The sequence below is a fragment of the Cupressus sempervirens genome, chromosome 9, assembly GCF_028749045.1.
Source record: "Cupressus sempervirens isolate cs-2001-9-10 chromosome 9, ASM2874904v1, whole genome shotgun sequence".
Classification (NCBI taxonomy): domain Eukaryota; kingdom Viridiplantae; phylum Streptophyta; class Pinopsida; order Cupressales; family Cupressaceae; genus Cupressus; species Cupressus sempervirens.
The window spans coordinates 204605033-204749211 of NC_143126.1; the positions used below are offsets into that span (position 1 = coordinate 204605033).

A 144179-nucleotide genomic window follows, 5' to 3' on the forward strand; every position below is an offset into this window, starting at 1 on the left:
ATTAGACATTCTATGACTACTAGATCTCTTCCCCTATGTAATTTCTCTTTTATATATCTATCACCATGTCATTAAGGGCTTAATGTAAAAAATAAAATTTTGAGAAACTCGTCACAAAGCTATTTATTAACTATTTGAAAGAGTTTAATGTTATAATGATTTAGTCATAAGTCCTCACATCTGTGTTGATCTTTTGTAGGAATATGGCCAGAGTCAGATGGTTTTACGGACACAGGATTTGGTCCAATTCCTTCTAAGTGGAGGGGTGGATGTCAGACATCATCAGATTTTCCCGCCTCTGCCTGCAACAAGTTACACTGTTTCCTATTGATTTTATTATTGATACATTGCATCACTAGATTTTGATCTTTAAGAAAATTAAATTGGATAATGTTGATTGAACATGCAGAAAACTTGTGGGAGCAAAATGTTATCGTATTTTTTCCAGTCTTCCACCTCAAGGAACTTATTTCTCTCCAAGAGATTGGTATGGCCATGGAACACACACGTCTTCTACAGCTACTGGAAACTTTGTTAAGATTGCAAGTGTATTTGGTATTGCTCAAGGAGAAAGTAGGGGAGGAGCCCCTGGTGCAAGGGTTGCTATGTACAAAACTTGTTGGCCCGATGGTGGTTGTGATGATGCAGATATTCTTGCAGCCTTTGATGATGCTATCTATGATGGTGTGGACATTATTTTTGTATCACTTGGAAGTTCTTCTCCTCTCAATTACTTTGAAGATGGCATTGCCATTGGAGCATTTCATGCAATGAAGAAGGGAATTCTGGTGGAAATGATGGACCCTCTAGGAAAACTGTTTCAAATTATTCTCCTTGGTCTTTAACTGTTGAAGCAAGTACCATTGATCGCAAGATGGAAACTAAAATTCTTTTAGGAAACAACATTTCTTTACAGGTAAAGTATTGACTTCTCCTAAAAACAATATTTGTCCAAAGGTGGTAACTCTTTTCAAGGACAGTTTTTAAACATCATATACTAAAGAGTCAATTTTAGATCAATATAGTTAATTTTAAATATTTAAAATCAATGATCAATGTGTGATATTTAAGCCTTTTTTTTAACAGACAACAGCCATGTTAGTCTTCTTATAATTTAAAATCAACCCTCCATAGTTGAACTCAGCTTTGGTTGACAAAAGGAAAAATGACTGCCAGTCTTGATTGCGAGTAATTGTGTACAGGGGATTTCAGTAAATACATACACAATGGACAAACCATGGTATCCTTTGGTATATGGAGGGGATGCTCCAAATTTTTCTGGAGGTTTCACTTCGGATAACTCTAGGTAAGAAGCTAAAGATGAATAGTTCTGAAATATAATAGAAAAGAAGATAAAATATATTTACAGTATTAGTGTGTGATATTTAAGTCATTCTTACAAATATCATTTATTTTATTATTGCTTCCATCAAAATTCTCAAAGTTTAAATCTTCAGAACTTGTCAAATGGATTCTCTGGATCAAACAAAAGTGGAAGGAAAGATAGTAGTCTGCTATTTAGATTTCAGTAATAGCATTTTACCAGATTATTCAGTTTTTCTAGCTGGCGGTGCGGGTGTTATTATAATTTATGATGGAGATAGTGACACGGCAATCACATGGTTCAACCCTGCCGCCTTAATATCTACTAAACATGGGATAACTGTGTTGTCTTACATTAATTCAACCAGGTAAGTTACATCAAATTTGTAATTTTTGAAATATTGTGGGAGCCATGAAAGACTATTACTTATGAAATATATTTGTAAATCAGCTCTCCAGTTGCACACATTAAAAAACTACAACTCCCAAAGCACCTGCACCAATAGTGGCTTCTTTCTCATCACGTGGCTTCAATCCAATCACACCGGACATTCTCAAGGTATCCATTTTTTTTCTTCAGGACATAATTTAAAGAGATAGACAAAAGTAGTTTGTAAAGAAATCGATTTTCTGTACCACAAAAGCATGGCGTTGGCTAATTTCTAGACAAAATGCACCAAAGACCAAAAAAAAAGTCAAACATAAATCTTTTTCAGATTCACGAAAACACAGTTAAATTTTCTCAAAAATTTTCTTGTTTTCAATCACAAAATATACAGATCATGAAGATCAAATGCTGATTTTTTTTAACAATTCATTATGTTTTCGTTTTTTCGAAATTTAGTCAATGATACAATTTGTAGAAAAGATAGGCACATCCCAAAAACATGTTAAGCTCCTCCATTGTAAACCACAATTGTTACATGATAAATAAAAATAATAATATAACATAATTATCCCTATATGTTATCAGCCAGACATCACTGCACCGGGTGTGAACATCTTGGCATCTTGGGTTAAAAGCTCATCTATTACTGGCTATCTAGAAGATAAAAGGTTTTCCAACTTTAGAACATTATCCGGAACATCCATGTCATGTCTTCATGCTGCAGGAGCTGCAGGGTTTGTTAAGTCTCATCATAAAGATTGGTCTCCTGCCGCTATAAAATCAGCTCTCATGACCACGGGTATTTGATTATTTGAATCTATTTCTACTAAATAAAGAATTTATCTAAAACTTTAGTTATAATAAGTTTTGGCAAAATAAAATTATAATAACAAGAAGATTTCTACAATCTATCAGATATTTGAGCTGCTTGTTTCTCTATTCGATTGTGTAAAAGTTTTTGCACCAAAGTTTCCAATCAAGCTCTCTCTTCCATCATCAGAATGAACATGAAAGAGAGTGATTCTTGATGTAGATTTCTGTTGCTTTCTTTAATGTTCATCCTTATAATAGATCATAGAGTGCGATCCGAAATATTGATACAAAAACTTTTACACAATCGAATCCAGAAACAATAGACTTAAAATATTATAACAGTTTAACTTGTTTGTGATGCAGCATTTGTAATGGATGAAACATTGCCTGGGAATGCAGATGCAGAATTTGGTTATGGAGCTGGCCAGATCAATCCAATGAAGGCAGTCGATCCAGGGCTTGTTTATGACACAGATGTAGATGATTACATTGATATGCTTTGCATGGAAGGTTACAATGTTACCACTTTGCGCTTGGTTACAGGAGATTTTAGTAGTTGTGATCTTGTAACTCCATCAAAAAATGGAGCACGAGAACTAAACTACCCTTCAATAATGGCTTTTGTTGCTCCAGGAAAAGCATTTGAAGCTAAATTTCCTAGAACCATTACCAATGTAGGAGCAGTAGAGAGTGAATACAAGGCCATTGTAAGTGCACCATATGGAATCAATGTGACAGTGGAACCAGACACATTATCATTTTCATCACTAAACCAGAAGCTTTCATATAATGTTACTATTCAGGGTGGATCCCTGGATAATGATACGTTGCTTTCAGGGACCTTAACATGGAGCTACGGGAACTTATATGCTGTGAGAAGCCCGATCACTGTATGCTCTTTCAATGTAATGTAGCTTTTGATTTGAGTTGGTAATAATATCATGTCAGTTCATTGTGTGGCAAGAAATAATAGTGGCTATAGTTTGTTGAACTTATTTGAATGATGCTGGCAGACGAGGTTAGATTGGAAGTGATCCCAATTGCTCACTGCCCCTTCTGTTGTGTCTTCATATCTTCCGTTTGAACATCCATATTTGCAAACAGTCTCAGCATTAAGACATGCACTAAATAAAGTTTTCTTCGCTGGATCTGTTCGAATCTCTTGCAAACTTGGCCATTGTACCATCTGCAGAATTAAACATGTTTTGTAGTTATTTTAGTGTTGGCATGTAGTAATTTCTTCACCGACCACTTCTGTCAGATTTTCGACAACTACATTAAAAATAGAAGTTTCAAGTACCATCTAGCACAGTTCACAATTACTTTTACTTGACATTACTATTATTCAAATGGATATTGATTGTAGGCAGGCAGTGGTTATGCAGCCACGAAAATGATAAGTCTTACGTAGGGAAATGATATAATTTTTTTTAAATGTTTTAAACAAAGTCACATTACAAATATGATTCTATCCTTATTGTATTACTGTAGGTTTCTAGATTGTTCTAAGACTTTTATAAATAGAGGCATTGTGTATGGTTATAAGTATCATATCTATATCTAATCATTGTGGTTCATGAGTAGATAAAGAAAACTGAAGCATTCTAAGGAGTTGTAATATATTTTAGTTATGTTAAGATCTAATGAAGTGTTGTTGAATTGTATGATAAGTCTTTATATTTTGCATATTGATTTGATCTTTGAGTATGTATGTGTTTTATTCACTCCATCCACCTTCAACATTTAGAAAATACTATGATTTATAAGTTTCTTATATAATATCTAAGTATGCTTGCTATTTGAAGAGAGGGACTAATAGTAGTAAATCTAATCTAAAGTACTTATGTATGCCTTCTTATCACAAATACAAACCACCCCTTGTGATGTTATTCTAAATGGACCATTTTATATTCTTAGAAGAACATATCTCTCCCCCCTTTTAAAACCTAAATCTAGAAATAACACTAGTTATAATCCTTAACTCTAGATACCTATAAGCATACTTGCCAACTCTAATTGAATCTTCATCTTACTCATGTTTGATAAACCCAATTGCAATATTGCTATATAAAGATTAGCATTGCTATATAAGGATTAGTCTTTGATAGTGTTTACTATTAAATGAATTCAATTAATTATTTGTTATTTAATTAAATATAATTTAATTTAAGTATATAAAGTTTGATTTAATATGTAAAGTTAGATTTAATTATTTGATTATTGTTTTAGCTTTTCTATGTCCCACTTGAATTAGAATTAGAAAGGTTGACTCTAAATTCAAGGTTTGTTTTGAAGTTCAATTTTTTTCTAGTTCAATGTTAAATTTGAATCAATCTCAAGATTAGAGTACAATTGGGTTTATTGTTAAAATTACTATTTAGTTATTATGGTGCCATTAAGATTATAGCAACGATTTTTTAGTTTGGTTTTAGGGTTAGAGTAAAATTTGGCTCAATGCTAATCACAATCAAAACTATAATGTCTTAATATTAATTTTCAAAATCAGAATTAGTTATAAATCTTTTAATGTAAAATTATAGTTGAATATGTAATAAAAAAAAAATCATGATTAATTTCAATATATAACTTTCATTTAACAATAAACTTATAAGAATGGTTTTTTAAAATCAAAATTCAAATAAATTTTATAAAGTTCTAATTTAGTAAAATGGGAGAGGCACTGAACCCTTACAAAATTAGCATCAAGTCCTTAGTTATAGAGATGGGGTCACAAGAAAAGACACCTTAGTTAGTAAAATAGAACAAAAAGTACTAAATCAACAAGATAAGAAATAGGATAAAGTAACATGTTAGAAAGGCCAAAACAAAGTTCCCAACAAAACCCAACCACCACAAAAAACTAACTAATAGACAAAAACCAACAAACATCGAATCAATAGCATTGAACCAACAATATCATGAGAAAAAACCAACAAACATCGAACTAGCAACACCAAAAAATCAACAACTAACTAGCAATAAAAACTAGCAACCATCAGAACCCAACAACTAAAACCTAACAACCACCACCCATAGAGGTGAAGAAATGGTAGACCACTTGGCTACCTTCACATCTCCTTGAGCTGGTCCAGGAAAGACCACTTGATGGAGTAAGAGCAAGTAGCCTCACCGATCCCTTGAGATGTATGTAACTTGCCTGACTCTTTACGTAGAGCCTCCTCCCTTCTTTCCCTCTTCACTTTCATGTCCTCCAACTCCATTTTGATGTCACCAATGGAAAACTCCATCTTAATTTGGGCAATGTTGTGTTTGGAGGCTAAATCCTTAAGTTGGTCTTCGAGGTTATACTGGGCCTTTTTCATTGAGTTAGACTCATAAGAATTTCATTTTTCTCCTCCTTTGAAGGCACCTTATTACAAATATATGACACTTGCTACTCCACTTACTCTCAATCATACATTTTTTCATCCAAACCTCTCCCTGCTTCCCACCAAGCTTCACCACACTTACCAGTAGTCCAATCTTCCACCTTCCTTTCTGCCTCCATAATAGCTTCCAACTTGTTGATTTTCTTATAGGCAATGTGCATATGAAACAATAAACATCGAGGAATAGCCTCGAGCCTCTTATAGAAAGTAGCCAATTTGTTCAAGTGTGAGGCAAGAATATCTAGGTCTGCAAAGCCATCCTCCCTTATTAGAAGAAAAAAATAAAATTATTTAAGATACATGGTGATCTCCAAGGTAGCTTAGGTCAATTTTAGGGGAGGGGGGAAAATTAGTTACACCCCCTACCTTAATTTCCTTATATGTTACAATCTCAAAGTTAGTTTTATATTCAATAATTTTCCACATATCTGATATCATAGTTTAATCATCACCATATCAAATATTATTACAATGATCTACATGAGCAAGACAATCCATAAAAAATCATATGATTTTGGGGTGTCATTAAGATCTTCATGCAGTTCTAAAATTCTAGTCCAATAAGGGTGGTGATTGTCATTGCTTTATATGAAATACATTGCACTTTAATGTAATTAGTAATATTAATTAATCATAAGACATAAAAAAATCTTTAAGTATAATACTTAAATTTTCAATCTATAAGTGATGTATGAAAAGTTCGTAGAGATGGTATAAGACATTAAGTCATTCAAAATAATTTAGAATGCCATATCTCAATTAATTATTATTTGTCGTTTTAAATTTAAGTATTCAACCATGATCTAAAGTGTTGATGAATAAAAATGGCATAACCCTCAAAGAAATCAAGCAATAAACTAATTCAATAAAAGAAAAAGTGATGTCACAAGAAGACCCTCATCAACTCTCAATCAATGAAAGAATCTCCTAGCATATTTTTTTTTCGTAAGAGGCAAAAATCCTAATATATTTATTAAAAATAAAAAAATAGTACAAAGTAAAAGAAGTATTAGAAAAGATGACTAGGAGACTAGTTGAGCCAATGACCACAAAGAAAAGATTAACTTGCTTTGGTATCTAATCAACGAAAACCACTCAAGATCCTAACCAAGAACCAACCTAAGCAAGCACAAAGAAACCCAAGACTAAAGACTAAATATTGTATGACACTTAATACCCAATATACTTATAATTGTCACTTGAAAAAGTGCAAAGTGGTCAAATTTTCAATACTTTATAATAAATAAATTAAAGTAGTAAATTTGAAAGAATTGAACTACTGTGAATTATAGAAAAAATATCATGCATATGAAAACAAGTCCATATAACACAAAATTAAGTACTTTAAGAGGAGAATAACTACTTCATAACAATAATGAAAAATCACAAATTCTTGAAAAAAATAACTATATCAATATATGAGATTACTTTCACCACTATGTAGACATATAGTCTAAATAAAATAAAATAAGTACTCAAAAAGGATATCATAAACTCAAAATTTCAGCTTATGATATCTCATACAAAATCAAATTAGGTCCTCTATTAGTGAAGGGGGCGCAAATTTCAATAGAACCAACTAATGTTAAAACATGGTTATTTTCAACTCTGTATAGAAATATAATATAGAATCAAATAATAATGATGTCAAAGAAGGCAAGCAATTTGAATGGCAGGGATAGGTTTCAATTCCTTGTGATGGTGATGAGGGAGAAGAAAATGATGACATTAATGATGGGGACCTTTGACTCCTTCATCCCATGACATATGGATGAAATGTTGTTGATGGGGAGTTGTGTGCGCTTCTCATCTTCTTATTTTAGGAGCAACATTGTTCTTCTTTGTTGGGTTTGGTTACCTTTTTCTTTTGGGTGTTAGGGGTTGCACTTTGTTTCCTTCTAGGTTTTGGGGCCTTCTCTTTGGTTTGTGGTTCAAGGGTTTGCATGGGATTTTTTATGTGTGCTTTGTTGTGGTTTTTGTGGAATGTGTTGTGAGTGGCTCCCCCCCTCTCAGTCTCACTAAAAAAATTTGTTGCTTCAATGTAGTGGGTGTCTCTTCTTGTTCTTTCTGGCTTTTCTTGTTGAGATAATGTGTGTTGCACACATTGCATAATTTTGTTATATTGTATTATTTTATTTTATTATGTAATATTGCACCTAGATGGGCGTGCAACATGTAAAGATTTCCATGGAATATACTTGTTGAGTTGTATTCTAACATTGTGATAATATTTTATGTAATTAGTTAATATTGAGGAAAAGAATTAAATTTTCAATATAAATGTGGGGTCAATGGGTTAGGTAGCACATGATTTATGTAATACCACTTGGTGGTTTTGTGGGACTTGCAACTATATAAGTAGCCACAAGGGTAGTTGTTGATATGAGAAGAAGGGAAAAGGGGAAAGAGTCGAGCGAGACAAGGCCTGACAGCTTAGCAAAGGGAGCATTTGTGAAGGTTGGAAGCATGGCATAGGATGCGTGGATTCATGTTTGTTCACATGTACTGCTTGGTAGTGGCTATGACTTTAAAGGCTTCCATAGTTGTATTGCAATGATGTTTTTGTTGAATAATACGTGGTGATGGATGCTTTTAGAGAATGGGTATTTCCCTCAATGAGGGTTTTTCAGAGTATATCTTGTGTCACAATTTTTGTGGGTATGTTGTCTATTCTCTTGAATTTGGATTTTAATTACATATTGATTTCAAATCTATTATGGGTTGTGTGGAAATGGTTATATCTTTTATTACAAGTTTCCTTACAAGTGGTATCAGAGCCAGGTTTTATTATTGTAACCCTAGATTGAATCTGTGAGAATGCATGAGAGGATAAAAGAAAGGGCAAGTTATATGAGTTGTTTATTGCAGATCTGGGAGTTGTTCTTATGATGAGATATTAGTAGATTTTGGAAATGTGAAATTGTTGGACAAAAGGGTTTTTTGGATATTTCATTTAAATGAGGGTTTTAGGGGGAGTTTGCATAAATGACCTCCTGGGTAAAAACAAACCTCATTTTTGGATCTAGATCGACATTTCCATAAATTTTAATATTAATATGCCCTAGTTTGGCTATGTTCAAAGGAAATGAAAGAGTTTTTTAGTTTCATCCTTTGATGGCCATCAAATTTAATCCCCTTAGAATTTTTGTCACAAAAATAATCGCAGTGGAAATGGTAAAAAGTTTGTCTTAGTAAAATGACCATAACTTTCTCTTAGAATATCGAATTACAAACTTCTTATAAGCATTGGAAAGCTAATTTGGCTACAACTTGGTGTAGGTTTGATTCTTTGATTTTGACATTTTGTCAATTTTTAAGAGCTTAAAAGTCAGATGTTATTTATTTTGAGCATAAATTAGGGCATAACTTGGGCATACAGAGTCAAATTTAAGACTTCAAGTAGTCAATAGAAAGCTCTTGGAGATCTCTAAACATTGGTTTAGATTTGGTGCAAGTTTGACATGGTTTATTTGGTGATATTTTAATTTAAACAATTTATAGTATATATTGACTATGGTAGCATTGTGATTTTATGGCATTGTGTATTTTGGAGATTTGGATTTGATGTCATTGTATACTTAGTTCATATTTTAGATTGGTCTCATGATGATATGATTATCAATATTTGGTTTGGATATGTATGATGACTTGTTGAGTCTACAAGTTGTGTAGTGTTGTAAGCATTCTATACTTATAGGTTGTATTTATAGCTTGGTTATGAGTTGTCTTTTCTCATTGATCTTTCATTATTGATGCATATTCGAATTGGTGGATTGGTTTGGGTTATCTATGCCCTAAGTCACATGATTTGCTAACTTTTCTTCATGTCGAAGGGATGAGATGTTGTTACCAAGTGTAGTCATGGTGGAGGATTTTGGCTGACTATTTTATACTAACAGGTTGAAAATATTGAGAGTCAGATGCTCATTTCATGGATGTGATCATAGTTCCATGGATTTTGGCATGACATGATTGGATATACAAGTACATCCTTGATGTTCATTAGTTTGGATTTCTTATTTGGTTATGGTAGTATATCTTCTTAGTTGAGGATCATGGTTATTTGGTTTCTTTTGAGGAACTCATGATGTGCACTTTGAGTTCTTTGATGGTTTGGTGCCTTGGTTGATTCTCATGGTTAGAGGATAGATTTTTCATCATGATGTCATGGATAGCTTGGATACGCAGTTTAGTGGGAGCTTGTGACAGTGATGAGGTGATAGTACAGGATTAGTTCCTATTTTGGTTTGTATCTTCTTGATTTGGAGATCTTGGTTTCACTTGGTATTGACACTTTGGTGTGAGTGTAGACCTAGAGGATCTTCATGTAGGAGATGGCTTTTATGATTCCATAGGTGACTTGGTACTATGGTTGAGTTATTGGCATTGATATATTTATTGAGTGTTTGCAGATGTTGGAGGTTTATCTTAGATCCTGTTGCTGCAGAAGCATCTTTAACATTTACATAGTACACATGTTATCTTCATGATGTGTGGAGACGGTGATCTTCATGGTGTGTGGAGATGGTTCTTCATGGTATGAGGAGATGGTTTTCCTTCACGGTGCATGCAGATGGTTGCATCTAGAGGACTCATAGGGTTCTTGGTAAAGATGTGGTTTATGCTTTCATTTGGTATGTTATCCTTGGTGTTAGGATAGTTTTATTATTATGTCATGATATACTCTTGATACGCATTTAGAGTTTTGACATGTTATAGTGTGTTCATATGGAGCATGATGTCTCTTTGGTTGAGATGGTTAGATCATGTTGTCATGTTTATGTTCTTGAGGCCATGGTTGAAACTTTAACAATGATCTTGATTTAGTTTCTTGGTATTGAGTACATTGATCATAAGCCGGATACTTCATGATATTGTTATGTTGCATTTGGAGTTGGCATGGATTGATTGGTTATAGGTGCTCATGGATACTTAGAGACGGTGGTGATTTTAATTTCTCTTGGATTAGAGAAGTATTTGTTGGGGCAATTGTTTGGTTTCAGCAGAAAGTCTAAGGGACATTGACTTGATATGGACTTGAGAGGAGATTGTTCTTAGTTGAATCTTGGTTAGAGACTTGGATATCTTGATGAGAATTCTCATTCCCACTCTTGGTAAACTTGGCAGTTTTGCTACTTGAGAGGTATAGCTCATTGTTTCTCTTACATGCATTATGTTTATGCTTGTCTTTCATGGATATGAATTATGAGCTATTGTACTTGATTTAGTTCTAGATGGTTTATTTGAGAGATGGTTTAGCATTGGTTATCTTCATTTTCATATGTTGTTATGCTAGTTGATTTTGGGAGATGATTTTATATTGGGCATATTCCTTGGATTATGAATGGTTTATGAGTTTGATCTTCTTGTGAGAGACTTACATCCATGATTAGCTATATGGTATGGCTTGGGTGTTGTTGAGGTTTCTTGTTGGGATTTTATGGAGGAGATCATACTTGCACATTTTACATCTAGAGGTGTGTGTAGGACATAATATAGATTATGATTTGCATGGTTTCTCTCTGGTCTTGGTTATCTTCCTAGATGTTTGATTTTTCCTACATTGAATTTGAGATTGGTTAGAAATTGTGATCACTGGTTTGTGTTTATGTATGTCATATGAGAGATGACATGGTTATTCCTTTATCTCTTTTCTTCGTTAGTTGTGGAGAGCTTGGGAGACTGTTGGAGATTTTTATGAGATTTGTTCTTGCAGGTTATTGGTTTATGTGTTGTGGATATCCTTAAGACTACATGGACTCACTTCTTTGAGATGTTGTGAGTGGATTAATTATAGATTTGATATTATCTTTCGTAGTGGAAGACTATTGGTGTTTATGTGGTAGGTATCTCTCTTGAGGCTTGTGATTGCAGGTTATAGATTGGATATGTTGATGATGTAAGATTCACTTGGTATACCTTTGGAGGTATGGATAGTTGGATGGGTTTGGTACTTGTTGTGGGTGTTATTTCACCTATAGATATTTGACAACTATAGATACATATGATTACCTTTGTATCAATTTTTTGTGCTCAAAATTTTTCAATTGGTACAGGATTTTATGATCTTTTAATGTGACAGGTTGGGTGGCTTTCTCTTTGGATGTCTTTCGTGTATGTCCAGTGGTAGTGGCATAATAGAAGGTGAGATCATTCATGTTCGAGATGTTGGATACTTTAATTTTTTTGTGGGTACTAGTATGGAGCACTTTGTGTACTTTGATCCATGATAGTGGATGTGCTAGGAGGGATTGTTCCCTTGTTCATTTATGTGGCTACAATTTGACCCTATGCAATGTATATAGCAAGTGGGATTTTGTTGAGATAATGGGTGTTGCATATATTGCATAATATTATTATATTGTATTATTTTATTTTATTATGTAATGTTGAGCCTAGATTGACATGCAACATGTAAAGATTCCAATAGGATATACTTGTTGAGTTGTATTGTAACATTGTGATAATATTTCATGCAATTATTTAATATTGAGGAAAAGAATTAAATTTTCGATATGAATGTGGGGTCAATGGGTTAGGTAGCACATGGTTTATGTAATACCACTCGATGGTTTTGTGAGACTTGCTACTATATAAGCAGCCACAAGGGTAGTTGTTGGTATAAGAAGAAGAAGGCAAAAAGGGAAAGAGTTGAGCGGGACAAGGCTTGACAGGTTAGCCAAGGGAGCATTTGTGAAGGTTGGAAGCATTGCATGGGATGTGTAGATTCATGTTTGTTCACATGGATTGTTTGGTAGTGGCTATGGCTTTTAAGGATTCCATGGTTGTATTGCAATGGTATTTTTGTTGAATAATACATGGTGATGGATTTTTTTGGAGGCTAGGTTTTTCCCTCAGTGAGGGTTTTCCAAGATATATCTTGTGTCACAATTTTTGTAGGTATGTTGTCTATTCTCTTACATGTGGATTTTAATTACATATTTATTTCAGATCTATTATGGGTTATGTGGAAACGGTTATATTCTTTATTGCAAGTTTTCTTACATTTTTTCTCTTGCTAGTGGTGGTGTGTGAGGTTTTCCCTAGTCTACTACCCTTTTTGAGGTGGGTTTTCTCTTCATGCCTTAATGGTGGTTGAGGTTCTTCTTGTTCTATTTTTTATCTTTTGTGCTTCTTTTTGAGGTAGAAGTACCTTTTGAGGTGGAGGCACAACTTATGAAGGTGGTTTGCTGGTGGTGGAAAGGTGTTGTTGATGGTTTTCGAAGGTCATTTTCCTCTTTTGTTGGTGTTTCGGGAGGTTGAATTGGGTTTCTCTTTTCGTGGGTTGAACTAGTTTGGCTTTTTTTGCTAGCTCGGTTATCTTTTGGGAGCCTTTGGTTTCCTTTTCTTCACGGCTTTGGGTTACATCCTTGCTCTAGCTCCTTTTCTAGTGTTGCTTCCCTCTTTGGTTGTGTGGGCTTGGTGTGTTGGGGTGGTCCATCTCTCTTGTTGTTTGCAATTTTGGTGCTTGTTCTTTGCAATTGTGGTGTTGGTGTTGTATTGCGTTCTCTTCTTCTCCACAATACTTTGGCCTTTTCATGTCTGGTGGATCAATTTCTCCATAGTAGGCCTTTTGCTGGCATCTTTGTTCCTTATTCTTCTCATTTTTGTGTGATACATTCAGATATCCTTTCTTTTGTTGTGCTTAGCCTTTCAGTGCTTGGGGTTTTTGGGACTCTACAACTATCCATTTTAGGTGCTTGTTTTCTACCCACCTTGACACTTGGATTCCTTCCTATGTGTGGCAATAAGGTGTTATTTGTACTATTTCTTTGTCTTTTCCATTACTTATGCCCTCTCTTGTTTTGTGCTGGTTGGATCCATGGTTGTCATGCGTTCTCATTTGAGGTTGTTTGGTGCCTTATCTTCTTAAACATTTGTTTGTGGTTTGCATTGGTTCCTTCTTCCAATGCTCTTGCATCTTGTTGTTTGGTGTTATCTACTTTCGTAGCTCCTTTGTTGAGGTGTTTTAGGTTAGCTTTGTGTGGTTGTGGTTCCATTTAAAAGTCTTGTGTCTTCACTTCTTGTGAATTTCTCTCCGCTTATCTTTTTTAGATGTGATGTAATTTTTTATGTTGGGTTCAAGCCCTCTCCCGCTTTTTCTAATTAGAACACTCTATAGAAATATTAACAAGAATTGTTAACAAATAAAATTCAAAAAATTGAATATTATCAGATAAAAATAAATCTAACAAATATGTGAAATAATTTTGTAAGTTTCATGAGAAGATTTAGAAAATAGGTTTTTTACAGCTCAAACTAAATTATTATACAAAATCTAAAATGTCAAATTTTATCAAATTCTTTAATGAAAGAAATAAATAAATAAATGCCATCAGAACTTCATTTTTTAAAATAAGTTTTCTCTGCAAAAATAGAAACCAAAATCAAGTATAAACACTCAAAATTATACTTGTGGTCTAACTTAAAAATAATATAAAATCGTACCAATGATGCCTCGTTAATCTTTCAAAATGGCTGTCAGTCACTTTTAATAGTTACAGCATGTTAAAAATATCCATCATTAAATCGTTATGAAAGAACAAAGAATTTCACCTTGTCGAATCCAATCATTTTAAACTATATATTTAATTTCAAAACCTTAATTTGTGTCTGATTCATTGGTCGTCTAAAAATTGTAGTCTAATACAAACGTTCTCATGTTTGGATTTTGGCTGTTTGTATTGTCTCTGCTACTTACTAAATATTCCTAAAATATGGAATAGAAGGGAAATAACGAGTCGACCTCAATTGAAAACAGAATTATCGTACAATCTTAAAAATCATCCTTGTGATCCTATTTTTGGCCATATTCATAATACAAAGCCACAACAACGAATAAGTCTTCTTTCTGTTTCCAATCAAAGTCACAGAGAATTGAAATAGAATGCCAACAATGGTCTATATAAATAAGGTCCCATTTGACTATAGTTTTATCAAATCGTAGTAAGCAATAATAACATTTGATCCTTTGCAATGGCAATCCGGGGGACAAACCATTTTCTTCTCTCCATGTTTTTAACGTTTCTGACCATGTCGCATGTTCAGATGCTTTGTAAAGCTGAATCTCCAGAGCAAGACATGAGAAAGGTAATGATAAACTTGTGAAGTATTTAGTTTCACAAACTCTTGAGCATGTCCATAATATTTGCTGACGGTTAAATTTCTTGTGTTAAATTAGGATTATGTGGTCTATATGGGTGCTATTCCGCCAAAAGATGGTGGGAATTCTGACAAAGCACCTGCTACCTTGTATCTTGAAATGCTTGACTCTTTACATGGAAGGTTATTACTTTAGCCATATTCTAATTTCATGTTATGCAATTTTTAAAAATGAATGGTAGTTTTTTTAAGCTAATATAAAGTAATATTGGTGATAAAGTTCCAAGGCAGCCATGGAATCTTTGAAGTATAGTTATGGGAAGAGCTTTGGTGGGTTTGCAGCTACACTTTCTCCATCCCATGTTCAGCAGCTCTCAAGTAAGCTGGTCTGCATTTATGTTTAAATTGGTATTTGTGTATATATAAAAGGGTATACACGGTATTCATTTGTTTTTATATGCTGTTTGAATTATAGAAATGGATGGTGTGGTCTCTGTGTTTGAGAGCAAGCAATTGCAAACATTAACAACAAGATCATGGGATTTCGTTGGCTTGCCTGCATCTGCTCAGAGCAATGGCTTGGATTTTCAGAGCGATATCATTATTGGCCTTTTGGACACAGGTAAATTTGTTGGAAGAGCGGAGTTCAAACTTCTGTAGTTAATTTCATAGTTCTATAGCAGATAGCTTAAACATCATACACTGAGTTAATGTTTAGATAAAAAGTGTTAAATAATCAAAGTTAGCTTATTTTTCCTAAGCTCAATTTGTTCCTAAATATGTAATATTTAAAAAGAGTCATTTGACAGAATTGAGAAGTTAAATAATAGACTTTGTACTGAGAAGCAAATAATACAATGCAGATAATTACAGAAGATTATTACCATGGTTAAGGGCTTAACTTGTAACTAGATGAACAATAATTTCTTAGAAAGTGACTGAAAACCAACTATCTGAGAGAGTTTAATGCTTTGATGATTTAGTCATTAGTTTTTCACATCTGTGTTGATCTTTTTGTAGGAATATGGCCAGAGTCAGATAGTTTTACGGACACGGGGTTTAGTGCAATTCCTTCTAAGTGGAGGGGTGGATGTCAGACATCATCAGATTTCCCTGCCTCTGCCTGCAACAAGTTACACTCTTTCCTATTCATTTTGTTATTCATATATTTGTGCATAATTAAATTTCCACGATCTCTCTAGGAAAATTAAACTGTGTTATTTGATTGAATCTGCAGAAAACTTATAGGAGCAAAGTTTTACCGTAGTTTCACTAGTATTCCACCTGAAAGAGATTATCCATCTCCAAGAGATGGAGAAGGGCATGGAACACACACCTCCTCTACCTCTGCTGGAAACTTTATAAAAAATGCAAGTCTGTATGGTATTGCTCAAGGGGAAAGTAGAGGTGGAGCTCCTGGTGCAAGGGTTGCTATGTACAAGGTTTGTTGGGCTGATGGTGGTTGTGGTGATGCTGATATTCTTGCAGCATTTGATGATGCTATCTATGATGGTGTCGACATTCTTTCCGTGTCACTTGGATATCCTTTTCCTATCAACTACTTCGAAGACAGCATTGCCATTGGAGCATTTCATGCAATGCAGAAGGGAGTTCTAGTATCCAATTCTGCTGGAAACTCTGGACCCTCTAGAGCAACTGTTGCAAATTATTCTCCTTGGTCTTTAACTGTTGCAGCAAGTACCACTGATCGCAAGATGGACACTGAAATTCTTCTGGGAAACAACATTTCTGTAGAGGTAAAGTTCTAAACTTCTCTAAAAAATAATATTTATATGCGGATCATCAAATGTTAAGGTTTGATCCTTAGATTAAAAGTATTAATTAGTTAAAATTGACTTATTTTTACAAACGTGACTTCTTTATAATTTGTGATGTTTGAAAGTAGTCCAACATTTCTACAAAGTAATCAAACACTTTTAACAAACAAAAATATTCTTTAGCAATTTTCAATCCTCCCTAATTAAACTCAGCTTTCTTTCATGAAAACATTTAATCCCCAATAGGGAATTGCCATAAATACATACACGATGGAGAAACCATGGTATCCTTTGGTATATGGAGGGGATGTGGCTAATATTTCTGGAGGCTTTACTCCAGACAACTCTAGGTAACAAACAAACCTTAATTCACTATTGCAATTTAGAGACTATGTTTCTATCAAGATTCTCAAAGCTTACTTATTTCTATGAAAAATTTCAGTGGTTGTCTATTCGGTTCTTTGGATCAAACAAAAGTGGCAGGAAAGATAGTTGTATGCAATTTCGTTAGCACTCCTCCAGATTATTCAGTCCTTGTAGCTGGTGGTGCTGGTGCTGTTATAATTTATGATGGACGCAATGACACAGCATTTGCATGGATAAACCCCGCCACAATAATATCTACCAGTCAATCAAAAACTGTGTTGTCTTACATCAACTCAACCAGGTAACTTCCATTAAAGTTGTAATCTTAAATGAAGATAAATATATTGGGGCCCATGAAATTGATATTTGCATTTCATCAGCTCTCCAATTGCAAACATTCAAAAAACAACCACCCCTAAAGCACCTGCGCCGATAGTGGCTTCATTCTCATCACGAGGTTTCAATCCAATTACATTGGACATTCTAAAGGTATGTGTCAAAAAATCTTTTTCATAACATAGTCTAAATTCTGAAGTAAAAGTTTCAAGAGGATATTACTGATATGTTCCCAAAATGTATTTGGAAGCCATATATATGTTGAATGGAAGATAATGATGGCTATGTGTTATCAGCCGGACATCACTGCACCAGGTGTGGACATTCTAGCATCTTGGGCCAAAAATATATCTCTTACTGGCTATCCACAAGACACAAGGTTTTCCAACTTTAATATAATATCAGGAACATCAATGTCATGCCCTCATGCTGCAGGAGCAGCAGGGTTTGTTAAGTCTTATCATAAAGGCTGGTCTCCTGCAGCTATAAAATCAGCTCTCCTGACTACAGGTAAAATAAAGACTTCTTGAATATAAACAATTCCTATACCAATTTTAATTACATAGATACTCCAATAACTAGTTTCAATTGCAAAAGCAAATATGTGACACTTTAACTTGTGATGCAGCATTTGCAATGGATGAAACATTACCTGGGAATGCGGATGCAGAATTTGGGTATGGAGCTGGCCAGATCAATCCAATGAAGGCAATCGATCCTGGGCTTGTTTATGATGTTGGTGTAGATGATTACATTGATATGCTTTGCAGGGAGGGTTACAATGATACAACTTTGCGTTTGGTGACAGGAGATTTCAGTAGTTGTGATCTTGTAACTCTATCTAAAAATGGAGCACGACTACTAAACTACCCTTCAATAATGGCTTTTGTTGATCCAGGAAAAGCATTTGAAGCTGTGTTTCCGAGAAGTGTTACCAATGTAGGAGTTGCAGCAAGTACATACAAGGTGACTGTAAGTGCACCATCTGGAATCAATGTGACAGTGGAACCAGAGACATTATCGTTTTCATCTCTAAACCAGAAACTATCATATAATGTCACCATTGAAGGTGAATCCATGGATACCAAAACATTGGTTTCAGGTGCCTTAACTTGGAGCTATGGGAATTACACTGTGAGGAGCCCAGTCAGTGTGTATGCTCTGTCATTAAGCTAGTATTTTATCTGAATTTCAATATGTAAATATTAATTATCTAAGGATTGTGTGGCAACACAATTCATACGTTAATATCTAAATGAATTGTGTGACAAGACAACAGTTATTTGGCTATATTTTGTTATTCAATCTTGTTCGGAAGAATGTGCGTTCTTGGTATTTACACTTGTTTCGAAGTCACGGGCATATTTAGTTAGGTTGGACTCGCATAACAACTACTCGAGGCTTTAAAAGATACTTGGAAATCATTGAATTCAAATTATTTTCTCTGTTTTTCAATTTTTTTTTAAAATAATACTGTTTTATGTATGGTAATATTATTATTGTATTTGTCTTAGGGTATAGTATTGCAATTACCTGTGATTAGTGATTAATATTTTTTATTTAATATTATTTTTATTAAATTAAATTAAATTTTAATCATTTCATTTAAATGAATTCTTGTTATTAAATATTCATTACTTATATTCCACTTTTATGAACTCTATTAGTTTTAAAGGAAGAAGGATGTTTCAAAAAGTTACAATAGTTTGTGGAAATAAGAATTTGTTAAATTTGAATAGATTCAAACTCGAGAACCCCCAATGAGATGCTCACAATTAACCATTGTGTTATAGGCTCTTGCCTTAATAGTTACAACATAGATTCAAAATGTTTTATTTTCGAAGGATGGTGGTTGCTGCCATATCTTTCCTGCATCTCCTGCCATGTCAAATATCCCAGAAAAAAATGCTCTAACTCACTGTGGATGTGGGGCCTCAAAGCTCTAATACCATGTGAAAAATAAAATCACAAACTAAAAATTTTGCTTGGCACGTGAAGGTGTCGAGTGGCAGTTTTTCTCGGCAAGCAAAGGGTGTCGAGTGAGCTCGGCACAAGAGGAAGCCAAGTGGGCTTGGTACTCAAAGAGAAACTCGGCACAAGTAAATGCCGACTGAGCTTGGCAGCAAGCAATGCCGAGTGAACTTGGTTTAAACTACAAGGTTATAACCAAGATAGAGACCAGACCGAGAGACTAGACTTACAACGTGAATTTTTCACCATTAAAACCAGAGAGCTGAAGTATGAAGCATTCAACAATAAACTTCTCAAAAACAAAAAAATAGAGGAAGAACAATGGATTTTAGTATGCCTGCTTGCTTACTTGCTATTCAAATATGATAAACTATTACAAAATCTAGGAGCATTCGGCTTCAACCAGAAAAAACCCTAAAACTTCAAACTCATAAAAACTTAGAACTTTAAACTTTAAACTTGCAGCTCTAATGGGTACATCCAATAACACCTGAAGCAATCACTGCTTCACAGGTTGAAACAAACAATAAACTTATAGAATGACAAGAGAAGAAACACGTGCAACTGCAGGCACGAAACAAACTTCTTTTTATCTCTGCACTCTGACGACTGGATCTGTTTATCAACTTCTTTTCCTTCTTCCTTCTCTGCTCTGTTCTGCTCCAATCACTTCTTCCAACTAACTGATTGAATGGATCAAATTATTCCTTTTTTTTGTCTCTTGCCAAAAAAAATGTTTCCCCCTCTTTTCCAAATTTGAAAAACTCACCTACCCGCATTCATTGTTTCTGACGGATGTGCAAGTCGTTAGGGGTGGTAGGTGGGCATTTGGTTCCAAGGGCAAACATCTACTGCAATAAATATTCTAACACTCCCTCTTTGTCCCGAGCCAAACAAACAAGGATCACTTCTGATCCAAATCAACTACACCAAGACACTCTCTTAGGTGTACAAAACTTCCAATGCCTAAAGGCTTAGTAAATATGTCTACTAGCTATTGTTCAGAATTGCAAAATTCTATCTTAATATCCCCATTTTTCACCAACTCTTTGATGAAGTGATATCTGATCTCTATATGCTTACTTCTTCCATGGAAGACTGAATTCTTGGACAATGCAATTGAGAAGATGTTGTCACAATAAATTATGGTTCCATCCTCTTGCCTTTCATTCAAATCTGTCAAGATCTTCCTTAACCAAATAGTTTGGCATGTTGTTGCATTTGCTACTATATATTCAGCCTCTATTGTAGATTGAGCAACAATAGGTTGCTTCTTGGATGCCCATGAAATTGCACCTGATCCCATATGAAACATGTATCCAAAAGTACTCTTCCTATCATCTAGACCTCCAGCCCAATCACTATCTGTGTAACCAACCAACTTGAAATCACTATTTGTAGTATATAAAATTCCAAATCCCTTGGTACCATTCACATACCTTAGGATCTTCTTTCCTATTTGCAAATGAAAATCCTTTGGTGTTTCCATAAATCTAGAAATCACCCTTACTATATACATTATGTCTGGCTGAGTTGCAGTCAAATACATCAAGCTTCCAACCATACTCTTGTATAGTGTTGAATTCACACTTTTGTTGCAATCCTCCTTGCTCAACTTTAGACCTATTATTGTTGGTGTTGGGGTTGCCTTACTGTTCTGCATTTTGAATCTCTCCAAAATTTGCCTTGCATATTTTTCTTGAGAGATGAAGATGCCATCATGCATTTGTTTTATTTCTATGCCTAGAAAATACTTCAAGAGACCTAAGTCTATCATTTCAAATTCATTTTTCATGGCCTCTTTGAACTCACCAATTAGGAAATTGTCATTTTTGGTGAAGATTAAATCATTTACATACAAGACAACTATCAACACATTACCATTTTTTGCCTTGATGTAAAGTGTGAGCTCACCGTCACTTTTGCTAAAGCCATTGCTCATCAAATATGAGTCAATCTTGTTGTACCATGCCCTTGGAGCTTGCTTGAGCCCATAAAGAGCTCTTTTCAATCTATAAACATTTTGTTCTTCACCTACAACTTCATAATCAGGTGGCTGCTCCACATAAACTTCTTCTTTTAATACACCATTTAGGAAGGTGGACTTCACATCCATTTGATATACCTTCCATTTGTGTTGGGTTGCAATTGCTATGACAGTACGCACAATTTCCATTCTTGCAACTGAGGCATATATCTCATCATAATCTCTATCATACTGCTGCTTGTAACCCTTGACACCACTAAATGTGCCTTATGCCTATCCATTTTTTCTTTAGCATTGCACTTGGTCTTGTATACCCATTTCACTCCAATTACTTGTTTCTTGGGAGGCAAAGTAGTTAACTCCCATGTCTCATTCCTTTCAATAGCATCTATTTCCTCATCCATGGCATTACACCATTTCTCTTCATTTCACACCTTTGTCATCCAATTTTTGTCTTTTTTCTTTAGGCACATGTGTATATATTACACATCTGAACAGTCTCAAGTGTTCAACTATCCATCTACCCCTTGACCAAGCCTCAAGAGGTATCTTGTCATGAACAGACTTTGTAGGACACTTGTTGATCAAGTAAACCGTTGTTGCTATAGCCTCTCCCCAATATTTAGTTGGGAGCCCTTTTGCTTTCATCATGCTCCTTGCCATTTCAACACTAGTCTTGTTCTTTCTCTTAGCCACTCCATTTTGCTGCGGAGTATAACAGGTTGTCAACTCTTTTCTTATGCCACTCTACTTGCAAAAATTTACAAACATTTTGAAGGTATACTCCCCTCCTCTATCTGTTCCAAGGACCTTAAGATAGTGTCCACATTCTTTTTCAGCCAGGGCTTTAAATTCTACAAATTTGTTAAATGCTTCAAATTTATTCTTCAAAAAATACACCATGTCCTACGACTGAAATCATCTATGAATGTCATAAAATAAGTACTCCCCCAAATAGAAGTAATTTGCATAGGGCCTACCAAATCAGAATGCACCAATTCTAATGGTGCTCTAGCCCTTCTAGAATTTCTAGAATTAAAGGGAAGCCTATGTTGCTTACCCAATATGCAAGCCTCACACTTGTCATATGAATTTACAATGCTTGGAAAACCATCTACCATTCTTTTCTTGCACAACAAATTTAAACTAAAAAAGCCAAGATGTCCATACCTGAGATGCCAAAGCTTGGAGGGGTCTTCAATCATGCTCCTAAAAGTTGATTTTTGATGTGCTATTATACATGCATGCTTGGGAGGTGCAGCACTGACTTGAGAACAGAAACATGTCTCTATCCTCAACGGGAACATTCGGTTCTTTGTCATTTGGATTACTGCAAGTAATATATTACTCCTATCTTTCTTATGAATAACACACTTATCATTTTTCATCAGCACCTTATATCCATTTTGAATGAGTTGTCCAACACTCATCAAGTTGTGCTTCATACTGGGGGCAAAATACACATTTTGTATTTCCTTCTTCTCACCTTGCTTGGTGCAGACCATAATAGATCATTTTCCCACTATGGGAATGGTTCCATTATTTTCCATTTTAATTTTAGACTTAAAAGTCTTATCAATGAAAGAAAATAAACTTTCATTACCACTCATGTGGTTGATACAACTGTTGTCCAGGTACCAAACCTCAAGGCTTCCTTCTTCACCAATGTTACACATGATGAAGGCTATGGAATTGTTTGCATTTCCCATGTTCACATCAGCCACATTAGCATTTTTCTTTGACTGATCACCTTTCTTCTTCCTGCATTCACTTGCATAATGTCCATATTTATGACAATAGTAGCATTCAACATTACTCTTATTGGAGTTGTAATTCTTCTTACCTCCTCTAGAGTTGTTTTGAGAGGTGTTTGCTCTCTCTTGGTTGCTTCCTCTTCCTGAGCTTTCTACAACAGCATTCCTTTGACCATTCCTTCCATGACCTCTATTTCTTGAGCCTCTACTAAAGCCATTTCTTCCTCTCCCCCTACCTCTTGAACTCTCTTGAGCCTTGAAAGAATGCTCTTAGGAAGTAGATGTTGATCTGTTTATCTGATGCTCATGGCTTTGAAGAATTCTCATCAACTCATCCATGGTCAATGTGGTGAGGTACTTTTCTTCCTCTATGGTCATGACAAGATTGTCATATTTTTGAGGCAAACTCCTCAATATTTTTTCTGCTATTCTCTGCTCATCATAATTCTTCTCCATTTGATTTGAGCTGATTTATCAAAGTGGAGATTCGTGAGTTGAACTCTGCAATAGGTTCATTGTCCCTCATCTAAAGCTTCTCAAACACTCTTCTAATCATTTGTAGCTTCACTACTTTGATCTTATCAGTTCCCTTGAAGTTTATCTCAAGGATATCTCATGCTTCCTTTGCATAATTTGTTACTACAATCTTGCGAAAAATTGTTTCTGTCATAGCTGCCTCAATAACACATAATGCCTTAGCATCCTTTCTCCTTGACTCTTTCAACTGAGTCTTTTGTGGATTTGAGAGGGCAGCATATTGAGATGAGTCTATCACATCATTGAACTCATTAATCACAACCTCCCATAAATCATTTGCAACCATTATGGTTTTCATCTTCTTTGCCCATGTATCATAATTCTATCCATTGAAGGACAGTGGTTGCTGCCATATCTTTCCTGCATCTTCTGCCATGTCAAATATCTCAAAAAAAAAATCTCTAACTCACTATGGATGTGGGGCCTCAAAGCTCTAATACCATGTGAAAAATAAAATCACAAACTTAATCCTAGAAGAGTTAAGGATAGAAATTATTTATATGCTAATGAAACTAAAGAATCTGATGAAAGAGAATAGAGTGAAAGTGATGATGAATTAAGATTTGTGGCTATCAAGAAAGATGATATTGATAGAGAAATAAGAGAAGAGAAAGCTTTAGTTACCCAAGTTGAGAAGAAATTAAATTGGATAATTGATAGTGGATATTCACATCACATGACTGGTGATATGAACAAATTTGTCAAGTTTAGATATTATGATTGAGGTATTGTTAGAGTTGGTAACAATGTAGCCTATCATACTATAGGGATTAGATCTATTACTCTTGATGGTAAAACTAGCATTAATGATGTTTACTTTGTTGATGGTTTGAAACATAATTTGTTAAGTATTGGATAGTTGGTAGACAAGGAATATCTTTTGCAGTTCATAGAAAAGACTTGCATTATCAAAGACAAAGATGGTAAGTTGATTGCTATTGGAATCAAATCCAAAGGTAATGTATTTCAGTTGAATCCTACTAAAATAATATGTTTGGTTACAAAGGTTGACAACAGTTGGTTATGGCATAGAAGGTTCTATCATATAAACTTTGATAATACTATGAAACTTAGCAACACATTTGTAGTGATAGATTTGCCTAAGATTATTAAGCCTACTAATGTTATCTGCAAGGAATGTCTTTTGGGTAAGCAGAAGAAAGTGTCTGTACCTAGCAAGAAGTTCTCTACAACAGAGAAATTGGAGATTGTTCACACATATCTAAGTGGTCCTACAAGAACCAAAGGATTCTATGGAGAAAGGTACTTTATAATTTTTGTTGATGATTTCACTAGGATGATATATGTAGCATTTCTTAAAGAGAAGTTTGAAGCCTTTGAGAGATTTAATATATTTAAGAATATAATCGAAAATGAATTTGGTGTTAGGATTAAATGTTTGAGATCAGACAAAGGAGGAGAATTTACTTCTAGGGGGTTCAACATTATATGTGAAGAGAATAGAATCAAAAGATAGTTATATTCACCTAGAACACCTAAACAGAATGGGGTTGTGAAAGAAGGAACAAGTCAGTAGCAGAAGTAGAAATAGCGATGCTATTTGAGAATGATGTCTAAAAGACATTTTGTAGAGAAGTAGTTAACATTGTAGTATGTACTTTGAATAGAGTACATATTAGAAAATATATGAGCAAGACACCCTATGAGTTATGGTTTGGTCATTCACCATTCATCAAATACTTCAAAATATTTTGAAGTAAGTGTTACATAAAGAGAGACGATGATATTGGTAAGTTTGATCCTAGAAGTGATGAAGGTATGTTTCTTGGTTACTCATTGAAAACTAAAGCATATAGATGTTTCAACTATAGAACTAAGATAATGGTTGAGTTTGCAAATGCAAGGATTGATGAAAAGTTTGGTACTAAAGAGAAGATGGTAGATTATAATTCTAATGAAGAAGAGGATAATTCTAGATTTGTTAGACAAAATGTTGAAGTTCTTTTTGAGACTAACAATGACTTGCAGAATGATGTATCTATTGAGCATAAAGAAGATTAGAGATATGAACCTAGAGAAGAGATAAGAGTTGAGATGTCAAAACCTATTTCCAGTAGAAACATGAAAAAGAATCACCTTCTAGAGAAAATAATTGGGAGCAAGAATAAAGGTGTGATGACAAGGAACAAAGTGAATGAGGAGTTGTGTCTAATTTCTCAAGTGGAACCTAAGAGCATAGATGATGCATGTAAAGATGATCAATGGATGCAAGCTATGAAAGAAGAACTTTGATAATTAGTTCCTAGACCTAAAGACAAAAATATTATAGGAACCAAGTGGGTATTCATAAATAAGATGAATGAGCAAGGAGAGGTTGTGAGAAACAAGGCTAGACTTGTTTGCAAAGGTTACTCATAGCAAGAAGGCATAGATTATGAAGAAACATATGCACCTGTGGCAAGAATGGAAGCAGTAAGGATGTTCTTGGCTTATGTAGCAAGCAAGAATTTCAAGGTTTATCAAATGGATGTCAAGTTAACTTTTCTAAATGGAGAACTTGAAGAAGAAGTCTGCATTAAGAAACCTAATGGATTTCCTTTGACAAAAGATAAATATTTTGTATGTAGACTAAAGAAAGCACTATGTGGTTTGAAGCAAGCACTTAGAACCTGGTATGCAAGATTGGACAGGTATTTGTCTAAACTTGGATTTATCAAAGGTACAACAAATGGTAATTTGGATTTAAGAAAAATTGATGATGGTTTATTTATCATTGTAATGTTTGTGGATGACATAATATCTAGAGGAAATGATAAAGAAAGTGATAAGTTTACTGAAGAGATGAAAAATGAATTTGAAATGAGCATATGATAGGAGAAATGAAGGTTTTCTTAGGATTGTAGATTGTGCAAAACAAGGATGGGCTATTTATCTCACAAATCGAGTATTTGAAAGACTTATTGAAAAGATTTGGTTTAGAAAGTTGCAAACTTGTTGGTACACCCATGATAATAGGTCACAAGCTATCTACTAAAGATGAAACACCTATAGTTGAGAAGAAGTATAGATCTATGATTGGAGGATTGCAATATCTGACTCACACAAGACTAGATATAGAGAATACAGTTGGGATTGTAGCAAGATTTCAAATTGATCCAAAAGAGTATCATTATGAAGTAGTAAAGAGGATATTCAAATATTTGAAAGATACATCTCATTATAGAATTTGGTATGATAAATCAAGTGACTTCACTTTTTTTACATATACTAATGTAAATTGGGCAGGAAGTATGGATAACAGAAAGAGCACCAGTGGTGGAGCATTCTTTCTTGGAGGAAGATTGGTTTCTTGGTTGAGCAAGAAAGAGGATTGTATATCTCAGAGTATACCTGAGGTAGAGTATGTTGCAGTAGAAAATAATTGCAATCAAGATATTTGTATGAAACAAATGTTGAAGGATATTTGGATTGAGTTTACAGAACTTGTTAACATTTACTGTGATAACACAAGTATAGTGAGAATGTAGACCATAGAATAGTAGGGGCCCCCTGCATGCATTCACCACAATATACTATCCCTCCCTGTAGGCAATCACAATAAAATAATAGGCAATAATAGAAGAATAGGCCCTAGGCCCCTAGCCCCTAGCCCGCCCCCTACTATTCTAAGGTTAAGTCGGGGCCTTAGCCTTAGCCTTAGCCTTAGCCTTAGAATTATAGGGTAGGGTAGGGTAGGGTAGGGCATGAAGGATTCCCCGGGTGTTCAAACTAAGGGAAGGCGATGAATGTCCACTATAACTATAAGGCACCAAGAATCTAGTATTGCATTCTAAGACAAAGCACATATCCATAAAGTATCATGTTTTGAGAGAGAAAGAAGATGAAAAGGGAATAAAGTTGGAGTATGTAAGTACTAAAAATTAGAATGCAAATATCTTTATGAAGCCTTTGCCTAAAGATACTTTTGAGTACCTAAGAGATATGTTAGGGGTTATGCCCTTAGCTACTTCAGAGTAGATGATACAAGGAGTGCATCAATCCAGTGGTACAAATCTCTATGGTTAGACTGGACTAAATGTTGATGCTTCCTAAATGGGGGAGTACCTAGTATGGATTGAGTCATGGAGGATTCTTGGTAATTGGTATTGAACAGTGTGTTTGGACACTCAATCCAGTTGATGATTTGAGAAGCTGATTAACAATTGGTATTGTGATTGACACCTTTGACTTTGATGTCAATGGGGGAGAGATACACATTAAAAACATCTCCTAAGTAATGGGAGAGAGATATATCTTTAGGGAGATTTAGAAAAATTCATGTAACGATGCAAGAATATGCATCTAATGTATTGTGATTTGTTTAGTGTGAACAACTATTTTTTATCCTAAAGAAGAAGAAGATGAATAGAGTTGTATTCTAGAGAATTTAGATTTGATTAATGAAGAGGATTTGAGAAGATGAGAGTAGTAGTAGCACCAGCATAGCACTTTTTGGTATTATTGAAACTTAGATGTTTTTCATATATGTTTCCATCAATGCCAAAGGGGGAGATTGTTAGCATAAATATTGATGATAGTAAATTGGGGGAGTATCCTAAGCATTGAAGAGTATTCATATGTTACATTTGTCATTGATGTCAACATAGTAGTAATTTTCCAAAGGCTAGAAGAACAATAGTCAGTAATCTTAAGATGCACAAAAGTTGAGGAAGTTTTACATGATTCATAGTAGAGGACATATTCCTGAGGTTATCTTGGTGATGTGGTTAAGAGGACTAAGTCTGAGTCAATGGTGTACAGAAGTTACACTTGATTTACTAAAAGTAGTGTAGAAACAAAGCATAGAAAAATAGAGCTCTGATGATCTATCACTATCTTGCATTTAAGATGTAATGAACATATGCACAGTCACATAGTGATAGAGGATAGTCATATGATAATGCCAGCATGTGCGCAAGACATGGTTTCACATGTGTGAAGTTTTGTATAGACTATAAGCCGATAGTGTTATTGTAATTGTTAATTAATTAACTATCTTATTTTAATTAATTGAGAAAGCCTGAAGGTTACCTCAAGGAAATATGATGAAGATATAATATAAAGAAAAGTTGTTTTCTTTAGTTGTTGTAAACTTGGATGAGATGATCAAGTAGGATGCAAAGTACCAGTGCGTAGTGTGAGAATGAGTAGAATGCTTACTAAATGTGTTTAAGTGATCCAAGGGATCATTGGATGCATAGTATGAGATCTAGTTATAAGATTTGAAGGAGCATAAGTATGGTTGACAGGATAGAGATAGAGGAAGGAAGTACATTTCAATTCTATTATTCTACAAGGAATAATATAGAGATCGTTTAGATAGTGGGTTCTTTGATCTTAACCTTGATTTTTTTGGGTAGTGGGTCCAGTTGTCTTCCACAACTCCTAAAATAGGATTGACACAACTCCTAACAGGGTTTGAATCTCCTAATAGAGATTCAAATTCTCCTAACAAGGACTCATATGTATTGAATGTTGTAATAGACTCCTAATGGAGCCTATCCTCTGATAGGAATATTTATATTAGTACATCATCTTGTGGGTACCATCCCCACTAGGGTTGTCTCTCTAATCAAGGGTTTCCCTAATTAACATATCTAACATTAATTGTGTGTGGGTATCTTGTTGTGGTTTCATTTTATATTACTCACATGGTTAATTTTGTTTAAGGTTAATGTATGTGATGATAGTTGGATAACTAATTCACTACCGCCACCCCCTAGTTATATTAGTGGACTATATATTCTAACAAAAAATATCTATTATATTTATCTTATTATTAAATTACATTTTTATATATGAATGAATTAGAATTTTTTTTTAAATTATAAATTTAAAACCATATTTCATAGATGTTTGAATTATGAGAATTTCATCCATCCACTATCAAAATCAAATTTATTAAATAATTTTTTTTTCTTTATTTAAAACTAAAATGAACACATCAAAATATTATTTTCTGAAAAAATAAAATAATTATTCTATTTATATCATACATATTTGTATTATAATCTATGAAACTTATGTTAGATTGATGTGTTGCTCATACAAGTGATAATGAAGGAGCATCCTAGGCTTGCTTGCAATCCTGCATGTTTGGAGGGATTTTGGCTCAAAGTGGTGGAGTTCAATAGATATGTGTGCTTGACATGGTTTGTGGAACTCAGCATGCTCTATGGCACTCAACATGGTCTCTGGAAGCTCGGCACACACTATGATGTTCGATAATGCTTGGGAGCTCAACATAATTAGTGATGCTCAACAATGCTTGGGAGCTTGATGAGGTCTTGGAGCTTGACAATGTCTATGGTGCTCGACATGGTCTAGGAGCTCAACAATGATTATAAATTTACTAGTGCTCAACTTGGTTTGTTGACACTGGGCTTGGTCTTGGTTTTTGTTGGTACCGAGTTGTTTGTGAACCAACTTTTGACATTTAATTTATGTATGGGTATTTAATTCAATGTTGTAGTCGACTTGTGGCTCAACCTATATTTTATGTAATGGATTTAATTTAGTTTTTAATGAGCTAGGTTGACTTGTGGCCTAGTTGGGTATAAGAAGGGGGTCTTTTAAATTCTTTACGATGAGGATGAGGATGAGGATGATTCATTCAAGCTTGGAGAAGGGAATGAAGTGTAGATGCAAATTTTGATGAGCTAGGGTTGCAGTTTGAGAACTGGAGGATAGCTTGGTCGACCTAAGGGTACAAGTATGGATTCTATTTGTTGTTCTTATCTAGTTGTGGATCTGGACTAGTCGGGATTGGTGTGTGAAGTTGGATCTTGAGGGATCTTGTAGAACTGATATTGTAATTGTTGTTTGTAGTTGGCCCTAACCCAGAAGGCCTTACAACTGGGCATATTACATATAATCCATTATTTTATGAATAAAGAGTTGTGATTTGGTATTATATCTTGTCATGTTATTACTTTGTTGTATTGTTTCCATTGTGTGGTTGTTTGTTGGGGGCTAGGACATCTCCTTTGGGGATTCTCTTGCCTTGCACTACATCAAGTAAACATGTCTAAAAATACTTAGGTTATCACTTCCATCAAGTTATTTGTATATAAGAATTCTTTCTCATTTAAGATACAGGTATTTATCTCCAAACCAAGTTTTCTCCTAATGCTAGATTGTGATCGTTAACATTTTTAAGATTTACTCTCCCTACTTCTTTGGTCCTACATAAATTTTCCCATGTAACAAGGGACAACACAATCAACTTTGTATCCAATACAATAAAATACAGAAGGGTGGGACCACTTAACCAAAACCTAAACTTAACCAAATCTCAATTCTATAACATTGTCCCTTTTCTTCTTCTTATTATTATTATTATTATTTGGTATTCTTATAACTAGCTAGTAACCAAGATGTATTCCTATCTACGTAGGGTTTGACTGAAGTGAACCCCTATCTACCCAAAAATTTCTCTCTTGCATGTGTGAAGGAATAAATGGTACCAATTTTGGGACCAAATCTAAAGATTTGTGAAGGGTCTCAACTATAGCCTACAACTTATAGTCCAAATCAAGAATCTACTTGTTAGCTTTAGTTTGTAGGTTTTATTTTCAATAGTAGAATTTGTGTTAGATCTCTATGTATATTGAAAGTCAATTTTCCTTCATTTAGCCCCATCAATCTTATATTGATACATCAACTCCTCAATTGCACAATGTTGAAGGAACCCATTGCATCCACTTTTGCAATCAATTCCCTTTTGAACCTAAGTGTATCATATTCATTCCAATGCAACATAAAGGAGATAGGGCCTAATTCAATAGCTTTTGTGGGTTTACACCCCCTACACCAATTTCCTTATATGTTACAATCTCAAGGTTAGTTTTAGATTCAATAATTTTCCACATATCTGGTAGCATAGTTTAATCATCATCATATCAAATATTATCAAAATGATCTACATGAGCAAGACAATCCATAAGGATTTATACAACTTTGGGGTGTCATTATGATCTTCATATATGTCTCAAATTCTAGTCTAATAAGGGTGCTGAGTTTCAATGCTTTATATGAAATATATTGCACTTTAATTTCATTATTAATAATAATTAATCCTACTTGACATAGAAAATCTTTAAGTATAATACTTAAATTTTCAATCTATAAGTGGTGTATGAAAAATTTATAGAGAAAGTATAAGACATTTAGTAATTCAAAATAATTTAGAATACCATATCTTCATTAATTATTATTTTTTGTTTTAAATTTAAATATTCAACCATTATCTAAAGTTCTGATGAATAAAAATGGTATAATCCTTCAAGAAAACAAGCAATAAACTAATTCAATAAAAGAAAAAGTAATGTCATAGGAAGACCCTCATCAATGCTTAATCAATGAAATAATCTCCTAGTGTATTTTTTTCCACAAGAGGCAACGAGCCTAATATATTTATTAAAAATTTAAAAAATAGTATAGAGTAAAAGAAGTATTAGAAAAGAAGACTAGGAGACTAGTTGAGCCAATGACCACAAACAAAAGATTAACTTGCTTTGGTATCTATTTAACAAAAACCACTCAAGATCCTAACCAAGAACCAACCTAAGAAAGCACAAAGAAACCCAAGACAAAAGACTAAATATTGTATGACACTTAATACCCACTATACTTATAATTGTCGCTTAAAAAAGTGCAAAGTGGTCGAATTTTCAATACTTTATAATAACTAAATTAAAGTAATAAAGTTGAAGGAATGGAACTACTATAAATTATTCAAAATATTATGCATATGAAAACAAGTCCATATATCACAAAATGAAGCGCTTTAAGGGGAGAATAATAGCTTCATAACAATAATGAAAATTCAAAAATACTTGAAAAAAACAACTATATCAATATATGAGATTACTTTCACCACTATGAACATTGTAGAGAAAACTTTATGAATAAAATTTAAAAAATTTCAAAAAGGAGATCATAAACTCAAAATTTTAGCTTATGATATCTCATACGAAATTGAAGGTTCAATTAGTAAAGGGGCCACATATTTCAATAGAGCCAACTAATACTAAAACATGCTTAAATTGTCAACTCTCTATAGAAATATAATAGAGAATCAAATAATGAAATATCCTCATTTTAAGATAGAATTTTAATAATAATTAGATAATACAATGTTATTAAATAAATAATGATAATTAAATTAAAGTAAAACTAACACTAAATATAAAAATAAGAAATTTTTTTCTAATCTATATTATCAATAAAATAATATTTATAATTTTAAATAAAATATTGATAATAATACAATGAATAAATAAACAAATAAAATGAAATACAAGAGATAATATTGTAAAAAGTATGTTAACTTTCTAAATAAAATTTAATAATAAACACAAATTAGTAAGTAAATAAATAATATAGCATAGAATAATATAAATTAACTAAATCTAATGAAAAGTACATGACTTCTTAAAATTAAAATATAAAAGAGAGGAGAATTTATTTTAGAGAGGGAAAAAAAAGGAGAAGATAGGAGTTCCAAAAAGAAAATTGGAAGAGGAAAGTAATATGAAGAAAATAGGGAAGTAACTTTCTGAAAAGGTATCAATGATACTGAAAGGGTGTGAACCTTCAAAATAATCATAATTATGAATAGCTGTGACTCTTAAAAAATATTGTAAATATAAAGTATTGAGACTTTTTCAAATAATTTTTGTTATGAAGTGTTGTGACTTTTCAAAGGATTTGTATTATAAAAGGTTGTGACTCTTGGAAAAGAAGAAAAAAAAAAGTACATTTTATCATTTCCTTATAATTAGAAAGGGAAGAAATTTAGAAAGTAAATATAAAGTTGAGATAATCTAGAAGGAATAATTCAGTGAAGAGCCGACTAAGGATAGAACCTCATGGACCAAGCAAAGAGGAAGGTAAGAAAGGTACATATTTGTGGATTATATTTGTTTAATTATATTTATGAATTTATATATTTTAATGAATCATACTTGTGGATAATTTATACATATACATATGTATAAGTAAAGGTGGAGTTCAAAATGGATAACACACATGACTTAATGGTTAATGGTTTAAGAACAAGATAGCCTCTTTTTAGATTAAGAAATCATCTTAATGTTTATTAAAGGTTACTTGATCAATAAAATATCCTATGGGGAGAAGATTTGATCATAATTTTTATAATGGCAGTATCAGAGATGGGTGCAACATCCTATTTGGCTGACACAATGAAGTAGATCAGAATGTCTTAGTGTCAGTATCAGAGATGGGTATAACTGCCCATTTGGTTGACACAATAGAGATGGACATATAGTGTTGGTATCAGAGATGGGTGAAATGCATATTTGGCCAAACACTACCCTAAAGGATATTGCCTCTATAATGTTGGTATGCAAAAGATTTTATCTCCAGTTGAAAAACTTGACTGAGGAAATATAATGGTAAGAATATTCTAATGGTGTCAATATATGCATATGTGAGCCTTAAGGGGAGCACTCTAGAAAAGATGATTGAATAATTAAGGGTTAGGAAACCTAATCTAGAGACATTTTTAAGGTTTGGGTCTAGGCTAGATTGTAGGAAAGTATACTAATTTTTTTTTATTAAGATCCTAACTTTTATTTTTGCAAGTTTTGCCAACTCTAGTAGCAGGGACATTACAGATAACAATCATGTCAAAGTGGGAAAGTAGTGGGAATAGGAGGGATAGGGTTTCTGTTCCTTGTGATAATGATGAGCAAGAAGATGATGACAAAATTTATGATGGAGACCTTCTGCTCCTTCATCCCATGGCATCTAGATGAAATGTTGTTGATGGGGAGTTGTGTGTGCTTCTCATCTTCTTATTTTAGGAGCAACATTGTTCTTCTCTGTTGGGTTTGGTTGCCTTTTTATTTTGGGTGTTAGGGGTTGTTCTTTGTTTCCTTCTAAGTTTTGGGGCCTTCTCTTTGGTTTTTGGTTCAAGGATTTTGGGTTATTTCATTGTTCCTTATTGTGGTTTTTGTGGAGTGTGTTGTGAGTGGCTCTTTTCCTCTCGCTTCTGCTAAACTTTTTTGGAGATTTTATGTTGGTTGAGTATGGTGGGTGTCTCTTCTTGTTCTTTATGTTTTTTCTTCTCTTGCTAGTGGTGGTGTGTGAGATTTTCCCTAGTCTACTACCCTTTTTGAGGTGGGGTTTTCTCTTCGTGCCCAATGCTGGTTGAGGTTCTTCATGTTCTATTTTTCATCTTTTGTACTTCTTTTTGAGGTAGAAGCCCCTTTTGAGGTGGAAGCATGGCTTATGGAGGTGGTTTTTTGTTGATGGAAAGGTGTTATTAATGGTTGTAGGAGGTCCTTTTCCTCTTTTGTTGGTGTGTCAGGAAGCTGGATTGTGTTTCTCTCTTCCTATCCTGAACTAGTTTGGCTCTTTTTGCTAGCTCAATGTTCTTCTAGGATCTTTTGGTTTCCTTTTCTTCATGGCTTTGGGTTACAACCTTTCTCTAGCTCCTTTTCTAGAGTTGCTTCCCTCTTTGGTTGTGTGGGTCTTAGTGTGTTGGGGTGTCCATCTCTCTTGTTGTTGGCAATTTTGGTGCTTGTTCTTCTCAGTTGTGGGGTTGGTGTTGTATTGGTTTCTCTTCTTCTCCACAATACTTCATCCTTGTCATGTCTAGTGGATCAAATTCTCCATAGCTTGCTTGTTTCCAACTTCTTTGTTCCTTCTTCTTCTTGTTTTTGAGTGATACATTCACATATATTTTCTTCTGTTGTACTTTGCTTTTCCATGCTTGGGGTTTTTGGGACTTTGCAACTGTCCTTTTTGGGTACTTGTTTTCTACCCACCTTGACGTCGGAGTTTCTTCCCCTGTATGATGATAGGGTGTTGTTTGTACTATTTCTTTGTATTTTTCAATACTTATGCCCTTTCTTGGTTTGTGGTGGTTGGATCCATAGTTATCATGTGTTTTCATTTGAGGTTCTTGGGTGCATTCTCTGTTCAAGCATAAATGTTTGTGGTTTTCATTGGTTCCTTCTTCCAAAGCTCCTACATCTTGTTGTTTGGTCATTTTTGGTTTCTTAGCTCCTTTGTTGAGGTGTTTTTGGTAAGCTCTGTGTGGTTGTGGCTTCATTTAAAAGTCTTCTTGTGAATTAACAAGAATTGATGTTATTGTATATGTTAGGTTCAAGAATTGTTACCAAATAAAATTGAAAATATTTTTAAAATTTAGATATTATTAGATAAATAGAATTAAAATAAACCTAACAAATCTTTGAAATAATTTTACAAATTTCATAATAAGAATTAGGAAATAAACTTTTTACAACTAAAACAAGATTATTATACTAGATCGAAAATGTCAAATTTTATCAACATCTTTAATTTTTTAAAAACAATGCTATAAGAACTCTTTCTAAAAATTGCAAAAATAGAAACCAAAGCAAGTATAAATACATTCAAAATTATACTTACTGTCTAGTTTATAAATAATATAATAAAATCATACCAATGATACCTCATTAACCTTTAAAAATGGTTGTCAATCACTTTAAAATGATACCTAGTTAATCTTTCAAAATGGTTGTCAATCACTTTTAACACTTACAGCATGTGAAAAATACCCATCATTAAAATTATATGAAAGAACAAAGATTTCACCTTGTCGAATCCAATCATTTTAAACTATAAATTTAATTTCAAAACCTTAATTTGTGTCTGAATCATTGGTCGTCTAAATATTCTAGTCTAATACAAACATTCCCATGTTTGGATTTTGGCTGTTTGTAATGTCTCTGCTATTTACTAAATATTCCTAAAATATGGAATAGAAGCGAAATAACGAATCGACCTCAATTGAAGACATAGTATCCAATTTTTCGCCATATTCATGATACAAAGCCACAATAACGAATAAGTCGTCTACAAATTCTGTTGCCAATCATTGTCAGAGAGGATTGAAATAGAATGCCAACAATGGCCTCTATAAATAATGTCCCACTTGACTATAGTTTTATCAATTCGTTTTAAGCAATAATAACATTTGATCTTTTGCAATGGCAATCCGGAGGACAAACCTTTTTCTCCTCTCCATGTTTTAATTGTTTCTGACAATGTCACATGTTCAAATGCTTTGTAAAGCTAGTGAATCTCGAGAGCAGGACATGAGAAAGGTAATGATAAACCAGTGAACTATTTAGTTTCACTAACTCTTGAACATGTCAACAATGTTTACTGATGGCTAAATTCTTGTGTCAAATTAGGATTATGTGGTTTACATGGGTGCTATTCCGTCAAAAGATGGTGGGAATTCTGACAAAGCACCTGCTACCTTGTACCTTGAAATGCTTGAATCTTTATATGGAAGGTTATTACTTGCTAGCCATATTCTAATTTCATGTTATGCGATTTTTTGGAATGAATAGTACTTTTTGTTAGCTAATATATTGTAATATTAGTTATAAAGTTCCAAGGCAGCCATGGAATCTTTGAAGTATAGTTATGGAAAGAGCTTTGGTGTGTTTGCAGCTACACTTTCTCCGTCCCATGTTCAGCAGCTTTCAAGTAAGCTGGTTTACATTTATGTTTAAATTTGTATTTGTTTATATATATATATATATATATGTATATATAGTATCCATGGTGTTCATATGTTTTTACATTCTGTTGAATTATAGAAATGGATGGTGTGGTCTCGGTGTTTGAGAGTAAGCAGTTACAAACCTTAACACAAGATCATGGGATTTCGTTGGCGCCTGCATCTGCTCAGAGCAATGGTCTGGATTTTCAGAGCGACATCATTATTGGTCTCTTGGACACAGGTAAATTTGTTAGAAAACAGAGTTTAAACTTGGATGGTTTAAACATTAGATACTAAAACTTAATGTTTAGACAAGAATGTTAAATAGTCCAAGTTGATTTATTTTTTCCAACTTGAATTTGTTCCTTGGTATGTGATATTTAAGAAGAGCCATTTGATAGAATTTAGAAGTTAAATGATAGATTTTGTACTGCTAAGCAAATAATACAATGTTGATATTTACAGAAGATTACTACCATGGTTAAGGGCTTAACTTGTAACTAGATGAACAATAAATGTCTTAGAAAGTGACTGAAAACCAACTATTTGAGAGAGTTTAATGCTATGATGATTTAATCATTAGTTTTTCACATCTGTGCTGATCTTTTTGTAGGAATATGGCCAGAGTCAGATAGCTTTACGGACACAGGGTTTGCTCCAATTCCTTCTAAGTGGAGGGGTGGATGTCAGACATCATCAGATTTTCCTGCCTCTGCCTGCAACAAGTTACACTCTTTCCTTTTGATATTGTTATTCCTATATTTGTGTATAATTAGATTTCCATGATCTCTCTAGGAAGATTAAACTGTTATGTTGATTGAATTTGCAGAAAACTTATAGGAGCAAAGTTTTACCGTAGTTTCACTAGTATTCCACCTGAAGGAGATTATCCATCTCCAAGAGATGGGGAAGGGCATGGAACACACACCTCCTCTACATCTGCTGGAAACTTTATAAAAAATGCAAGTCTGTATGGAATTGCTCAAGGGGAAGGCCGAGGTGGAGCTCCTGGTGCAAGGGTTGCTATGTACAAGGTTTGTTGGGCTGATGGTGGTTGTGGTGATGCTGATATTCTCGCAGCATTTGATGATGCTATCTATGATGGTGTCGACATTCTTTCTGTGTCACTTGGATATCCTTTTCCTATCAACTACTTCGAAGATAGCATTGCCATTGGAGCATTTCATGCAATGCAGAAGGGAGTTCTAGTATCCAATTCTGCTGGAAACTCTGGACCCTCTAGAGCAACTGTTGCAAATTATTCTCCTTGGTCTTTAACTGTTGCAGCAAGTACCATTGATCGCAAGATGGACACTGAAATTCTTCTGGGAAACAACATTTCTGTAGAGGTAAAGTTCTAAACTTCTCTTGAAAATAATATTTATATGCGGCTCATCAAATGCTAAGCTTTGATTCTTAGATTCAAAGTATTAATTAGTTAAAGTTGACTTATTTTTACAAACGTGATTTCTTTATAATTTGTGATGTTTCAACGTAGTCCAACATTTCTATAAAGTAATCAAACACTCTTAACAAAGTAATCAAACACTCTTAACAAGCAAAAATATTCTTTAGCAATTTTCAATCCTCCCTAATTAAACTCAGCTTTCTTTCATGAAAACATTTAATTGCCAATAGGGAATTGCCATAAATACATACACGATGGAGAAACCATGGTATCCTTTGGTATATGGAGGGGATGTGGCTAATATTTCTGGAGGCTTTACTCCAGATAACTCTAGGTAACAAATAAACCTTAATTCACTATTGCAATTTAGAGACTATGTTTCTATCAAGATTCTCAAAGCTTACTTATTTCTATGAAAAAATTCAGTGGTTGTCTATTGGGTTCTTTGGATCAAACAAAAGTGGCAGGAAAGATAGTTGTATGCAATTTCGTTAGCACTCCTCCAGATTATTCAGTCCTTGTAGCTGGTGGTGCTGGTGCTGTTATAATTTATGATGGACGCAATGACACAGCATTTACATGGATAAACCCCGCCACAATAATATCTACCAGTCAATCAAAAACTGTGTTTTCTTACATCAACTCAACCAGGTAACTTCCATTAAAGTTGTAATCTTAAATGAAGATAAATATATTGGGGCCCATCAAATTGATATTTGCATTTCATCAGCTCTCCAATTGCAAACATTCAAAAAACAACCACCCCTAAGCACCTGCACCGATAGTGGCTTCATTCTCATCACGAGGTTTCAATCCAATTACATTGGACATTCTAAAGGTATGTGTCAAAAAAAAAATCGTTTTCATAACATTAGTCTAAATTCTAAAGTAAAAGTTCCAATATTAATCATATGTTCCCAAAATCATGTATTTGGAAGCCATATATATGTTGAATGGAAGATAATGATGGCTATGTGTTATCAGCCGGACATCACTGCACCAGGTGTGGACATTCTAGCATCTTGGGCCAAAAATATATCTCTTACTGGCTATCCACAAGACACAAGGTTTTCCAACTTTAATATAATATCAGGAACATCAATGTCATGCCCTCATGCTGCAGGAGCTGCAGGGTTTGTTAAGTCTTATCATAAAGGCTGGTCTCCTGCAGCTATAAAATCAGCTCTCCTGACTACAGGTAAAAGAAAGACTTCTTGAATATAAACAATTCCTATACTAATTTTAATTACATAGATAATCCAATGACTAGTTTCAATTGCAAAAGCAAATATGTGACATTTAACTTGTGATGCAGCATTTGTAATGGATGAAACATTGCCTGGGAATGCGGATGCAGAATTTGGGTATGGAGCTGGCCAGATCAATCCAATGAAGGCAATCGATCCAGGCCTTGTTTATGATGCAGTTGTAGATGATTACATTGATATGCTTTGCAGGGAAGGTTACAATGATACCAGCTTGCGTTTGGTGACAGGAGATTTCAGTAGTTGTGATCTTGTAACTCCATCTAAGAATGGAGCACGACTACTAAACTACCCTTCAATAATGGCTTTTGTTGATCCAGGAAAAGCGTTTGAAGCTGTGTTTCCGCGAAGTGTTACCAATGTAGGAGTTGCAGCAAGTACATACAAGGTGATTGTAAGTGCACCATCTGGAATCAATGTGACAGTGGAACCAGAGACATTATGGTTTTCATCTCTAAACCAGAAACTATCATATAATGTCACCATTAAAGGTGGTTCCATGGATACCAACACATTGGTTTCAGGTGCCTTAACTTGGAGCTATGGGAATTACACTGTGAGGAGCCCAATCAGTGTGTATGCTCTGTCATTAAGCTAGTATTTTATCTGAATTTCAATATGTAAAAATTAATTATCTAAGAATTGTATAGCAACACAATACGAATATTATGTATCTGTTGTCACTTAGGTTTGCACCCTTGTCCAAGGCCCATGCGCGAGGACAACCTAGTGAAACATGGAAACAACCTCCAAGCTGTGGGACTTGAACTATGAGGTTGAGTCTCCGGAGAAGGCCGGCTTCCTCTTACTGTCAAGGCGCACCTATCTATTCTCAGAAGAAAAAGGGAGAAAGAGAGCACGAAAGCAAATCTACCTAGTCTAATCTAAGGCGGTGATGCACCAAAACAGAGTGTTCAGACTCATTTCTGCCCATATATGCACTACAGAACTAGGGTAACATCCAAAGTCATACATTCATTTAGACTTATATCGATCAACAACCACATGCAGATCAGGAAACTAACTGAATAACATCAGGAAAAGAAGATTTCGCTTTTATATTATTCAATAGGCCAAAGATAGATACAGTATGCAGACCACTGATCTCAACAATACATCAATGAGAGGCAAAATGATGCACATACATGTTGATGGCTGAAAGAGATGATACAGGATGCTTATCTAGCTCAGAGACAAAGGGATTTTTACACTGCAAGTCTGCAAGCAGTAGCAGAGAAAATCAGGAAGAGTCGACCCTTACAAAATGTACAAAATCTGCCTTTATAGTTCAGGCGTAACTGAGATCTTTTTTTCTGAAATGACCCTGCAACTACCTGCCATTGAGTACCGTGGAAGACAATCATGGAAAAAATCTCCAGAAAATTTGATCTCTTTCGCCAATAATGTCCTGAGAAGACTGAAAATGGCACCATAACTGCGCTCCGACCTGGTAGATGGATCAACGGGTGGGTGGAGTGTCATTCTGTGTTTTACATTTACTCTGGTAAGTCGAGATTGATCATGGAGATCAGATCGCACGACAAAATTGATTATCCTCGCCTCCTAGTTCATGAATCAGTCGAGGTCAAAAGGTCAACCGGGCTCCCTATGCGTCAACTAGGCCATGCGGGCCAATTGCATTTCTTTATTTTGCCACCTGGAGGTCCTCCCGCGGTCGACCACCCTTCATTGGACTAACCGCACCACCCTGAATACTATCATGATGGTGATGGTTACACTAACCGCCAACCGCCATCCTAGACTGCGCCGACAGGATGCATGTCGACAAGGCGCTGTGTCGCCAACATAACCCTCTCACATCTCCGCCATAGCGTGATGGCGCCTACCGTCAATCGTCCTCGATCCAACGATCATGGAGACTCGTCATTCTGCAACCTCTTCCCTTGTAAATCACTAGGCTCGCGGCACATGTGGCACTTCCCCATTGGTCTGACGATCGCTTAGTCCTTACTGCGCCAGCTGTATGAAACATGGTTCCACCAGGACACGTGGTGCACGGGCGCTATGTCATCAATGTTAGCTCCTGAGCAATTCTCGATAGTGAGACAGCGCCAGTCGTAGATCCCTGCGGATCCGACGATCGCGAAGACTCGCCATTCCTTCTGGAACTACTGGGCCCGTTGTACGCCGTGCGTCGACTCATACACATGGCACCTCCTTATTTGGTTCGATGAAGACTAGCTGGCAACCCAAGACCTGATCCGCAGAGCGACCACGTGTCAGCTAGGCGCCATGTCGCTATGCAAAAATCGAGGCCAAATCCCCATAGCGCCATAGCGCCCACTGACAGCATGCCCTGAGATTTACGTGTGTCCCCATCCGATTCGCCATGCCGACTGCGCTTGCACAGTACCCGCTGGGACCCATCCGTCTGATCATTTCTTGCCATGGTGAACTTTCCGCTTGGGCGCTATGTCGCCATCAAAAAACGCATGGGTTTTCCGTTGGCGCCATAGCGCCTCGCCGTGTTTTTGAAACCTTCAAGCCGTGAACTTGTCTGCCCGCCGCCACAAAACCGCTGACCTGCCGTACTCTGCGACCTGCGACCGGACCCATCCCACTCATTGCCATATTCGTAACTGCACCACAACTTGGATGACACTTGGCGATCCCTAGTGAGACCTGGTCCTGTCGATCCACGTGGCGGATGGTCGCCATGTCACTATGATAAAATCCGCACATCTTCGCCATAGCGAGATGGTGCCATCCGTTGATGCGACCAAATCTGACGATCGTGAGGACTCGTCGTACCTCATGCTTCTGCCCTCCATGTCGATACACCTGGCATCGCTTTGAGACACAGCCCCACCTAACACACGTCACCAGGGCGCGATGTCGCTGTCATAACCCTCGCGCAACTCCTCCATAGCGCAATGGCGCTCACCGTTGATCCGACCTGATCCGACGGTGGTGAACGTAAGCCTCGACTCTGTTAGCCGTGCCGACAGGAACTCTGACCTGGCACATGTGGTTTCTCCTGATTCGTCGCCGCAACACCTGATTTCACCAGTCATCAAAATTCGCCGTCGTGACTGTTTCTGTCGGGCGCTATGTCGCTATGGAGATTTCCCGACCGATTTGCGATAGCGACATAGCGCCAAGGGCGTTAAGAACCTTTTTCGACCCGCGGAACGCCGGACCCACCCCTGCAATTTGTCGTCAGGGCATCATCGCGCTATAATAAATATCGTGCATTTCCCTTATAGCACAATGGCGCCAACCGTTGGTCTGCTTAGATCTGACGGCCAGAAACTTGTAGGTTGTATCATTAAAATACTTACTCTGAGACTAACCGTTGAATAAGCCGTGCGTTTGAATCTAAATCCTTGGCGGTAAAACCAGAGGTAACACTTGAGGCGACTCGCAGGGGGCATGAGCCTGCTCAATGCATGACCAGTGCCTGAGAATAATCCATTGGGCCATAGAGTCAGAAAAGAGGGCCCAGAAGTTACGGAACCGAGAGCTACAAGAAACCCTAACCCTTAATGAGGAAATCAAAATAGTAAAGAACTGTTGAACTCTGGCTCTGTCTTGCGACTTGAAAACAAAAAATAGGACCTCCTCACCAACCTGAGACTTGTCAAAACTTCAAGAACTGGCGACTCAAGAAGTGAGCCATGTGCACACGCACTTATTGTAAAATAGGAACAACAGGAAGCAACTAAACTAACTATGTACATGGATTCACAACTTTCAAAAACAGGGCTTCAAATGGATCCCATTGACTGGAATGGGCAGAATTTCACCATTTGGCCTACTTAGATGGAACGCATTGGCCTGTTTGCAACTGGAGATCAGATAAGGGCCACTCCATAGTGGATCAAATTTGGAGTGCCTTCTTGGTTTTGCTCTGTCTAAGTCCCACTTGAGAACTAAATCTCCTTCTCTGAAGATTATGGCCCTTGCCTTCTTATCAAAAGTCTTCTTCATCTACTGCTGGTGTATCTCCAGGGTTTGCATAGCTTTGTTTCTCTTTTCTTCCAGTTCAATCAACTCTGCCATTCTCACTGACATGGGACTATTTTCAACCAATTCCAGCTGATGAGCCAACTCCAAGGATGGGAATTCCAACGAGATTGGAAGTCTGGCCTCCCTACCATATACTAGCACAAAAGGTGAATTCCCAATAGATCTCTTGGGTGTTATCCTATCAGCCCACAGAGCAGTCCTTAATTTTTTATGCCAGACCCTCTAATTGTCTTCTATCGTTCTCCTTATGATTCTGATCAGATTCTTATTGGAGGATTCAACCAAACCATTATCCTGCGGGTAGTAATTTGATGATGTGCTCAGATAGATATTGTGACTCGTTGCCCATGCACAAATCTGGGTTCCAACAAAAGATTTGGCATTATCTGAGATGATAGTAGAAGGAGCTCCAAACCTAGATACAATTCCATCAAGGAATTCAACAACTGATGGCTCTGTAGCATCCTTCAAGGCAACTGCCTCTGTCCACCTAGTGAAATAATCGGTAGTAGCCAAGATCCATTTATGACCTGCGCTAGATGGAGGATTAATGGGGCCTATGAAATCCAACCCCCACTGGGTGAAGGGCTGATCCACCTGAATGGGGTGAAGAGGAAGAGCTGCAAGTCTTTGTTTACCTGAGAAAAAGGCACATTTCTCACATTTTCTCACATACCTATAACAATCATGGAACAGAGATGGCCAGTAATATCCAGCCCTCATGATCTTCATGGCGATTGTTCTTGCAGAGAAGTGGCCACCATCAGGGCCATCATGAAGTTCTTTAATCATCCTCTCAACCTGATCTTCTTCAATACATCTCAACAGGGTCCCATTAAAATCCCTCCTAAATAGGATATCATCAATCACAACATAGGGAATGGATTGCAGTCTATATTGTCTTCTTTTAGCTCTATCCAATCCCTGAGGGTATCCATTCCCTGATAAAAAGTTCCTCATGTCATCCATCCAACTCCTTGGGGCATTAACATTTCTTTCCTCCTGCAACTCTGCAATTACCATAGCAGTCCCTTCATCTGAATCCTGACCTGATAACATTTCCTTGCATAATCCTCTCCCTCTTACCAACTTGGTAATTTGAATATCAACATCATATTCCATTACCCTAGTGATCCATCCAGCTCTCTTTTCACCGATGTCCTTGCTTAACAAGAAATCTTTTACACTCGCATGGGGCACCAACAAATGGATCCTATTGTGGGATAAGAGGTGTCTAAATTTCTTCAAAGCTCTAATGACTGCAAGGGCTTGCTTCTCAACAAAGTTATACTTATCTTCATACTCCTTGAGTCCTTCACTAAAGAAGGCTATGGGTTGCTCCTCATTCTTGTCATTTGTCTGAGTCAAGACAACAGAAACACTTGACTCACCATCTAAAGTGTAGAGGATGAAATCTTTCTCAAAATTTGGGTTCATGAGAGTGGGGGCTGAGGCTATGGCTGCCTTAATTTCTTCAAAACTCTCCTTCCCCTCCTTGGTCCATGAGAAGACCATATCTTTCTTAAGCATGGCTGTGAGGGGTTTCACCATGATGGCAAGATTAGGAATAAACCTTCTTACAAAATTTATCCTACCAAGGAAACTTTGCAGCCCTTTCTTGTGTTTAGGGAGGGGAAGGGCAAGTATGGCTTTTGTTCTTTCTGGATCAATGGTCAACCCATCCTTAGATACAATGTGTCCCAGTAATTTTCCTTGGCTTGTAGCAAAGACACACTTGGCTGGGTTGAGGGAAACCCCAAACTCTCTACATCTTAGAAATACATGTCTCAAATGATCAAGGTGATCTTTTACATTCTTGGAATATACAGTTATATCATCAAGGTATACTAAGACAAACTTGTCGATTAATCTTTTGAAAGCTACCTCCATTACCTTTTGGAACGTGGCACCTACATTTGTTAGTCCGAATGGCATCTTGCAATAAGCATAGGTGCCCCATTTAGTAGTAAATGTTGTCTTATATCTATCAAATTCTTTAACCAACACTTGGTTATAACCAGAAAATCCATGAAGAAAAGAGAACCTCCTTGACCCACTGACCTTGGACAGAATTTGCTCCATAGAAGGGAGAGGATGGTGATCCTTAAGGGAAGCCTGATTAAGATCCCTAAAGTCCACACACAATCTGATTTCTCCATTCTTCTTCCTTACAGGGACAAGGTTAGCCACCCATGATGAGTGTTTGATAGGAAAAATTATGTTAGCTTCAATCAACTTGGATAGTTCCTTCCTCATTAAGGGTTCAATCTTGGGATTCACTGGCCTCTGTTTTTGCCTTACTGGTTTGACCCTATCAACTAAATCTATGGTATGCTGAAACAAACTAGGGTCAAACCCCTTTAAGTCATCATATGACCAAGCAAACACATCATTAAATTCTAGACATAGATGAATGAAATTTTCTTGCTCAGCCTCAGAACATACCTTCCCCATGTTAAGAGATTTTCCATCAGCAATAGTAACTGGAGCATGATCATCCTTTTCTGCAGCTAGATTTATTCCTTTGCCTCTTGTCTGATCATCAGGATTAAAGACACTCTCCAAGGTAATGAGACCCTTGGGCAACTTGTTGGAACTGAGGTGAATGATCTTATCACCATACTGATCTTGTAGTCTTGACTGATTTCTTTCTAAAAATTCTGCTTCATTCTGCAAGAAACTCACAATCTGCTCATCGGACTCAAACACCTACCAATGAGTATTATTATCAGGAACAGCAGGCCTTACTACCACCCTTATTTGTTGCTTCCTCTCTTCCTCGAGATTCCCTGGCACATCATAAGATGCACCCATTGCTGCAAGCCTATCAGCATATTTGTTTTCTTTCCTAGGAATGCTTTGGATATTAAATGCTTGGAAACCCTCAAGTAAATCCCAGACTCTGTGTTTGTAAGACTTGAGCAGGCCATTTTTGGTGATATTCTGATTTCTCACTTGGTTCACTACCAACTCACTGTCTCCATATACTTTCAAGGCTTGAATTACCCTCTTTTGGGCAAGTAGGAGACCTTGGATCAAGGATTCATACTCGGCCACATTATTGGTACAACTGAATTGGAGCCTAAAAGAGAAGTAGTATCTTATTTGTGCAAGAGAGATCAACATAACACCGGCCCCTACTCCATTTCTATTCCTTGAGCCATCAAAGTACATATTCCATATTCCACTCATGTCATCATTAGCTCCAACAAGATCAGGAACTTGAGCCTCCTTCTCTATTATGCAATATGTACTAAGGCCTGTCTCAAGAGTTTTCGACATAGGCTCAAATTGACATGTATTTGCCCACTCATCTAAGAAGAAATCAGGAATCTCTACTATGGAGGTGGCAGGCTCATTTACTATGTCATTTTCATCCATCTCCAAAATGGGGCAATTCATATTAATGAAGTTGGGAGTGTAGGGTTCAGTGTGATGAAGGGCTTGAGGTTCTACTCTAATTGAAGCGTTGGCCCCATATCTGGTCTTAAATGACATATAAGACCAATCAGCAGATATGAATCCACCTATTTGGGCAGTGAAGTCTCTTGAAAGACAGATGGAAAAATAGGGCTTGACTTCAGCAACAGATATGTCTTGAATCACAGTACAACCAGGGCATGCATGTAGGGCCATTTCCACACTCCTAAGGATGCCTACGGTTTTGACAGTACTCCCATCTAGTTGTAACACATCCCTAATAATGGGCTCATATTTCATTCCTAAAGCATCAGCAACACACCTAGGCATTACTGAGCTGCTAGCCTCTGAATCTATCATGCAATTATGGACTAACTTGCCCCCTATAATCAGAGAAACATAGAATGGAGGAGGTCTAACCTTTTTATTTGTCTCCACGTCACCTGATGGTTGTACTAAACTAGTGTCACCCTCCATGGTAGATGACTGATCTTTGGGCTCAATCTTTTCCAATTCTTGCTACAGCATCCTTTTCTGCATTGGTATGGTGGCAACTGCATCCCACATGGAAATGCTTACATTGGTTTTTTTCATTTGCTCTACCACACTCAAGGGTGTATTAGGAATTTTGGCAGAAACTTTGGGAGCTATACCCATGAGAGGCCGAGATGAAGCAACATAGGGATCACTTGCATCCTCCTTTCTTAGACCTTGCCTTTGCTGTTGTGAAGTGTTTGTTTGCTCATTTGCTTTTTGTGTATGAGGTATAACACTCGAAGTTGAGGCCTGCTCAGGAGAAAGGGGGGCAGTATATTCCATAGCTCTCCTCTTGCTTCTTGTGTTATGAGCAACGGAATCCTGGTTTACATTACAATGCTCCTCCATCTGGTGATTCATAAAAGAGAAATCACCCTGCCTCTGAGTATATGAGGCCTCCTTGGGATGATCTTCATTGTATGATTGCTTTACTGCGGACTCCTGGACAGTTAGGGCCAAATAAGATTCTGCCTTCTGACATAGGCAATAGGTATAAGAATAGTTACATGAAGGACAGAAGTCTTGATCTTGGGCTAAGTTATTTTGAGGAACTAAAGCTCTACTCTGATTTGAGCTTGAAGCAGCAGCATGACTATTTTGCCTATTCTGATCAAAAGAGCTATTCCAATGATTAGGAGGCCTACCACCACTTAGAGCCTGATGTTGTAATTGGGGGGGCTTACCACTTTGGGCTTGCTGCCTTTCTAAGGCCACCACCTTGTTACTCATTTTTTGTATTAGAGAAAAACTATCCTCTAATCTCTTCCCTTGGTCCTTCAACTCCTTCCCCTACTCTTGCAATTTTTTATCCAGAGTCCTCTCTCTTTTATCTGTATTCAGCACTAGACCTTGGAGCATTTCCTTGAGTTCCTCTATTCCGTTTGAGGATGTGGAAGATTGGGGAACTGGAGTAAGGGCTTGTGACGTAGAAATTGTAGGAAGGGGGGCTATTGCTCGTTGGTGGTTGGGAACATCAGGAAAGAAAGGCATAGGAGGCCTTGGAGCCAACTTCCCACCTTGTATTAGGATATTCTCAGCTTTTATAGCTGTCTCATAAGCATTTGGTAATGTATCTCCTCCCATAGTTTGGATTGTGGTGGCAATGTCACTGTTGAAAGCTCTAAGGTAATGCAAGAAGGCATTACCAGGGGTAGGTTTCACTATAGTAGGTATTATATCCCATGTCTTTTGGAATCTGTAATTAAAATCAGTCATACATTCATGGGGGGCTCTTTTTATTGCTACTCTAGTAGTGACAAATGGTCACTCTTATCCTCAAAATGTTTGCATAATCCTGCTCCTAGTCCATCCCAATCAATTATGGAACCATGAGCTAAGCCTCTATACCACTGTAATGCTTTTCCTTTTAAAGATGAGGCAAGGAGTCTGACGGCAACATCATCTTCTGTAATACCATGAATATTGCAGAAATTTGCTACCTCTTGGATATGCTCTAGAGGGGAAATAGAAGTTTCACCAGTAAAATCAGGTATACTTTTTAGTGCAGATACTGGTATATCATGTCTTTGGGCTAACAACAGAGGACTTCCACCATTAAAGGTGACAAAAGCATGAACTCTTGGCTGTGCCATATAAACAAGTGTTCTATTGATGAGTGTTGATGGCAATCTAGGCTGAGTTCGAATAGTAGGGGGAGTAGAGACAGATCTTACAGGTATATCAACTGTTATTCTACCCCTAACTGGTGATAATGAAGTTCTAGTCCTTCTTCTCCTAGGATTTGAAAGAGAAAGCTCTTGATATTGAAATTTACCTCTAGAAGACGCCCTTGTTTCAGTCCTGGGCATGAATTACTGCAAACTTGGTCTAGAACCAGACTTTTTGATGTTTGGAGTCGCCAAGTACTTGAAGAACCAGCCTCTTAAAGGCTCAAAAAATGAAGCTAGCACTACTTCTTCAGCATTTATCTCTAGAATTCTTTCTTCTTGACACCAGTAGACCTGAAATCTTCTGATATGAGTCCCACCGGGCGTGCCAAAAACTGTTGTCACTTAGGTTTGCACCCTTGTCCAAGGCCCATGCGCGAGGACAACCTAGTGAAACATGGAAACAACCTCCAAGTTGTGGGACTTGAACTACGAAGTTGAGTCTCCGGAGAAGGCCGGCTTCCTCTTACTGTCAGGGCGCACCTATCTATTCTTAGAAGAAAAAGGGAGAAAGAGAGCACGAAAGCAAATCTACCTAGTCTAATCTAAGGCGGTGATGCACCAAAATAGAGTGTTCAGACTCATTTCTGCCCATATATGCACTACAGAACTAGGGTAACATCCAAAGTCATACATTCATTCAGACTTATATCGATCAACAACCACATACAGATTAGGAAACCAACTGAATAACACCAGGAAAAGAAGATTTCGCTTGTATATTATTCAATAGGCCAAAGATAGATACAGTATGCAGACCACTGATCTCAACAATACATCAATGAGAGGAAAAACGATGCACATACACGTTGATGGCTGAAAGAGATGATACAGGATGCTTATCTAGCTCAGAGACAAAGGGATTTTTACACTGCAAGTCTGCAAGCAGTAGCAGAGAAAATCAGGAAGAGTCGACCCTTAAAAAATGTACAAAATTTGCCTTTATAGTTCAGGCGTAACTGAGATCTTTTTTTTCTGAAATGACCCTGCAACTACCTGCCATTGAGTACCGTGGAAGACAATCATGGAAAAAATCTCCAGAAAATTTGATCTCTTTCACCAATAATGTCCCGAGAAGACTGAAAACAGCGCCATAATTGTGCTCTGACCTAGTAGATGGATCAACGGGTGGGTGGAGTGTCATTCTATGTTTTACATTTACTCTGGTAGGTTGAGATTGATCATGGAGATCAGATCGCACGACAAAATTGATTATCCTCGCCTCCTGGTTCATGAATTCGTCGAGGTCAAAAGGTCAACCGGGCTCCCTATGCGTCAACTAGGCCGCGCGGGCCAATTGCATTTCTTTATTTCGCCACTTGGAGGTCCTCCCGCGGTCGACCACCCTTCATTGGACTTACCGCGCCACCCTGAATACTATCATGATGGTGACGGTTACACTAACCGCCAACCGCCATCCTAGACTGCGCCGACAGGACGCGTGTCGACAAGGCGTTGTGTCACCAACATAACCCTCACACATCTCCGCCATAGCACGATGGCGCCTACCGTCGATCGTCCTCGATCCAACGATCATGGAGACTCGTCATTCTGCAACCTCTTCCCTTGTAAATCACTGGGCCTGCGGCACATGTGGCACTTCCCCATTGGTCCGACGATCGCTTAGTCCTTACTGCGCCAGCTGTATGAAACATGGTTCCACCAGGACACGTGGTGCATGGGCGCTATGTCGCCGATGTTAGCTCCTGAGCAGTTCTCGATAGCGAGATAGTGCCAGTCGTAGATCCCTGTGGATCCAACGATCGTGAAGACTCGCCATTCCTTCTAGAACTATTGGGCCCGCTGTACGCCGTGCGCCGACTCATACACATGGCACCTCCTTATTTGGTTCGATGAAGACTAGCTGGCAACCCAAGACCTGATCCGCAGAGCGACCATGTGTCAGCTAGGCGCCATGTCGCTATGCAAAAATCGAGGCCAAATCCCCATAGCGCCATAGCGCCCACTGTCAGTGTACCCTGAGATTTATGTGTGTCCCCATCCGATTCGCCACGCTGACTGCGCTTGCACAGTACCTGTTGGGACCCATCCGTCTGATCATTTCTTGCCATGGTGAACTTTCTGCTTGGGCGCTATGTCGTCATCGAAAAATGCATGGGTTTTTCATTGGCAACATAGTGCCTCGCCATGTTTTTGAAACCTCCAGGCCGTGAACCTGTCTGTCCGCTGCCACGAAACCGTTGACCTGTCGTACTGTGTGACCTGCGACTAGACCCATCCCACTCATTGCCATATTCGTAACTGCACCACAACTTGGTCGACACCTGGCGATCCCTGGTGAGACCTGGTCCTATCGATCCACGTGGCGGATGGTCGCCATGTCGCTATGATAAAATCCACACATCTTTGCCATAGCGAGATGGCGCCATCCGTTGATGCGACCAAATCCGAAGATCGTGAGGACTCGTAGTATCTCATGCTTCCGCCCTCCATGTTGATACACCTGGCATCGCTTTGAGACACGGCCCCACCTGACACACGTCACCAGGGTGTCATGTCGCTATCATAACCCTCGTACAACTCCTCCATAGCACGATGGCGCTTACCGTTGATCCGAGCTGATTCGACGGTGGTGAACGTAAGCCCCGAATATGTTAGCCGTGCCGACAGGAACTCTGACCTGGCACACGTGGTTTCTCCTGATTCATCGCTGCAACACCTGATTCCGTCGGTCATCAAAATTCGCCATCGTGACTATTTCTGCCGGGCGCTATGTCGCTATGGAGATTTTTCGGCCGATTTGCGATAGCGACATAGCGCCAAGGGCATTAAGAACCTTTTCTGACCCGCAGAACGTCGGACTCACCCCTGCAACGTGTCGTCAGGGCGTCATCGCGCTATAATAAATATCGTGCATTTCCCTTATAGCGTGATGGCGCCAACCGTTGGTCTGCTTAGATCTGACGGCCAGAAACTTGCAGGTTGTATCATTAAAACACTTACTCTGAGACTAACCGTTGAATAAGCCGTGCATTTGAATCTAAATCCTTGGCAGTAAAACTAGAGGTAATAGTATCCAAATGAATTGTGTGGCAACACAACAGATATTTGGCTATATTTGGTTATTCAGACTTGTTTGGAAGACATGGGCATACTTGGTAGTCAAACTTTTTTCGAAGTCATGGGCATATTTGGTTAGATTGGACTAGCATAACAAGTACATCGAGGCTTTGAAAGATTCTTGGAAATCGTCAAATCCAAATTATTTTCTCTCTTTTTCAAAAATTTATGTTTAAATAATGGTGTTTTAAAGTATGGAATATTATTATCGTTCGTGTTTTTTTGAGGAATTTTGTACTATTATTATTTATATGTAGTTTTGTTTTCAGAATGAATATATAAATGAATAAATTTTATGTATATAATTTTTCAAATATCTTAGAATTTTTTCTCATAATTAATCTTCAATTTCTAATTTATAAATGTAGATATTTTTGAAATATTTTTAAAATATTCTGATAATTATTTTAAAGAAATTAATTACTATTTTCTATTTGTATTAATAAATTAATTGTAATTTTGTCATTGTCATAATGTTAGAACTCTATTAGTTTAAAGGAAGAAGGTTGTTTTAAAAAGTTACAATAATGAACATATTTTAAGAATATGTGGAAATAAAAGTTTAACAATTCAATCTATTTTAGATCTTTAAAAAAATGGTCTTTTGGACATAATATTTATTTTGAGATTTAAACTTGATTCATTGTAGAATGTGACAATTGAAAGAATTTAATTTACACATATAGAATATGCAAAGATTTAGGCAACTAATAGATCTCTTTTCAATGTGAACTTCTAATTTTAAGAAAATTTCAATCACACCACCACAACAACTAAGTATTTAAAATATCTGCTCCCGCTCCCACTTGTGCCTGTGCGGCATTTTGAACTGTCTATCCTCGCGCTGGTTGGCTATGGCGCCAGGGCCTATTCCTGCATCTGTATCCTGAGATGCTTGCTCTGTGCCTCCAGCACCCTCTTTGTCGGCTATGCCTATGTCCTCACTCGAGAAGGGCTCTCCTGTGGGTAGGGTTATTGTGTTTTCTTTTCTGCATGATGCTCTTGCTGGGGCTCTTTCCCCATTCGTGGCCTATGGGCCTAGTACAAGCGATTCTTTTGTTCCTTCTAGATTGGCTTCTCCATCATGTGGTGGTGTGGGGTCGGCAACTGAGGCTCGTAGATCTACCCTATCTTATGCAGATGTTGCGACCTAAGAGGCTAACTTAGGTGGTTTTCATGCTAGGTCGGGCTCCCAGGGAAGCTTTGGGGGTTGGAATGTGAGGTTGGAGTCCAAGGATTCTGTGCCAATTGCTATTCGTGACTCGTTGATTCTGGAATTAGATCCAGCCGTTGTTGAGGATATCTCTAAACAGTTGGATGATTTCTCCTCTTTGACAGTTATTTTTCGCTTCAAGGGTTTCTAGCCCTCCCTTTTGGACTTGCATGCATGGATTGGTCATGTTTGGGAACCCTTTTTATCAAGTATTGCTCATATATACCTTGTTGCTATGGGTTTTTTCATTGTGAAGTTTGATTCAATTGAAGATAGAAATGCTATTCTTTGTCGGGGTTTCTCTTGGAATGAGAAATTCCCCTTGATGGCTAAACCTTGGTTCAAGGATTTTGACCCATCTACGAAATCTTTTAACAAGATCCCTATATGGGTTAGATTGTCAAATTTTCCCCTTCACCTTTGGGTGGATTTTGTTCTAGAGGTCGTGGGGGAGGCCATTGGGGATTTCTTGCTTGTGGATAATTCTTCTTCCAATGTGTATCGCACCACTTATGCTTGAATACTAGTTGAGGTTGACATCTCCAAGGGTCTCCCAGCAAAGATTTGTTTGGCTTCTCCATTTGGAGCTTGGATCCAGCGTCTCAATTATGAAGGTATCCCCTTCTATTGTTAGAAGTGCCAAGAGACTGGTCACCTTGCGGCTCATTGCTACTCTATTAAATCTAGACCAAAAAAGTCTCCTTCTTGGTGGAAGAATGCTTCAGGTGATCATTACACTGTGCTCAAAGAAGGATGCTTCAGGTGATCATTACACTGTGCTCAAAGCCCCTCCTGTTGGGGAAGGTGACTCTTCTCTGGATTCTCAGGTGGCTGCCACACTAGCCATCCCGATCGGCTCTCTTGCTACTTTGGAGCCCTCTTATGTGCCTCCCTTGCCTACAGTTGTTTCCTCTGTCGATGTTTCTTTGACAGAGATGGAGTTTGGTATCACTTGTCCCTCTCCCGCCCTGGTTCTGGATGTTCATCCTAGTCCTATTGGGGGTCAGGACCTTCCCCCTCTGACCCCCACCCCTGTATTGGTTTTTCCTCCTAGTTTTGTGGGTGGCTAGTCAGCTTCGAGCTCTTTTAGGGAGATTGTTGTTTTACCAAATTCCCCTGGATGTTTTGTTTCCTCTAGGAACTGGACTACTGAGGCAGCAAAGGTGGAGGATGGTTGGACTATGATAAAAGGAAAGAAATCTAAGCCATCTGCTCCTCCTTTAGAAATGAATCTTTGATCATGCAGGGAAGGCTCTAAATCAAAGGGCAAATCGTGATTTATCTGGCCCTACGTCCTTGCTGGATCCTTTAATTTGTCTGGTGATAGGCTTTTTTGTCACCTTGGTTACCCTTTGTTTGTTGGGTGACCAGTTCCATGTTTGTTTGTTGCACCTATGGTTTATGTGCTCATTGAAAATCTTTAGTCTTTTTTAGGGTTTTAGGCACCCTTCAAAACCTGTTTTACTTAATCAAAAACTAAGCATTTAAAAGAGTCTATATAACTTCTAGATCATGTGGTATGTACTTTATATGCAACTTAATCAAATTAAATTCATCAAATACAACATTTAAAAAATAGAAATTCTATTATATGGTAATAGAAAGACATTTAATAAAATGATACTTTAACAAAAAGATTATGGCATTATTTAGGATTACTTCTTCCAATAATCACCATGATCTTACCCATCGAAAGAAGTAATATTGTAAATTTGTTCAATCAATGAGTCATCTGGAGTGTATTCTCCCACCATGCAATATACTAAGAAGCATTTCTTCCACTTTGTATTGGAATTTATTTATTTTGGTATATGGTGAATTCCCATTTTATTATATGAGTAAGTTTTAGATTTGCCTCTATAGCTATCAGCTCATATTTTCTTCTCATATATTCTTCTCCTTGTTCTTGCATGTTTGTATTCACCCATAAATTTGATTCCAATGTATGCTCCCTTTCTTAGTCAATAAAATGAGTATAATTTTTTTATCCTAAAAAGACAACTAAATAGACTTGCAAAGTATGCTTGAATTAGCTTTTAATTTATTGCTAGTTTCTTAACAAGTATTTAAATACTAGTTAATTCAACAAGTGCTACTTAGTAGCTTGGTACTTGCCTTATTAATTTTAATTTTGTATGTATTTTTAATAGTAATCTTATTATATATTAATGTTGTTAATTTTTTTTTAAATTATAGTATAGATAATATTTTATAATTAAAATATAAATTATATTAGTAAGTTTTTTAATTATAATTATAATTTTAACAATTCTATCTAAATAATAATCTTAAATATCAATTATTATAAGTATAACCTAAATTAACTATAATATTAATTTTAACTAAAATATAATTATAATATTTGTATATACTTACAACAATTGTATTTGTAACTATTACCAATATTATATATAGTAACAATTCTTTCAACATAGTAAGTTATAAATAAATTAAAATATAGAAGAAGAAAATTCATTCATAATATTTATTTATTTTTGATAAACAAGGGACACTCAAAGGACAAACTTAGGTAATAATCTGTCAATATTGCTCTTTTCACATTAAAACAATTGGATGACAGAGTTTAAAACTATTAAGAGAGATTCCTTAATTCCTTAGTTAGCCTATCTGTTTGTGTGACCTGAAATAACACAAATAAACATCTAGAAAAACTCTATAAGTTTCTTATTAGGAGGTTACAGAATCTTAAGAAAAATATAAATCTGCTAAAGGCATTGAGATCCTTTAAAGATAGATAGCAAGAAACCAACAAACATTAAATTAAAATTAGAAAGAAACACAAAATAAACATAACAAAATGATTTAAGAGCTTCAAAGATAATCGATTACTTCTTCTTTTTTAAGGAAAATAATTTAAAACACTTCTAAGGATATTGAAAGTATAACAAGTTATTATTCTAACTATGGTCGAGTCTCTTTCAATTTCTAACTTATTAATTCTCAAATGTTTGCATAACAAGAGGCCTTCTACTAAAGCATAAATCTCTACCCAGTTATTATTAGTAGCTTCTCCAATGTATCTTGCTATATTGACAATTTCCTCTCCTTTGTCTCTATGAATACATCTTATGCCATCTTTACCTAGGTTACCTCTCGATGATCTATCAAAATTCAGCTTGAACCATCATTTTTTGAATTTTCCATATACATACATATTCTACCCTTGAAGATTTACCTTCATCTACCCCTTTATCTGGAAAGGGCAAATCTTGAACCCAATCCATCGTCCATGCATCTTTTCTTCCCAATACATCATCCTAACTTGTTTGATATTAGAATTAAGCAGCCTATTATTTGTTAACTTAATAAGTGAAATTTCTATCTTTTTAATAAGTTGATTAACAAGTTGATTAACAAATATCTTACTATCTTGAAATATTCTTTTATTCCTCTTCTTCTATAGTTTGAAGGGGAGGAGATCCAAAGACTGTGAAAGATACTATCTGATCTTAAGAGAGACCAAGACATCAACATACTGAATATGGAGTTAGGGAAGGCCATTAGCAGGCTTAATTTAGAACATGTTAAAAATACCTATCATTAAAATTATATAAAAGAACAAAGATTTCGCCATGTTCCAATCTAATCATTTTCAACCATATATTTAATTTGAAAACCTTAATATGTGTCTGAATCATTGGTCGTCTAAATATTCTAGTCTAACAAAAACGTTCTTATATTTGGATTTTGTCTGTTTGTAATGTCTCTGCTATTTACTAAATATTTCTAAAATATGGAATAGAAGCTAATGAATCAGTCGACCTCAACTGAAAACAGAATCATCGTACAATCTTAAAAGTCATCCTTGTGATCCTATTTTTCGCCATATTCATAATACAAAGCCATAACAACGAATAAGTCTTCTATAAATTCTGTTGCCAATCGTTGTCAGAGAGGATTGAAATAGAATGCCAACAATGGCCTCTATAAATAATGTTCCATTTGATTATAGTTTTATCAAATCGTTTTAGCAATAATAACGTTTGATCCTTTGCAATGGCAATCCGGGGGACAAACCATTTTCTTCTATCCATGTTTTCAATGTTTCTGACAATGTCACATGTTCAAATGCTATGTAAAGCTAGTGAATCTCCAGAACAAGACATGAGAAAGGTAATGATAAACTAGTGAAATATTTAGTTTAAATAACTCTTGAGAATGTCAATAATGTTTGCTGACGGCTAAATTTCTTGTGTCAAATTAGGATTATGTGGTCTACAAGGGTGCTATTCCGTCAAAAGATGGTGGGAATTCTGACAAAGCACCTGCTACCTTGTATCTTGAAATGTTTGAATCTGTATCTGGAAGGTCAACACTTGTTAACCATATTCTAATTTCCTGTTATGCAATTTTTAAAATATGAATGGTGGGTTTTTTATTAGCTAATATAATTGTACTGTTGGTGATAAAGTTCCTAGGCAGCCATGGAATCTTTGAAGTATACTTATGGCAAGAGCTTTGGTGGGTTTGAAGCTACACACATATATCTGTGTGGTTTTCATGTGTTTTTTTTAACATATTAATCATTAGGGAGATAAAATTAGGTTATAAATTTCAGTTTTGATAATTATTAAATAGGAGTTGAATTGCTATATGACTACTTTATTTATGTAATGAATCTTGCTGAACATAACATAGTGAAGTTTTGATTATTTTTCATTATATTAGACTTTCAAGCCTAACAGTGGTATCAGAGCAACAAAGAAAGAATGTGAAATATTACGGTCTCTTGTTGTTGGCAGCCATGGCCATCAATATGAATGCATAGAAAATGGATGATGGCTACAGCTTTAGATTTGTGAGTGTATGTTAGAAATTTTATATTATAATTGATCAACAATAAAGTCTTGTTTGGATAATTATTTCATTTCCTCTTTGTGTCACTTCAAATGCTCCCATTTATCAATATTATTGGATTTGTTGACAAGAATCAGGAATTGAAAATCGCATATTTTGAATTACATGATAATTGATTTGAATGGAGAAAAGAAATTTTGCATTTAACAATCAGTTTTGAGAAAAATTGTATGATTTTTCAATTTCAATTGTTGACCAATCAGATTTCAATGATCTCTTTATTGACACCTTTTTGGGTTTGAGTTACCAATCATTATGTAGTTAGCATGAGAAGTAGATTGGCATAAATAGTGTGAAAAGGATCAAAGATTACCTACTCTTGCAAGATATTTTTGTGTCATGACCATTTTCACTTGCAACAATAAAGACAAAATTTAACCATTGTATAGAGTCGTACAGATTTGGTTTGGGTCCATAATTTGAATTGAAAAATGATTAAAGCTTTGGTCAGAGATTATTTTGTTGAAGATTCTTATCTCTTACGACATATTTTTTTGGCTTTCATTGTCTATTATTTTATTAGTAAATGGAATGCGTTGATACATATTGGTCATCAAATGTTGACACACCAACAATATTTTTTTGTTTTCTTCCAATCTTGGTAAACTTCCTTGGAAACATCTAAAATAATGAGAAGGTTTATGTGCTTGTGCATATAGAGAAAATATTCTTCTTGTGACTATTGGAAGCACCTATTAAATGTTTGAATAAAACTCAACCAAAGTGTTTTAAAAAAAGTGGGTTTCTCACAATCTACAACATGGTAAGGTAACACTGTCATGAATATATAGCAGGGAGATTTGATTTATTTCTAGTGTGGAGAACTCAAAAAAATTATAAGTTCAAAACCTTGGAAGTACAACTACAATTATAGTGTGTCAGCTGAGTTTGATGAATTTGTGTGTGATCTCAAAAGGAAGTATATTTCTTATGATCTTCCACTTCAAAGATGAACATATTAGACATGCTTCAATTTATAAAACTATCAATTAGAAAAATGAGATTTATTTGTAACATGGGTGGTGTAGAAGATATACAATTACTTCGTAGTAACAATGGAATAAATGTGTTAAGGTATTTATGGTGATAGAAAATGATTTTGTTAATATTTGAGACAATTTTTTGTAATTGTTATGATGATATCGGTACATAGTAATGTATTCCATCTATTTGAAGTGATGAAGATAAATGTGTGGTATCTTATCCAATAGCTTATTAGATGAAATTATTTCCTCTCATTTGCCAAGGGGAGGATATTCTATATATGTCAGATTCAAGTTCAAGTGAATGCGATTTCAAATGCAAGTTCAAGTGAGAAATGATTATCAAAATTCATTCCAGGTTCATGTTCAAATGAAGAACAAATACACAACACTTAATGTATTATTTTATAGCACCTAATGTGTGCTATTATCAAAATGTCATATGGACAAAATAATTCATAACATCCAATGTGTGTTATTTCATAGTACCCAATATGTGCTCTTATCAAACCATGACATGAACAATATAAGTTCATTGCACCCAATCTGTGCTATTTTTAGCATCTTGAAGTATAAAAGTTTGCACCCTATAAGTTGAAACAAATTTTAGATCATATCATAGTATCTTGCTTTCAAAAGATGATTCAGATCAACTAGCAAATGTTTCTAGTTGAGCTCAAAGTTTGAGGAGTTCAAAATACTCCCTAATTTCATGTAACCCTTTCTAATTAAGTGGGGGTGTTAACGTATTAATCATTAGGGTTATAATTTTTAGTTTTGGTAGTTATTAAATAGCAGTTTAACTACTATATGACTACTTTATTTATGTAATGAATCTTGCTGTTCAAATAGAACACAATAAAGTTTTGATTATATTTTGACTATTTTCCATTATATCAGATTTTCAGGCCTAAAATTTTTTTATATGCCTTTGAATTATAGAAATGGATGGTGTGGTCTATGTGTTTGAGAGCAAGAAATTGCAAACATTAACAACAAGATCATGGGGTTTTTTTGGCTTGCCTGCATCTACTTAGAGAAATGGTCTAGATTTTCAAAGTGACATCATTATTGGCCTTTTGGACACAAGAAAAAATTTACAAAGAGCAAAGTTTAAGCTTATACTATTTTTCTATAGATAATTTCATAATTCTATAGTTGACAACTTAGACATCACATTAAGGTCTAATTTTTAAACAAAAACTGTTAAATAGAAGAAGTTGAATTTCTTTTTCCAAGTTCAATTTATTCCTTTGTGTGTAATTTTTAAGAATAGCCATATTATAGAATTGAGAAGTAAAATAATAGATTTTGTACTGAGAAGAAAATAATACAATGCCCATTATTACAAAAGATTACTAGCATGGTTAAGAACTTAACTTGTAAGTAGATGAACAATAAATTTCTTAGAAAGTGACTGAAACCCAACTACTTGAGAGAGTTTTATGCTCTGATGATTTTGTCATTAGTTTTTCACATCTATGTTGATCCTTTTGTAGGAATATGACTAGAGTCAAATAGTTTTATGGACACAGGGTTTAGTCCAATTCCTTCAAAATGGAAGGGTGGATCATGTCAAACATCATCATATTTTCCTACCTCTGCCTTCAACAAGTTACACTCTTTCCTATTCCTTTTGTTATTCATATATTTGTGCATAATTAGATTTGAAGGGCATTGAACACACACCTCCTCTACATCTACTGGAAACTTTATAAAAAATGCAAGTCTGTATGGAATTGCTCAAGGGGAATGTCATGGAGCTCCTGGTGGAAGGGTTGCCATGTACAAGGTCTGTTGGGCTTATATTGATAGTTGTAGTGATGATGATATTCTTGTGACATTTGATGATGCTATCTATGATGGTGTTGACATTCTTTCCATGTCACCTAGATATCCTCTTCTTATCAACTACATTGAAGATAAATTTTCCATTGGAGCATTTCATGCAATGCAAAATGGGGTTCTAGTATCAAATTCTGCTGGAAACTCTAAACCCTCTAGGAAACTATTTTAAATTATTCTCCCTGGTCTTTAGCTATTGCAGCAAGTACCATTGATAGCAAGATGGACACCAAAATTCTTCTAGGAAACAACATCTTGGTAGAGGTAAAGATCTAAACTCTCTCTAAAAACAACATTTTTAGAGGACTTATTAAACATCATATATTAAGGCTTGATTCCTAGACTAAAAATGTTAACTAGTCAAAATTGGCTTAATTTTACAAGCTTGATTTATCCCTAGTATATGATGTTTGAGGATAACCCAATGTTTATACAAAAATGATAAACACTTGTAACAAAAATGTTCTTTAGCAAAACACTCATTTTCAATTCTCCATAATTAAGGTCTGCTTCATAAAAAATTTAATTGTCAGTCTTGATTTAACTATGTTTAGGGAATTGCAATAAGTACATATATGATGGAGAATCCATCCTTTGGTATATGGAGGGGATGTTGCTAATGTTTCTGGTGGCTTTATTGCTTTACTCTAGACAATTCTAGGTAACAATTGAAACTTAATTCATTATTGTAGCTATAAAGAGATTGTGTTTCTATCAAGATTCTCAAAACTTACATATTAATATTAGAAGCATGAATTCTAATGATATTCCTATGGGGGAGTATTGTAGAAACATGATTAGATCATTATCATAATGATATGTTACATTCATGACTATGTTTTTAATTGATGTCAACATAGCAGTTTTCTATGGTATCTAATAGAAGAACAACAGAAAGATCAAGTTGGTACAAACAAATCATTGAGTACTTTCAGTAATGAGGTTAAAGAGAGATACTAGTAAGTGTCTAGTACATGAAGCTAACCTCAGAAGCATAAGATTTTAAGTTTGGAAGAAGTTATGCAAGTTTCGGTGAAGACTATTATGATATAGAGTTTAGAAAGGCATGTTCTAGTAAACTCATTATATCTCTTAGAAAATTTATTATTCTGAGAAGCCAAAGTTAAAGATGTGAATAAGATATGTTGATGATGATGTGCACAAGATTTCTTGTCATAATGATACATAAACAAAGAGTTATTCAAGTTGCAAGGCGAAATATTAATGTTATCACTAAGTGTAATGTGTTCTTAATTTGGTCCTATAATAATTAATTGAGAAGGTGTAACAGTCGACTCAGGGAATCTTTTTATGGACACAATATAAAGGAAGGACATTTTCCTTTATCATAGAATGACATGGATGAGATGATTGTAAGCAACACGAAGAGTGGAATGTGAAGTTGAGTAGTACAGAGCAAAAGTGAAGGAAACTTCATTATTAAGGCTTTATTATGTGATCTGAAGCTGGATACTTGGATCCAAGGTTCATGACCTGGTCTACAAGGTTTGATAGTGATTGGTCTAGTTGATAGGATGGAATAAAGAAGTTAAAGTATAGTAAATACAATTATTCTGTAAAGAATAGTTGGGAGATTAGTTGGACAGTGAGTTTAGTGGTCTTGCCCTAGAAGTTGTTTGGACAATGAGTCCTTCTTTCTTTTACAACTCCTAACAAGGTTGGAATCTTCTAACAAGGATTCAGATTCTCCTAACAGGGACTCATAAGTACTAAATGTTGTAATAGACTCCTAATAGCATCCATCCTCTAACAAGCAATTTTTGTATTAGTACATCTTATGGGCATCATTCCCATTGAGGTTTCACCTCTAATCAAGGGTTTTCCTAGTTAACATATCCGGTGTAATTGTCTATGTGCATCTTGTTATGGTCGTTGTTTACTTTTATTGAATGGATAAGATTGTTTAAGTTTGATATATGTTTTCATTATTAGATAACTAATTCACCCCCGCACCCCCAAATTATCTTGGTGGACTATTGCTTCTAACAACTAGTATCATAGCATCAGGTCCTTGAAGATAAAGTTTAACAACTTTTGGAGATTCATGGCAAGTATGTTCAAGAAAGATAGTTTGAAGTTTGATAGAAAAAATTATGAGAGCTAAAAGGAAAAGATGAAGACACATATTTTGTGTATGGGTCTAGGATATTAGATCTTTACAAAATCATCAAAGACAATCATTGCTGAAAAAGATTTGGAAACTTGTACTAAGGAAGAAAGAAATCTTTTTTATGTGCAACATGGGAGCTAGAGAAGCACTATTGACTAAACTTCCTAAAATTGAATATAATCAGTTAAATTCACCTGTTATTTTACATTTGATTTGGAAAGCTTAGGAAACTAGTTTCGAAGGTGATGAACATTCTAAGAAATTGAGGCTACAAAATTGGATTTGTGCATTTCAAGATGCTAAAATGATGGAAGATGAATCTATAAGAACATATGTAGGAAGAATATCAAAAATCACTGCAGGTATTAAATCTCAAGGAGGAACCAAAGACGATGATGAGGTTATATGGAAGATATTGAAGAGCTTAACACCAATATTTAAGTCAGCACTTCAAATGATACAGTTTTTGATATCTTGTACCAAAGATTTCACAAAGGAGACATTGCTTGGAAGACTTGAAGCAGTTGAGAATGAGCTTAGACAATCTGGAGAATTAACCAGAATAGAAATAGTCTTTAGTGCCTTGAATATTTAATCTAGTTTATCAAGGAGCACAAGTGCTAGAGGTGACTTTTCTAGTAGTAGCAAATCTGATGAGGACAAAAAAATTGAAGATGGAGTAGCCCTTCTGGTAAGAAGAGAAAAAGATGGTAAGAAAATCTTTAAATGTTGGACTTGTAATGAATTTAGTCATTAAGCATCTAAGTGTCCTAAAAGAAAGAAAATGTATAAAGGAAATTTCAAACCTAGAAGAGATAGAGAGTGTTTATATGCAAATGAAGAAGATGAATCTGATGAACAAGTGGTAGTGATGATGAAATGAGATTTGTAGCAATCAAAGAAGAAAGCCCAGAGAAAATAGATTTTGTATCAGAGGTTAAGAATAAATTTGATTGGATAATTGATAGTGGTTGTTCACATCATATGACTGGTGATATGAATAAGTTTTTTGACTTCAAAAGTCAGGATTGAGGCATTGTCAGAGTTGGAAACAATGCAGCATGTCAAGTTAAAGGTATTGGATCTATAACTCTTGATGGTAAAACTAACACTAAGGATGTATATTTTGTTGATGGTTTGAAGCACAATCTTTTGAGTGTTGGACAACTAGTGGATAAAGGTTATTAGTTGCACAATTCACAAAAAAGACATGCATAATTAGAGACAAAGATGGAAATGTAATTGGAATAAGAACCAAATCTAGAGGTATTGTATTTAAGTTGAATCCTACTAAAATGACATGTTTGGTTGCTAAGGTAGATGACAGTTGGTTATGGCATAAGAGATTTTGTCATATAAACTTTGACAATATTGTGAATACTAGTAGTATGTTTGCAGTTAAAGATTTTCCTAAGATTGTAAGACATATTAACACAATTTGCAAGGAGTGTGTTTTGGCAAAGCATAATAGAACTTCTTTTCCTTGCAAAAAGTTTACTACTATAGCAAAATTGGAGATTGTACACATAGATCTCAACTCGGTCCTACAAAGACTAAAGGATTCTATGGTGAAAAGTATTTCATGATTTTATTTGATGACTTTTCTAGAGTGATATGGGTTGCATTTCTTAAAGAAAAATTTGAGGCATTTGATGAGTTCAAGATATTCAAGAATAGAGTTGAGAATGAATGAGGCATGAAGATTAAATGTTTAAGATTAGATAGAGGAAGAGAGTTTACTTCACATGAGTTTAACATATTTTGTGAAGCTAATAGAATCAAAAGATAGTTATCAGCACTGAGAACCCCTGAACATAATGGTATAGCAAAGAGAAGAAATAGGTTAGTAATAAAAGCAACAAGAGCTATGTTAGCTAAGAATGATGTATCCAAGATGTTTTGGAGAGAAGTTGTGAATGCAATAGTCTACACTATGAACAGAGTAGAGGTTAGGAAAGACACAAACATGACCCCTTATGAATTGTGGTTTGTTCACTCACCTACAGCTAAGTACTTCAAAAAATTTGGCAATAAGTGTTATATCAAAAGAGATGACGATATTGGTAAGTTTGATGCTAGAAGTGATGAAGTTATGTTTCTTGGTTATTCATTGAAAAGTAAGGCTTATAGATGTTATAATTTGAGAACTAAGACTATTATGGAAAGTGCAAATGTGAGAGTTGATGAAAAATTCAAGATACAAGAAAGAATAGTTGATTACAATTTAGATGATGATGTTGTCACTAAACCAAGGAATGATGAAGTATTCCTTGAGACTAATAATGATTTGAAAAATAAAGGAGAGCTAAGGTAGGAACAAAGCTCAAAACCTTCACTAGAGCCAAGAGTTGAGATAATAACTCCTACTTTGGGTAAGAATATGACAAAGAATCATCCACCCAAGCAAATGATCGAAAGCAGAGATAAAAGTATGATGACAAGAAGCTGAATCAATGAAGAACTATGTTTGATATCTCAAGTTGAACCTAAGACTGCAGATGAAGCATGTAAAGATGACTATTGGAAGCAAGCTATAAAAGAGGAATTGGATTAGATAGTAAAGAATAAGACATGGGAATGTGTCCCAAGACCAACAAATAAGAATGTGATAAGAACTAAATGGGTATTCAGGAACAAGATGAATGAACAAGGTGAAGTTGTAAGAATAAAGCAAGATTGGTATGTAAACGTTACTCGCAGCAAGAAAGAATAGACTATGATGAGACCTATCCTCCTATGGCAAGAATAGAAGAAGAAAGGTTATTCTTAGCATATGCAGCATATTAGAAATTCAAAGTATATCAATGGATGTCAAGTCAACATTTTTGAATAGAGAACTTGAAGAAGAGATATACATAGAATAATCTAAAGGTTGTTCTTTAACTAATGACAAGGACATAGTATGCAGATTGAAGAAAGCATTGTATGGCTTGAAACAAGCACCCAGAACCTAGTATGCAAGGTTGGACAAGAATTTGACAAATTTTGGATATAGCAAAGGTATGGCAGATAGAAATCTCTAATGGAAATAAATTGATGATGGATTGATGATCTTGGTAATATTTATTGATAATATCATATTTGGAGGAAATGATGATGAAAGTGACAAGTTTGTAGAAGAAATGAAGGAGTATGAAATGAGTATAATAGGAGAAATGAAATATTTTTTAGGATTTTAGATTGTTTAGGATAAAGAAGGAATCTTTATTTCTCAGACTAAGTATTTGAAATATTTACTGAAAAGGTTTGGTTTGGAAACATGTAAACTCATTGGAACACCTATGGTAACTAGACACAAGTTATCTACAAGGGATGAGACACATATTATTGAGCAAAAAAAGAACAGATCTATGATTAGAGGATTGTAATATTTGACTCACAAAAAGCTAGATATAGCAAATACAATTGGAATTATTGCAAGATTCCAAGCTAAACCTAGAGAAGCACATTATGCAACAGTCAAAAGGATATTTAGATACTTAAAAGGAACACTAGAGTTTGGATTGTGGTATGATAAATATAATGCTTTTACTTTATGTGCTTATACTAATGTTGATTGGGCAGGTAGTATGGACAATAGAAAGAGCACCAGTGGCAGAGCCTTCTTTCTTGGAGAAAGATTGGTTTCTTGGCTAAATAAGAAGTAGGATTACACCTCACAATGTATAGTAGAAGAAGAATATGTTGCAATAGCAAACAATTGTAATCAAGTTGTTTGAATGAAGTACATGTTGAAGGATATAAGGATAGAATTCAATGAACCTATTGTCATACATTGTGACAACACAAGCATAGTAAATATGTCTAAAAATTTGGTGTTGCATTCTAAAACCAAGCACATTTCTATCAAGTATCACATGTTGAAAGAGAAAGTTGTAGAAAAGAAAATTAGATTAGAGTATGTGAGCACTAAAGAGAAGATTGCTGATATTTTCACTAAGCCTCTTCCCAAAGAGACTTTTGAGTATTTGTGAGGTATGCTAGGGGTTATGTCTGTTCCTACATCAGACTAGAAGATGCAAGAATGCATCAATCTAGTGTAACTGAGCCCCATTATTTTTTTGGACTGAATGTTGATGTTTCCTATATGGGGGAGTATCTGTGATGAACAGAGTCATCTAAGACTCTTGTTGGATGTTGTTTTTGAATAGTGTCTTTACACACTTGAGCTAAGTAAGAATCAGTTGTTGTAGATTTTGATGGTTGCTAAAACATTTGACATTGATGTCAATGGGGGAAAAGTTAGCATGAAAAATAGTACAGTTGGAGAAGTATAGCATGGAAAAATAGTTTGATGTAAAGCACATTAAGGTATATCAATGGGGGAGAATGATTGATGAAGAGGATTTGAAAAGAAAGGTTAACAGTCTTTTGCAGTTAGTATTCTTGGAACTAGATGTTTTTCATCTATGTTGCCATCAATGCCAAAGGGAGAGATTGTTGGAAACATGAATACTGATGATATTCCTATGGGGGAGTATCATAGAAACATGATTAGATTATTATCATAATGATACATTATATTCATGATTGTGTTTGTCATTGATATCAACATAGCAATTATATGTGGTATCTGATAGAAGAAGAGTGGAAAGATCAAGTTCGTATAGAAGTTCGTACAGACAAATCATTGAGTACTTTCATTAGTGAGGTTAAAGAGAGATACTACTTGTCTAGTATATGTAGATAACCTCAAAAGCATAAAATATTAAGTTTGGAAGAAGTTATGCAAGTTTCGGTGAAGACTATTCTAAGATAGAGTTTATAGAAGCATGTTCTGGTAAACTTGTTATATCTCTTAGAAGAGTTATTATTCTAAGAAGTTGAAGTTAAAGATATGAAAAAGATATGTTGGTGATGACATGGACAAGCTCGCTCACCATAATTATATATATATATATATATATATAGGAAGTTATTCAAGTTGCAAGGTGAAAGATTAATGTTATTGCTAAGTGTAACATGTTCTTAATTTGGTCCTATAATAATTAATTGAGAAGGTGTAACAGCAAACTTAGTGAATTGTTTTATGGATTTGGTATATAAAGGATGGACATTTTCCTTTATCATAGAATGACATGGACGAGATGATTGTAAGCAACATGAAGAGTGGAATGAAAAGTTGAGAAGTGCAAAGAGGAAGTGAAGGAAACTTCATTGTCAAGGTTTTATAGTGTGATTTGAAGTTAGATACTTGGATCCAAGGTTCATGACCTAGTCTACAAGGTCTGATAGTGATTGGTCTGATTGATAGGATAGAAGAAAGAAGTTAAAGTATACTACATAAAATTATTCTATAAGGAACATTTGAGAGATCAGTTGGATAGTGAGTTCAATGGTCTTGCCCTAGAAGTTGTTTGGACAATGAGTCCTTATGTCTTCTACAACTCCTAATAGGGTTGGCGCAACTTCTAATAGGGTAGGAATCTTCTAACAAGGATTCAAAGTCTCCTAATAGGGACTCATATGTACTAAATATTATGATAGACTCCTAACATGGTCCATCCTCTAACAAGAAATATTTATATTAGTACATCATCTTGTGGGCATCATTTCCACTGGGGTTTTCTCTTTGATCAACGGTTTCCTTAGTTAACATATCTGGTGTAATTATCTATGTGCATCTTATTATGGTTGTTATTTACTTTGATTGAATGGATAAGATTGTTTAAGCTTGATAAATGTTTTAGTTAGATAAATGTTTTAGTTATAGGATAACTAATTCACAGCCACCCCCCCCCCCCTCCACCACAAGTTATCTTGATGGACTATTGTTTCTAACAATTAATTCTATGAAGATTTTTAGTGGTTGTTTATTAGGTTCTTTGGATCAAACAAAAGTGGCAGGAAAAACAGTTTTATGCAATTTTGTAAGCAATCCTCCAGATTATTTAGTTATTGTAGTTGGTGGTGCCGATGTTGTTATAATTTATGATGGACCCAATGAAACAGCCTTTGCATGGATAAACCCCAACACAATAATATTTACCAGTCAATAAAAAACTACATTGTCTTACATCAACTCAACCAGGTAAATTTCATTAAAGTTTATATATTTAATGAAGAGAAATATATTTGGGACCATGGAGTTGATATTTGCACTGGTCAACTCTCTAATTGCAAACATTCAGAAAACAACCACACCCAAATCACCTGCACAAATAGTGGCTTCATTCTCATCAAGATGTTTCAATCCAATTACAATGGACATTCTAAAGGTATGTGTCAAAAATTCTTTTCCATAACATTATTCTAAATTATGAAGTAAAAGTTCTAACCTAGGATATTAATGATACATTCTCAAAATATATTTCGACTCCATATATATGTTGAATGAAAGATAATGATGGCTATGTATTATTAGCTAGACATCACTGCACCAGGTGTGGACATTCTAGCATCTGGAGCCAAAAAAAATATATCTCTTAGTAGCTATCCACAAGACAAAAGATTTTCCAACTTTAATATAATATCAAGATCATCCATGTCATGCCATCATGTTGCAGGAGCTATAGGCTTTATCAAGTCTTATCATAAAGATTGGTCTCCTGCAACTATAAAATCAACTCTCCTCACCACATGTAAAAGACTTTTTGAATATAAATAGCTTCTATACCAATATTAACTACATAGATAATCTAATAACTAGTTTCAATTGCAAAAGAAAATATGTGACACTTCAACTTGTGATGCAGCATTTGTAATGGATGAAACATTGCCTGGGAATGTGGATGCAGAATTTGGTTATGGAGTTGGCCATATCAATCCAATGAAAGAAATTGATTCAAGGCTTGTTTATGATAGTGTAGATGATTACATTGATATGCTTTGCAAGGATGGTTATAATGATACAACTTTGTGTTTGGTGATAGGAGACTTCAGTAGTTGTGACCTTGTAACTCCATCTAAAAATGGAGAATGAAAACCAAACTACCCTTCACTAATTTCTTTGTTTGCTCCAAGAAAAGCATTTGAAGCTTTATTCCCTAGAATTGTTACCAATGTAGGAGCTCTAGAAAGTAAATATAAGGTGATTGTAAGTGCACCATTTGGAATCAATGTGACAGTGGAACTAGAAACATTATCATTTTTATCTCTAAACTAGAAACTTTCATATAATGTCACCATTGAAGGTGGATCCATGGATACCAACACATTGGTTTCAAGTGCCTTAACTTGGAGCTATGGGTATTACGCTGTAAGGAGCCCAGTTAGTGTATGCTCTTTCAATCTAGTATTTTATTTGAATTTCAATATGTAAATATTAATTATCTAAATGAATTGTGTGGCAACACAATACATATATTAATATCTAAATGAATTGTGCGGCAACAGAATTCATATATTAATATCTGAATGAATTGTGTGGCAACACAATAGATATTTGGCAATATTTTGTTATTCAAATGTGTTTGGAAGAAATGTGTGTTCTTGCTATTTACACTTTTTTCAAAGTCATGGGCATATTGGTTGGAGGTGGCTATCCTCCCTACAAATTGCACTATTGACTAATTTTCAAAAAAAACAAAAACACAGTGAATTTTTTTCAAATTTTCAAAATTTGATCTTAATGATCCGTATATTTTGTGATTGAAAATAACAAAACTTTTATTAAAATCTGGTTGTGCTTTTGTGAATCTAAAAAAGAATCATGTTTGACTTTTTTTTGTCCTTGATGCATTTTGTCTATAGAGATTAGCCAGCACCTATTTGGTTAGGTTGGACTAGCATAATAAGTGCATCGGCACTTTAAAAGATACTTGGAAATCATTGAATTCAAATTATTTTCTCTCTTTTTCAATTTTTTATTTAAAATTTAAAAAAAATTATGTATGGTAATATTATTATTGTTGGTGCCTTTTTCATAAATTTTTTATTATTATTGCATTTGTCTTAGGTTATATTATTGCAATCATTTTAAATTTATTTAATAATTTAATAAACTTTAAATTATTACAAGAACTTTGTTACTATAAAAGGAAGAAGAATGTTTCAAAAAGTTACAATAATGAACATGCTTTATGAATTTGTGGAAATAACATATGTAAACTAACTAAATTAACTAAAATGTGTAAATAACTATGTTACTAAAAAATATCCTAACTAAAAAAATACATATTAACTAAATTAAAAATCTACGTAAAATCATATTAATTATTTTCTACAACTTAAGATAATTAAATTATATTAAAAAAAACTTTAAAATTTATATGATAAATGCATAATGACAAAACTAAAAAATAAAACTAAAAAATTTGTAAAAATAGAAGGGGAAAAAAACCTACCATGTTCAACCAAGGATGCCCAAACCCACTATTGAAATCTTAGAAGCTACATTCAAATGAGTCACACAAGACAATTTTGGAGTATATACAATTTTGTAAGGTTTCCAATTGAAATTGGTTTAGTTGGGCCTAGTTTGATTAGAGTAGTTTTCTGTATTCGAGCTTCTGGGTAAGATTGTGTAAGATTGTTCAGCATCAACATTTTGGATCATACTCTATGATCCATCATCAGGATGTTAAAGAGAGAGCTAAGAAAGCATAAAAATGATATGTTGCAGACTAGGCTGAGTAATAAGAGGAGAGGGAGGGTTAAGGAAGAGCCACACACAATTCAAGAGAACAGAAAAGAAGAAAAAATATATATAAATATAAATAAAAACACTTTAAAGTCAAGAAAGACCAAAAAGAAGTACAAATAACAATTAAAGAAAGAAATAAAAATTCAAATAAAATTAAAATGGAAATATAAAATGAAAGGAAGACCAAAATTTAAAAATATAAACAAAAATATAAACCAAATAGATAAGAGAAAGACCAAGAAGAACTCACTTGAAAATGGGAGGCAATTAATAAGAAATAAAACAAAAATTAATGAGAAAAAACTAAATAAGAGAAAATAAAAGTAAGAAGAGGTAACATAACACCACAAGGAGAGGACAAAGAGGAAAACTAAGAATGGAAAGGCAAAGAAACTCACTTAATAAGGAACTTAAAAAAAAAAAAAAAAGAATAAAAAAGAAATGTGAACTCACTGACAAGACGACTAAGAAGGTAAAGAAAATAAATTTTTAAAAAAATGAATAAATGAAGAAAGACCCAAAAAAAGAAAAACTAAAGGGAGATCAAAGGACGGAGAAAATTAAAAAATCCATCAACAATAAGCCTGAGGAGAGCGAAGAGAACGGAAGAAAAAGAGCGACAAATAAGTTTAAAAGAAAAGAGATGAAAAACCAACCTAATAAGGGTTAAAACGGAACAAAAAAGCAAAACAATAAGAAATGTGTGTGTGTGTGTGTGTGTGTACATATATATGTATATATACAAAAAAAAAAATATTAGTGTAGGTATATATATATATATATATATATATACATAGCAATATACTTGCTATTTCATTTCTTCTTTTATATATATATGTGTTTGTATATATATGGTCTTGGTTTTTTTTTCTTTTTGTCTTAGGAGAGTTTTAATATATAAATTTAAAAAAATGAATAAATGAAGAAAGACCCAAAAAAAGAAAAACTAAAGGGAGATTAAAGGAGGAAGAAAATTAAAAAATCCATCAACACTAAGTCTAAGGAGAGCGAAGAGAACGGAAGAAAAAGAGCGACAAATAAGTTAAAAAGAAAAGAGATGAAAAACCAACCTAATAAGGGTTAATATATACACACATATTCATTTCTTGTATACTCTCCTAATTTTGTTCTCTCTCTTTTGCATTTTTTATTTATTTTTTATTTATTTATATTAGTGTCCATATTTTGCTACATATATACACATGTTATATACATAGTGATATACTTGCTATTTCGTTTCTTCTTTTAGATATATGCGTTTGTATATATATGTTCTTGGTTTTTTTTTTTTTTGTCTTAGGAGAGTTTTTATATATAAATTTTTTTAATTATTTAATTAATTAATTTTTATTTTTTATTTTTATTTTTATTTTTATTTGTTTATTTATTTATTTTTATTTAATTAATTAATTTTATTATCTTTATATATATATAGTTTTATGTTGTTTTCTTTTATTTGTCTTAGGTGAGCTTTTGTTGGTTCTTCTTTTCTTGTTTTTTATTTCTTATTGTTTTGCTTTTTTGTTCCATTTTAACCCTTATTAGGTTGGTTTTTCATCTCTTTTCTTTTTAACTTATTTGTTGCTCTTTTTCTTCCGTTCTCTTCGCTCTCCTTAGGCTTAGTGTTGATGGATTCTTTAATTTTCTCCCTCCTTTGATCTCCCTTTAGTTTTTCTTTTTTTGGGTCTTTCTTCATTTATTCATTTTTTTAAATTTATTTTCTTTATCTTCTTAGTCATCTTGTCAGTGAGTTCGCATTTCTTTTTTATTCTTTTTTTTTTTTTTTTTTTAGTTCCTTATTAAGTGAGTTTCTTTGCCTTTCCATTCTTAGTTTTCCTCTTTGTCCTCTCCTTGTGGTGTTATGTTACCTCTTCTTACTTTTATTTTCTCTTGTTTAGTTTTTTCTCATTAATTTTTGTTTTATTTCTTATTAATTGCCTCCCATTTTCAAGTGAGTTCTTCTTGGTCTTTCTCTTATCTATTTGGTTTATATTTTTGTTTTTATTTTTCAATTTTTTGTCTTCCTTTCATTTTATATTTCCATTTTAATTTTATTTGAAGTTTTATTTCTTTCTTTAATTGATATTTGTACTTCTTTTTGGTCTTTCTTGACTTTAAAGTGTTTTTCTTTTTATTTTTATTTATTTTTTCTTCTTTTCTATTCTCTTGAATTGTGTGTGGCTCTTCCTTACCCCTCCCTCTCCTTTTATTACTTAGCTTAGTCTGCAACATATCATTTTTCTTCTTTCTTAGCTCTCTCTTTAACATCCTGATGATGGATCATACAGTATGATCTAAAACGTTGATGCTAAAAAATCTTACACAATCTTACCCAGAAGCTCGAATACAGAATATCATGGATTGTGGAAATTTATTGCAATTAGAGTAGTTTTGGTTGAAACTTGTTAGCTATGTACATACACTAGTACATTAGGCCTCTATTTTTTACCAAAATTTTCAACAACAAGCCAATTTGGCTTGTCAAAATCACCTTTTCAAAAAAATGATCCTGATAAGGTCAAAATTTTGACCAAACTTAAGTTATTTCATTGAAATTTTGACGAAACTTAAGGTTTTTGTTGAAATTTTGACAACAATTAAATTTACTATCAAAATGTTTACATTGTCATGATATAAACAAAAAAAAGAAGTAAACACTTCATTTTGTATCCAGCAAATTGCAATTGCATGCGCAAGATGGTTTTTGTCTGTTATCTTCAGGCAAGGGAAAGCGATTCAACCCATGTAAGAGATTCAACCCACATCATTTTCGGAGAATGGAAGGGAAACTAAAAGTCATTAAATTTGGATTGATCATGTTATAACTTTTTCCCCCACCATTATTTTCCATCCATTCATTCATTTAGGATTCCTTTGTTTTCTTGATATAGAAGAACCATGGGCAAACTTTCCTTACTTTGATTTATGTGCCTTTGAGGAATTCTTGTATTAAATCCACAAATTTGTGTAGAAGAAAGTGTTAAACCTATGCCACACAAAAACTCTATAAATGTACTTCTCAGCCTTGAGCCTTTATTTCTCTCATTTTTTGGATCCTAGAAGTGACTCCTCACAATGTTGGGTATCAAGAACAATTGACAAGTTGAGTTTTTCTTGAAGTGTTTTAGATATGAGATTTCACACAAACACTTATTGTCGTGATTGAGTTTTTGACATTTTTTGCTATTTTCTTTAAAAACCTCTGAATAGTGTAATCTTTTTATTCTTGAAGGGTTCATGTGTATCTTCTTAATTCAAGTGGCTTCTTACTTTCATTTTTTCCTGAAATGGTTTGATTTTCATTGATTTCATAAGGTACTCTAATACCTCTTCATGACCCAGGTAAAAAATTAATATATCTATTTGTTTCTCTTTCATGAAGTCCTAAGTTTTTCTTTATTCAAGCTTTGCATCCTCCATCATTTTGAATGTTCATTTCTATTTCATAACATGAGGGTTTATATGATATTTTCTAGCATAAATCTCACATAGATTCAATGCTTCATATAGATAAAGATTCCCTTCATAGAAATAAAACACCTTTAAATATGGTCAACTTAGAATATGGATTATTCTTGGGATGATAATATTTCTCCAATATGGTTCTTAATCACAATTTCATTAGCTCTTTGAGAAACCATCTATATTTGATCTCTACACAAAACCCAAACCCTTCTCCAAAATATTACCTTCACAACACATGTACCCATTAAATTTATCGACATCAACACAGAAGGAAAAATAAAAATATAAACCAAAAATTTCAGAAAATATTCACATAAGAGCATCAACTTAGAGAAATAAGTTAACTTGTAATTGTAAAAATCCTTCATCCCTTGATGCCACAAATCTCAAAAATTTGTCAATCATTAACCCTTAATAATAATAAAACTATACTAGAGGGATGATGAGTACAATAAACAATATATCAATCATTACATCTATAAGGCCATACTCAAAAGCTTCATGTAGACACTTGAAATTATTCCATTCCATACACCAATATTTTCAAGATTTCTTTTGATGACAAGAATATTCATACAATATTTTAAGCCTCCCTTACCTAGCTTGACAATTTTCCCTCCTCAACTAGGTAAATAAATGAGGCATATTATTCAATTAATTTCCATTAAGTTACCTATAATTATTTTCCTCAATAACCTGATTCCCATGATAAATTTTCTTTCATTTCTCTTACTTTTAAAAAAAACTAGCTATAATTAGGATTTCTCCAACCACACACTTGCTACCATAACATGAAATTCCAACAATGTACTTAACTTTGTCTAACATTCACAAATATGTTTAAAACATTTAGTCATAAAAATTGATAGTTTGGAGGTGATGAATTGAATGTGAAATATCATTCACAATATATAAATATATAAAGATGTTATTTATAATTCACTTCAAAAAAAAGTTATGTAATTAACACTAGCTCATTTTTTGTGAACAAATATTTATTTAGTCCAATGTTTCAAAACAAAAAATATTGATGCATTGAAGAAAAATAATAGTAGACTCATATATTGAAGTTGTGTTTACTATAGATGTAGTTATGCACTTTTGATCAATAGAGAGTGGAAATTGGTGTTATTTGAGTCACTACGGAAATGGATGCACAAATAGATTGAACACAAATACTTCATTTAGACACCTTCTCACACTATTCAAGAATGGTATTTTCATACACTGTGACTTTGAGAATACCTTTTCTAATCTACACTAAGCCTACTTTATTTGATGGATTTCCATTTACTCGTCATTCCTTTCTTCCTCTCCAACATTGTAATTCTACACCTTACCTTCATGCACCCTTCTACATGGAAGAAAAGTGAACTTCCACAACTTGTTATGCTTTAACCTTCCACATATTCATGTATAGATTGTACTACTAGAAGCCCAAATGAATCCTTCACCATTAAGATGTCTTTATGCTAACATAGAGAGAAGACCTAGTTCCTTTCTTCCTTTCCAACATTGTAATTATTTTCTCCTTTCTTTCTAAGTAAATCCATTTTGCACAAATCATGTGATCATTTTATTCTAATTTAAAATCCTCTAAGATTTGTGCTAGAGATGAAAGAAGGAATGTAAAGTTGAAGTGGTGGTATGAGGCCCCTTAGGACATTATATAATTATTGCATTATTAACCATAAAATATGCCATTATTGGCTCTAAAACATGCCAATTAACTTTAATTGGTGTCTTCATGCCTTCTTCCATGTTGGGAGCCTTCAAGAGGTCTTTGGCTTTAAGAGCTTTGAGGGATGCCCTTGCACCATAATATTTGAACTATAGATGCTTTGGGGAAATAAATCAACATATATTGAAACCTATAAATTTATTAACCATTCACTATATATATGCAAAAGTAAATAATAGAAATATAACATTCTAAAAAAAAGAATAATAAGACTTTTAAATAAAAAATATTCAATGTGGAAAAGACCACAGTGAAAACTCTCTCACTACATGAACACTGGCTACACAATTTTAGGCTCTAGACCAAGGAATCTCATTGATCCTAACTTGAAATTTATGCTAATGTGTGCAACCTTAAGGAAAGATGCAATAGACCTGTAGACTAAACATTACTTCTTCAAGATAAGATATAACACACTCTTTGAAATGATAAGTGTAGTGCATTTTTGTGAACATATGAAACTAACTTTACTAATACTCATCTAAAATTGTGGACCATCATACACCATAAAAAAAGAAAACCTTATTCAATTAAGATTCAACAATGAATATATATATATATATATATATATATATATATATATATATATATATATATATATATATATATATATATATATATATATATATATATATATATATATATATATATATATATATATATAATTTTTTTTTTTTTTTTAAATTTCAACCCTTATAGAAGAGATACTAATATTTTATTATTTTATTATTTTATTATTTTTTATTATATACAAGATACTACTAATTCTTGTATATTTATATTTGATAAGTTTTACAGCCCAAATATGTGTCTGTGAAGAAATTCCACACCTAACAATATGAACCCAAAAAAAAATAAGGTAACAATTGTTAGATTGCGGTCTCAATTCAAAAGAAAAGGTGATGGAAAATATTATTTTCCTTGCAAACAATGCAAGGTCTTAAAGAATCGAAGAATTCTAATTACAACAGCTCTGAGACATTGTAGGCAACATGAATACATTGAAGGGGGAAAGGATTTTTCTCCTTTGATGAATGTGGATTTCAAATAGGTGGAACATGGAGGTGTGAATTTCAAAATAGAAGGTAATGCTCCCATGGAAGAAGATGATCTTGAGGTAGAGAGCACAATTGAAGATGTTGGCATTGGCACAACTTATAATGTTCCTTTTTAAGTAGAGAATATGAAAGGATTCTTGAAACCAAGTGAAGGTCAAACTAAGAGAGATTAGGTTAATTTCTTACCAATTTTATTCCTAATATCATCGTTAAGGCTAGACCTTATACACGCATTCTAATTCATTCTTTAAGAATTCTATAACTTATTCAAAGACCTTCTTGGTTGATGTATTTTTCTAAATAATCTCATCTATTTTCCATATATTTGTCTTTATTCAAGCCTCCCAGGAATATCACCCATCATTGCTAAGAAAATCAACCAAGAACAATCATGAAGTTGGCCTCTATGTCATTTATATCCAAGTTATATTGCATATCAAATATATACATTGATTATAGAGTGATTGGTATAAGTCAAAATATAATTTTAAACTTCATACATTAGAAGTAAATACTTTGAGATGGCAACGATAATTTGGAAATGATATTATTATTATTGTATCAGTATTCTCCATTTGCAAATTGTACATAATGTCTTCTTATTGAAGTCAAACTCTATTTACTTCCTAGAGGTACTTGCAACTTAGTAAATATGATCCCCCATTCCATACTAGAGATGGATGTTTCAATGCCTATTGAGTTTCTATAACTTTGACTATAATATGTGTGACCTTATATGTTGTGCTTTCTAACTACAATTATCTCTATTTTGTAAGTATGAGATATTCATTCTTCTAACATATAATGTTCCTCTCAAAGCTTTATATATGACTTAAAAGAGAAACCCTTGAAGCATTTATATATTATAGAAAATAATGATTTGCATCATGTATTATAAGTCGACATGTATGTTTTTATTCCCTCTAGTAGGTAGTCTTCTTGTCTTCTCCCTAATCTCCTTCCAATTTGATGTCTGTGAATGTTGGATATCAACAGCAAATGATATTAGGGTTGTGTTGGATCCTACCTCCTAATAGGGAACACATTGGATTAATGTCATTGATTTCTACTATGGTTCTGAGTCTAATTATGTTTGTCTCCTCATCTCATTCAATATCTTTTCACTTACTATTGAGTCAGATGTGTGCACTCCAGATCTGTATGTCCACCTAGATTGAGCATAGCCTTAAATTGATTTCAAAATAGGGATGCTTACTTTTAATGCTTATTGACTGGGATCATTCTATTGGTGTTCTACTCCTTTGTAATTACCTTGGAACTCAAAATAATTAAAGAAGTCAATCGATGATCTTCTCCTTCTTATTCCAATTGGATATAATGTTATTAGGGCTTCTCTAATTGTAGTAATCTATAAAGGATAATATTTTAATATAAAAATATCTGGTTGATACCCCCTTAAAAAGAGTTTGAATCCCATCTTATATCTTGCAAGGATGCAAAGAGACTTACTCCTTCAAGCATATATTGGTTGGTTATAAGTGGGCGTTACACACAATGTTTAAATAAGGATAAGTTCTCAATTATTTGTAAGATACAACTTCTCACATCATCTACCCTTCCCAATGTCACTATTCAAAAATCAACTCCTTAAACATCAAGCACTCAAACTTTGATCAGTCCATCAATTGTTGATCATATTGTAAGGTCCAACTTTTGATCTCAATTATAGCTTGTTATCACACTCTCATCATCAGACATCTTGTCCTTCCCTATGTCCACACCCTTGGGCTATTCAAACATATTATTTCCCACCCTTAATGCTCATTGACAACTACCATCACTATCAGCATGTAGACAATAAAATGTAACTTTCCCTCTCTCCAAACTAACCCACATTACATCTTTTCATTTATCCAGTCCTTGGATCAACCCTTGATCCCTCAGTCCTTGACTCTATTTAGGCATAAGGATGTTACTTGTAACATACCCTTGAACTAATATCTAATACTAAACCCCCAATAGCATCCTTAACTTTGTCAAACTTATGAAAATCAACTAAACATGTGGAACACTCACCTATCAAACAGAAAATGTATTCCCTCACTCTTAAATCAATAAAGACACCTACAACTAACAATTGTCTTACATTGGATCACCAAAAAATAGGATTCTTACACTCCTAATGTTGCCAGCATGATAGTCACCAATTACCTTGGATCACAAAACAAATAGTATTCTTATGGGGAAAAAAAAAGTTACAAACCAGGGCCATCATCGAAGTTTTGACGACCATTAGTTGATATATCAATGGTAGTTGTCATCAATGCCATGGAAACATCATCAAAATCTCATAGAATTTCAATGATATTTTGTCGATGCTTCAACAAGTCTTGTTGTTGATGGCATGGAAATCTCATCGATAACCACTCTTAATCATCAAAGTTTCAACATTTTCTAGTTATGGTCTAACGTCACCTCCTAATAGAGATTGCACTCATATTTGATGAGGTTTTTTGTCTATAAATAGATAGCCCTAGATTTTATCAAAATTTTGACAAAATTATAGTGATGTAATGTTTCAACCATTGGTGGTTGAAAAATTGACCAACCCTCTTCGAAAAATAGGTACAAATTTACTTGTGACACCACATGTGTTCCATGTATCTTTGGACAAAACTAGTCTGGCTAAACCATATTCTACTAATAATAGTTTTGGTCATAACTTATCAATTGTTCTCGACTATGACACAACATTGTACTTTTACCTAATAAGATGTAATGTGACAGCATGCCTTAACTATACACAACACTTCCACCATATCATAAAACATGCTTCCACTATATGGGATGGTACACCTCCACTATACTAGTTAGCATACTTCTATTGTACCTTTCAACACACTTCCACCATACAATTCAGCATACTTTCATCATACCACTCAACATACTTCCATTGTACTAACTTAGCACACTATCATCGGACTAGTAGCACACTTCCACCATATTAGTTAGTGGACTTCTATTGTACTAGTTAGCAAACTTCCATCATATCAATTAGCACACTTCCACTGTACCAGTCACTTTAACTAATGATTAATGATTACATGACAATAAAATAATTATAATTTTAAATAATATCTTAATTTCACAAATATGGAAATGAAGTACAAAGTGAAATATCTGAAGTGATATCTCAAACAATGGACTAGGGTGGCTACTAACCCAAAAATTGATTAACATCATGAACACTAGTCTTCTAGAATATCAACACATGATACTCACCAAATACTCTAAGTAAAATTTAGGTATCACATTTGTTATCATGATTATTGGTCTTCCATAATATCAACACATGATATTTATCAAGTACTCAAATAAGGTTTGATATCATATATGATATCATGAGTATTGATCTTCAAGTACTCAAATATCATAATTTGATTTGTTAAGGAAATTATATCTCTTATCAATTGATGAGCATAAGGGGATTTCTAATGAATGCTTCATAAGGAAAAACACTTGGTGAAGGATTTGCAAATGGGGTTCCAAGTAGAGTGAGTTTAACCATTGAGGGAACTCTATAGTTAAGCATGCTCAAGCAGGAGTAGTATTGGGATGGGTGACCTCCCAAGAAGTCCTGGTGCTTCACCTCTATGAGCATCACCTAGATCCAATGAGTGCTAAGTTTTTCATTTATTCTCATGTGAGATGGATTCATGTTGAATTACCACTCATTAAATATGGGTCAATGATTTTGACTCAAAAACTACATAGTTAAATCCTGATAGCAATATCACATTTTGACTTGTGGAAATTATCTCCTATAAATTGATGATCTTAAGGGGCTTTATGATGAATGGTTCATAAGGTACAATACTTGGTGAAGATTTTTCTAATGGGGCTGCAAGCATAGTGGGTTTAACCATAGAGGAAACTTTGTAGTTAAGCACACTCAAGTTGGAGTATTACTAGAATAGGTGACCACCTAGGAAGTCTTATTGCTTCACCTCTATGAGCATCACATAGATCCAATGAGTGATAAGTGTTCCATTTATTCTCATGAGAGATGGATTCATGTTGAATTAGTACTACTCATGACATATGGGTCAATGCTCAAAAACTACATAGTTAAATCCTTGTAGCAATATCACAATCTAACTTGTTGTAGAAATCATCTCCTATCTGTTGATGAGCTTAAGGGGCTTTCTAATGAATGGTTCATAAGGAACAACACTTGGTGAAGGTTTTTTGAATGGTATTGCAAGTAGAGTGGCTTAAACCATGGAGGAAACTATGTAGTTAAGTGTGCTCAAGCTAGAGTAGTACTAGGATGGGCAACCTTTCGGGAAGTCTTGATGCTTCACCTCTATGAGAATCACCTAGATCTAATGAGTGCTAAGTTTTCCATTTATTCTTGTGAGAGATGGATTCATGTTGAATCACTATTCATGAAATATTGGTCAATGAGTTTGATCTATGGTGAAATTAGTGAAAATTGAAATGTCCCCAATGCTCCAAGAGTCAACATCATTACAAAGTGTTTGCAATTCTAACTCCAATGCAAGTTGAATAGGAAAAATCAAAGTTTGGATGCCAAAGTTATCGCTGGTCAAAGTTGGTCAAATCTAGGAACAAAGACCATAAAAAGGTTGAAAATTAATCATCTCAAAAGTGGTCAAGACTAGATTTCAAATTGAAGAGCTCATCAAGAGCTTTCCAACGAAGTTTGTTTCATCAAAAACAAAGTCTTTTTGTTGAAGTTATGACAATTTGAATTTTAGGTAAAAAAAGATAATCCTGATGACACCAACATGATTTCAACATGTTGATGTGGCACATTGGAAATGAGATGGAAAAATTATTTGATTCCTAAGTCTAACTCCTAATTTCCATATAAAAATCATTTGTCTTTACCACTACACCACAAGTGCAGATTACCACTTATGGGCATCGTATTTAATTTATCCCTTTAAGAAACACCGCTGACCATAGTATTTAATTTATCACTTTAAAAAATACCACTGACCATATCTAGAGGAAGGTGGTTGGTGGGAGTTGAACTCCTGATTGCTCACCTCCTAATCTTGATTACTTTAGTTATAAACTTTATCTTCTACCAAAAATCCTTAAATAAATAAGGATTATTTGTTAAAATAGACCCTAAAATGAAATAAGGCCATATTGTAAAATGGAAAAGGGGATATTTTCAGGGTTATTTTCCCAAAGAAGATTATTTTATAATTTTGGTGGTTTTAGCTTTATTATGGCTAATTTTATGTATAAAAGGGGTGGTAGGCCTTTTAAAAACCATCCAGATAATGAGAAGGAGATTATGACTTTGGAGACTTGGTGATTATTCTTGCACATTGGAGAGTATTGTTGTAATTATATTTGAAGGGAATTATTTCAAAACACTTTTAATTGATTTTGGAGCTAATCAAATTAGTCCCTCTATTGGAACAGGACCCAGAGATGTAGTTTGACCCACAGACGAACTCTGTTTTGTCTTCTATCTCTCTTCTCTCTTTCTTTTATTCATTACCTTATTATGATTTGTTCATTTAAGAATTTCATTTATGCTAATTTTCTAAATAATACTTTGAATTAACTTTATGTAATTTTGTTAAGTATTCCTTTGTAATCGTCCTAGATCCTAATCAAATCAAATTTGGTATCAAAGCTCTTGCGTGACAAGTATTGTAGATTTGAATACTAACAAGTTCTAAGATTGAGAAAGGTGAAGGAAAGCTCAAGGAATAAAATCCTAAGATTGGAAAATGAAGGACTAAACCATAATCACAAATGGAAGACGAACGTGGTGGACAAGTTTTCCAAAATAAGAGTAGCTAGAAGACTCTTCAAAACTTGCAGACAATGGTAGAAGTTTTGGTACAAGAAAGAGAAGAAAAGATGTGAAGATGTGCAACTCAGAAGGGGAAAGGGAAAAAGAAAGGAGGTGATCATGATCCTCCAAACACACCTCCCTCTTCTCCTTCTTCTCCCTTTTCTCCTTCTTCCCCCTCTTCTCCTTCTTCTATGCATTTTGAATCTTCTAACATTTTTAAGGGTGGAAATAAGCCTCGAAACAAGTTGGATGTAAAGTTTGACTTTCCAAAGAATTGTGGGGAGTTAGATACTGAGAAATTAGATGATTGGATTCGACAAGTAGAAGCCCACTGTAGAGTTCAAAACCTTGTAGATGACACTAATAGAATTCAGTTAAACACTCTTCAATTAGGTAGTGTAGATCTAACTTGGTGCGAGAGTAGGACTCAAGATGAAACTTCACATCATGGTAAGTTTAGTTTTTCTTGGTCAAAATTTGTTAATTCTTTAAAGAATTAATTTTATCCCCTAGGCCATATGCAATAGTTAATGATGAACTGGTAGCATTTTAGGCAAGGGAAAGGTTAATTTGTCCAGGAGTACACCCATGAATTTCAAAAAATGGGCATTTCTTTAAATGTTTAATTATACACCTAAGATACTCTACTCAAGTACATAGGTGGTCTTCATTCTTACCTTAGACATTCTATTTTGGTTTTGAATCCATGTAGCTTGGATGAAGTAAGTGTACAAGCAACACACTTAGAGTCAAGGGGTAAGGGTACTTTGATTGATATGGCTGAAAAGAAGCCATCTAAGTTTGATGATAAATCTAAAGAAAAAGGGAAGGGAAAAAAGATAGCTACAATAAATAAAGAGGGTGAGAAACCCACATGCTCACATTGCAAGAAAGAAGGGCATGATGATTCTAAGTGCTAGAAGTTGCACCCAAAAAAAGGCCAAAGAGATATGGTGGAAATAAAGGCAAACAAAATACTATTTTTTTAATTCAACATGATCTTGGATGTGACTCTGGAGTTGAGACAAAGATTGTTGCTATTCAAATCCAAGGTAAAGGAAAAGCTATATCTCTTTCTCCAGTTCTTCAAATATAAGTGCAAGTACAAGTAAAGAATCTCCTCCTAAGAATAATAAGCAAAGGAATGAATTATTTCATATTCAGGATGTTATCAAACATACTAAGGTTGATATTTTGTTTGATATGGGCTCTCAATTTAATTTTATATCTAAAGAATTTGTTAGAAAACTTGACTAAAATACCTCATCCAAAGCCATATCCACTTGGATGGGTTTGCAATGATTCATAGTTACAAGTAATTAAGCAATGTAAATTGAGATTTGTTATTACTACAAACTTTGTAGATGAGGTAGAAGCTATTGTAGTCCCTTTAGATATTTGTGGTCTTGTGCTTTTGATTCCATACTTGTATGATTGACAAGCTATCTTTTATAGGGGGGAGAACAAGATTTATCCTTTTAAAGATAAGGTTTAATACATTGTACGAGAAAATAAGATAAAGAGTAATCTTGCACTAGTTAATGTTGGTTAGATGAAAAGGTTAGTCAATTATAGTAAGAACTTTGTATTAATGCTTATAAAATCCAAAGAAGATGAAACATCTGAGGCATTCAAGGAGTGTGATCCTAAACATAAATCTAAAATGGTCAACATTATTTCCACTTATGATGACTTGTTTCAAGAATCGAAAGGGTTTACCTCCTAAGAGAGAGATTCAACATAAAGTTTAGTTACAACAAGATGTGCCACTTCCTAATATCAACATGTATCATTTATTAGTTCTATAGAATGAAGAAATTAAGAAGTGGGTTCAAGAGCTAGTTGAGAAAGGAGTTATTCATCCAAGTACTTCTCCTTATGGTTCTCCTATTGTGTTGGTTCTAAAGAAAGATGGGACTTACAAAATCTGCATCGACTACAAGGCTCTGAACAAGATAATAGTAAAGAACATGTATCCTCTTCCTAGAATAGACGATTTACTTAATCAGTTGAAACATGAAATTTATTTCACTAAGCTAGACTTGTATAGTGGATATCATCAAATTTGAATTGTAGATAATGATACCTAGAAAACTGCTTTCAAGACAAAATTGGGGCCATTTGAGTTGTTGGTCATGCCTTTTGGGTTTTGTAATGAACCAGCTACATTTATGAGATTCATGAATGATGTCTTTCATCCCTTTATTGATGATTTTGTCATAGTCTATTTAGATGATATCCTTGTATTTAGTAAGTCTTGGGATGATCATGTAATTCATGTAAAAAAGAGTCTTTGATGTATTAAGAAAAGAAAAAATTTATATAAAGATGTCCAAATGTTAATTTTCTAAGACATCATTAGTCTACTTAGGCTATGTTGTAGGGGATGGTCAATTGAAAGTAGACCCTGCAAAGGTCGAATGTATTGTAAAATGGCCTAAGCCAAGTATAGTTACAGATGTTAGGAACTTTCAGGCATAGATCAATACTAGAGGAAGTTCATTGCAAACTTCTCTTACATTGCATCATGATTGCATGCATTGACCATGTTAGAGTAAATAATTATTATTTACACTTTACTTAAGTTTACTTAGGATAAATGCATTATTTATTAGTTGTCATATAGGAGTAACCATATTTTTGACTTGTTGACAACACAGGAGTTTGTGCCTACCTTGTCATAGTTATACTCTCATCTACGTGGAGGATAATCCACCTTTTGTGGATGTATGCTTAGTTGTCATGCTTATCTCCTAGCTCTTTCTAGCTCATTCTAGAAGCTTCCTAGAGGCCTTTATATACAGGATCTCCTAGTGTATTCATATATCTTATTGTACAAATCTTTTCTTTATCTGAGAGTACAATTTTCATATGTTCAAACCAAACCCTTGCCTCTTCTTGTATTTTTCCTCTCTATGACAGGTTTTCTACATGTAGATGATTCAAGGGCTTGTGGATTTGATTTGCATATTTGCTCAAATCCTACATGGTATCAAAGCCAAATCTATTGTAGCTTGTTTAGTATTTGGAGCAAAAGGAGAAAGAGGGTTCAACATAATAGATTTTCCTTTTTTTGAGCTTTTTTCTTTATTTTTTCAAGGTGCGACGGTGACGATTCAAAAAAAAAAACTACAAAGGTGATTTTCAAATAGCGATATCTCCCTCATACAGAATCCTTTTTCCAAGCAATTTTTTTTTTTGTTTTGGGGTAGGATTCTATGATCTACACAATGGTGCGAATTGTTTGAGATCTCTATTCCTGAATTTTTTTGCAAATTACAAATCTCATTTTTTTGCAACTTCAAAGGCTTTTTTTGGGCTCATATGGACACATATTTCAATGCTATTTTATTTTTTTAAAGTGCATAATTTATTGTCTACTTCCTAGATCTGGAATCAGTTTGGATTAATATTCAGCTCCTATTTTTGACATTGTAGTAGAGGCTTCAATTTCCTATCTCTACATCTGGAATCTAGGTTCTTTTCTCAATTTTTGTACTTTCCATAGTTTTTTCTTTGGTACTTGAGTGATATCTTTATACATTGTGGGGAGAGAATTTTCTTTTCTATAATTTACTTCAGAATCGACCCTTTTTCTTTTGTCTTCTTCTCTCAATGTCGGACCCCTCTATGGCTCAGCTAATGCCACACAACTATTACACTTGGAAAGCACAAGTGACTCAGCTTCTTATGTCACAAGGCTTATGGTCATGTCTAAATGAGAACCAACCTCTCCTACAACACCCTTTTGAGGTTCTTCAGCACAGAAACAAAATGGATGAAACCATGGGATTGATTGTACTGAACATCTTTGATAGTCTACTATTTCACTTGGATGGTTTGACCACTCCTTGGGCTATTTGGACCAAATTCTACAACTTGTTTGGCATAGTGAATGAGTTTTAGGCATTACAACTTGATGAAGAGTTGACTTATTTGACACCAGCCATTTTCCCCACCATTGAAGACATCTTAATGAAGTTCAAATCTCTATGTACAGTTTTGCAAGGATGTGGGAAAAACAAAATAGATGATGAATGTATCTTTTTGATACTCTCAAAGTTGAGAGGACAGTATTAGATCTTTTCTTCCACCTTCTACTCCACTATGGATGCCTTAGGTACTAGACATCAGATGCCTTCTTTTGAGACATTTTGTGATTGGTTGACATGGAAATTGTCCAAGATCACTCAGATGGATTCACTTATAGGTTCATATTCATAGGCATTGCTTGCCAAGGATACATAGGAGTAAAAGTTGAAGTAGATATCAAATTCCTCTTCTCAACACTCTACTGATCCTTCATCTTCTTCTAAGAAGAACGTGAAAAAGAAGACTAAAATTCCTACTTTCCTATTGTCAGAAGGGACCTCATGATGACTCACATTGTTTTCAGAAGATATTTGATGGCTATGAGAAATAAATTGCAGATTTGCAAGCTCTTCTTCAGAAGAGCACTATTTCCTCTCCATCCTCTTCTACCTCATAGGGGTCTACCTTTTAGTCTTCTTCCATATCTTTGACATCTACACCAGATTTTGGAGAGGGTCATGCATTACGAGCATCCATTACATCCCCTTCCCAAGTCCCTTGGATACTAGATTCAGGTGCTTCTCACCATATGACATCTTCTCAAGGTGTCTTCTCTACTCTTGAGGCTTCTCCCATTCCTCATATTCTCATGGGGAATAACACTATCCTACTAGTCTATGGGAAAGGTTTAGTTAGCATTCAGGATAACACCTTCAGTGATGTATTGTATGTTCCATCTTTGTCTAAAAACCTTCTCTCAATTTCTCAGATTACATGTAGTGGATCAAGAAAGACAATTGAGTTCACTACAAATTTAGTCTTCATTCAGGATAGTACAATAGGAGGCCTTATTTCTATAGGGAAAATTGATCATTCCACCCATCTCTACACCTTCTCGCACTTTGGTCCACCATCTACATTATTGAAGCACACTTCTTCTCTTTCATGAGAGCATCATGTGGTGCAGTCAAGATACTTGAACCTTTGTATTGTTCTTGAGATCATTGTTTTGCATCCCACACCACATCCAGTTGAGGTCCTTTTTATTCAATAGGATTCTTCTTCATCTCTGCCTAAACCTCCAGCTCCATTCATTGAGCTTCTAGGTGCACCTGTTGCAGATTCTACCGAGGACATCCATCTCCTCTTTCATGACAGTGTCAGCACACCTGCATTGGGGATTTCCTTTCAAGATCCTCATGTTTTCTCCTTTCAGCATTAGCTAGGGCTTCCAGTTTCACCTCTCATTTAGGGGTTTCCTTGTTTCATACCCTTATTTCTTCCACATTGGAGTTTCATTGGTCCACTCATTTCTACAAGGGCTTCATCATTCTAGGGGGGCTTTGATATCTCTTCTCTCTCTCATGGGGGGGGCTAGTTGTACTTATGGTTTTGAGAGTCCCTTGATTCATTTTCGATCTATGCTTGGGATTACAAAATTTGTCCTTGGGGGGTCTTGTTGAGGCCTTCCTTCATTTTTTTCAACATGTTTGTTCTATCTCTTTTTGGAGGAGTATGGTTTTTCCCATTGGGTTTTCTCTATTGTCTCTAGTTTACAAAGATTGCATTGCATTTGTACATGGGTACCTAACATGGCCTTGTTACTGAGACCCATTATGCATTTCATCATAGCTTTTTGTGAGCTTAAGTACATTCCCTTAAGTTGCACTTAAGGGGGGGTGTTCGAGTAAATAATTATCATTTATGTTTTACTTAAGTTTACTTAGGATAAATGCATTATTTATTAGTTTTCATCTAGGGGTAAGCATACTTTTACATGTTGACTTGTTGACAACATAGGATTTTGCACCTACCTTTTCATACTTATCCTCTTGTCTATGTGGAGGATAATCCACCTTTTGTGGATGTATGCTTAGTTGTCATGCTTATCTCCTAGCTCTTTCTAGCTCATTCTAGAACCTTCCTAGAGGCCTTTATAATCAGGTTGTCCTAGTGTACTCATATATCTTATTGTATAGATCTTTTCTTTATCTAAGAATACAATTTTCATATTTTTAGACCAAACCCTTGCCTCTTCTTGTATTTTTCTTCTCTATGACAGGTTTTCTACGTGCAGGTGATTCAAGGGCTTGTGGATTTGATTTGCATATTTTCTCAAATCCTATAGACCAATATGAAGGCAACTTTTTAGTAGGAAGGTTTGCAATAGAAGGCTTTCAATACCTTGAGGGAAAAGTTGAGCACTACACCAATTCTGGCTCTACATGATTTACATCAATCATTCAAAATTGAGACAGATGTGAGTGGGTTTTTCATAGGAGCTGTATTAATGCAAGGAGGTAAATTAGTCTACTACCACTCTAAAACTTCTTTAGGAGTAAGTAACTATCCTATTTATGATAAGGAACTTTATGCTTTAGTTCAGAGTATTAAAAAATGGAAGAACTACTTAATGGGAAAGGAAACTATAATCCACACTAGTCACCAGCCACTACAATATTTGAACTCACAATCTAAGTTGCAACAAATTAGGCACTTTAGGTGATTGGGTTTTCTACAATGGTTTCATTTGGTAATTAAGTATAAGAAGGGTGTCCATAACAAAGTAGAAAATATTCTCTCTAGGCCTCCTATTATGAATGCTTTGATAATCCTTCAAAATAGTTCTATGTTTCATGAAATTTTTCAAGAACAATATGCTAATGATGAGAAATCTAAGCATATCTATGCAACTTTAATCTAGGGTAAACATGTAGAAGAGAAAGATTACTATGTGCAAGATAATTTGTTGTACCACTTGGGAAAATTATGTATTCCTAAAGATGAACAATCACATGTAATCTAGGAAGCGAATACCTCTTTGATTGTAGGATATTTTGGGGTAAGTAAGACATTGGCTCAATTGTAAAAACATTATTACTAGCCTCAAATACAAGAAACTGTCACTAGGTATATCAAAGGATGTGTTATGTGTGAAACTATCAAACCAAGTAATAGGAAATTGGCTTTGTACACACCTTTTCCTGTACCATCCCATCCATGGGAAAGTGTATATATGGACTTTGTGGGGGGTTTAGCTATGTCTAGGAAGGGTCATGATTATTTGTATGTAGTGGTTGATCAGTTCAAAAAAGTGTGTATATTAATGCCTTGTAAAAAAAAGGCACTATTGAACTGATAACTCATTTGTACTTTCAATTTGTATGGGTTCATTTTGGTTTACCTAATTCTATTGTATCAAATCAAGATTCTTGATTCTTGGGGGAATTTCAATCATCTTTGTGGGGACTCATGGACACCAAGCTAAAGAAGAGTACAACCTTCCATATGAAGATTGACACACAGGCAAAGGTAGTCAACAGGATAGTTGTTCACCTGCTTAGAGGTTACTGCAATAAGCATCCTAAGTTGTGGCATGAAATTCTTCACTATGTACAACATAGTTACAACCACATTGAACACTTTTCTACAAAGAGGTCTCCTTTTGAGACTTGCTTCGATTACTTTCCTAAGACACCAATGGATTTTGGTTTTGGGAAGGAAGATGTTGTAGATGGATCCCATGATGTAGAAAAGGCTTTAAAGTTAATCCAGCAGGTCCAAGCAATCCATTAGGTAGTAGAAGCATAATTGTAGTAGAGCTAAGCAAAATACAAGGCTCGTCATGATAAAAATTGCATCAATCACCATTTCCAAGTTGTTGATAGAGTTTAGTTATGTATTAGAAAGGAAAGAATGCAAGGTAAAGCAAGGAAGCTCAAGCCTATCTGGTATGGTCCTTTTGAGATCTTAGAAAAGATCGGTACCAATGCCTTCCACCTTGATCTTACTCCATACATATAAATTTACTCAATTGTCAATGTTGAAAATATGAAGTTGTATGAGCCTCCAATGATCTTGGATAAAGACATAGACATTCAAATTCCATTCATTGATGATCTTTCACCAAAGTACATGTTAGAATTGCCAAAAGATGTTATCCTTGATAGGAATGTAAGAACTCCACGAAGAGTACTAGTTGAATATGTTTGAATGGGATTGAAGGGGATGCATCCAAGAAAGGCAAGATGGATGAAGATTGGTAAAGTGAGGGAACTATACCCTCACTTACTTTCTAAGTAATCAAAATTTTGGAGGTCTAAAAGCTCTTCAATGGGGAGGCTTGATCTGAGCGATAAATATTAGTGAAACTTGAATTGTCCCCAATGCTCCAAGAATCGACATCATTACAAAGTGTTCAAAATTCTAACTCCAACACAACTTGAATGGGAAAAATTGGAGTTTTGATGCCAAAGTTATGGCCACTCAAATTTTGGTCAAAAATAGGAACAAAGACCATAAAAAGGTGAAAATTAGTCATCTCAAAAGTGGTCTAGAATGGAATTCAAATTGAAGAGTTCATCAAGAGCTTTTCAAAAATACAGTCCATGTGTGGAAGTTACGACAATTTTAATTTCAAGTAAAAAAAAGTAATCATGATGGCATCATCATGACATCAGCATGTTGATGTGGAACATTGGAAAAGGTGACAAAATTATTTGAGGGGTGAGTCGAACTCCCAACCTCCATATCAAAATCATCTGTATTTACCACTACACCACAAGTGCAAATTACTATTTATGGGTGTCGTATTTAATTTGTCCCTTTGAAAAACACTGCTAACCATATCTAAAGGAGCGTGGTCAGTGGGAGTTGAATTCCTGACCGCTCACCTCCTAATAGATAGGTTGACCGATGCACTATAAATAGAGCTTGTGTTATGAGTAGATGACTTTAGTTATAAACTTTATCTTCTACCAAAACTCCTTAGTTAAATAAGGATATTTTGTTAAAATAGACCCTAAAAATGAAAAAAGCCATATTGTAAAATGAAAAAGGGGATATTTCAAGGTTATTTTTCTAAAGAATATTATTTTATAGTTTTGGTGGTTTTAGCCTAATTATGTCTAATTTTATGTATAAAAAGGGTAGTTGATGGGGACACAACCCAAGAACAGAATGGGCACAACAGAAAAGGGAAAATTATATTAACTGAGAAAATAAGCTAGTACAAATAGTACAAAGAAAATAAACTTCAAAACATGCCCTAAGGGCTTACAATAGCATAAATCTGGAGATAATTTCTCCTTTCAGTACCTCCTCTCAAACTCCACTCCGAACTACCTTTTACAATGCTAGAAATCTCCTTAAATAGACCCCGGAGGGTTAAGGACTAGGAGTACATTCTAGAAAGTGCTAGTAGGCATCCACCGACCAAATAGAAGGTTCCAAAAGCTGCGTTAGAAGTCGGTGCAAATCTAGAAGAATCCAAAAACGGTAACCGAACTTTCGGGAGGCATAACTTTTGAACCGTAGCTCTGATTGACGAACCGTTTACATTTTTGAAAAGCTCTCGAAATGCTCTATAGCCCTAAGGACCAGATTCACTTGTCCCCCAATTTTTGGCCCTTTTAGAGGTCATTTAATGCCCCTAACCTGACTTTGAAGCATTCTTAGGAGGTCTCCAAAACCCAAAAAATTGCAATAAATTTCAAACCGTGGGGCCTTTTGACCTAATTCTTTTTTTGGAATGCTCTAAATTACGATTACATTCATTTGGCCAATTCACACCTTCTAGGTCACCAAAATGATGGCCAAATTGCATGCTCCTATTTTTTCAAGATTTTCTAGCACACTGATAGTTGAACTATGAGAGTTGGAACCTTTATTTGACCCAAATGGGTATCCAAAAATGTAAAGACATGAAACAGAAACTAAGTCTAAGTACATTTTTTTGGGTGACACAGGATTGCCCTTATACCTCTGGATGCTCCTGCATCAGTAGTAGGCCTTTGAAAAACCATCCAGGTGATGATAAGGAGATTATGACTTTGTAGACTTGGTGATCATTCCTACACATTGGAGATTAATGCTAAAATTGTGTTTGAATGGAATTATTTCAAAATGCTTGTAATTGATTTTGGAGCTAATCAAATCGATCCCTCTATTTTTAGCAAGACCTGGAGACATAGTCTGACCTGCAGATGAACTTCATTATCATGTTTTGTCTTCTATCTCTCTTCTCTTTCTTTCAGTCATTACCTTATTATGCTTTTTTCATTTAAGCATTTAATTTATGTTAATTTTCTAAATAATGCTTTGAATTAACTTTATGTAATTATGTTAAGAATTCTATTCTAATCATCCTAGATCCTAATCAAATCAAAGTTTGAATAAAAAATGACACATTTAAATCCTAATAGCAATATCACAATTTGATTTGTTGTAGAAATTATCTCTTATCCATTGATGAGCTTAAGGATATTTCTAATGAATAGTTCATAAGGCACAACATGTTGTGAAGGTTTTGTAAATGGGGTTGCAAGAAGAGTGGGTTAACCATTGAGGAAACTTCATAGCTAAGTATGCTCAAGATGGGGTAGTACACCTATGGGTAACCTCCCAAGAAATCTCAGTACTTCACCTCTGTGAGCATCATCTAGATCCAATAAGTGCTAAGTGCCCCATTTATTCTCATGAGAGATGGATTCATGTTGCATCACTACTCATGAAATATGGATCAATGAGTTTGATTCAAAAACTACACAGTTAAATCTTGATAGCAATATCACAATTTGACTTGTTGTATAAATTATCTCCTATCAAATTATGAGTTGGAGGGGCCTTCTAATGAATGGTCCGTAAGACATAACACTTGGTGAAGGTTTTACAAATGGGGTTACAAGTAGAGTGGGTTTAACCATGGAGGAAACTTTGTAGTTAAGCATGCTCAACCTAGAGTATTACTAGGATGGGTGACCTCCTGGGAAGTCTCATTGCTTCACCTCTGTGAGTATCACCTAGATCCAGTCAGTGTTAAGTGTTCCATTTATTCTCATGAGAGACGGATTCATTTTGAATTACTACTCATGAAATATGGGTCAATGTGTTTAAGTCAAAAAATACACAGCTATATCCTGATAGTAATATCACAATTTGATATGTCCATGGAGGAAACTATGTAGTTAACTGGACTCAAGCTAGAGTAGTATTGGGATGGGCGACCTCTTGAGAAATTTCCCAACGCTTCACCTTTGTGAACATCACCTATATCCAATGAGTGCTAGGTGTTCCATTTATTCTCATGAGAGATGGAGTCATGTTGAATCATTTCTCATGAAATATGGGTCAATGAGTTTGATTAAAAAACTACATAGTTAAACCCTAATAGAAATATCACAATTTGATTTGTTGAGGAAATTATCTCCTATCAGTTGATGAGCTTAAGTGGCTTTAAAATGAATGGTTCATAAGGAAAAATGTGTGGTGAAGGTTTTTCCAATGGGATTGTAAGCAAAGTGGGTTTAACCATAGATGAAATTCTATAGTTAAGCGCACTCAAGTTGAAGTAGTACTAGGATGGGTGACATCCAAAGAAGTCTCGGTGCTTCGATCACCTCTGTGAGCATCACCTAGATCCAATGATTCTGCGTGTTCAATTTATTCTCATGAGATATGGAATCATGTTGAAGTACTACTCATAAAATATGGGTCAATGAGTTTGAGTTAAAAACTACATAGTCAAACCTTGATAGCAATACCACAATTTGACTTGTTGTGGAAATTATCTCCTATCAATTAATGAGCTTAAGGGGGTTTGTAATAAATGGTTCATAAGGTACAACACTTTCTAAAAAAAATTCAAATGAGGCTATGAGTAGAGTGGATTTAACCATGGAGGAAACTCCATAGTTAAGTACACTCAAGTTGGAGTGGTACTGGGATGCATGACCTCTTGGGAAGTTCTGATGCTTCACCATTGTGAGCATCACCTAGATCCAATGAGTGCTAATTATTCTAGTTATTCTCATGAGAGATGCATTCATGTTGAATAACTACTGATGAAATATGGGTCAATGAGTTTGACTCAAAAACTACGCAGTTAAATCCTAATAGAAATATCACAATTTGACTTGTTGTGGAAATTATCTCCTATCAATTGATGAGCTTAAGGTTCTTTCTAATGAATGGTTCATAATGCACAACACTTGATGAAGATTTTGCAAATAGGGTTGCAAGTAGAGTGGGTTTGACCATGGAGGAAACTTCATAGTTAAGCATGCTCAAGCTAAAGTAATACTAGGATGGGTGACCTCTCAAAAAGTTTGGGTGCTTCACCTAGATCCAATAGTGCTAAGTTTTCCATTTATTCTCATGAGAGATGGATTCATGTTGAATCATTGCTCATGAAATATGGGTGAGTGAGTTTAACTCAAAAACTATACAATTAAATCCTGATAGCAATATCACAATTTGACTTGTTGTAGAAATTATCACCTATCAATTATGAGTATTGGTCTTCAAGAATATCAACACATGATATTCACCAAGTACTCTTTGAGTAATGGTATTTCAGAATGTTGAGATACAAGACAATCACCAAGTACTTAGAGTAATGGTCTTCAAAACATCAAGTCGCATGATATTAACTAAGTACTCTATGTAATGACCTCCTAGAAAATCAATTTGTATAACATTCACTATGTACTAAAAATTGTTTATAAGGCATGTACACATGCATTTTCATGATGCACACCATATAAACATCCACCATGTAAATTATAATCTATCACAACTTGCATGGATAAAATAAGATATCGATCATAATAGCCAAAAAAAGGTTATTGTAAGTTTGTCACCTTTTAATAACTTCTGCAAATACAAGTGATCATCATTTGGAATTCATCACTTCCTCATAATGTACACATGGGATAGGCTCATTAAGGTCATACAATCACACACAAGGATGTTTGAACTCCCTCTAAAAATCAATCATCTGAGCCCCTCAACCAAAGTTGTCATTGATGAACTATCATACTCCCTCTGAATCTGATATGATTAAGATCTTCAAGGATCAACTGAAATGTATCCTACATCTTCTCCTTCATATGTGTTGGTGCCCAAATTGAAAGATTAGGCTTCCTATGGAATGATGATCCAATTATGGGAATTCCTAATAGCAATTTTCCAACTAATAAGTTCCACTCGAATGAATGTGAACCTCTAGAATTCTGGCTCTATAGGACCAAGGCTAGTAGGCCTATACCTCACACCCTAGAGGCTTTTTAGAGTAGATAATTTGAGGATCTTGGGTGTTGATTAAAACGTTGAACAAAAGATAAATGAATGTTAAAGGTGAATAAAAGTTTATTTATGTTTTATATATATGTGCAATGTGTAATGTTAGGGATCTTCGTCACTCAGATCTATGCTCTTTCTACATTCAACATGAAAACTCAACTAGCAATCCGAAGACTAGTCCCTTAACCGATTGAATATTTATCATATTACTATCAATTACTTTAAATGTTAAACTACCCTTAGAGATAGCCAACGATCCCTTTAAGATAATTGTTATCACTTTAATGCTTTAAATTGACAAATGGATTAAAATAGCTTCAATACTAAGTCCTATTGAATTTAATTCACCTTAGGAACCCAATAAGATAAAGATACAAATTGAACAATCAACACGGTAAATTTGTTTAACAAATATTGAAGGACTTCAAAACATTCATACAAATATGAAAGAAATTAAAGAAAATTCAAATTTTAATCTAAGAAACAAATTAAACAATAGATAAATGATATCACCAAAAGATCAAATGAGCATGTTAAATGTCTGTATTACTTTCGATATTATTCACCACAAAAAAATTTGTTGCTAGTGCATACAAATAACAACAGAGTCCAGAATGGTCAAAAGAATCTCATCTCAATCAACAAAATGTAGGTTATAAATATGGTGATCATGAAATGATTATTATATTTGAAGATCTTGGTATCCTTTATAGAAATCCAAAGGATGCATACAAGCTTCAGATCATCGTGATGCTTCCTAAAATACAATTAAACACTTTATTTACAATGTAAAGGCTAACAAAATAATCAATCTCCAGTGTCTCTTTGATCTCCTTAATACTTCTTGGTCCATAATGATTATCTTTTGATTAATAAATCATGCACAAGAAATAATCTATGAGAGACTTTAATAAATTAGAGGTTTGCATTTAATCTAGGTTTTCCAAAAGCTCTCTCAGGTGCATAAGCAATTTTTAAAATACCTAACCTTCAAATATTGCTTATGGAGTGTATAATGAGATTTCAATATTGACTTTCTCATTTAAGGGTAAAAGTACACAGTTTTGAAAATGAAAACATTACCCTAAATTGAATTTGAAAGTACTTTATTAAATATCAAGAGAGATATCATCTATATTCCAAATGCATTTCATTCTTCACAAACTTAGGATAGAAGTAAAAATAAAATACCTACCCTTTTGCAAAGAGATGCAAATATACTATATTAATAAAACAACTCTTTATTTCAATCATATGCTTTTAAATATTTACCATTATAAAATAAAAACATATAAAAAGGCAATCTTGAAATATTAGAACTCACCTCAAGAAATATTTTTAATAATCATCGTAAGGTAAATAAAAATAAAAATATTCTTTTATAATTTCATGATGAAAATATTTTCCACTCTTAGGGTAAGCTTAATTTTCAAGAACAAATATTACCCTATAAAAGAGTTTCACTGTCTCAAATAACCCATAAGAAAGATTAAATATCTCTTTTCACAAAAACATTGTAACTGTAACTTTCCTTTCTAACAACCATCCTCAAGGAATATAATAGAACAACTGGTTAGGGTAGAATGGTTAGTTAGGATAAGAAAGAGATAGGGTTGAGAGGTTGAGTGTTTAACTCCTCTTCATCCTTTTTCATAAAAACATATTTTATATCAAAAAAAGAATAATTAATTAATCAAATATAAATTATAAATCATAATATTTGACATTTTCAAAAGAATGGATATCCCTTTCAATGAACTTTACCCTAATAAGAGATTTCACTGCATGGCAAGGGTAACATTATTTTTAATTTTTGAAATTTTTAAATATAATTTCCAATGAAATAATCAAACTTTATAGCACGAAAAGGTACTTCCCTTTCAAATTTGACACCTGTAAATTTAGGTGTCAACAGTGGCTCTAGTTGGGGATGTGTGTCCAAGCCTAAGCATAGTGAGAATCCAACATTCTCTGGAGGAAGAAGACCACATTAAAAAAATATTAAATAGATTAATAACATGTAAAAATTTAATCTATTTAAGAAAAATAAAAACCATAATATAAGGAGAAAAATATTTTCCTGAATTAAAATTTTATTGTTCTAATATTTCTTTGGCCTTCAAAAAATATAGATTATGCCCCACTTTCCCTCTCATCAGCATGGCAACCATTACCGAGGAAGCTTAAAACATGCTATACCAATCCCCCATTTGATGCTATGTATGTTCATTTTGTGGGAAATGACAATGTATTGGTGCTTTTGTTTTTATCACCACAACAATAGTGATAACCTTCTCACTAATTGCTACAGCATAATATTACTCCCTCCCTTCACCGAAAACCCTATCGCTATTGCTACAGCGATCTGACTTTTCATATCGCTCATCGGTATAGAAGAAATGCATCTCCTCCGCTTAGCAATGAACATTGATCGCTATAACATATAGCGATGCCTTATAAACCTACTATCATTGCTGCAAGATGTGTCGATATTGGAATGGAGGTCGCGGTATTAGGTCTAGGGTTTTCTGAAAACTTCACACTGCGGCTACTTGCATGATTCACTACATCACCAATTTCGAAGGCTTTTCGCATTCCAATGCAGATTTCTCTTGTAGGCTCATTAGTTTATGAAGCAGCATTATATGTAACGACTGAATTTTCCTCAACTGTCATCATGGTAATACTATGATCAATTTTAGTGGATAATAGGATCTAAATTTGATACTTTCCACCCTCAATACTAACTCGCATGGCTACTTCAATATTTGTATTATGTGTATTATCTTTACAACACACACTTACTAGTTCAGTATCATCATTTTCAATTTTAATGAGTGGAAGATCCCTTGATTCATGTGTTTGATCAACCATACAAACATTAAGATGGATCACTTTTGCTTGAATCACTTTTTGCACAGAATTTGCCCCATATACACACTCTAGATATTGCTTCTTTTCATAAGATATTTTTAATGATAGTTCACGCTCGTGAAATGTTATTTCTCTCATATCAAAAATGACACTCGAAACATTTTCACAACTATTCTCCTTTGGAAAATATGTGAGATACATTGATCCCCAACCTCTGATTCCCTCGCTGGGGTTAATAGAGAACCAGATTAGGAGGAAGGAGATGCCTACTAGATTATAGCGAGTGGAGGATCAATTACCAACATGACACTTCTCCTCCTAAGGCATATATCACGACCCTAAATCTTCTCCAACTCATAAATTGCTTACCATGATTCCCATATCTAGGTGGTATATGCATCAAAGATACGAATAACACTCTCCTACATGCATTTTGGATACCACCAATGCCTTGATTTGGAGTCATTTTGGTTGGTTCTTCAATAGAATTTCGTGAGTCCTACCATTCTCTCGAGACACAGTTGTGGACAAATTCTCTCTCAAACTTGGTGGTTATCAGGCAATAGTCAGGCTAAACGCTCAACCTAAATCCAGTGTTAAGAGATGGTGTGATGCAACATGGCAGAATAGAAATACCCACTAAATCTTAGAAGTTGAATAGTTTGAAATTCATATATTCATTCTACTGAAGATGAAATACAAGATAAAGCTACTTCAAGCAGTCTCAACCTTGCAAGCATTTTTTGGAAACTTCTAGAATTTGTTTGTGGTAGTTTTCCACATGTTTATGAGTTGAAAAAAAGTGAATGAGTTGTTAAAAATATGTCTTGTCCCTAGTACAATATAGGAGGGCTAGTTTTAGAGTATAAACAACTCATTATATGAATTTTATGGGGGTCTAAACTAGAGGACAAAATTATGGATAAAAATGTTATTCTTGGAGTTACAAATGACAAGTGGGTAACATGCGGCATGGTTGTTTTTTCCATGGTTTTGGCCTATGGTTTTGTAATACCACAAATGATTTCCATGTTTTAAATCACTATAAAAGGAGGGCTTGGGGACATTTTTGAATCATCAAGTTTTGTTTGCAAGACTGGTTACTAGAAGGAGTCTCTCTGAGTCTGAGTCTAAGACTGAGTTTGAGTTGTGGTGATGTGTTCATATAAGAACTTATATTGCAAGTGTATTGTAATCTTCTTGATTTAAGAATACATTGTGTGGATTTTGGAGGGTGGGGTTTTTCTCTTGTAATGGTTTTCCCATGGTAATCATTGTCTTATGCGTTCATTATTATTTTGATTATATTATTATGAATTTTTTGAGATCTTTGTAATAGTTAGTTGAATTTCTATAATTGTTCTCTCAAGATTAGTGTAAGAAGTGATTTTGCACACCTTTACTTCCTTACAAGTGGTATCAAAGCCTAGCCAATTTTGGTTCTATTTATTGGGTATAGGGTTTTTCAAGCTAATCAAGGTTTGAGTGGGAGCTTGTGCAGAGATTTTTATTTTTGTATTGCAGGATTGCAAAGATGGCAAGCATATCAAGGAGGATTGATGTAGAGAAGTTTTTTGGCACAAACTTTGAGATGTGGAAGCTAAAGATGGAAGATCTATTTATTGATTGGGATCTGTGGGAAGTGATTGATGAGAAAAAGTTGAGGCCCACAGATTTGACTTTAGCCACACAATATGATGTGATAGACAAAAAATCTAAAGGCCTCATCAGATTATGTCTTGCAAACTCCATTCTAATTAATGTCCAAGAAGAACCTACCACAAAGAAGCTTTGGAAGAAGCTAAGTGAGATCTATCAAACAAAATCACTTGTGAACAAAATTTTCCTGAGGAAGAAGTTGTATTCCTTGAGAATGAAAGAAGGTGGATGGATTTCTCAACATCTTGGAAGTTTTAATATGTTGGTGACTCAATTGACCTTAGTTAGGGTGTTGATGGATGAAGAAGAAAGGTGCCAAATATTGCTATGTTCATTTTCAAACTCATGGGATAGTCTTTTCATGGTCATAGGGAGCACTTCAATTGTCTTGAAGATGGAAGACATTGTTGGTTCTCTACATTCTGAGGAGATGAGAAGGAAGTTCTCTCAAAATGCCAAAGAGGCTTTGAGTGTTTGAGGAAGACCAAAAGAAAGAGGCAAGAACAAAAAACAACATGGCCATTCTAAGTCCAAAAATAAGGGGAGATCAAAATCTCCTACTAAATCTAAAGCGATCTACTAGAATTGTGGAAAACCTAGACACTTTTGAAAGGACTGTAAAGAGGAGAAGAAGAAAAAGAAGAAGAAGCAAGATTTTGATTCTAAGTCCAAGAAGTAAGATGGAGATGTTTTCATCGTAGCCTTGGCCACTCATGCAAGTGAGAATGCATGGTTGATAGATTTAGGTGCATCTTTTCACATGAATCCTAATAGAAATTGGTTTAGTAAGTATGAAAAGTTTGATAGTGGTAAGGTGTATTTGGGTGATAACTCAGTGCTTGATATTGTTGGTCACAGAAGTATTCATGTGAAATTTTTTGATGGTAGAATTAGAAGATTTAATAGTGTCTTGCATATCCTATGATTAGCGAGAAATTTGTTATCACTTAGAAAACTAATAGATGTGGGTGTACATCTATAGTTTTTTGAAGCAGGTGTGAAATGGTGAGAGGTGCTATGGTAATAGCAAGAGGAAGAAGATTGGGTACATTGTACCAGCTTGATGCATGCATGTTTGAGTGCAATAGTACTTTTGATAAGATTTTGAATAGGACTACTTTATTGGAGAAGGAGAGAGTTTCTCTTTCAATATATGATCCTGGTTTTTGAATACCCAAGGGTTAATCTCTATCTACTAAATCAAAGTTTCCTGCAAAGAACACTATGTTATGGCATCAGAGACGTGACCACACAGGTGAAAAGGTTCTACGAACCTTAAAAAGTAAAAATCTAGTTGATGGGTTGAATGACTGGAATCTTGAGTTTGATCTTTGTGAGCATTGTATCTATGATAAACAAAATCATGTTCAGTTTTACTCAATTTTCTTAAGTCCTCATGTATTTTGGATCTAATCCATTCGGATGCATTTGGTCCATTTGATGTTCCTTCTATTGGTAGATTAGTTTATTATGTTTCTTTCATTGATGGTTTCAGTAGAAGAACATGGGTTTATTTCCTTAGGAGTAAAGCTAAAATTTTCAATCGTTTCAAAGAATTTAAAGCAATGGTTGAGTTATAAATGATAAAAAAGATAAAGTTTTTGAGAACTAATAATGGAGGTGAATTTTTCTCCAATGATTTTGACACATTTTGTAAAGATTATGATATTAAAAGAGAGAAGACAACTCCATATTCTCCACAACAGAATGGAGCTATAGAAAGAATGAACATGACCTTGATGGAGAAGGCTAGGAGTATGCTAAGTGGAGTTGGACTAGAATAAAAGTTTTGGGTTGAAGTTGTAACCACTCTCTGCTACCTAATAAACAGGTCTCCTATATCAGTTCATGTTGATAAGACACCAATAAAAGCATGGTTGAGCCACAAGCCTTCACTTAGACATCTAAGAGTTTTTGGTTGTGAGGCATATGCTTATGTGCCAAAGGAGAAGCAGACAAAATTGGACAACAAAGCTATCAAATGTATCTTCATCGGAAATAGTTATGGTGTGAAAGGATACAAGCTTTGGGATCCTATTGCACAAAAGGTATTTTATCCCAGAAGTGTTATTTTTAGAGAAACTAAGCCTTCTATTATAGTACAGCTAAAACAGATGGAAGAAAAGAAAGATGTAATTCAACTTCATGCTACGTCTGAGAAAGTTGAATCAAGGCCCTTAGAAAGACAAGATGTTGAAGAGAGCTCTATGAGTTCTGAATCATTAGAGAAAGAGGGAGAACCTAATCATGAACCTGAACATGAACTTGAACCAGATCTTGTTCGAAGGTCTAGTAGATAGAGGAAAGCATTAGAAAGGTATGGACATTCTTCTAATGATTGGAGGTGTATATTTTCTTTGAATGCTAATATTGATTAACTAAAATATATAGAAAAGGCTCTTGGTATGAATAATTCAGAGTCCTGAAAAATAGCCATGGAAGAAGAGATGACAACTCTTAAGAGGAATGACACATGGGACCCTGTACCATTCCCTAAAGGATAGAAGCTTGTTGGTTATAAATGGGTGTTCAAAAGGAAGATGGGTTCAAATGGAAGCATTGAGAAATATAAAGCATGTTTGGTTGCAAAAGGTTACTCCCAAGTTGCATGAATTGATTATGGTAAAAAAGAACTTTCTCCTATAGCAAAAATGAGATCCATTCAATTTTTACTTTCTATTGCAGTAGCTTATGATCTAGAAGTTGAGAAAATGGATGTGAAGATAGCTTTCCTTCATGGAGATTTGGAGGAAGAAATTTATATGACATAGCTAGAGCACTTTGTGGTGAAAGGTCGAAGTCATTTGCTCTATAAATTGAAGAAATCCTTGTATAGTTTAAAACAAATTCCTAGGATGTGGTACCAGAAGTTTGATACATATGTATTGAGTTTGAATTTGTGTGATCCAAATTTGATCACTATATATAATACAAGTCTAATGGTGATAATTTCCTAGTTATTGCCTTATATGTTTATGATATATTGTTTATTGGCAAATGAAAAGGTTTGATTGCAAAATTAAAATCTTAGCTCTCAGCAAAGTTTGAAATGAAAGATCTTGGTGCAGCAAGACACATTCTAGGAATGGAGATTATAAGAGATAGAAAAAATAGAAAGCTTTGGCTAGGTTAGAGTAAGTATGTTGGTAATATTCTAAGAAGATTCAATATACAGGATTCCAAACCATTGAGTGTTCCTCTTACTATGAGAGCAAAGCTTTCTAGCTCATAGTGTCCTACATCCCTATTGGAGATGGAAGAGATGAGTTGAGTACCATATCAGAGTGTTGTTGGAAGTTTGATGTATGCTATGGTCTATACAAGACCAGACATTGCCCAAGCAGTGGGAGTACTTTCTCATTACATGTCTAATCTAGGAAGAGCATATTGGGATGTACTAAAAAGAATTTTCAGATACTTGTGAGGTATCTCAGTGTACTCTATATGTTTCTATGGAATAGGGAATGAGAATTCCTTAGATATTCAAGGCTATGTGGATTCAGATTGGGCTGGCAATCTTGATAGAAGAAGATCCGTTGATGTATATGTATTTATATTATTCGATGGTACAATTAGTTGGATGAGCAAGCAACAAGTTGTGGACACTTTGTCCACTATAGAGGTAGAGTATATGGTAGCTACTCATGCTTGCAAGGAAGCTAGCTTTCTTAAGAGACTGTGTTCAGATATAGAGTTCAAATAGGGTGCAGTGAAATTTATAGTGATAGTTAAAGTGCAATCTTCCTAGTGAAGAACCTAACATTTCATGTCAGGACCAAGCACATTGATGTACAATATCATTTTGTGAGAGATATGGTTTAGGACGGCAAGGTGAAGCTGGAGAAGGTAGAAACTTTGGTGAATGTTGTTGATGCATTAACCAAGCCCGTGAGTACAGAGAAATTCATATGGTTTTTGGAGTCTATGGAGCTCTCAACCCCAAAAAATTAAGTCAATGAAACTTTGGATCCCCTAACTCTTGCAAGGTGTTTGACAAGTGAGAAAATGTTGAGAATTGATGTAGAAGCATCTTGCATCCAAAATAAAGGGGGCATGTTGAAAGTAAAATTTAAAAATTAAACAAAAAAAAAAGTGATGAAAATTAGAGGAGAAATAATAATAAAAATTAAAAAGGAGAAAAGAAAAGAGAAATTTTTATTTTCAAGGTGCAAAGGTGGCATAAATAGAAAAATAAATAAAAATGGTTGTCATCTCATTTATCGAGGTGTGTAGGTGGAATTCTAGAAGGTTGTGGATATTGTGTAGGTGGAATCCTAGAAGGTTGTGGACATTGTGTAGGTGGAATTCTAGAAGGTTGTGAATAAATCATGCCTTGGGTGGTAAGTGTCTATCTAAGCAAGGCATATGAGCATTTCTAATCAAGCTAGAAGTTGTGAAGGCTTTAAGGTGTGAAAGCTCTTAAGGTGTAGCTCTTCAAGTAGAAGTTCTTGGGTGGAAGCTTTGCAGGTGAAGGCTCTTAGTTGAGAACTTCTTCTTGGTGAAGCTCTTGGTGTGAAGACTCTTCTTGTGGAACTTCTTATTTGGGAGTTCTCTTATGTTGAAGAATTTGTAGACTTCTTTTTGAAGAAGTCATATCTATGATATCATCTTGTGGATGTTGTAAGGATTTTCAAGTATAATAAAATTGCTTGGGAAGCATTTGTCTTTCTTTGTCTCCATATTGTTTCATTTTTTGTTATGAGTTGGTAGGATGGTGTGGCCCTTCATCAAGTGGTATCAGAACGGGAGTTCCTGAGTGTGTGGATAGATCACCAAATGTGAGGCAGTTTGCATCAGGATTTACAAAGAAGGTTGATCTTGTGGTTGATTGATCTTTTAGATTGGTGGATTTGTTGCTTAGGGTTTGCTAAAATTTTGGAAGATGCCTCCAAGAAGATTGGACCCTAAGGAAAATGATGACCTTAGTGATGATATGGAAGAAAGGATCTTAGAGAAGATAAGAGCAGAGCTCAAATTAGAGATTGCATTGATGAAAAGTGACATGATTACTAAAATTGTAAGTGTTTTGAGTGGTGTACCTAGGCATGTGGGTACTAAAGGCAGTTATGAAAAATTTGTTGAAGACTTTAAAGCTGCTAGTGAGGATATAACTAATCATGAGGAGAGACCTATTGGAATTAGGGTTACTCAGTTTGCTTGATCGAGATCTTAGTTGAAGCTGAAGCATAAGATGGAGGTTTCTAATTTTTTAGGTACTTTGAATCCTGAAGACCTAATTGATTGGATTGGTGAATTAGAGGAATACTTTGAGCTTGAGGGTATTGAAGATCCACTAAGAGTAAGGTTGGCACAAACTAAGTTGAAGGGGCATGTTGCTCTTTGGTGGAAGGAACTGCAAAGAGACAGGGAAGAGGAAGGTGAAATGAAGATCACTAGATGGAAATTGATGGTGACTAAGTTGAAGGCTCAGTTCATTCCTATTGATTATGAACTTGAGTTGTTTAAGAAGTTGCAGAATCTAAAACAGAAGGATATGACTATGAAGGATTACACCGAGGAGTTCTACAAGTTGACTATTCGGTCTGGGCATAGAGAATTGTCAAAAGAGAAGGTAGTGTGGTACATTAATGGTTTGATATTCAATATTCAGGATGAGGTTGGTATGTTGAATATTTCTTCAGTTGAGGATGCTTACCAATATGCTTTAAGAGCAGAGGAGAAACTAAAGAGAAAGAATCAAGGTAGTTCCTGAGGGAAGGAGAAGCAGGATAGTTCAGTACAAGCTAAACCAAAAGTAGAAGGTGAACCAAAACCTATTGAACAAAGAAGAAGGATAGGTGGAGGTGTATTCAAAGGTAATTGTTTCAAGTGTGGTCAAGAAAGGCATAGATATTTTGAATGTCCTATTGGTAGGACAGTTGCTATTGTGAATGAGCTTGAAGTCCAAGAAAGTCAGCCTAAGGAAGGAGAAAGTTTGTTGGCTTGGTGAGTATTAATGGGTAAGAAGACATTGGATTCTTGTCAGAGGACTAATTTATTCAAGACTTGTTGTAAGTCTGGTGGCAAAATCTGCAAGGTGATTATAGATGGTGGCAGTATTGATAACCTTGTTGCTGAGGAGATGGTTCAAAAACTTAGTTTGAAGAGATTGAGACATCCTTGTCCTTATAGGATTGGTTGGTTGCAAGGTGAGCATGCTTTGGAAGTGAAGGAGCAATGCCTTGTTGATTTCCAGATTGGGTAGTATGAGGATCAAGTATTGTGTGATATTGTGGATATGAACAGTTGTCATGTGTTACTTGGTAGACCTTGGTAGTATGATTGCAGGATTGTGCATGATTGTGTTAGGAATGTGTTTACTATTGAGAAAGGTGGTAGGAAGTTTTCCTTGATTCCTTTATAGAATGAAGAGCTCGGTAGGAGGAACCTAAGTATTGGTAGTCGAGTTGAATTGGCAGATTCTAAGAAGATTGGAAATCAACATGGGAAGTAGAACGATGGAACACCTGTGGTGGATGTGAAGGAGAAGAAGAAAAATAGGGGAAAGAGTGTGCAAATTGAAGACTTGGAGGACATATATGTGAAGAACCAGTTTGAGATTTATGTGTTGAATTCCAAAAGATGTTCTTCCAGTTACAAGAACATCTTTTCAGACCTAGGGAGTCTGATGTAGGAGCATCTTGCATCTAAAATAAAGGGGGCATGTTGAAAGTAAAAAAAATTAAATTAAATGTGGAGGAGAGAGAAAGTGACAAAAATTAGAGGAGAAATAATTAAAAAAATTTAAAAGGAGAAAAGAAAAGAGGAATTTCTATTTTTGAGGTATAAAGGTGGCATAAATAGAAAAATGAATAAAAATGATTGTCATTCCATTTATCGAGGTGTGTAGGTGGAATTCTAGAAGGTTGTGGATAAATCATACCTTAGGTGGTAATTCCCTATTTAAGCAAGGCATATGAGCATTTCTAATCAAGCTGGAAGCTATGAAGACTTTAAGGTGTGAAAGCTCTTAAGGTGTAGCTCTTCAAGTAGAAGTTCTTGGGTGGAAGCTTTGGAGGTGAAGGCTCTTAGTTGGGAAGTTCTTCTTGGTGAAGTTCTTGGTGTGAAGACTCTTCTTGTGGAAATTCTTATTTGGGAGTTCTCTTATTTTGAAGAATTTGTAAACTTCTTTTTGAAGAAGTCATGTCTACGATATCATCTTGTGGATGTTGTAAGGATTTTCACATACAATAAAATTGCTTGGGAAGCATTTGTCTCTCTTTGGCTCCATATTGTTGCATTTTTTGTTATGAGTTGGTAGGGTGGTGTGGCCCTTCATCAAGAATTGTGTCTCAACCTTGCAAGCATTTTTCAAAAAATTCTAGAATTTGTTTGTGGTAGTTTTTCACATGTTTATGAGTTGAAAAAAGGTGTGAGTTGTTAAAAATATGTCTTGTCCCTAGTACAATATAGGAGGGCTATTTTTAGAGTATAAACAACTCATTATATGAATTTGATGGGGGTCTAAACTAGAGGACAAAATCATGGACGAAAATGCTATTCTTGGAGTTACAAATGACAAGTGGGTAACATGTGGCATGGGGTTTTTTCCCATGGTTTTCTAAGATCACAAATGGTTTCCAAGTTGTAAATCACTATAAAAGGAGGGTTTAGGGAGGTGTTTCAATCATCAAGTTCTATTTGCAAGAATGAGTTCTAGAAGGAGTTTCTTTGAGTCTAAGTCTAAATTCGAGTTGTGGTGATGCACTCCCATAAGAACTTGCATTACGAGTTTATTGTAATCTTCTTGATTTGAGAATATATTGTGCGGGTTTTGGAGGGTGGGGTTTTTCTCCTGAAAGGGTTTCCTCATGGTAATCATTATGTTATATGTTCATTATTATTTTTATTATATTATTATGTATTTCTTGAGATCTCTGCAATAGTTAGTTGAATTTGCATAATTGTCCTCTCAAGATTAGTGTAGGAAGTGATTTTGTGCACCTTTGCTTCCTTACACTAGATACGACTCCTAATGTCTCACTAATGCTCCAACTTTTAACATTGTTTATGCAATAATGTGATTAGTAAACTTAAACTATTCTAGATTACAATCTAGGTCTTCCTCCAATGCACCCATAGGATCTACCATCAGAAATTCAACCAAGAGGCCCATCAAATATTGTGCATCAAGCTCTTATGTAACAAAGCCCTATAGATGGTCAAATTTTGTTGATGATAGAGACCATCCTCGACATCTAATGATGACTTTTGAACACCCCAATGCTAGGTGGTTTCCTCAAGTCTAATCAGTATCTTGCAAACTACTATAAAATTCCATGTTAGGCATGAATTTTCTTAGAGTCATGATCAGAACAAAATATTTTTGCAGGCTCAATTCTGATTCCATAGTACACATAAGAGCAAGAGAATGTGAATTTGGAGCGAAATTCGTGAATGGCCATGGAAAAAGCTTCCATTATAGCAACCTATCAAACAACTTGATCATGATGAAAGTGATTGGCATCAAACTAGTTTATCTTGCAATTTATAAATGTTAGGAGATTTATAAGATAGATAAAAGAAAATATTCAATGATTTTACAACATCACAGTATGTATGTATTATAGCATACATTGTTAAATTGATTCATGAATAATCCTTTCAATTATAACAAATATAAAGTGGGTTATTGCATATTAGTTGAATAAGATCAATTGAGAATTGACTTATGTTCAGAACTTCCCAATAATTAAATCTACATAGGGTGATCTTGAAATAATTTTAAAAATATGCACAATTCAATCATTTGAGTAAGTAATCCTTATAACATAGTCACTTGACATAATATAAATTGTAAGTTCTTCCATATTCTTCTCACTTTACATGCGTACTTGGAAATTGACTGACAAACCTATAAAAATTGAAAAACAGACATATCTTATCCTAGTTGTATAGTAGACCATGTGTACATAATATAATAAAATTGAGAGGCCCTCGGCCCCCAAAATAGTGGACTTTTTACCTTTTCCTATGTCAAATACTTTATTTTCATCATATAACAAAGAAAACATTATGAAAACATTTGATGTCAAAAAATATTTTTCAAATATCCACTTTGTGTCATAGAGCCTTAAAATTTTAAGGTCTCTTAATAACTCATTCGGAAAAATGATCACCCCTTGAACTATTTCAAAAAATATATCTTTATCAAAGTAAGCTTCATAAGGATACTCAATTCCTATCTCCTGAGACTTTGGATATGAAATTTTCTCTTTCTCAACATATACTAACTTTGGAAAATTAAGAATGTTAAAACTATAAAATTTTCTCTCTGACTCCTTAATCAAAAATGTATGTGAAATGTGTTCAAGGATACTTAGCTGGAATCAATTTTGGAGATACATACATGTATCTAGCATACCTCTCTTCAAAATAGTGTCAAAGAATTCAACACCTTCAACTTGACCATTATAGCAAAATCCATCTTGTGTGTCACAGTGCAAATATGCCTCCTCATGATCTTCATTGTCAAGAAAATGCTCTATTGTTGATTTCTCTTCCTGTAGAAATATTGTAGGAGGACTAAATTCATTTTTAGAATAGATCTCCAAATAATTCTTCTCATTACTGTTGGCGTTGATAAAATCCAACTCTGAAGACGCAACAAGAAGGCTCTAATACCATGTAGGAGTTGAATTTTATCAACTCCAATATGGTATCAGAGCCTTCATGCTGCATGTATAATTCTTTCTCAACTTCATATAAATCCTGCTCATAAAAAGAAGTATTGCATGATTTATTTTCTCAATAGATCTCTCCACAAATACTTTGAGGTTCATCATCTTCAAAACTATCATCTGATATGTATCTTCATCATGATAATGGTTGATTTGATTTTGTGTAACTCCTCTTCAAATAATGGATTCGAGAACATATTAAACTTAGACATATCCTTTTCTACTTACTCTTCAAACAGAGGGTTTAAGAACTCAGAGAAATCAAGCATACTATCATGAATACTTTCCTTCTGATCATCAAGTGTTTCATCAACAAGACTAGTATCCTCTTCTAAAATTTTCCCTTGTTCATATTTTGAATGTAGTTCTATTTCATTTTCTCCACATAATTCCTGCAAATTATTGTTTTCATCCAGAATCTCCTAAGTATATGTTAATCCATCAACCTGTCCATCATGGTGGATTGAGAAAAAACTTTGACCATTTCTTTCAACATGTTTCTGATATTCTAAATCTAACAAAGCTGAAATTTCTTCCACATTGACGGAATCCTCTCCATCATTTTCACATTCACTACCATTTGGTGTCATACAAATCTCATCATGGACGAATTCCTCCTCATAATGTTCATAAAATTCTTCTCCATTCAACTTTGAAACCTCACTTGACTCATATATTTCTTTAGTCATATATTCACTATCATTTGCAACCAGATCATTATTTAGTTTAAGAAAGGTCAGGAGTTTTTTATCACATAAGTGACCTAGTTCTTATATTTTGTTGATAAGAGTAGATGATGGTCTACATTCTAAAGGTATTTCTTGATAGGTATCGAACATCCTTATAAAAAATTATGATGTAGATTCATCTTCTTATTTTTCTAAGTTCCAAAATGCATCCAAAGGATATATATAACTTTGTCCTTCATCATCTTCATGTAATATTTGAAAAAGAAGCTTCAATTCAGGATCATCTACTAAGATTCCCAATTCACTAAACTTTTTTGTAAATTTCTTTGAGTGAAGGCATGATGCTTGAAGGTGCTTCTTGAAAAATATTAGTCATCCTTATAAATAAATGTGTTGAGGATTCTCTTTCATATCTTTTCAAATTCAAAAATGCATCCCAAAGGTATTTGTGTGTTTCCTTTAAGGTGTAATACGGACCTGGCTCCATATCACGGTATAATTTATGAGTCTTCTCCCTCAATAGAGTTTCTACTTGAATCTTTTTAAGTAGAGTCGTCATCTCTTTTATAGAGGAATATATTGGTTTGTTGATCTTCTGAGTTCTGCCTCCAATAGACTGCACAAACTCCTCACTCTATATTTTTGATCTAAAACCTAATATTTTCTTGGTTACTTCACAATCCCTGATTGTGTAGACAACTCCCCAGTAGATTTGCCAATTTTTTGGTGCCCAAATTGACAAATTAGGTTTCCTATGGAATGATGATCCAATTATGGGAATTCCTAATAGCAATTTTGCAACTGACAAGTTCCACACGAATGAATGCGAACCTCTGCAATTCTAGCTCTATAGGACCAAGGCTGGTAGGCCTATACCTCACACCCTAGAGGCTTTGTAGACCAAATAATTTGAGGATCTTGGGTGTTGATTAAAAGGCTGAACAAAAGATAAATGGAGGTTAAAGGTGAATAAAAGTGTGCATGTGTGCGTGCATGCGTGTGTGTGATGTGCAATGATCAATCAGCATTGAAAACTCAACCAACAATCAGCAGACCAATGCTTTAACTGATGGAATATTTATTACATTACTATCAATTACTTAAAATGTTAAAGTAACCCTTTGAGACAATTAGTGATCTCTTTAAGTCAATTGCTATCACTTCAATGCTTCAAATTGACAAATGGATTAAAATAGCTTCAATACTAAGTCCTATCGAATTTAATTCCCCTTAGGAACCCAATAAGACAAAGATACAAATGGAACAATCAACACAGTAACTTTGTTTAACAGATATCAAAGGACTTTAAAACATTCATACAAATCTGAAAGCAATTAAAGAAAATTCAAAATTTAATCTAGGGAACAAATTAAACAATAGATAGATGGTATCACCAAAAGATTGAACAAGCATGCCAAATCTCTATATTGCTTTAGATATTATTCACCATAAAAATTTTTGTTAGTGGTGCATACCGATAATAATAGAGTCCCGAATTATCAAAAGAACCCCTTCTTAATTGACAAAAATGTAGGCTACAAATATGGTGATCGTGAAATGATTATTATATTTGATGATCCGGGTATCCTTTATAGAAATCCAAAGGATGCATACAAGCTTCATATCATCTTGACACTTCCTAAAATGCAATTAAACACTTCATTTACAATGCAAAGGCTAACAATATAATTAATCTTCAGTGCCTCTTTGATCTCCTTAATATTTCTTGCTCCATAATTATTATCTTTTGATTAATAAATCCTACACAAGAAATAATCTATGAGAGACTTTAATAAATTAGAGTTTTACATTTAATTTAGGTTTTCCAAAAACTCTCTCCTGTACATAAGTGCTTTTAAAAATACTTAACCTTCAAATATTGCTTATGGAGAATATAATGAGGTTTTAATATTGAATTTCGTGTTTTAGGGTAAAAGTACACAATTTTGAAAATGAAAACATCACCGTAAATTGAATTTGAAAGTACTTTATTAAATATCAAGAGAGACATCATCTGTATTCCAAATGTATTTCATTCATCACAAACTTAGGATAAAACTTAAAATAAAATACCTACCCTTTTGCAAAGAGATGCAAATATATTATATTAATAAAATAACTCTTTATTTCAATCTTATGTTTTTAAAGGTTTACCTTTATAAAGTAAAAACATATAAACAAGCAACCCTAAAATAATAAAACTCACCTCAAGAAATATTTTTGATAATCATCATAAGGTAAATAAAAATAAAAATATTCTTTTATAATTTCATGATAAAAATACTCTTGAACAAATATTACCCTATAAAAGAATTTCACTACCTCAAATAACCCATAAGAAAGATTAAGTGTCCCTTTTCACAAAAATATTGTAATTATAAGTTTTCTTTCTAACAACCATCCTCAAGGAATATAATAGAACAACTGGTTAGGGTAGAATGGGTAGTTAGGATAGGAAAGAGGATAGGGTCAAGAGGTTCAGTATTCAACTCCCTCTCCCCATCCTTTTTTACAAAAAACATTTTATATATCAAAAAGGGAATAATTAATTAATCAAATATGAATTATGAATTATAAATTATAATATTTGACATTTTCAAAAGAATGGATATTTTTCCCTTTTATTGAACTTTATCCTAATAAGAGATTTCATTTGCATGGCAAGGGTAACATTATTTTTAAATTTTAAATTTTTTAAATATAAGAATATAATTTCCAATGAAACAATCAAACTTTAGAGCATAAATAGGTACTTCCCTTTCAAATTTGGCACCTACAAATTTAGGTGTCAATAATATGGATGTGTTAGTCTCCCTCTAAACATCATTCCTCTAAGCTTCTTATCCAAAATTATCTTTAACAAAGTCTCTGACTCCCTCTGAATCTGATATTAATCAAATTTATGCAATAACATCCTCATAATAGATCAAGGTAAATATTTCTTATAGTAATAAAAATCGCCTTAAATAATTATTCTGAATAATAATATTATTATATTTTAACAATAACAACATTAGAAATTAGATTTTAAATAATCATCTATATAAATGATCTATTTATATTGTACCATTCAATACGAATTTAGTTTTGAAATAATATTTACAATAGTTAAATTTCCTTATACATACATGTTTTCATATTAAATGCCTACATGTTAAATTTTGGTGTCTTGTGTTCTCTTTTATGTAATTTATTATTTTTTGATATTTGCATGTAATTTTTATTTATGTTTGTGGTTTATCCTAACAATAAACATTGTATTTTGAGGATCACACTCCTAATACAATATTCCTTATTAATATAATATTGAAATAACATACTATACTTTCTCTTACCTTGTCATGTCAACTACTGTGACTAGTCCAAGTTTCCCAAAGATTCCTTAATGTTGATGTAGAGATGATGACTTGTCTTTCATTCCTTTAAGTACATGATGAAAGGAGGGTGGCATATAAAATGGACATGTGTCTATTTGTTGGTCCTTTTTGGTCAATTCTTGTCTGGTATCCAAGTGAGTGGATTGTTATCAGTCTTGTCTGGTGATATTTTCCTTTCTCTTGCCATGTCAATGGACTTTCTACCTTTTAACATGACTGGCCTTCTTCAATTTTGGTGTTGATATCCTTGTGTAAAAGGGGTGAGGTAAATTGATGTCATTAATGTCTTGTAATACAAAGGTAAACTCAAGCTTGCAACTCTCCTTGAGGGGATTGATGCCCCAAGTCATTAAATTAAATCAACTTCCCTTGCTTCATAGGTTTTTTGTCATAGTCTTGCAAGGCAGTCAATGGCATAAACCCTTAAATATCATGCTAAGGAAGAAATTAAGCTTGCAAAAATAAGTTAACTTTCACTATTTAACTCTTGACCTCTTGCAAATGGATCCACTTTTGGCTCCTTCTATTGTGGTTGATGGTCTTTCTTCTGGTGTTTCCAAGGAAGCTCCTTCTATGGTACCTTTGTGGGGTGCCACTGTTCCATCTCTGGTCTCTGTTGTCACATCCTCTTCCCTGGCTTCTAGAGTTTCAGGTTCTAGTTGTGATGGTGCAAATTTACTTTGGCAGAAGGCTGATAGTTTGGTGGAGGATGGATGGACTATAGTAAAAGGAAAAAAGGTAAAGTCATCCACTCCCTTTTTTGATATGGTACTGAGATCTCACAACAAGGGTTCAAAAGGGAAAGTCTGACTCTCCTGGCTTTTGGCCAGCTGTCCCCTGGCTCTTTTGGCCTTTTGTTATTGGCAATGTGTTTCTTTATGGGGTTTCAGGAGCCTGGTAAAACCTATTTTTGTGGTTGTTGTTGTCTTGTTTAATATGTTTCCACTTTGGTCACCTTTTGTTTGGTGACTTGTTTCACCATTGTTGACTCTTATTGGGTTTCAGGCTCCCTTCAAAACCTATTTGTGTGGGTAATTACTACTGTGTTATCTGTGATGCCACTCTGGTCACTATGTTCTATTTGGTGACCTGTTCTTCCTTACTTTTGTAGTTTTTTTTAGTTGAGCTTCATTGAAAATTCTTGAATTGTAAAGGGTTTCAGGGTCCCTTCAAATCCTATTTATCTTATCAAAAACTTTCACTATTTAACACTTTTAGCATAGGAATCAAGCTTTAGTGTGTGATGTTTAAGTCATCCGCTCAATGACATGTCATAATTTTAATGCTTCATGTCAAGTATGTGGGAATGTTGAGATATACTTATCTATCACCTATCTTAATCATTTTTTAATCCTTTTCAACTACCCTTTGAATACTGCTCAGAGAGTATGTTTTATTTCCATGAGATTAGGAAATAACCCCTCACATAAAATATTCTTGGAGCACAAGTTTGGTCTTCTTGATGGGCATCGGTATGTCCTCTCCATTTATGAAATTCAACTTTCCACTTCATGCTTAGGTGGCAAACCCATCACCTTCTTCCTTGGGTGATAATTCCTTAGTACTTACACTTGTCAGTGCTCAACCTATGTTCTTTGCTAAATTGAGGTTGCAGTGCTTTCATAGCAATTGGTGTACCACACACCAGCAATCTTTGTCAAAGTGGGGCCTCAAGAATATTTTAAGTAATTGATGTACAACATATGTGTAATGCCCTTGGCTAGATAGCTGAACATATGCACTAGATTTGATAGTTTTTATAATTTATTAACTAATTTTGAAGTCGGAGAACAATGATTTTGTGGTTTTAAAATTAATTAATAAATTATAAAAAATTGTCAAGTCTAGTGCAAATTTTTGGCTGGATAGACATCGCCATGTGTAACCACCTATATCTAATTTTTGGAAGGATAAGTCAAGCGTATGACGTCAAAGGATTCTATATTTGTATTTTGGAGTCGATCCTTAATTACGTGGCTATCTCTTGTTAAAGTGTTGATCAACTAAGTACTTATGTGTAGATAAATCATAGTATAAAATCTTCCACCTCATGTCAACGTACCGAATGTATTTTTTTTGACATTGGTATTGATAATAACATAGGCATCTCCTGAATATTCCTGTCCTCTCTTCATTCACATGTATGTATGTATCACGCATATATATATATATATATATATATATGTATATACATATATATATATATATATATATATATATATATATATATATATATATATATATATATATATATATATATATATATGTATATATATATATGTATATATATATATATATATGTATATATATATATATATATATATATATATGTATATACATATATATATATATATATATATACATACATATATATACATATATATACATATATACATATATATACATATATATACATATATACATATATATACATATATATATATATATATATATATATATATATATATATATATATATATATATATATATATATATATATATATATATATATATATATATATCATATGTATATGTATTAATATAGGTAATTTTAATTTAGTCTCAAAGTTTATCCAAGTGAAGCTACCAAACATCAACAAACTGCATACATTGTGATGTTCTTGCAAAGTTTGGAAATCATGTAGTTTGATTGATGTACTCATTCTCCTACATCTCTTTAAGTTCCTAATGCAATCTCTCCATCTTGACATTTGCACATCCCTTTGAATGGTAGATTTTCATTAATCTTAAGGTTTATAGCTTATCTCTCTCATTTCTAAAGATATTAGTTATACATCTATTTTAGATTTATAACATGAGTTATTATTTAGACAAAAAAATGATTATCAATCACTTTTCTTAGACAATAAATACATGAAGTCATTTTTCTAAGCAAGAAGAAGCATTCAAGAAAATTTGCATTCATGGGTTATAGCAATATCAAAATACCTTCCTCATAGGAGACAATTATATGACATTGTTGAATCTTAGCTCAGGTCATATGAAGCATAATGTTTATCATAAGTACATAATATGAAATCAATTAGAAAATAGTAGACTCCAATAACTTCAAAAGATTAACATGTTGAAATTAAAAAGTCCAAACATAACTACATCATTCAAAACATTTATGCATTTATAAAATTTCCTTGATTGATGACTCATTATTAAATACCATATTTTAAAGTATACAATTTTAAGATTTTAACTCTTTTTATATATTGTACTATATTTCATATATGAATTTTAAATTTAATTTTCTAAAACTTAATATTATGTCAATATCTAGCCTCTTATTTTATTTTTCAAAACTAACAATCACCCATTAAAAAGTTGAAATAAAACATTTAAATATTAACTTATGTTCTCTAAAACATCTTGTCCTTCAATTATTCCAAAACAAATTACAAACTAATGATTTAAATATTAGGTTTTATCATATCTATTCTTGGTTTGATATATGTTGTTGACTGGAATGATCTATCCAAATTGAGTAAGTGGTTTGGATGGTCTTTACATGGGAAGAAATATCTGATATGCCTATAATCAACTAAGGCATTCAAGTAGGAATTTGAATATTTTTTAATATTACCAATACCTTGATAGTCGAAGAAGCGATGAGAAGCGTTGGCTACCAGCTGGGCTAGGGCTCTTTCCCTAGCCTGTAATTGTTGTTTGATCTTTACTGATTTTTTTTCTGTTCTATTTGGATTGCCGGCTGCTGGACATAGTTTGCGTGGGTGTTTTTGGAAATCTTCTGCAGACAATTTTGGATTGGGGTTTTTATTGTTTGCATGGCAGGGCCTAGGATTTCTTCTGTGTTGGTGAGAACAGATGGTTCTTCTCCAGCTGTGCATGCAATGAGATCTGAATCGTTTTATTTAGGGGAGAGCTCCAAGTTGAAAAAAGTTAATGGTTGTTTTCCACATAGCCATGATCGCCCTATTCTAGTTATTCCTCCAGTGGCTGTAATGGAGGACATTGAATATTGGACCAAGCATGCTTTGATATGCAAATTTCTTAGAATCGAGATTTCCCTATCCGCTCTTGAGGCATGGATCTGTTGCTCATGGCAGGTGGAAGGCAATATGGAGACTATTTTGGCAGGGAATAGTTTTTTTTTGGTTGTATTCTCTTGCATGTTTGATCTTGATCGTGTTTTTGAAGGAGGCCCTTATTTCTACAACCATGTGGGGTTATTTGTCAAACCTTGGCATTCAGGATTTAATTCTGTTGAGGATCTCCCTTCAACAATGCCAGTTTGGGTTCGCTTGCCTCGCCTTCCCCTGGAATTTTGGTGTGAAGACATCTTCCAAAAAATTGTTGCTTTGTTGGGAAAGCCGACTGCGATCGCACATCAATCCCTTGATAAAAAGGTTATTTCTTATGCTAGAATTTGTGTTGAAATTAATTTGAATAACCCATTACCAGATTCTTTGGAAATTTGTCTTGGGGCTTCTTCTTGGGTGCAACAGTTAGATTATGAATCCCTCACTTTTCGCTATCAGATTTTTTATGAGTATGGTCATTTATAGTGTCAATGCCCTCGTAACTTGACTTCCAAAGGAGTGGATGGTTCTACAGCTGGCAATGTTGGTGGTTTGGCAGATACTATAGGGAAAGGATAATCTCAGATGGCTAATACTACCAAGGGGACAAATCCGCAAGATGCTACAAGTAAGGGTAAGGCTCAAATGTAGGATAAGGATGGATTTACCCCTGCTCGCCCACAAGCTAAGGGGTGTGGTCAGAAGAGGCCTTTGAAAGAAAGATTATCTGATTCGAGTTTTTATCGCTTTGAGGTGCTAGATAATATGGTTCTTGAGGAGGGTATTCCTCCTCCTACCTCTTCTAATCCAGTTTGCCCAGATGAGGGATTTGTTCCTAATGATGCTTGTGGGGCATCCCAAGTTGTAGTATATCAGAATTGTGAGGTCCATGTAGCTCCTGTGACAGAGGCTCTAGTGACACTTGCGGTGTTGGAGGATAATGATGTTGTTCTGGCTAACTTGGTTAAGGATTTGCTACCATCAGGTAAGGGCAAGGGATCTCCTCTCCCCTTGGGGTTGATGCCTAGACCCTTTAAGCAGGTTTCTTTTACTCCCCCTCGAAGGAGTGGGCGCAAAACAGACCAAGATAAGATTAAACTCACAAGAGATATATTGATTGAGTCTGGTTCAATGAAACCTTTGGATGCTCATTTTCCCAATTCTACCCAATGATGATTATTCTCTCATGGAATGTTAGGGGGTTGAATAGCATCCCTAGACAAAAGGCTATTCAAAACTTGGTGGTTGACCATAGTCCTGATGTTTTTTGTATCCAAGAGACTAAGCTTTCTGTGGAGTCTATGGTCCAACATGCCTCTAGTATTTGATCTCGTGGCCAATGCCAGTGTGTTGTGGCAATAGGCAGTGCTGGTGGTTTAGCTATATTTTGGGATCCACGGAAAATTTCTCCCCTTGGTTGGGTGTCTTCTTGCTCAGCTCTCTCTATGGTAGCTTCTACTCTAGACTCAGGAGAGGTAATCATGGTTACTAATGTGTATGCACCTGTTGATCTTGTGGGAAAGGAGGAACTTTGGAGCCATATTCAATATGTTAGAAATTGTCACCCTTATCATCCTTGGGTGTTAGCAGGGGACTTCAATTCAGTTTTAAGTATGGAGGAGAAGAAGCAAGGTGGTTTGGCTAGATTGGGGCCTTCTTCTGCTCTTCTTCGGCAACACATGTCTCTTTTGCATCTCTCTAATGTTAAGCCTTCTAATGGTCTCTATACTTGGAATAATCGAAGGACTAGAGTTGATGCTATCTCAGAACGTCTGGACAGATTTCTTGTTTCTTGCTTATGGGTTAGTGGCACCCTTATTCTCTCTTTGGAAATCCTTGATTGGAGGGGTTTTGATCATTGGCCAATCAAATTTTTTGCTATTGGGGCTTGTGTTCCAAAGCATCCTCCTTTTAAGTTCCAGTTGATGTGGCTTCGTGACTCTTCTCTTCGTGATTTTGTTTTATGTTGGTGGAAAGATGGTGCTCCTGCATATGGTACTGCAATGTTCTCATTTTCTAAAAGGCTTCAATATGTTAAAAGGCAGCTCAGGATATGGAATAGGCAATGTTTTGGGAACCTTTACTCTATGAAGAGGCTTTCTCAAGAAGATCTTGATGTCATCACAAGGGAGATTAGAGATCGGCGTTTCTCAAAGGATCTTGGAAGGGCTAAATCCCTTGCTTCTAGATCTCTAGAAGAATGGGAACTTTGAGAGGAAATTTTTGGGAAGCAAAAGGCTAGAGTTGATTGGCTCCAGGAAGGTGATCGAAACACTGCCTTTTTCCATAAAACAATGCAATCTTGTTGGAATCAGAGCAATATCTCTTCTTTGGTTAATTCTCAAGGTATCCAACTGAATTCCTTGCCAGCTTTGTTCCAAGAGGCTACTCGGTACTTTTCTACCCTCTTCTCTGAGGACTCTCCTCCTACTGATAATGAAGACAATATTATTTTTTCTTGTATTCCTTCCCTTATCACTCAGGAGATGAATGATTATCTCATGCGTCCAATATCTTTGTCTCCTGGTCCTAATGGCTTTCCAGTTCAGTTCTTTCAAGAATTTTGGGACATCATTAATCATGATTTGTTGGAGGTGGTTAAGGAATCCTATTCTAGCAAGCAGATGCTTTAGGCTTTGAATTCTACATTCTTGACTCTTATTCCTAAGAGAGAGGGTGCTAATCAATTGGAGTTTTTTAGACCAATTGCCTTATGTAATGTGGTTTACAAAGTTATTACCTAGTTGAGTGCTGAGAGAATTAAAAAGTGGCTTCCCATTATTATCTCAGAAGAACAAGGTGGTTTTGTTGCTAGAAGACAAATTTTGGATGGGGTGGTTATTGCTACTGAGGCTATTCACTCTATGGCAACTTCAAGGGAGAGAGCAATGTTTGTTAAGCTGGATATGGCTAAGGCCTACGATAGAGTTAAATAGAGTTTCCTAAGGAGTATTCTTCTTTCTTTTGGATTTAACTCTGACTGGGTGAGTTGGACTATGATTTGTGTTACTTCTGCCTCTTTTTCTATTCTTATTAATGGTCAACCTTCTCAGCTATTTGGTGCCTCTAGAGGCCTCCGCCAGGGTGACCCTCTCTCCCCATATCTATTCATCATCATGGTTGAAGGCTTGGGCAAATTCATTAAGTATCAGGTGTCCCAGAATTCGATTCAGGGGTGGCGGTGGGGTAATGGCTTACCTTCTCTTTCCCATCTTCAATTTGTTGATGATTCTGCTCTTGCGGGTCTTGCTAGGATCAAGGAAGCTGAAGCTTTTCGACATGCTTTGGACATTTATTTGGCAGCTTCAGGCCAAAAAGTTAATGAGCACAAATCTTCCATTTACTTTTTTAACACTCCTAATTCTATTCAGCACAGGATTGTTGGTATCCTGCAGTTTCAGATTAGGTCACTTCCTTTGACTTATCTTGGCATTCCTATTGTTGTTTCTAGGCAGCCATGTCTCTTCTGAAAAATTTTGATTACCAAGCTTTAGGATAAGGTAAATCATTGGACTCATAGATGGCTTTCTACTGCTACCCGGGTTACTCTTCTTCAATATGTTATCCAAGCTCTTCCTACTTATAGAAGCATGGTTCAGGCTGCTCCTGTTTACTTTCTCAAGGAGTTTGATGCTCTTTCTTAGCAATTCCTTTGGAGTGGTAATTTGCGTAGTACTAAATGGAGCTTGATTAGTTGGGCAACTGTTTATAGGCCTAAAAGGGAGGGTGGTCTTGGTCTTTGATCAGCTCTCTTGAGTAGTCAAGCATTGGCTGCTAAACTTTATTGTCGATGGTGCTCTGGACAACGTCAACTTTGGGCTCATATTATCACTCGTAAATATTTTCATGGTGTTGATCCTTGCTCTATTTCTGCACTTCCTCTTGAAGGTCGTGGCTCAATGGTCTAGCATACTTTGAAGATAGGTGCAGTGTTAGTCAAGAGGGGTCTGTTCTGGATATGTAAAGGAGGTTCTGAGGCTTTGTTTTGGTCTGATGCTTGGGATGGATTCCCTTCCATTTTATCCATGTACCCTCATCTTCAGTCTCTTTGTGACTCTTTTCATGCTACTGGATGGGATAAAGTGGCTCATTACAAGACTCCTTATCAATTGGGACCTGTTGTTGGTTACAGTTGGAAGCATTCTTCTGATTGGCCTCTTGGAGGTACAAAAGTGGATCGTTAAGAGCTTTCTCAAATTCTGACCTCTAGAGAGTGTTCCTCTTTGCTAGATCCAGATGTTTTGGCTTGGGGAGGTACCTTGTCTGATAAATATCATGTCTCTGCTGGGTATCAAGAGATAACTAGACAATTATTTGGGGGTGCTGAGGTCCCTTGGTGCAAGCAAGTTTGGAATAAAGTTTCTTGGTCCAAGTGCAATTTTTTCATGTGGCTAGTAGCTCACAACTGTTGTCTTACATTTTGGATAATCTTTGTAAATGTGGATTTCAGGGCCCCTCTTATTGTGTTTTGTGTGGTAATGGGGAGGAGTCTGTCTCCCATCTGTTCTTCCATTGCTCATATTCCCTTCAGCTATGGCACCTTTGGTGGAGTGCTTGGGGTTGCTCTTGTAGGCATGCTTCCTCTTTGCCTGAGTTCTGGGCCCGCTTGGGCAGTGCTCCCTCCAAGTCTTCTCCTCTCCATGTTGCTTGGATTGCTAGCCCATCATTCATGCTTTGGCATATCTGGTTGGAGAGGAATCGTCGAATATTCCAAGATGTTTGGCTTGGTGTTTTGCATCTTTGGTGGAAGATCTCACATTCTCTTCAGGAAACTATTCAAGTGAAGTGTGAGCTAGATGGGGGTATGGATCCGGTTGATCTTGCTATATGCAATCGTCTCAATTTTTATCTTCAGGATGGGGCTGCAGCGCAAAGGTTTCCTTCTATGTCCAGGCAACTTCAGCATCAAAGGAAAGGTTAGGTAAATCGGGATGGGCATTGGACTCTTCCTCCCTGTGGAGTTCTAAAAATTAACACTGATGGTTCTTCCCGAGGGAATCCAGGCCCTGCTGGTGTTGGGGGAGTGGCTCGTTGTAGTTCTGGTGATGTTAAATTCCTTTTCTCAGTTCATAAGGGTGATTACACTAACAATCTCATGGAAGCTCATGCTATTTTATATGTTGTGGAACAGTGTTGCTTGCGAGGATGGAGTAAGATTATCTGTGAGTCTGATTCCCAAGTGGTGGTGAACTTTCTTTCCTCGCAGGAGCTTGAGGATGTTAGTTGGCAGCTAGCCACTGTTGTTAATCAGATTATTCTTTTCTCTACCTCTTTTCAGTTCATTAGGTTCACTTATATTCCTCGTGAATGGAACAAAGTTGTTGATTGTTTAGCCAAATGGGCTTCTAGTCATGATCTGGGTTGGAATATTATGGATAGGGGGCAACTTTCCTTTGAGATGGTGCAAGAATTTGATGATCTTGTTGCTCAGGATTGAGCTCCTTGTTGAACTCTCCTTGTTGTATTCTTTTCTGTCTTAATAAATTTTTACCCCTCTTTTTCCAAAAAAAATGATTGAAATATTAACTTATGTTTTCTAATTCATTTGATATGACAAAAAGGAGATGACATAAAAGAACGAGGTTTTCTATCTTATATTCTTAGTATCATCAGCTTAACCTTTCCTATCAATGTTTACATGAATGGCTCGTTCGAGAACAAAAAACATTGACAAATCCGCCCCATCAAGCTAGATTCCATTTCCTACAATCATCAAATATATGGCATTAGTTTGACATAACTAATAAACATCTTTCTCAAAGATCTTTGGCATAAAACAGAAACAAGAATTATCTGAATGGCATCAATAGAGATGGAATGCCAAATATATTGATATGCCCAATGATAAACATATTCCCTTGTGGGATTAAATCATCTAGGCTGGCTATCAAACTGCTCATGTAAATGGAACTCATTTCATAATAGTTTTGTGTGAGAATTTTCTGTAATGATAAGAACTACAACTTCCATGGTCTCCCCAAGCATAAGTTATATCTTGTTCTTCATTCTCATAATGCTTCATGCCCAAATGTTTTGCATAGTTGCATCTTCTGATGGAGATACAAAGGTTAGTTCTAACTCTTTGTTTGACATCTTACACTATTAGAACGTTTTGATTAAGTTCAATCTAAAAAAAATAGCAACAAGTCATACCATAGCTCAAGAATAATATTACACTACTAGAATGTGTATAAACCTTATATGATGTTAAACTAGATTTTCACCATTCTGATTGTTCAATCTTTTGTGAAATTAGTTATACATTGTTTACATGGGCCATGCACCGTCACAAGATAATGGGCATTCTTACACAACAACTGCTACATTGCACCTTGATATACTTGAATCTGTTTGTGGAAGGTTACTATACTTTATCCATAATCTAAGATCATATTATATTTTATCAGACTGATCAAAATAAAATAAAGATATTTTATGTATCTAAATTTATTTTTAAAAAGATGTTATGTTGTTACTATAGTTGAATGGCAGCAAAAGAATCATTAAAATATAGTTATTGGAAGAGCTTTGGTGGATTTGTTGCCATGCTTTCTTCATCCCATGCCCAACAGATCTCAAGTAAACCAATTTTAACACTTTCTTCAAATGGCTAATCTTGTTGTTTTATTTTTGCTTTGATCATTATTGGAAGAGGTGTATAAAGAACATTACTATACATGTTTATGATTGTGTATATATGGATGGTGTGGTTTCTATGTTTGAAAGCAAGGAAGTTCAACTTTTAACAACACGATCATGGGATTTTATTGGCTTTCCTTCTTCTGCTCAAAACAATAATTTAGATTATCAAAGTGACATCATTGTTGGTGTCATTGACACAGGTAGAATTATCAAAACCGGAGTGTTTAATCCAAACCTCTAGTTGAGTATTGATAAAATTTTCAATATGTTAATTTTAATATTGTTTTGTTGTTAATTAATTATAATATTGTTTTGGTGTTGTAGGAATATGGCCAGAATCAAAAAGTTTCAATGACACTGGATTTGGTCCAGTGCCATCCAAATGGAAAGGTGGATGCCAGACAACAAAAGACTTTCCTGCCTGCAACAAGTTAGATCCATTCTTATTCATATTTTATTATAGATTGCATACCTTTGTTATCATTTTTTCTTTTTATTAATCATTTTACTTACATATGTGTTAAGTTTTTTTTTTGAAGTTGTGTTTTACCATCAAATTATTTTTAGAAATTCTTATTAGTTTAATTATAGATTTTTTTTTTTTTAAAATTGTTATATTAAATCTATAAAATTATAAATGATATATGATTAAGTTTTATTGATTATTTTTTAAGAAAAAATACTATTAAATTGAAATAATTAAAAGTCATCGTTATATTTTACAAAATAAAGTTAAAATTTATTTAAAATATAATTTATTTATATATATTAAATTTGTATAAACATATGTTGTGAATTGTTTTCCATATTATTTGGACACTAAGATTGGTTCCAACTTATTTCATTATTTAAATTCTATAACTACTGAAAGGGAGTCAAAGCGTGAAATAATGTTTCGAAATGTTAAATCTAACATGAGAGATGATGCTGAATTTTTTCCCAAACTCTTAAGCTATTACAAACTAGATAAACACATACAAAATTAGATCTAAACAAATAAACTCACAATACCAAATATATATGGGAAAACCCTTTCACGAAAGAATCCACCATTACAAAGTCAACCCAATTGTATTATCAACAACAAAACAACTACAATACAATTTCAGAGTCAATGCTCTCCAAGAGTAATCAGCTACACTATATAATCCAAAACAACCTGGTAGCATAATAAAGCTCTTCAAACACCTCTCCCTCACACACACACACACACACACACAACTCACTTTAAGAACACAGTGTATTTATAGAGTTTTCTTGCAAAAAGGAAACAGTTTCTAAAGTGTCTACATTCAATGTATTTACAATCTATTTTAGAAACTTCCTTTGTCTACAATTCTTGCATAAAAAATAAATTCAAAAGAATATGCCAAAAAAATAAACTTTTTAATTTTTGCTCCAGGTCTATACTTGTAGAACATTTAGTCTCATCTAGCATCTTTCCAAAAATGCATAAACAATTGACCAGTAAAATATCCTAAGGTTGAGTCACCTTATCCCAACAATCTATCACTTGACAAAGATCTTACTTGAGTCACTGAGTCACAACTTAGGCCCCAAAGCCCATAGAACCAACACACCATATGGATTTCTTGGTGCTTACTAGCTTTGTTAATGCATTTGTAACATTCTCCAAATTAGCAACCTTTTCCAATTTCACATCTTCGTCTTCCACCATATTACGAAAAAATATATATACAATTGCTTTGTATTGGCATGGAAAGTAGCATTCTTTGTTAGACAAATAGTAATCAAGCGATCACAATAGATAACTTAATTTGTTTTGTATCAAAATGAATATCGCAACACAATCTCTCAAACCAAATGGCCTCTTTAGAAGCATGATTAACACTCAAATAATCTATTTTCATAGTGGACAAAGAAGTTACAATTTGTTGCTTGCTCATCCAACTAATGCACAACCAAACATCATAAAAAATTATCCACTAGTGGATCTTCTTCTATTAATGTCACCTGCCCAATCTGAATCCACATATCCACAAATGCAAACTGAATGTTGAGATTCGATAGGATTATCATGAAAACACAAGGAATACTCAGATGTACCTCTTAAATACCTAAACACTCTCATAACTGCAATCTAATGCACCCTTCCAAGATTAGTCATATATTGACTAAGAACTCTCTCTACTTGGGTAATGTATGGCCTCATACAAACCATTGCATACATCAAGCTACACACAACATTCACGTAAGGTACTCTAGACATGTCCTCCATCTTAGTAGGAGATTTTGAACAATCCTCCGTAGAAAATTTCATTCCCTATAACATTGGAACAACTGGTTAACTGCCTAAAAGTTGTCATGTTGAGTTTCGTCAACACAGAGCTAACATACTTCCTCTCCCTCATTCAAAACTTATTGTTGTCGCTATCTCAAATGATCTCAATCCCAAGAATGTATATAGTTGCACCTAGATCTTTCATTTCAAATTGTGTTGTTAACTAAGACTTCAAATCTAAAATCATTATTTTACCATTCTCAAAACATATCATCTGCATATAGGACTAATAAGAATGTGACAATCTTTTGATTTACAATATACACAATGGTTTGATTTTGATCTCAAAAACTCCAAGGACAAAACATAGGTGTCAAGATTTTGATACCACATTCTAGGAAGTTGATTCAAACTATATAGAGATTCCTTCAACTTAAAAGCAAGGTTTTATTTACCATTCTCAATGAAATGCTCTAATTGTGACATAAATTTCCTCCTCCAAATCACCATGAAGGAACATTGTCTTCACATCTATTTGCTCAACTTCAAAATCATAAGTTGTTGCAGGTGATAACAAGAATCGGATGGATGTCATCTTGGCTACATGAGAGAATATTTCACCATAGTTAATTCCCTGCACCTATGAATACCCCTTTACAACCAACTATCCCTTATACTTCTCAACACTGCCATCTAGACCCAATTTCTTCTCAAACGTCCATTACATCCAATAGGCTTTTGTCCTTCAAGAAAAGGTACCGAATCCAGTGTAGCATTCTTTAAGGTTGTCTAATTGTGACATAAATTTCCTCCTCCAAATCACCATGAAGGAACGTTGTCTTCACATCTATTTGCTCAACTTCAAAATCATAAGTTGTTGCAAGTGATAACATGAATTGGATGGATGTCATCTTGGCTACATGAGAAAGTATTTCACCATAATTAATTCCCTACACCTGTGAATACCCCTTTACAACCAACTGTCCCATATACTTCTCAACACTGCCATCTAGACCCAATTTCTTCTCAAACGTCCATTACATCCAATAGGCTTTTGTCCTTCAAGAAAAGGTATCGAATCCCATGTAGCATTCTTTAAGGTTGTCATCTCTTCATTCATGGCTTCCATCTAGGAATCTACATCATTCATACTTGTTGCCTCTCTAATAGTATTAGGTCCATCTATGTTAGCAATCAAAGAAAATATGCAATTGAAATTCAACAAAGAATATCCAAACCTTTCAGGTAATAACCATATATATCAGGTCGCTTCCTATCACAAGTAGACCTCCTCAAAGTTTGAGGCTAAGGTTCTTGCTCTTCTCTGAAACTTTTAAAGCTACTTGAGCTCTTCTGATTGTCAAGTCTATTAGGAGCTCGTAACTCTTCATCCTTAGGGTTAGAAGAAATATGAACCACTTCCTTTTTCTATTTATCTTCTTTCTTTGGCTATAAATCAATCGTGGAAGGTTTCATCCCACAAAATTTCACACTTCTACTATAGGGACCTTCTCTGCACTTAGATCCCAAAGCTTATAACATTTCACACCAACACCATAGTCAATTAGGATACACATAACCGCCTTGTTCTCCAGTTTTGATCTTTTCTTACTTTGCACATGAGCATACGTCTAACAACAAAAGACTCTAAGATGTCCCGATGAGGGCTTATTGCTAGACCACACCTCCATGAGTGTCTTCTCAACAAGTGTTGAAGTAGGATTTCTATTAATTAAATAACATGCAGTAGCTATAGCTTCAACCCAAAACTTTTGTTGAAGCTCAGCACCACTCAGCATACTCCTATCGCTCTCCCATCAGTGTTATGTTTATCCTCTCTCTAAATCCTTTTTTCTGGTGGGGTTTATGGAGTTGTCCTATATCTCTCAATTCCATGATCCTTATAGAACCTATCAAATCTATTGAACAAAACTCATTGTCATTATCAATCCTCAAACACTTAATTTTTATACTAGTTTGATTTTCAACCGACTTAAGCTCCTTAAACTAACTAAAAACTACATATTTACTTCTCAGGAAGTACACAAATATCCTTCTACTATAATCATCTATAAATGAGACAAAGAACATAGATCTAGATATTGAAGGAATGTTAACTAGACCAAACACATCTTAACGAATATAGTCCAAAACCCCAAAAGACTTATGAGTACTGGAATAAAAAGAAACACGATGTTGTTTCCCATAAACAAAATGTTAACATAAGTCAAATTCCATATTACAATCATCAAGGCCTTCAACAAGGCTCTTATTTTTCTAGGCTCTAAGACCCTTTTCACTAATATGACCAAATCTTTGGTGTCATAACATTGTCTTATCAATTGAGAGCTTCATCTCCAAAGAATTTCCACCCTTAGGTACCCCCAAAAGCATGAACATTAGATGTAGAAACAATGGTCATCTTCTTTTGTTGATCTGATGGCGAGGATGAAGAATCCAAAGCCCTTTTCTTGGACTTCACAAAACCACTATTGTACTAAATCATGCATGCATCCAGCCTATACAAGGTGCTAATCCTAATGCCCTTAGCAAGCACCATAAAGCATATTTTCATCTTGCATCCACCACTCGAGAAAACAACCTCTACAGCCACATCACTAAGCTTGTTAATTGAAAGTAGGTTCTATGCCAAACTAGGGATATGCAGTACACTCTCAATCCCCTTCACTCGACCATCAAAGAATCTAGAATCTAGTCTTGACTCTACCATGGCCAACAATATTTAGGTGAGTTATCACCCAAATACACCTTCCCACGATTTAACTCTTTACACTTTGAAAACCAATCTCTTTGAGATGTCATCCAAAAAGACACATTTGAATCTATCAACCAAACATCTTCTAATGTGTGTGGCGCCAAGGCTATGACAAGATAATCTACATCATCTTGAGAAGTTTTTTCAAAATGGAAATCAGAGAAATACTTTTTGCCTTTATTTTTCTTCTCCTCTTTGCACTCTTTTTGGAGATAACCAAGTCTACCGTAATTCTAATATTTTGCCTTGTCATTTTACTAGGAGATTTAAAGTTCCCAAGAGACCTGGATTTACCCAATTTTTCATTCGTCTTGTGTTTCTCCATTGTTCTACCATGTGCATCTAAGGCCTCTTTATCCATCTTAGAATATTTTCTTTGCATCTCTTCAAATAATAACAAACCAACCACATCCTCCAATTTGAAAGTGGTTGTTCTGCTTTCAATGGCCATAACAAGGTAATCCCATGAGTTTGACAAAGAACATAAGAGAAGCATGCATTAATCTTAATCATAAATCTTAATTCCAACAAAATTCAACTAAGCAACTAGCATATTAAATGCATTTAAGTGATCGACAATAGACCCTCCTTCCTCCATCCTTAGATAATACAATTTTTCTCTTAGAAATAACTTACGTTCCGAGAATGCCCCCTGATAAATGCCACTAAGTTTCTTCTAAAGATCAGCTACAATCTTCTCTTTGTGGACACTCAGGAGCACTGAATCAGCCAAATAGAGTCTTAGCAAAGCCTTGGCTTTTCGATCCATCGTAATCCCAATCACCCCATGATATAGTTTGAGGTTTTGTTGAAGAAACTGCATCCCATATATCTCTATCTACAAGCATGTCGTCCGTTTTGAGTTTTCACAACTCAAAATTGGTGCCATTAAATTTTTAAATCTCTAGTCTATTGGATATGCTTTCTGTATCTAACCTACAATAAGATTGTGAAATATTTTCCTAGAAAACTCCCACTAAAACTAGATCAACACAAAAAACCCTTCTACCGAACAACAACAACAACAACAAAGCTGGTCAGGCTCTGATATCTATAGAAAGGAAGCCAAAGTGCAAAATAAAACTTCCAAATGTTAAATCTAACATGAGAGGTGATGCTGAAATTTCTTACAAACTTTATAAACACATACAAAATTAGATTTAAACAAATAAACTCACAACATCAAATATATTTGGAAAAACCCTTTTAGATAAAACCTAATTGTATTATCAACAACAAAATAGTTACAAACACAATTTTAGAGTCAATTCTCTCCAAGAGTAATCAGTTGAAATATCTAAATCTAGAATAATTCCATAGCATAACAACGCTCTTCAAACACTTCTCTCTACCAATTATCTTTAGCAACATAGTATTTATTGAATTTTCGTCCGAAAGGAAATAGTTTCAAAACTATCTACATTCAATGTATTTACAACTTATTTTATAAACTTCCTTACACACAACTTTTGCATAAAAAACAAATTCAGGATATTAGGCCAAAAAGAATTTCAGATTTTTGTTCCGAGTCTATCTTTGTAGAAGATTTGGTTTCATGTAACATCTTTACGTAAATGCATAAATAATTAACCAATAAAATATCCTAAGATTGAGTCACCTGATCCCAAAAAATACTTTATGAAATAATAATTAAAATGTATGTACTAAAAGCTTTGTGATGTCCAATGAGAGTATCATATTATGAATTGTGAATTTGATGATATATAATATTATTCTAAATTTAAGAACATTAAAGACCAATGGAAATGATTTATTTGTCCTCATCAAAGTTTTACACATATTACGAGGAACCTAGTGGGAGCAAGGTTTTTTCGTACTTTACCATTTCCAGCACCTTCATTTGATTTTATATCTCCAATAGATTTCTTTGGCCATGGAACACACACCTCCTCTACAGCTGCTGGAAATCACATTTAAAATGCTAGCCTTTATGGGATTGCTGAAGGAGAATCAAGAGGTGGAGTCCCTGGAGGAAGAATTGCTATGTATAAAGTTTGTTGGGTTAGTCTCATAAATCCTGCATGTTCAGATGCCGACATTCTTGCAGCATTTGACAATGCCATCTCTGATAATGTAGACATAATTTCTGTTTCACTTGGTGCAAATATAGCCCTTAACTACTTTGAGGATGTTATTGGGCATTTCATGCAATGAAGAAGGGAATTTTGGTATTAAATTCAGCTGGAAATTCTGGATGGAAATTCTGGACCTGATAAGGCATCAGTTGTCAATTGTTCTCCATGGTCTCTAACTGTAGCTGCAAGTACCATAGATCGTAAAATGGAATCAGAACTTCTGTTAGGAAACAACATATCTATACAAGTAATTATCAAAGATCCAACACTTTTTACAACTTTTTCTACAATAGAATATAAATACTTTCATATTAATTTATGATTTGTGGACTCTTTAGGGACTTTCTATAAACACATATACAATGGAGAAACCATGGTATCCTTTAGTATATGGAGGAGACGTTGCTAATATTTCTGGAGGCTTTAATTCAAGCTTCTCAAGGTAAAAATATATATTTAGGACTTGGAAATTTAAAAAATTATCTATTATAACTTGAAAAATTAATATTTATTTTCAGATGCTCTGATAAAATAATTACAAATATTTATTATTCATACGTTTTTGCAGTATTTGTGAAGCTGGTTCTCTAGATAGCACAAAAGTGAAATGAAAGATAGTGCTTTGCTATTACTATTTAGATATTCCAGATTATTCTGTTTATTCTGCTGGTGGTGAAGGTGTCATCTTAATGCTAGATTCATTGAATGACACAGCATTTGCATGGTTTAATCCTGCAACAGTTATATCAAGTAAACAAGGAGAACTTGTATTTTCTTACATCAACTCTGCTGGGTAATTTACTCGTAGATATTTGAATGGTAAGTTATAAATATATTAACGGTAATCACAAATAATGATCCACTATTATTGATTGCATTTCATTAGCTCTCCGGTTGCAAAAATTCAAAGAACTACAACTCCTAAAGTAGCAGCACCCATTGTGGCTTCCTTCTCATCTCGGGGTTACAATCCAATTAGTTTGGATATTCTGAAGGTATTATAGATTTTATTAAAAATGATATAAATATATAATTTGTTGTAAAGTGTGAATATGAAATCATTGGAAATAGCAAGATATAATGTATAAATGTGTGGTCAGCCTGATATTACAGCACCAGGCATAGACATTCTAGCATCTTGGTCCAACAATGCACCACTTCCTTATTATACAGAAGAGACTAGGCATCCTGACTTTAATATAGTATCAGGAACTTCCATTCATGTCCACATGCTGCAGGAGCTGCAGGATTTATAAAGTCCTATCATAATGATTAGTCTCCCGCTGCTGTTAAATCTGCTCTAATGACTACAGATATTTTATTCGTCATCTGTAACATTTAACATTCTTTATTGTATATACACTCCTAAATATTACTATAGATTTTCAATTCCACATAAATTCTTATATTTCAAAAGTCTATTTGTAATTTGACAATGGGAATCTAGTTTTTGCAACAATATTTATTAGTATTTTTTTTGTTTTTAGATTCTCTTGAGCAAGATTTAATTTACATCAGAATTGACTATGATAATTGTTTTGTTTTTGCTAATAGCTTTTTCATCTTGATGATAGATCATTAAGTTTGATGTAAAAAATTGATGGAAACTAAATCTTATATAATAAAACTCAAACATTAAACAACAATCTTCATGAACTGTAGAGATCTAATCTCTCGTATCCATTATTTTAGATATTTGATGATTTAACTTATGACGTAGCATTTGTAATGGATCCAACACTTGTTGGAAATGGAGATGCCGAATTTGGGTATGGGGCTGGGCAGATAAATCCAGTTATGGCCATTGATCCAGGGATTGTGTATGATGCAAATATAGATGATTACATCAGTTTGCTTTGTAAAGAAGGTTACAATGACACCACATTGCGTCTGGTAACAGGAAACACTAGTAGTTGTGACTTTATAGAACCATCTAAAAATGGAGGAAGAGAACTAAGCTACCCTACAATAATGGCTTTTATTGCTCCAGATAAAGAATTTGAAGCTATATTCCCCAGAACTGTTACCAATGTAGGAGTTGCAGGGAGTACATACAAGGCCATTATAAATGCACCGTCTGGAATCAATGTGGCAGTGGAACCAAAGACACTATCGTTTTCATCTTTAAACCAGAAGTTGTCATTTAATGTTACAATCAAAGGAGGATCCATGGATTCTAACATGTTTCAGGTGCCTTAACATGGAGCTTTGCTAAATGTGCTGTTAGAAGTCCAATTACTATATGTGCTATTTAAGTATAGCACTTTATTTGACTGGATATTCTTCCCACTAAATATGCTCCCTTCAATCTTGAATAATAAAAGAACTTGTGGTGGAAATTTGGCGACAATGTAAGAAGTGATTTAATTTTCATAATCTCTGTTAAATGATACAGTAATATACTGTGGCAGGATAAAAGAGCCATTGTAATATTTTTTGTTCTATCAGGCTGATAATTCTAATTTCTAACATTGTGAGAAGAATATCAAATTATGATTTTGGAGCTTATGATACGCCCTTAATTTTTTTTCTTTCTATGGCCTGGAAACCTCTGTTGTTGAGTTTAAATTTTTTTTTAAAGAAACATATGTATATTACGGATTTGAAACTTGAAAGTTCTTCTGTTATTAAAATGATTTAATTAGATAAAGATTAAACCAGTTTGTAAAAGTACAGAAAATTCACTCTCAAAACCTGATGAAGTTTTCATAATCTTATCTATCTGTACCTAAAGCTGGACTATGGATTCAGTTTTCAAATCAAAAAGCAAAAGAATAGAAATTAGTCTCCCCTGGTTTAACATCTGATTCTGTTTCATTGCGACTACCTCCTCCTTGCACGTCCTCTTACTCTCTTACTGCCCTCACCAGCATTTATGATATTATCTGCCCTCCTCAGCATGTGGACCATTGACAAACTCCTTCTGACCTATATTAGTGCATGTTCTTCCAGTGTCCTCATCACCACCTGATTTGAATTCCAGTCTAGGACATGGTTCTATATTCTGTTGTGGAGGACCTTGAGAATACACTTCCATATTTTTCATTCTCCTCTCACCTTCATCCTCAGTTACCCAATTTTGGATTCTAAGAAAGTCTGTTACTCAAGTGGGACCTTCATTGTGACGAAGTTTATAGAATTTCATAAAAAAAACAATCCTCCCTCTAATATTCCATCTCCTATATCTGAAAGCCCTTGGCTCTTCAATTTCTAAAATTGGCATCCTCTTGGAGGACGCCCATTGATAATAGCCTCCCCTTAATCCCTGGGCCTTGGGATAGTGAGATTATCATCTATGTTTCTCAGCACTATAGCTAAATTAACCAGAAATTCACTTATGAAAAGTTTCCTACATATCCTCTTAGCCACATTTCTGGATATACCAACATGTAGTAAGATTGCCAAGAAAACCTCAGCAATTGAAAAGAAATTAAATTGGAAGTAAAAACAAAAGATAAAAATAAATAAGACAAGTGCACCATATTTATTGCAGTTCACCACAAATGTGACTACATTCACACTGAAGAGCAGAGTGAATCATTTATTCAGTCATTGCAGCTTCCATACATAGGACCTTACCCTTATACAATAGTTTTCAATAGAAGACGAAGAGTCAAACAAGAAATAAAAGACGAAATGAAGAGCCGGACTTCACATCCAACAATCTCCCACTTGAAGTTCAACTCATGTTGCAACCTCATATTTGAACAACCTAACTCTATTTTCTCTTACCAAATCCCATGGTAATAAATTGTCGATAGACAATCATCACAGCTGGAATAGCAACCACAGCCAGTTGCTAATCACATCTAACTAAGTTACTAACTATAAAACATTAGTAGATTTATGCTGAAATGTCTAGCGCATACAACAACTCAAATTGTGTAAGCAATGTCAACCAAAAGTTGACTCAATCTACCAATCGGCACATAAAAGGTATGGCAATAACTTGAGTTGATCTGCAAACCGCAACCAACCTTTTACAAAATATCATGACCTCTTCCATGTCCTCTCTTGGAAGGAACACCCATGCACGCCATAACTCATCCTTCTACCAACACCACCAAGTGCTCAATTGTGTCAAGTATGATCTCCTTTACCTCCCCATATGAGAGCATTTACAACACCCAAACACCATGGATGAAAGCCCCTATAAACAAGACGATCAAACTCCAAACCTTCCAAAACTAGGAACCATCTTAAACCATATCCTAAACTCAAATGAACAAGGAGATAAATCTACTGAGTAGACCAAATGTGGAGAGTGAGATTGCTCCTCCAGGGTACACCAAGTCACAATGACTCTTCTCCACGAAAAATCTCCACTAGGTCCCTAATGAACTCGCTTCTATCCACAAGTGTAGGCTCCTCAAACTTCATGTTGAAACCTCCAAAGAGAAACTATGTCAACAAATGTTGTCTAAACCAAGAGAACTGTAGCCTCACCCAAGGCTCTTAGTTTTCAAGAGTACCTCCAAGGTCAATCCGTAAAATACATGATACCAAGAGCACTAACCAGACCAATTGTCAAAACCACCATTGCAGGTCTGCATGACCTAGGAACACAAAATGACAACTTGATCTCCACATATGAAAATCTCTCGTTCCAAAGAGCACAACCTGTCAAGAGAATCTATCGTGCCAATGCTCTAATCTAGAATCAAGAGCCACACATAGCACAATAAAAGTATCTCCAATCACATGGAATGAACCATCTCATGACAAAAATTGAAGCTACAATTGCCCCATAATCTGTAAAAGTAGCACCAAATCTAGGATCTCTTTATTCCCAAAACATATTATATAGGAACCAAAGCACCACCAAGCTCAAGAAACATGTACAACAAAATAAATTGAGAACAAATTCTCCACATTCAGGAAATATTAACACACAAGACAATAGAAAACTATTGCATCCCCTGTCTCCCTTTGTCTCTGTCCCTCCTACACTGCACATAAATACAATTTCATTTGCATACTATGCTCTACCTAGCTATGCACTATAAAACCGCTCAACTTTGCACAGAATAAAAGACCTTCAACCAACAAAAGGCAAATCTCTCAAACTGTCGTAGGCACAGGAAATGAGTGATTATGTTGAAGTGGATCTAGACACGTCCCCTCCATAGCATCCAATTAGACACTTTGATCCATGTCCTAATTGTTTATCTTGTCAAACACATCAATCAAACAAACACTGCAATTTGCTAAAACTATTCCTCCACCATAATATCGATAGTCTTCTCCAAAAAAAATTGGTAGGAGACTCCATTGTAACCAATGTCCTATGTATTGTCCCCACTGACATAGAGCAAATCAGGGTCATGGGTATGAGTAATGAGCCAGCCCATCTCAATATGCACCACACAGTGGTTGACCTCCACAATGAGCTTCTTCCTCTCACGCATCTCAATTCTTTGAACTCATACATTCTGAATTCATCACAAGAATATTCCTCCACTCATAACACAAACAACAAAACCTCCTCTTCATTATATTCTCTGCAAATACTTATGGAGAGCACATACCTCATTGCTATCGAAGAAAAAATTGTTGATAAGACACAACACAGAGGGCGGCATGCAGACTCCTCTAAATCTTGGGTTTAGGCTTTTCAACCTTTGTGATGATGTTCCTTCAAACGCAGCTCTTGCACTTAATCTTAGTGCATTATTTTTTCAACAGGCTTCTTCTTGCCTTGGCACCATTATCTTTTTCTCTGCTCTCCTAGATCTTATATGCTCTGATACCAATTGAAGAGGAATTAAATTTAAAGTAAATAAAGAAGATAAAAATAAATAAGACGAGTGCACCATATTTATCGTAGTTCATCACAAATGTGGCTATGTCCACACTAAAGAGTGGAGCGAATCATTTATTCAGTCATTGCAGCTTGCATACATAGGACTTTGCCCTTATATTTATAAATTAGTCTTCAATAGAATATGAAAAGTCAAACACGAAATAAACAATTAGGGAAGACAAAATAAAGAGTTGGACTTCACATCCAAAAACAATGTCCATATTTACTCTATATGTGTGATTAGCCCTAATGTAATCATTGCCTAAGTGTAGGTCCCCATACCACTGCTAGGCTTATTTTGGCTAGCAGACACTAAACATTTTAAGGAGCATTTCGAGCAGGTAGCCTCATGAATATTAATAATTCTGATTATTTTTTAGTAATTTATTTTTTTCAATTATAAATTATGTTTTGATTATTAATGATTTAGAGATATGTTGATTCCTAATATTCCAAACATGGTTTCTTGGTCAAAAATGTTGAATTTCATAGTGTATCCATCTTATGCATTAAAAAAAGGAAGCAGAAATTTACCAATTAACCAAAAGTGCAGGCATGTGTGATTTATACAGCCTGGTTGAGAAAGAAAACTCAAGAATTTCTTTCATCACAACACAATTTACATCATTTACAGACTCCATAAATATCTTATATAATTAAGGAGAAATAACATTTGAATAATTTTTATTTACTTGAAAAGATTTTTACATTTCTACAGCTTTTATTCCAGTGCACAAATTTAGCTCCTCCAAACAAATATATACCCATTCCCCAACTCTCATGCATTGTGAGGCATGGTATTTCACAAATTACCATAGTAACACGGAGACACATCCCCCACCCCTTTTCACCCCACGTCTTGAAGATGGGGACGCACCGGGGACTGGTGGACTCCGTCCTTCCGATCCCAACAGCATCACCAGATTCCACCACCTCTGCCGAGGATGGGGAGATGTCCCAATGTTAACTATTTTCTGATTCGACTATTTATGTTCAATGTTCGATGTTCCAATTCAATGCAATGCTCAAGTATTTACTCTTTTACATCTTTATATCTTATATTGCAATACATTTTTTCATGACTAGCATTTAAGTACAATATGTATAGTATATTACTATATACAACCCCCTGTCCCTTGCCACCATCCCCTTTGTGTCCCCCCACTGTCCCTAAATTAAGGCCCCTCTGTTCCCCGGTCCCGAAAACTTGTCCCCCCGTTCCACCATCCCCCCATCCCCCAAGGCAGTATAACTATGCAAATTACAAAAGATTGACAGTGAGTTTAATTTGATCAACTAACATAACTTTTATCAACAATTCTTCCCTTGGACATTGGAAGCCATAAACCTATCACTTTCATGTAGAGTGTGTGCATGGGCTTCCATGGGAATACTCGACATTCGATATGGTCAACAATGGATCTAACTTTTGTACTTAAACTCTCGGGTCATATCTACCAAGGAAGGTGATAGAGCATGATCAAATACTCAGGCATCTTGGGAATGCTAAATATTGGAATGGAAGGGAAAGCTCTCTAGTGCAGGAAAAACCATCTAATGTATGGCAACAAGAACTCACTGTATGGCTAGTAGTACCCTAAGCACTGATTGATCCTAATGGATCTAAGTTTTCGCACACGTGATATTTTTGTATCATATTAACAAGTATTTAACTATATTTCAAAATGAAATTATAGCTTGCTCTAAACATGCCCAGTTCATACAGCACTACATTTACAAATATTTATTTAACTTCTTATAAAAAAATATATGTTGATTTAGATTTTAGTACTTTACCTATATGTTGTACTTTTCAAGTTATTTACTATTACAAATTTTCTTATGATTTCAAATAACTGTGTTGGATTCATAATCTCAGATTCATAAGAAAGCCAGTCACAAAATCTAGGCCACAAGTTGTAAGGACAACAGAGCAATCTAAATTTCAGACTGCTTAACAACTAATTATAACAGTCAGAACAATTCTTGTTGCAAATTGAACTTAGAACAGTCAGAACAATTCTCAACGAATGTGGAGCAGCTTACCATCCATTGAAAAGAACATGATATTTTGCACAGTAAGAATAAGACTGATAAGAAGCTGGAGAACCACAGAGGTGAATCTTCTCTTGAAAGTGCTAAATCTTCCACTTATGAGGGTAGAACATCTCTAGTTTTAATTCACATGACAGTCCACCCAAGAACAATGGAAGGCTGTGTCCTTTTAATTTGGCATTGAAATCTCCATATCTGTTTGTGAATGGTGCAGGTGGACTGCGCAACGCAAGCTCATATTGTTCAAATGTTTCTGACAGAGACAAACAACAACAAAGCCTCTGTTTCATATAAAAGCACTGAAGATCATAGAAGATCTCCAAGTACAGAAAGGGTTAGTAATTCACAGGTGAATAATTTGTCAATTGTTGATTCTTCCAGGATGCCTTATAGTAGAGTTGGCAGTACCCAAGATTCAAGGCGGATGCTTTCAGACTCGTTCACTTTCTCACTTGAAGATATATTCTTGACATTTTTTGTCACCACCAGTTCTACAATGTTTTGGATACAACATCACATAGAAAAAGAAAGGGAGGATAAAAAACTTAGGTAAGAGACATTGGAGGAAAGAGAATTAAAAAATTCAAATCCAAGAGTATACCAAACTAATATAATGGAAATCACATGCGCTTAAAATTTTATCTTCTTAGAAATGATGGTTCACTTCAACACAAAACACATTTAAAAATATGTGCTTGATGATTATTAAATTAGTTTCATTGATTATGGAAACAATATAGCATTTTACCATAGTGTAAATAAAAATAATACCACCTTGTTTAAGATCTTCAAATAATGATTCACATAGAAAATCAAATAATGCATATGGAAACCTAAAGATACTAAGAAATCGCTTCTCATCACATTTAACTTCAAAAATATAATGGTTCCACCAATGCAAGGAATGTGGTTTGTTATACCACTCACCACTGACCTTCCCTTTCCACTAAAAATTAGAAAAGTTTAAATTAAGGAGTACATTTTGTTGTTCAAAACATGTTGCATAAAGCTCCAAATCTATTTCATCTACCTCATGAAAAGCTCGTGATTCTTTCTTATATTTCTTTAATATGTTTTGAATCTTCAACATCACCACAAACTTGCAATGCTATTTGTTGTATCATTGAAAGACACTTTTAACAATACCAATACCCTGATTCATTTTTGTCTATTTGTATCCATCACTTATGCTGCAAAATTAAAACCTATTAATAAAAAAGTGTACAAGGACAAAGAAAGCAATGTTTGTGCTCTAAAAGTACATTATAAATACAAAAAACAATGATATGTTCTAGATAACAGTACACATCAATGTATTTCAAGGAAAAAATGAGGTCTATTAAATTTACCACATGCAAGTCTAATTTATGACAGAGAATCAATACAAAAAGATGCAATTGTTATACAGATAAATGTTATTATAGTTTTAAAAAGATGAACATTATTCATAAGCAGTTCCATACAACTTATTTGTTTTATTTCATAGATATATGCTACTAACAAATACAAAATCAATCGTCTTTGGCATATGATTCACTGATTCCATTTTAAATAGTCCTACCACAATACAACCATTTCCATAGAAAGTGAATGTAAAATTTCTGTAAGTCTTATACCAAATGCCACTATTTTCAAAGCATGTGAAAGTCCTAAATGAAGTTTAATTAAAGAAACCTAAACTATATCCCACTATGTCAACACGGGTTTTTTAAACATTGACATGATGAAAATATAAATTTTCTGTAAAGCAAGGTTTAATTTCCATAACACGTACAAAAATGAAATTTGATGATAGAAGGCCCTTGATGTAGCTTTGTTTCATCATCCTCTCCATCTGTTGAGTCCCATAAACATCTATGGGCTTTCTCAGAAGTAAAAATCAGCCAAGAATAAGAATTGGAACAGAATAAACTTCCACTTAACTGCTGAATCTACATTGTTTGTATGTTGTTGCTTCCATCTCATTCTACCCCACTTTTGGGCCTTCATGCGTCTCTATCTCATTCTACCTTATTTACATGTAAATTTATATGCAATCAGAATTTAACCTTTTTTCTAAGTTACCAGATTCTCTCCAGCAATCCTCAAAGTCTGGTTCGATTCTCTACAAAGTCTGGCCCTTGTCAAATTCTCCCCAAATTTGCCTACAGCGCCACATATTCACTGCAAATTCCAATAGAAGAACACGGGAAGTTTTTTTCTTACTGCAAATTTAAATATATCATATATTTACCAATAAATTTTGCTTTGGAAATCCAATGTCAGGGCAATGATGGGACTGTTTTGGAAAAGGAACAGAGTCACTTTTATGGACAGCAATTCATATTCTAATCCATCCCTGCAGTCCTCCTTATTTTGAGTTCTCTTGGAGTATATTCAACTACACTTTAAGCAGTACAACCATTTGAACCAACAACAGATGAATGATTTGGTCTTTGTTTGCCACAACCTTCATCCAAGCTTAAAAATACTCAAGGTTGAGAATTTTAAAGCATTAACCATTAAATGCTAGAACTTAATGAATTAACAGTATTCTAACTTTCCTTGGATTTTGAATACTTCAAGATTAGTCAACTCAAATTTCTAGGACAAACTAATAGTTCAGGAACTTGTGCCTTACAAAAATTAAATAGTGTCAAAGATGGTCAACCAATTGACCTTACGAGATTGATCTTGAATTAGAAAAGATCACAACTCATAAGAGACCACCGTTTGAGGAACAGGATTTGGCATCTCAAATGAGGTATTTGGTGATCATGACCACATTCCACAAGAGG

General features: G+C 34.6%; 2 protein-coding genes and 4 pseudogenes across 3 annotated transcripts in view; 5 read left to right on the forward strand and 1 right to left on the reverse strand.

Moving 5' to 3' along the window:
• Positions 1 to 3438, forward strand: part of LOC149538204 (cucumisin-like) — a 4894-nt pseudogene extending 1456 nt beyond the window's left edge.
• Positions 3439 to 14889: 11451 nt separating this feature from the next.
• Positions 14890 to 18671, forward strand: LOC149538205 (subtilisin-like protease SBT4.14). Its single transcript, XM_089802436.1, has 11 exons — positions 14890 to 15003; positions 15095 to 15198; positions 15296 to 15393; positions 15491 to 15637; positions 16036 to 16147; positions 16253 to 16772; positions 17040 to 17143; positions 17236 to 17460; positions 17540 to 17648; positions 17792 to 18005; positions 18124 to 18671. Exons 1-11 carry the CDS (start codon positions 14890 to 14892, stop codon positions 18669 to 18671), a joined length of 2295 nt encoding a protein of 764 aa, XP_089658562.1.
• An 18302-nt stretch (positions 18672 to 36973) lies between these two features.
• On the forward strand, positions 36974 to 40546 carry LOC149538206 (subtilisin-like protease SBT4.14). Its single transcript, XM_089802437.1, is given in 13 exon segments — positions 36974 to 37062; positions 37162 to 37259; positions 37373 to 37414; positions 37417 to 37447; positions 37449 to 37516; positions 37889 to 38000; positions 38105 to 38624; positions 38914 to 39017; positions 39110 to 39334; positions 39414 to 39448; positions 39451 to 39521; positions 39668 to 39881; positions 39999 to 40546. Coding segments are annotated over 13 exon segments (2157 nt in total).
• A 17327-nt stretch (positions 40547 to 57873) lies between these two features.
• Positions 57874 to 70954, forward strand: LOC149538207 (subtilisin-like protease SBT4.14; annotated as a pseudogene).
• A 45286-nt stretch (positions 70955 to 116240) lies between these two features.
• Positions 116241 to 135907, forward strand: LOC149538208 (cucumisin-like; annotated as a pseudogene).
• LOC149538209 (uncharacterized) overlaps positions 133071 to 144179 on the reverse strand; it is a 111131-nt pseudogene continuing 100022 nt past the window's right edge. The window contains exon 3 of the transcript XR_016356010.1: positions 133071 to 133726. The product of XR_016356010.1 is annotated as an uncharacterized LOC149538209 (transcript). The remainder of the gene's footprint in view (positions 133727 to 144179) is intronic.

Coding starts and splice junctions, on each gene's coding strand:
- LOC149538205 (XM_089802436.1), top strand. CDS start 14,890: ATGGCAATCCGGGGGACAAACCATTTTCTTCTCTCCATGTTTTTAACG. Junction 16,148..16,252: donor CCTGCCTCTGCCTGCAACAA/GTTACACTCTTT, acceptor TTGAATCTGCAG/AAAACTTATAGGAGCAAAGT. Junction 18,006..18,123: donor ATCAGCTCTCCTGACTACAG/GTAAAATAAAGA, acceptor CTTGTGATGCAG/CATTTGCAATGGATGAAACA.